Below are 121,896 nucleotides of genomic sequence, written 5' to 3'. Positions count from 1 at the left end.
ATTCCAGTGACATCCAAAGGGTGAGTTCCTGAAAGAACGGTGCGGAGGCCCCGAGGACCCAAAGCTCTGCAGCAAAGGCAAGCTGGCCAACCGCTGGCACACACAACCCAGGGCATGCTAACCCTGCAGGGCAGAGATCTACTTCATGCAGGGAAGGACAGACGGTGGCCCATCCTGGCTCAGGTCCATCAGGTAAAGAAATGGGAAGCATTTCACATCTATGTTCTTTAAAAACATTTATTGTTGCAACTAAAATGCAGACCCATTAGTGATACGGCAAGTTGGAAATGGTGCAGTCCGACAGTTCTGTGAGGTCACAGAAGACCCTGAGACACCCCCACCGGGGCATGCACCACCCCACACACCTGCAAAGGTACTCTACCGGAACTGTTTTTTATTTTTGTAAAAATGGTTTATTCCATGGCCATTAAAAAACAAAAGGACCTGCCGAGTAAATATTGGCTTAAGGCATACAGCCGCTCAGCTTGCTACCTCCAACGCAGGCGACGGGGCGGAGAGCGCCTGTTCTCCAGGCCATCCATCTAGAAGGCTACTGTACACACCCCACTACTATAGACACAGCCCACAGCTAACTGCTCCCAGCCTGGACCCTGGCTGTGACACCTCCCCAGGCTCTGCAGGCAAGGCCACCACCATTCCCCAGTGGCTCTGTGCTGGCTTCTCTGGGTGAAAGGCAAAATGTGAAATGCTGGCAAGAGGCAGTTTGGAGCTCCAGCTGCCTTCGCTTATTTTTAAAAAAAGCCACCCAATGTGGAGGTCTTAAGTACCCTCACAAGAAGAGTCATAAGCACCATCGTCAGTCTCCGCCAGGCTCAAGAGTGGCACACCTCTGGGCAAGGTGACCTGGGCCAGCGATGACAGCAGGCTGATTCTAAGGACTGCCACCCAGGCTGTTCCCAGGAGAGTGCTTCCCACAAGCTGCCTTCTTCCAATCCTGGCTTGCTCCAGAAGAGCATGAACTTGGAATGGAGGGGCTGATTCCAGAGGTGGAAGGGCCCTGCTTTCCTAAGTGTCCAGGGAATGAGGTGTGACTGTGGAATGTCTGAGGTGTGGTGGGGCTCAATGGGGCAGCCAGGGAGCCTGGAGTGCCTGCCAGGAGTGAGGCAGGCTCTGCCCTGGTCAGCACTGCCCCACAGAGTGGTGGTTACTCAGCAATGGCCACGTCTGGTCAGAGGGTGCGGAGGCAGCTGGACACAGGTTGTCAGTGAGTGCGCATCTAAGTCCCCAGGTCAAGCACATGGCGCCACCAGGGCAGGAGACTTCCTGCTTTCTAATTCACAGGGAGGAGGCGGCTGGGAACGGGGTCTACAAGGTCATGTGGAGAAAGCCCAGTCCTCACCCTCACATCACATCAGCAGCCACAGGGCCTTTACACACCACCACACTGTCGCATGTTCCTGAAGATCGCTCACATCACCCACCCTACAGCACCTGGCCCTGGCTGCACAGTGGCTCCCGTCAGTCTTGCATTCCCGGCCCAACCCCAGGAGCCATCTGATACAGTACTTGACAGAGCCCTGGGCACCAGGCTGACATGTTGCGCTATCAGTTTAAGGGCATGCTCATGCAGCGGGACGCCTTTGGAGAGGTGAATAAATACGAGTGGAGCAGTGTCTAGGGAGGGCGGGGCCTTGGCCAGCCATGAGCCAGCGCCCTGCTCCTGCCGTGCCTGCACTCCTCACAATGGTGTGGGCTTGCTTTTCCCGGGAGGAAGCAGGTGGATAAAGCAGAAAGGGAGCTGCATGGTGAAGGAGGCGGTGGCTCTGTCTGTGCAAGCATGCTTTGCAGCTTGCTCTGCAGGCCAGTGGCCCTTCCTGCCCCGGCATGGCCGCTGTGGCCTGCAGCTGTGCTGCCCCGGCATGGCCGCTGTGGCCTGCACCTGTGCTGCTGGACAGCAACCAAACATGCCTTGGATGCAACCACAGCGCCCACTTCCCCACAGCCTAGCCACACCAGTGCCGGAGGCAGCCATGGCAAGTTCTCAGTGGTGTTTTGAGTCCTGCCTCTGAAAATCACCACTCAGGAAAGTCTTTGCACTTTGCAAACATTATCTGATGCCTTCAAGGATGTTCCTGGGACAGGACTGGATGTTTCAGAGGTTGGTAACAGTCATGGGAAGTGGCTTCCAGGACACCAAGGCTCCTTCTATCGCTCATGCTTGCACTCAGCAGCGAGGGTTCTACACAGTGGTGCTTACTTCCCAAATGAAATGGAGACCGCAGGATGAGTGCTGGCAGCCGCCTAAGGTGAACTGAACCCTGAGACAGGGCCCTTGGGGAATCCCATCAACGGGTGGGATGGTGAGGGTGCGACATCAGCAAGATGGCTGTCACAAGGACGGGGTCTGGAGGGGGTGCAGCAGGGACACCTGAGGAAGCAGAGCTGGGCTCGCTGTTTAGAGCCAGCCTGTGCTGTTGCTCTCTTACAGCAGGGTGGCTTCGGGCATGTGCCAGCTCAGGGTACACAACGGGGGCTGTCCCAGCCAGCAGGAGCTTTTCATTCCTGACCGTTTGGGATCCTTCCCCTGGGAAGTCACTGTAAATTATGGATCTGATTTTACGCCAAAGGGCACAAAAGAATGCCATCAGTGCCTAGCGTCTTTTTTTTTCTTCCAGAAATAACAAAAACCTGCCTTTATAAATGTTAAAAACAACAATGTGTTGTAATTTTTTCCCCAAAAACAAACGAGCAGAGAAAGAAAGGGGGAAGAGTGAGGTGAGCGAGCGAGCGAGAGAGTATTTGGCATTTCCTCCACTTCTCCTCAACAGGTTAAGGCCCTGAGATTAGACTGTTCTTGGGACCATGGGGCTCCTACAGAGCCCAGTGCACTGACGCCCCTCCTGGGGCCGGCCCTTCCAGTTCCACCGCAGGGTCGCTAGCTGTTCCCCTGCACCGGGTCAGACGCCGCAGACCGAACCCTAAGCCGGGCAGCAACAGTGCTCACCGCACTCATGCCTCCAGCAGCCGTCAGTGAAAACAGACCCGGTAGCAGAGGTATGCGCCAGTCGCCAGCACCGTGGCCATGCACACATTGACCAGGAAGGGCTTCCAGTGAGTCGCCCAGTGTGCCTTTTGTTCCTCCTCCGCTGGGGACAGCTCTTCCTTGGTAGGAACAGATGCCTGGGCACCTTGAAGACCTCCACCCACCATCCGTTGTCTAACTTCAGTGTCTTGACTCACGCTGGGGAGAGGGAAGAGGCAGGTTACTTACTCACCCTGAGAGGATGACACGGGTGCGCTCACCACGGAGGGACTCTGCAGAAACAAGCCCCTGTGCTGTGCTGGGGGCGGGAGGGCCAGCACAGCTGCAGCCCGCTTGTCTTCCTGCCCTGGGGACCCTGCGATACCCGCAGCCAGGGCTGGGTTTCACTCAAAGTCAGCCAGCAGCCCTCAATGTATGTGTTTTATCAGGAATGGACGCTCCCAGCTCTAGCCAAAGATGCCCTCAGCTCCATATCCCAGTTGCGGGAAACATGGCTTCCTTAGTCTCGGCACACTGGTAGCTCCGCACCTTCTATGGCCAAGGATGCTACAGTGAGGGCGGCTAGCTATGCCTCTCCACGCTGTGTTCAGAGCTCTGGGTGGGTCCTAATGAGAGCCAGACTGGGTGTGCCCACACCTCAAAACTGCCCTCTAGGAAGGAGACAGCTGTCTCAGGAGCTGCCTCACTCCCGCTGGGGTCACCACAGAGTCACTCCCTGCAGGCACACTCTCTGCTCTACCACATAGTGCTATGAGCGCGCCCCTTTCCCCACACGGAGGCTGGCAGCACAGATCCTGGGCATGGCCTATTATCACCTCAGCACTCCACGGTATTGGTGGGTGTTCAACAACGCTTGCGCCAGGGTAAGCAAGCATGCTGTAACACCTGCCCAGTTTCAGCACTGAGCAGATCACACAAGCACCACAAGGTGGCACTGAAACCCCATTACAACCTATCATTGCACAGGCACACCCAGGGACAATGGGCACTTTCTGCCAGGATAGAGGCAGTACTGTTTCTCATGCATGCACAAACACCTCTTGTACCTCAAGGTTTTCAGTGGCTGCGTGTGTTAATGGACAGCAAGATACTTCCTTTCACCCCGCACCCCACCCCAAGCCAGGCCCTCCATCACCTGTTCATGCTACGCATGGCACTTGAGGGGTCTCTGCCTTCCTCCCTGGCCAGACTGTCTTCACTCTCACACGCCTCCTCGCTCACCCACTGGTGGTTGGAGAAGAGTTCCTTGCACTTCCCATTGTGAGGCTCCAGAATGCGTTTGGGTGGCCGGGGAGGTGGGGGGACATGCTCGGGTGGGGGCTCCAGGTCCTCGTGGGAGAGCTCCTTCCACTGATCCTGGGAAGCACAGCAACAGAAGCTATTAGCACTTGCTCTGGGTCTCCTCAGCAGCAGCTCTGGGCTCCTTGACTCCAGGCAATTATTTGGAAGGTAAACTTGTTCTTTGTGAGGTAGGTAGGTAGGGTCTCAGGTGGCCAGGCAGGCCATGGATCCCTGCTGTCTTCCCTCCATTCCCAAAGGGCTGGGACCACATTCTGGGGCAAGGCACAGTTTTTAGGGAACCAAGCAGCCTGCTCTTCCCTCAGGCTCTGCAGAGTAGCTGGCAGCAGAAGGGAGCTACTCCCTTTAGCCTTTAAGAGCGAAAGCTCCTTCCAAAGCTCAGAGCCTTGATGGGCATGCACAGGCTCTAAGGCCCACCCCCAGCTAGGAACCGTGTCCACCAAAACACATATGCTAAGCAGGACAGCACTGACCTGCACTGAGGAGTCACCTATGATAAACACATATGCTAAGCAGGACAGCACTGACCTGCACTGAGGAGTCACCCATGATAAACTTGGCTCCCTCGATCACAGCCAGGTAGGAGAAGCGCAGCTGGTCGGCTGTCTGGATGAGCCCCATGCGGAACCTGCGCATCTCCAGAAGTACTTTTTTGATATCCACAGAAGAGGGGTCTTTCCTCTTGTCCATCTGCAAGCCAGGGAGACTGTGTCAGTCAGAGGAAAGCCACAGAGGAGTGGTGGAGGGACTCAAGGAAATGGGGGAAAAATGCAGCAAACCCATTGGATCAAGCTGGAAGAATTTAGAAAGGAGCTGAGGGGCTTCTAGGCTGCCTGGCTCCTGTGACAACAGGTGCACCCTGTGAACAAAGCTAGATGGCAAAGGTCACACAGAGAATCCCCCAGAGAAGGGTGCCCATGGACAGTGACAGGAACTGCAGCCAGCAGGGTGGGTTCAAGCATGCTTCCTATCTTCCTGGGCTTGCAAAGCCTCCTTACCAGCAAGAGGCAGGTGTCAGCCAGACAGAAGGTTCCCGACCTGCCGATGCCAGCACTGCAGTGTACCACGATGGGGCCATACTCCGGGCTGAGGGAGCCTGACTCTCGGACTTTGAAAAGGAAATTGAGGAAGGAGGCAGGAGACTCAGGGACTCCAAAGTCAGGCCACGTGGTGTAGTGGAAATGCAGGATCTCCCGAGACTCCTGGGTCTGAAAGAGAGAGGGACCTGCAGTTAGGCTGAGTGCATCATCTGCTCAGGTCTCATGTGAGCATCAAGTGACTTCCTGCCCAGCCTTCCTCACTGAGCACTGGCTCGATCTGGCCACAGCCTTAGGCAGTGGACAATCCTTGTCTTTCTGTCCCGTCTACGCCCATGCACAGGTGGCCACAATTGTTTTAACCTAAAAGTCATCATGATGCCACTGGCACCCTAAATCTCAGAAAGGCTTCCTGTGGGGGGATGGGGGAAGTAGCAAGCACAAGGTCCGGGTGGCTTGGGGAGACCACTGGGATGGTTCGGGCAATTGCTACTTTGGAAGAAAACGTGATTAATTCAAGCCTCCAAAGACGGATTGCCAAGAAGACAATTGCCATACAGGTGCAGCATTAGCCACGACTCCAGTAGCAACTGCCTGGGGTTTGTCATGCCCTCATTCACCTCAAGGACCACACCCACTTGCAGAACTGTCTCTCAGTGCCCTGCAGTTGAGCAGAAAGGATGGCCTCCAGAAAGGATGGCCTCCAGCACTGCTTCACTCTGCTCTTTCCTACATGATGCAGCTTTTGGTGTTGTTTTGTTTTTTTGAGACAGGGTTTCTCTGTATTGTTTTGGAGGCTGTCCTGGAACTCGCTCTGTAGACTAGGCTGGCCTTGAACTCAAAGAGATCTGCCTGCCTCTGCCTCCCGAGTGCTGGGATTAAAGGCGTGCGCCACCACTGCCCGGCGATGATCCGGTATTTTTACAAATGCTTGTTTGAGGGTGAGGGGTGCCACATGTCGTGTGCACATCTGGAGGTCAAAACAGACAACCTGTAGGGTCACTAGCAACGCCTTTAAACACTGAGTTACTGCACTGCTTCACGGCCCAGCGTTCTTTCTTTCTTAAATAGACAGGGTTTCTCTGTGTAGCCATGGCTGTCCCGGAATTCACTCAGTAGACCAGGCTAGCCTTGAACTCAGAGATCTGCCTCCTGCCTCTGCCTCCTGAGTGCTGGGATTGAAGGTGTGCGCCACCACCACTCAGCTACAGTCCAGTATTCTTAAAGGAGGCCACTGTAGACAAGACCCCAGAGGGCAGGTCCCCAGAACTACAGAGAGGGCCAGCAGCCCATGAGAGAACAAGATGGGGTACAGAGGCCCAGGCTAGGCCTGGTGACACCAAGGTGCTGTCTGTAAAGTCAGGAGGTCCCTGCTGTGGTACAAACACAGTGAAAGATATGACCACCCTCAGTGTGGTTACTAGACAAGGGTGTTGGGCACAGCTGGACAGCTTTGCCCACTGCCCTGCAAAAGTCAACATCTGTACTCAGTGCAGGGAAGGAGGAGCTTCAAATGTATTTTAAAAACTGGTTTAGGAGAAAGTATGCAAAGAGTCTTCTTCTATTCTCTACAAAGAACATGGGATTCCTCTCCTACCACCCTCCTCCTACCTGCCCATCCCTTCAAAAAGACTCTGTTCCAGGCCCCAGAAAAGTCCTAACGTTGAAACCTTGAGCTGGCCTTATGTCTTTAATTCCAGCACTTGGGAAGCAGAGACTGTAAACGTGAAGCCAGAATGGGCTACTAGTGAGACCTGTCTCAATACAAGTAAACCAACCTGGAAAGCAGCAACCTTAAACAAAGCCTAGGCACTCCTGCCCTTGCTCTGCCACGAACAAACTTGTAGTGCTTGCTCTGAATCTGTTTCCCTCAAGCAGCAGATGGTTCCCAGAGATTATCAGTGGCCAGTCTTAAAGCTAGGCTAGCAATACTGGAAAGCATTAGACAGGGTCTATGTACTCCCCCCACCCCGTGACATTCCAGAGCTTCAGGGATCTCATCCCACGCTCCAGATTCCTCTGCTTGGCCATGACAAGGCCTCACCTCTCCATACTCCAGCAACTTGAGTGAAGTTCAGGAATTGGTCTTACCATGAGCACGGAGCCATGAGAAATCTAAGGCTATGTTACAGACACTCTGCAGCAGACCCAATCCTTCCCTATGGCCCAACAAGCCTCACTCCAGTGGTCTAGTCATCACCACACCTCCCCTTTGCTCTCTGGACCCCACATATCTTTTAACCTCTCACCCATGACTTCCCAGAACCCTTGCAAGCTGGAGTCTGAAACAGAAAAAGCAAAGACATGGGGAGATGTACCTTGGTCCTACACTAGCAGTTAGGCAAAGCGGGCCAACAGCTCTGCTATGCCTGAGACCCATATGGCCTCCTCAGTCACAGCTCTGTACCACAAGCAGAGCTTCTATTGCTCCTAACTACAGGGTTTTGTCATGCCAGGACCTCCTCTTAGTAGCAAGTCCACCCAAGAACTGGATAGAAAGTCTCAGCTGCAGGAGACTGGGCAGTGGGGTGAGCTTCCTCCTTCCGGCAGACCAGACAATGAGGAAGGTGCAAGCTTGCTGTCACTTCTCTTGCAGGCACTGCTTCAGCCCTCCAGTCCCACAGGCAGAGCAGACCACGCTCAGCTAAGAAACCGCTTTTCCCCTTAGAACTGTGTTGACTGGGTACTGGCTCCTGTAGCAGCAAGCCCTGCTTACCACGGTGTGGAGCCACACTGTGCACAGGGCTCACAATTCCTGGGACACTGTAGCTGGAACTAGCACCTGAGAACTGAGGACGGAAGCAAGCCAACAATTTCTGGAAGACTTTGCACACGCCATACTTACGGCCAAGTTTTCCAACTCCAACTGTCGCACTGTGTAATATGACTTGACATCTTCAGAGATCAGTGTCAATTTCAAATTTGTGTCATCAAAAACCATCTCCTTTTCTTCTTTCTGTGGCCAATACTGGGCACATTTTAGCTGGGGGAAGAACAACACTAGATTACTCTGAGAGGCTGCTACACGAGACAGGAGCCTTGGAGAGCGGCCTGCTAGCTTTATGATCACTCAGACGCCGGGTCTCCCTGTCAGTATAGCTCCTACCCTGACCTGGTAGCTCTGTGGCAGGGCTCACACTTCTCACCCAGCAACAGCAGCAGGCACAGAGGGCTCTGGTCCTTGCCATGAAGTAAAGCCACACCACACAGAAGTTGTGCCCCTCATAGATGCCTTCAGTATGACCAGAGCTCCACGAGGAAACCCACAGCCACAGGTGGAGGGTTGCAGCCTTGTCAGGCTGAGGGGCTGCAGCCAGCTGGCTAGAGGTGGGAGGACAACTTGGAGGGTGCAGCTCACTGTTCATTGCACTCGGGTTGATCTTGACCCACATGCTGACAATTACAGCTGTTGGTGAACTCACAGACTTGGTCTGCGAATTAGGAGCTGGAGCTGGAACTCCGTCTCACAGGCCCTGTGAACTAGGCTCAGGTGCTTGTATGGTCCTGTGGCAGGCAGGCAGCGGTTCTGGCTTCCCAAGGCAGGACAGACAGGGTGCCTGGGCGGAGGAGACCCCAGAGACCTCAATCCTCCCTAAGGAATGCAGTGAGCTGCTCTTCAGAACAGAACACAGAACTCACATGCCTGACCTGTTACAGGGCTGGCCCAGTCTGCTGGGACAGATGCTCCCTCTCTGGGGTGGGCAGATGGGGAGAGCATGGAAGGGAGACACTCAGACTACACACGACCCAGGGATTCGGAGGAGGGGATGCTTAGGCTAGCCAAGCAAAGCAAGAGGTCAAAGAGGCTCCTTGGAGAGACGCTTCTGATGGTGACAGGTTAGTGTCTCAGGGGAAAGCAGGAGGGCCGGAGCACAGTGGGGCTGGAGCAGTCCAGAGGCCTGAGACATCATCTGGGGCTGGCAGGAGCCAAGGCTGAACAGAACTGCAGAGGCCTATTGGTCCCGCTCTTCTGCGGCTCAGTGTTGCCCCCCCCCCCCAACAATATAAAAGGTAGAGGGAACAGTGCCGGAAGCAAGGGCCTTACAAGGCCAACAGGGAAGGAGCTTTCCATCCCAGGACAGAAGCCCAGAGGGCTTTCTCAAGGGCTTGGTTTTAAGGTCTGGCCTGCTCAACCCATGGCCCATCCCACCTTTGAAAACCAGCTGGAGAGGCGGGCCCCTTAGCTAGAGCCAATCTGTCAGCATGAGAGCAGATCCTGACATCCTAACACAGAGGCAAGGTGCCAATGACTGTGCACGGAGAGACTTGATCCCCACAGTCAGATCCCAGGCCACCGCCCTAGGGTGGGCACTCAGCATGAGCAAGGAGAATGCCAAGGGGCTGTCAGTACAGAAGAGGAGGTGGCAGCCTCACCCTAGAGGCAAAGCGGGCAGACTCTAACCTTCACTTCCACGGCACAAGCCCAGAGCAAGCCTACTCTAAGCAAAACCTGTGAGTTCAGAGGCATTCTGGCACACAGCCAAATGTCCATCAACCAACATTTAATTAGGTGTCTATAGGAATACACTCAACTCTGTCATTTCCCATAAAAATTTCTGCTTGAAACAGAACAAAACAAAACAGCACACAATCCCTATTTCCAGTTAGCTGGTGGCACTCGCACACTGCCTTGATCGGAAACCTGACTTTTACCGGAATGTGAGCAGGCCATCTCTGGGTCTGACACCAAGGCCCTTTGGCCAGCCCCAGACAGGAAGGTGGCAATGTCAGTATGCTGGCATCCCAAGTTTAATAGTCATTTCCACCATGAAGTTTGAAGTTTAGACAACAAAGAGTCAGGCAGTCTGAGGAAGAACTGTGACGCTCAGTGCTGTCTCTCTGACAGGGCGGCTTGTTCTCATCTCCAAAGCATGCTAATACTGACAAGTGAGCAGGTCCCAGAACTAAGGATCCTGGACTATCAAGTGCCTAAACCCCAACTCTGGCTACCACAGGGGTTTATGAGAGAAAAAGGCTGTGCTCTGGAATACAAATTATATTCCCCTAGCTGCCTCCCACTGTATAAACCACAAACAGCCCTGCACTTACACACAGCACAGACCATATTGTCGCGGCTAAGGTTAAGTTTCAAATTGAAGTAACAAGAACTCTGGCCACCCCTGGGTCACCCCAGTCTAATGCACACGGCCTATAGCAGAGCTGGCTTCATAAGCACCAGGCACACGTACCAAAGGCAAGAGGGCAGCTCCTACATGTCTGAGAGGAAACAGGACAGAGTGCACGCGCGGTCCTGGACGACTGGGGATGGCTGGGACTAGGTGAGCGGAGCGGCAGCATGCACCAGCCCCGCACTCTACCCTCGGGGGGGCTGCTGGTGACCAGCACACTGGTGTGCATCCCACACGGAGCACACTGTCCAATGACCCTCAGTGGAAAAATCGCTTAAAGGACCCCTGCCATGCTGCCATGGGAAAGAACAACCAGCTAACACAGGACTCTTGGGGAAGGCGGTCATGGTGGGGATACTTATGGTAAGCCCAGGGTGCTGATAGCCAGGCCTGGTGGCAGTTATTCAACTACAGAGCAGTCACCATTCCTTATACTGTGACAACAGCTGCTAATGCAAACTGGTAACTACACGGAGCCAAAAGGACCCCTAGCAACATAACTTACATGTATAAGCATGTACACAGCATGCGTACCCTTACACACATGCACAGTAAGCCCTGCCATATCTGCTGACTTATAAGAAAAGATTTAATGTTTTATTTACTTTTTATATGTATGGCATTTTGCCGGCACATACGTCTGTGTGCCATGTGCTTGCCTAGTACCCATGGAGGTCAGAAGAGGTTGTTGGAACCCCTGGAACTTGAATTATAGGAGCGTGTGAGCCGCTGTGGGTGCTGGGAATGGAACCTGGGTCCTCTGCAAGAGCAATAAGCAGTCTTAGCCATTGAGCTCTCCCTCCAGCCCCCATATCTGATAATTTTGCGATAATAGGCTGATTTAAAACTCTACCCTCTGGTTTTGCCAACTGACCACACTGGCTGCCCCTGCATCTGTTATTACCATGTCCTACTAAAAACGGGAGGTGGAAGCTACCAGGAGTGACTGGGACCCTTGTGCTCTGCGGGGTGTGTGTGTGTGTGTGTGTGTGTGTGTGTGTGTGTGTGTGTGTGCGCGCAACTTGCTTGTCCTCATTCTGTGCACCTGGTCCCACCCTCGGGTGACTGCTGTCTCTGGAGGGGATGGAAGGATTCTTTGGCAACCTCATGCTCCTGAGAGCAGCAGTGAACAGTCCCCATCTGAGTAACAGACAGCACAGCGCCTATGCCTGGCAAGGCCTGGGGACATCCTGCTCTCTGTTCCTGGCTATTGCCCAGCTGGTCCCACAATTCTCAACTCATCTTTTCTAGGGACCTCACCCTCTGGAGCTGGAGAGTCTTAAGTGCCAACCACATCCAGGGAGGGAAGAGAGAGGTTCCTGGCTCTGCCCCATGCTGGTCTTAGATAGCACTCAAAAGAAGGGCCCAGGTAGCTGGTCCAGTCACTCAGGGTCCGCAGGCCGGTTCAATGACTACCCTGAGAGGTGAGCATGAGTGTACTGAGACCCGAGTGACACAGGCCACTTTGGAAGTGTGAGACAAGAAGGACTGAAAGCGGCAGGCCGAGGGACAGGGGCTGCCGAAGGGACAGAGCCTGAGGGGAGATGGTTCAAGAGCTGAGAACTTAGTGCCGCGTGCCCTGAAGCCAACTCACCAGCAGAGGTTATGGTGGACATGAAATCTGGAAGCTGGTGTCCCCCAGTTCCGCAGTGTGACCAGCCACAGGTGGCCTTGGTAAAGACACACTACACAGGTAGTACAAAGTAGAGTCACTAAGGCAGACGGCCTGCATCAGGCTCCACAGCACCTGGCCTGCTGTTACTCCCTCTAGTCATACTTGCTTGTTACTTAACGTTTGCCTTTTTTAAAATAAAAAGGTGTCATGTAAAGGAGTTAGGAAACAGTAACTAGGGTTAGGGGAGCTTTATGAACTGTGTATGCAGACAGCGGCAGCAAGGGGCTATGGTGTGAACTTACCGACCCTTTCTCCATGATGCGGTTGAGCATGACCACACCCCTGCTCTTCTGCTCCCACACCATCTCCCAGAAGTGCCCACATGTGTTTGGCAAAGGACCCTGCAAACACACAAGATACACACTGTACAACATGCAGTCATTCAGCAACAGTGCTTGCAGGTTCAGGCAGAATGGCTACCAAGGCAGCCTGTCCTGTGGTCAGTCACCCAGACCACATCCCATCATGTGGTGAAAGGCCACCTTTGCACCTCAGTGCAGGCTGTCTCTTGGTCTGGGCTGGGGACTGAGGGGCTCTACCGGGCTCCCTGCCTAAGAGCTGGTGGGTACAGGACAAAGGTCCTATGTGGCTGAGAGGCGGCATGGGGCAGGGCCCCCTCTGCGCTCTGGCAGTTGCAGACTCACCTCTCTATGCCTGCTTCCCGCAGGCCCACGTGACTCAGGGTAGCACCCATTCTCAAGCTGAATAACAACAGTAGTGCTGTGGGTGAAGGACTCGGCATGGCACCCAGAACAGAGCGAGTGCCCAGTACCAAGTGAGCTTTCTCTTTACAACCAGTACTGGTGGGTCTAAGAATGGACAGTCCTGAGAGCTGGACCAGGGAACATTTAGATGTGGCCACAAATGGTCTCAGAGGTGGCCCGAGGGCTTGGAAGACCTGAGCACAGCCAGTGCCTGCTGAGCAGCGAGCCCGCCGACTGCTGGCGGATGGTGGTAAATGAACGGTAAGTGCTGGGAGTCGCTTTAGCCTGCGGGACACTACAGGAAAGTATCCATGCCAGGGCTGGTCACATCTTTGGGTCAGAACCTCTTCTAGAACAGTCTCCATTCTTACCGACTCTGACCCAAACCCTCGCCCTGTAAGTCTCGGCCACTCCCTGTGCCAGGACTTGGCTTCTTCTCCTTCTTCCCCTGAGCACTTCCATCTGCAAGTGTGAGGTGAACAAGGGCTCTGACCAGCGTGACGCACAGCCAGCGGGTGGAGGGGATGTCCACGGCATCTGACGGCCACCTAGGGTCCTTCATCCTCTGTACTGCACAAGGATCCCAACCCTCAGGCCGACCAGGGAACTGCTGTCTGCATTCTGCAACTCACCAGTTATGTGCCTGTCCCCAAACACTACCCAGCTCTCAGCAGTTTATAGGAACAAAACTTGTGACGGAGATGAAGGACAGTCCTACATCCTCTGCTCTTTCCAACCTCCACTTTTACAACAGGAGGCTACAGACTCCTGTGGTTTTCATAAGGAACAACACTGAACCAAAGGGAGAGGGTTCTAAGTTTGTGGCTTGGAAAACATTTGGGTCTCCCTGTCAGAAACACTCCTTGGGGGGTCAGACTATTTTGAGTCTCTCTGAAACCCTGCAGGCTGAGGAGGCCATCTATGAATGCACAGCAAAATGTCACAGATCCCACAGAACTGTCAGGGCCCAGGGTTGGGGTAGGAGGAAGAGTAATGTTGAGTTTCTTTTTAAGTTTCTTTAAACAGGGCCTAAGTCTAGCCAGGGTGACCTGTGGAACTCACTATGTACCCCCAACTGGCCTCAAACATGTGGCAATTCTCCTGTCTCAGCCTCTCAAGTGCTGGGATCACAGGTATAAACCACAGCACCTGGATCTAATCAATGCTTTCTGTTGTTAGCAGTGGGGTTTTTTTTTTTTTTGAAACCCTGAGGGTTGGACCTTACATGCCAGGCAAGCACTCCACCACCAAGCCCCAACCCCAGCCCCTCAGAGAAGAAAATGCTAAATGATCATTTGACTAGGGCATCACATACCCTGTAATGGGTCAACACCCACACCAAGTCTTTCTGACCTCAGCCACAGATAAATGGCTGAAGCCAAGAATGCTGATGTCTCTACATGGATTCTTAGGAAGTTACTGGTGCCTCAACCTCTCAGCCGCAGGCCCCACCTTCCTCAGGAATCTCAGGCAGCTGCCCACTCAAACACAGAGGTGCTGGGAGGACCCTCCCTGGCTTGAGGTCTGGGAAGGTTGGCCCTAGATCCACAGGACTGAAGCTATACATGCTTACTGGCAGGGGTGGAAGGTTTGGGGGAGGGGATGGAGGGGATGAGACAGGGACACACCTGGGATGCTTCTGGTCATCTAAACTGGCTTGGGATAGATGAGTGCTGGCTCTGAGCTTCTGACTTCACTAGGATCTGATTTCCAAACAGCAAGCAGAGCTGTCATGCTCAAACACCCTACAGCAGGGCTATGTGATAAGGAATGACAAAGGAGACTTGGATAAACAGCACATGTCCATTTAAACCAACCTGCTGGTGACAGGCTACCACTGGGGAAAACAATGGAGACTAAGCTTTTATCCTCTTTCCAGACAATCTTCTGGACACACACCACGAAGTGTGTTACACGATGTCCATCACACTTTCTCAGAAGCAAGCCCAGAGCTGTGATGTCATACCCTCAAATGAGGCCCAGAGCCACACTGAATGGCACTTGGGACGGAGGTGCCTGGCTGACTGCTGGCCCTCTTAGTTGCTGCCAGAAGCACCCAAAGCCGAAGTCCACACCTCCATGGCCACATGAACTAAGGTCTTCTCCTGCCCATCAGGAGACTGCTGGCAGCTCAGTATGTCACCTCACAGGGCCCAGGGAAGATGCTGTGACTACACTGACTCTGAGGGAGTACGCTTCCTTTCTTGCTGCTTTTTGGTTGGTGAAAAGCCTGAACTTCTCAAGAACATGATGATCTTATTTGATGTGAGCACAACAGCACTCTCAAACTCTTCAGGTGGCATGAAAAAGAAAAAGAAAAAGAAAAAAAAAAAACAACAGTCCAGACAGCCTGTTACCTGGGTGAGAATATAGCTCCTCTGGGCTTCCTCCATTTTTATCAAACTGGCATTGATATAGTCATTATCTTCCTGGTGCAATTTAATCCGACTGTGATCAACTGAAAGACAAAGGCAGAGCTGGGTTAACCCTACATTCTAAAGGAAGACAAAAGCAGAGCTGGGTTAACTCTACATTCTAAAGGAAGACAAAAGCAGAGCTGGGTTAACTCTACATTCTAAAGGAAGGCAAAAGCAGAGCTGGGTTAACCCTACATTCTAAAGGAAGGCAAAAGCAGAGCTGGGTTAACCCTACATTCTAAAGGAAGACAAAAGCAGAGCTGAGTTAACCCTACATTCTAAAGGAAGACAAAAGCAGAGCTGGGTTAACCCTACATTCTAAAGGAAGACAAAAGCAGAGCTGGGTTAACCCTACATTCTAAAGGAAGGCAGAGAGGGACCACAGCCTGAAGGCAAGGGCCTTCACTATTCGGGTGACTCTAGTTATCTGTGGGGTGACTGGCATTCTCAGGACTGCTGAGTACCAGAAATGTCACATTCCATAGCAACAGCCAGCATCTCCAGACCATGCCCTCTTTGGGAAGGCAGATCTTAGGTCCTTTCAAGTGACAAGCATCACCCTCCCCATCCACAGAAGTCAAAGGGTCCACCTCTTGATGGGTAACATCGAGGCTGTAAAAGGAAGCAATTCACCAAGAGCTGCCCCAGCTCCCTGTGACACACTGAGGTGTCTCGGGGGGCTGATGATGACAGCCCAGGTCTCAAGCACTATAGAGAGAGTATCCACCTACAGCGCAGCATCGAGCCATGTGCAATGAAATGATTCAAGATCTTTTGGACACTATGATCAGAAGCACTAAGAAGGGGATTTAAAATGGGCAATGATGGCACACACCTTTAATCCCAGCACCCAGGAGTTCAAGGCCAGCCTGGTCTAGTGAGTTCTAGGACAGGCAGAGTTGCATAGTGAGACCCTACATCTCAAGGGCGGGAAGTAAAAACCCTCTCACACAGATGTGATCTAGTAACAAACTCACGAGGGAGGTTCTGCCACAGGATCCTGTCAGAGCACCCTGCTTTTGTCTCTCTTTCCCTCATTACCTTGTCATAGAGCAGGGGCTCCCATGGGCCACCGTTCTTTCCCTGCAGCTGTCACAGGTGGAAACCAGTCAGGATGAATCACATCTGTCACCTGAGCCCAGAGGGAAAGGGAGCAGCCCTTGGACCAGCAACCTGCAGTTTCTGTCCCGAAGACTCTCCAGCTGCATCTGCCATTTCCCATTGTGGAGGTCAAGAGATTACTGGGTTACTTTTAATTGGACCAAAAAGAACAAAGGGGAAGGTAGTGGGTAGAAGACTGATTGACTGAGCCCACCAGGTCTGGTAAACACTCACCTACAATCCTAACACTAGGGAGGAAGACAAGGGATCATGAGTTCAAGGCTAGCTTGGATGGTACAGAAAGCTTGAGTCTGGCCTGGGCTGCATGAACCCAGTTCTCAAAAAACAAACAACAAAACCCTTGTGTGAGTGGCACTGGTGACCTCAAAGGCTCTAACAGCACCAGCTGGCCTTGGGCAAACTCTTCATCTTGTTAACTTCCTTGCTGAACACAAGCACGTTCAGAGCAGGTTGTGGGGTGTCCAGAGTCTGTGCCCAGCTCCACAGTCACGGGCACCAGCTGCACTCCAGGCTGGAAAGGTCTCCTTTCACCTTGGACCATCTCTCCTGCCTCCATAACTGGACAGAAAGTACCTTTTCTACTAGAGTGTGCAGAGAAAAGGAGAGACAAGAGTATGTTGGGGTGCAATGCTGAGAATGACCCCACAAGCAGCAAGGGGACACTGCAGCTGCTGGTCCCCAGCCTCGGACATCCGGGCAGTGGTAAAAGGGTACAGTCTCCAGTCACATCGCTATCCTTAAGTTCAAGCTAGGACTCCAGAGCAGAATCAGCAAGGGTTTTTCACTATGTCACTTCACTAACACATCTGATGTCCCTCAGCTAAGAAGTCTAAAACAGCAGATGCGGGGGTGAAGGCAGTCACCCTCCACCTAAGGTCCTACATGCACATTTCAAATGGCCCACGTGTACCAAATGCACACCTGAGGGGGCACGAGGCTTAGTGGCTTACACTGCGGCTTCACCTCCACACACTCCTGCAAAGTGGGTGTGACTCCCACGTTACCCACAAACAGAGCCACCAGGGTGGCAGGCCAGGAGGCACAGTTTGTGTTTCAACCCTAGACCCACTCTATGTTTCCCCAGGAACTTGACCAACAGCCACGTAGATCTGAGTAGCTACAATCCTTATTGAGGAGTAATGTCTACAGACTTCAAGAGGAGTCAGTAACCCTGGGTACTAAAGGCAGATTCAGACCCTGGAGCCCAGTTCTGGCTTTTCTTGTTTTCCAGACATTCTACACATTTGTCGATCTACTCTGAAGCACTTTCCAGATGAGGAGCCAGGCAGAAGGTGCAGGTTCAGGCCAGTGGGCACTGCCAGTCCTAAGCAGTGAAACCAAGGGCCAGCTGGATCTACACACCTGATGGAGCAGAGTAGTGTGAGCATCACTGTGGCTCCTAACCGGGCTGACAGTCAATGGCATAGCTGCTGAGTCACCCCCAAGAGGCTCCAAGCCACTCCACTTCAGGGAGGAAAATGACTCACCACAACATAGAACTAAAAAGAAGGACTCTGAACCACCAACATTTCCAGAAACTGGAGCCCCATGTCTGCAACAGCGAAAGCGAGCTATGACACTGCATCTCCGGTGCTTATCATAGGAGACAATGAGGTCACAACCTCTGCCCCTCCCTGGACAACGCAGCCTGTGACTGGGAAGTGTGCGTGGGGCAGTGGCCACAGTGGGTACTTACAGGGGCTGACATCCCGGTACCTGTTCCGGTTTTTGTTCTTAGGAAGTTTCGCCACTCTGCACGGGAAGTCACTGGCTTCATGTCGAATATCCTACAAAAAAGGAAGAAGAGTTCTCTTTTGGAATCTACACCAGGAATTTATTCAGACAGTTAACGGAGCACCAGAGACGAGCCAGGCACTGAGGGCAGAGCAGACAGCAGAGAGGCCTGGGCAGTGTGGGCAGGACAAGCTGATAATGCCCAGGTACCTACTAGGATACAGGAACAGAGCACGGCGAGCAGGCCCGGGCCTGGCTCGGAGGCCGGAGGAAGGCGTGTGTTACTGAGGAAGGCCCGCTAGCAGAAGCACAGGGCTTATGTCAGGAACAGTGAGTAGGCAGCAGGGAAGGGGGGCAGATGGCTGGAGGATGTGGTGGGCAGGATAGATCTTGAAGTTCTTGAACGTCAGGTCTGGGAGTTCCAACTGGAACCTTCTGGAAAGGAACACGTCAATAAACACTCCACCATCCAACTGCTGTCTTTGGAGGCAAACACGCCCCTGCATGAACAGAAGCAGCTTCCTCCTGCCCAGCGGACCACACAGCCCACCCTGCTCTTGCTGGGATGCCGCCAGTCTCAGGGAGCAGTCTGGGGCAATCTGCTTGTTCATTAGCAATGGGAAGCGCATGTGCACTGTGACGTGCTACTACCATGAAAGTGTGTCTCTAAATGGCTTTAACTCTTGACGCTAGGGCTGGTAGACTTCACCACAGTGAAAAGGGATAGCAGAAGAAGCCATGGAGACAGCAGTCGACAAGGTGAAAATCAGACAGTTCGGCAGTGGGGAAGCCCCATACTCCCGCAGAGACATGCATGGCGTAGACAGCTGTCACCTTAGAAGAAAGGGTGAGACTCCTGGGGGGGGGTGGATAGCTCCCTCTGAGCATGGCTAGATGTCACTACTGGCCTTCCCTCCGCTGCTGTGACAGCTCTTGCCTCTGCAGAAATCAAAGGATGACTTTCTGGAAGAGTCAATCAGGTCTCCAGACTAGCTACAGTGGCACAGTGCAAAGAGAAAGACCCTCCCAAGGCACAGTGAGCCGTGCACGCCCAAGCTCAGGCCCTGCCTTCTTTCAGATGCTCACATGGGGCAGCAGCTCCACTTCCTTTCCACATGGGAGGCCTTCAGATGACCTAACCAGACAGCAGGAAGCACCAAGGATTCCAGCAGCCGGAAATGCCTGTTTCCTCAGTGCTCTAACTACCTGACTGTGGGCCTCTACTCTCCCTGATGGCAGATCTAACAGGAAAACGAGGGCCAGGGAAAGAGTCCCTCAGAGGACACAAACTGCAGAGCACAGAAAGCCTGAGAAGAAATACTACTGATACACTCAAACAGTAAGATCTCATACTCGGCAATCAAGAACAGGATGCTATGTCACACCAAACAAAAATGTCTCTTGTAATGTAAAACAAAGGCAGCAAGAATGACAAACTCAGCTGAAAAGATGAAGAACTCTTCCCACCCTCCTACAGCCACTCCAAAGGAAAGCCAAAGACAGTAGCCACACCCGCTTTTCCAACAGCTTTTCCACCCCTCTGAGAAATAAACCAAGAAAAGGGGGAAGGAAACAAAGTGGAAAATGATGGCAAAGGAAACTTCCATGGAAACTGAAGACTGACAGACTCTTGCCAATATGACCAAGACAACAGTGTCAACAAGCTTGTCTCCTCCAGCACACTAACTGTGACAGTCCTTACACGAGGAAATGAGACAGGGGATTCCGATGAGACACGAGGCACAGGTCTTCAGAGTCTGGATGACAGCTAAGCATGGCAGGCCTACAGACCCACCTGCAGGACAGAGGTCTTCAGTTGGGTGGCCCCACTAAAACTGAACTGCTCACACAGCTAGTACTAAAGCCATGGTGACAGGGCACAGCAGGGCCCAGTGCCAGTCACGGTGTCCGTGCACACCTGTGATTCCAGTACTTAAGGTTGAGTTGAGAACAGCCTGAGCTATACAGTGAGGTCCTGCCTCAAAGAATCAGAAAGATACCAAGTGTGGAGGTGAACACCTTTAATCTCAGCACTCTGGGGCTGAGGCAGGTGGGTGTTTGTGCTACTTAGCAAAGTGTCCTGTGCAACAGGAAGTATTTCTGTCTACTTCCAAAAGAAATAGATATCTTAATTTAGGGCGTGTGATGCTGTGAACTGGAGGCCAGCCTGGTCTATATGAAACCCTGTCTCAAAACAAAACAAACAAAAAATAAGCAGAACAATAGTTTTGTATTTTGGGAAGTCCATTTCTACCACTAGTCAAGTATCTCTTATATCCAACTAGTCAGAAATTCCAAATGAATGAACAGTTGACATGCCCGAATCTGAGATATCTATTTCTCTTGGAAGCAGACAGATGAAGCCAGTCGACCATGCAGAAATACTTCGTGTTGCACAGAGCACTATGCTAGGTGGAACAGCAGCACTGGCTTTAACTTATCCTCTCTAGTCCCTCCCTGAGTGTCTGCTTCTGACTCCACGGTGAAATGCTTACTTGCTTATAATTATCTGCCACGGGGAAGAGCAGGGAAGCCTTCCTGAAAGCAGTCAGGAGTCTGTTAAGAGTGAAGCCCTCACCTCCAATCGCAGACCCGGGCCAGGGCGGCCCTCACCATGACCTGCTCACTGACCGACAGGACAGTGCTAATCCCGTAAGTGTGCAGCTTCGGACTCTAAACCATCATGCTGCTTCCCGGCACAGGGTGGAAATGTCCTCAAGGGAGCATGCATCCGAGAACACCCCATCAGGCCCATCATAACTGCTGCAGAATGCATGCTCCTGGGGTTTGGTTTGGTTTCTGCATCTGTCACACAGAGCCTCCTGACAAGACAGTACCAAACGAGCTACTAACACAGGTAAAGCAGGGAAGGTGGGTGTGCTGGTACACCCGGAATCCCAGTGCTTGCAGGGCTGAGGCAGGAGGATGCAGAGTTCAAAGGCAGCTTGGGTTGTCTCAAGAAAGAAAAAAGAATGGGGAGGAGAGTAATTTTCTTCAGTGGTAGAGCCTCTGGCAAGATGCCCATTCCAGTAAGTAACCCTTCCCCTCTTCCAGGCTCAGCCAAGCAACTCTAACTCAGGGAACCACAAAACAAAACAAAACACCCCAAAAATAAAAAACCCAACCCTCCATGTGGTGATATATTGTTCATGATCTAATAAAGCTTGCCTGGAGATCAGATTGCAAAGCTAGCCACAGCCACAGAGGCCAGGCAGTGGTGATACACACCTTTAATCCAGGCAGCCATACTAGTTAGCCTTAGAGGCTGGTGGTGGTGGTGGTGGTGGTGTACGCCTTTAATCCCAGCACTAATATCAGACAGGAACAGGGTCTCAGAGCTGGCAATTCGTCTCCAGCCACATTGAGGAGAGGACAGTCCTGAGAGAGGCTGCTTTGCTTCTCTGATCTTCAGGCAAGCTTTATTAGATCATAACGTGTCAATCACCACACTCCAAAACATGAGTGTCTTGTTGGGAAGCTGAGTCAGTAGGAAGCAGAGAGGGATTAAAAGGCAGCACTGAGGGGTGTAAACTGTGTCAAGAAATTAAAAAACAAACAGACACAACCTACCCACATTTAAACAAGAAGGATTATTTACAAAGTGTCTTGACAGGTGCCTTGTGTCCAAAGGAGGGAAACCTCCAACAGCACCTGTGACCTATTAGAACTCCAGGGACTACAAAGTCCTTGCCCCTGGTCAATGTAGGCCTTTCTCTGAATGGCTGTCTGATCTGAGGTGCTGCTGGAAGCTACCGATTCTCAGAAAACAGTAAGCTGAGAGATGAACAAAGGGCAGAAACACCAGACCGTGTGTGACTGACAGGCTAGCATCAGACCGTGTGTGACTGACAGGCTAGCACCAGACCGTGTGTGACTGACAGGCTAGCACCAGACTGTGTGTGACTGACAGCCTAGCACTTCATGGGACGCAGGAGCAGCTGTGACTGAGGAGTACACAGGGATGGTGCTTGTGTCTGGTCAGCTCACCTATGGTGGACATAAATACCCAAAAGTAATGACCGAGGAGCACATCTTATTAACTAAGTCTCATTATAATGAAACAGAAGATCTGTGTTGGACAAAGTACAATCAAAACCCACAAATCACCAGAGGCTGAATGGAAAACAATACTTCATATAGTCCAGAGGCTGTCTTCTGAATGGAAAACAATACTTCATATAGTCCAGAGGCTGTCTTCTGAATGGAAAACAATACTTCATATAGTCCAGAGGCTGTCTTCTGAATGGAAAACAATACTTCATATAGTCCAGAGGCTGTCTTCTGAATGGAAAACAATACTTCATATAGTCCAGAGGCTGTCTTCTGAATGGAAAACAATACTTCATATAGTCCAGAGGCTGTCTTCTGAATGGAAAACAATACTTCATATAGTCCAGAGGCTGTCTTCTGAATGGAAAACAATACTTCATATGGTCCAGGCAAGCCTCAAACGCTCTTTGAAGCTGAGGATGGCCTTGTACTAATCTTCCTAGTCTTCCCAGTCCTGGGACTATGTACCAGCATACCTGGTTTACTGGGTAATGGGCTGGGGCCCAGCTCTCATGAATGCTAAGTGAGCAACATTACCAAATATCTCCACCCCCAGCCTGCTTCACTCTTCACACACAGGAGTTAACAATATAACATATGGCAAAGACTTAAGAAATGGTGTAGTTTAACAGCACCTCCTGGTATGCATGAGGCCCTGGGCTTGATTCCCAGTAATACACACACACACACACACACCCCTAATATATTTTTACTTTATTTATACATTCATATAATAAATATGCAAGTGGTAATGTGCTTGATGTCACCAGATTTTAATATAAACTATAGTGTTTAAACAATAGAGTCCAAATTAGCTAATCAACACCAAGCCAGTTTTGATTTAAAAAATGCAAAGGTTTATTCTAATTGTGTGTGTGTGTGTAAACACACATGTATGTGCATGTGCATGTGGATTCAGGTGCCCACAGAAGTCAGAAGAGGATGTGAGATCCCTTGGAGCTGGACTTACAGGGTGGTTGTAGTCACACATTGTGCATGCTAGGAACCAGCTGGGTCCTCTGGAATTGTAGTACTCACTCTTTACCACTGAGCTATCCCTCCAGCCCCTTGATTTTAAATGACCATAATGAATAAAACTATGTGTTATAAAGAAAATCTCTGCCCCGAGACTCCCAGAGCAATGACAGAAAAGGAGGAAGGACAGACATGCCAGGCAGGGAAGCTCAGGCTCCGCAAGCCCTGGCCCAGGGTTAGAACAAAAGGTTGTGGAAATGACATGGGAAGGCAGACCCAGTTGTGCTGTAGAGCTGTCCAAATAGGAACAAGGGCAGCTGGGAGGGAACCTCTCCTGGGGACAGCGGGCAATTTCACTCTTCGAGCACCCTCTGCTCTGAGCCTGAAGCACCAGCCCGTCAATTATATTTAGAAAACCACAGCTAGTCTAGGCTGAGACACAGATGAGAAGCAGCAGAAACGAAAGCCCAGACTCCCACTGAACGGGACACGAAAGCCCCAGAGGCGGACTGGCTCTAGTAGACACTTCAGCTACAATACAACCTGTGCCACACAGTTCACGGTGGGCCTTAGGACCAGAGCTAAGGAACCATGGTCAAAGAAGGCAGAGTGGAGAGTCTCCAGACAGTCGAGGCTGAGGAGGCTGAAAGTGACTGCAGGGGCAGGTACCCAGGCTGCAAGTGCAGCCACACAAAGGAGCAGAAGGCTGTGTGTGTGTGCCCGCACGCACACGTGCATGTGTATATGTGCATACAAAAGATGCAGAAAAGCAGCAGCCTCAGAGCTTTCACATGGTGCTGGGTAACAGTCCTACCGCTGGGACAGTACTCTCAAAACGCCAGCCAGGACCTCTGTCACTGCTGCTGACTCCAAGCCATTTACAAGAACAGGCACTGTACACAATCTCATTAACGATGACTTCTCGGTCCCTAAGGACAGTATTTTCAGCACTGAGAATGACAGCTTTGAGAAGCCCAACTGTGGCTGGGGGTGGGGGAAGCCTGGTTCAAGGCCCTGTAGTGGGTTGCTAGGAATGAACGACTTAATGCAGGTAAATGAATCTGGCTTTACACTGAATTTCGAAGCAGCATTCTGAGTCCAAGGCAGCAGGCCGCAGACACTGGAGCTCCGCTTACCTTCCACGAATTACCGAATACTTAGGATGACATGCCTGCCTTAGACTCTCAAGTGTCTCTGACTTTGACCCTAATTTTTACAGCCCTTGATATAAGCATCTTTTTAAAATCACTTATGTTTTCTGTTAAATGTCATGAATTTCACCTTGGGCAGAAATCAATATGGAGAAAATGAATCAGACTTACAGTAATTGATGTCAATCAAACATATTGGAAGCAGTATCTACTGAAGTGCTGAGAACCACAAAACTGTTCCCGTAAGAGAACGAGCTAAAAAAATTGACTTTCACTTCTGTTTTGTTTACCTTCTGCTTTCCATCAGGCCAGTAAAACTTCACCCTGGCCCCTGGCTGCTTGCCGGGGGACAGTGGGATAGTTGACTAACAGGGACTTGGCAGGCATCTGTAAGAGCAAGGTCCACAAATTTCCTGGCAGGAACCAGGCTGCCCACCACATTTCCTCCTTCCAAGGTCCCAGGGGAGAGGCAACACAGGACACCAGTGAAATCTCTGCTTTGAAATGATATAGTTCTCCTTACACACTGGAGGGATGCTCCCTGAAAGCTTATGAGTATGAGTGAGCAGAAAACAGCTCATTAAAATGAGTTTGGTTAAAATGGTTTTGGTTCAGATTTTCCCCAGTACTTGGAAAGCTGTGGGAGGTCAACCAGAACCAACAGAAAAGCACAAGCTCTACTATCACTGGCCAAATGAGTTTGCAGAGTATCTTCTAGATGCCAGACACTTTTCTGCCTGCCATGAGAGGGACCAAGGATGAAGGAAGAACAGAGAGGGAGGCATGGCAGTTCTCAAAGCACTGGAAAGGATGGACCTGTGAAGCCATAAAATAAAATCACAGAAGAGGCTGTGTGACTTCCCAAGCGAGGAGGCAAGGGTGAGGCTAACACGGCTTAGCCTCATCGGGACACTGTGCTCAGACCTGGAGCAGCACCATCAGACCTCAGCTGCTCAGCTCTGCATGGAGAGGTGGAGGTGACTTTTCACTCCAAGGAAGAAAATAGGACCATGGTTCCAGGCATGGTGTGCGCGCCTGTAATCAGTCCCAACATCAGAAGGAGACAGAGGACAAGGATGCCAAGTTCATGAGCTACACAAGAGGACCCTATCTCAAAACCAAGTCAAACTGCAATGTTTATTTTCAACATTTTAGCAAACCAAAGGAAAAAAAGAACAGGGATATTAAAATGCAAGAAAAGTTGGACTAGGTGTAGCCTTTAATCCCAGCACTTAGGAGACAAAGGCAGGTGGGTTTCTGCGAGCTTGAGGCCAGCCTGGTCTACCCAGCAGTTCCAGGAGAGCCAGAGCTACACGGTGAGACCCTGTCTTGTGAGATGAGGTAGGGGCGGGAAGCAAGAAAATGTAAAGACTGGGGGTTGGGGTGATGGCTTAGTGGTTAAGAGCACTGATTGTTCTCGCAGAGGAACCAGTTTGGTTCCCAGCACCCACATGGTGGCTTAGAACTGCCTGTAAATCCTGATCCAGGGTGTCTGACTCCCTCTTCTGGCTACTGAGGGCACTGCACACAAGTGGCACACAGATATACATACAGGAAAACCACCCATATACATAAAAAACTCCAATGGAATGAAAAATGGGGGCATTTTGAGACAGAGTCTCACTGTGCAGCCCCAAGACTCACTGTGTAGATCAGGCTAGCCTAAAACATGTCCTGCCACTGCCTCTGCCTCTTGAGCACTGTAGGAGTAACAGTGTGTGCCACCTTCAGATAAGCAAAGAGAATTTCAAGACCTCCAGTAGCATGGTTGTCCTTGAAGTGAAGTCACTCCACCCCACGTCCTGGAGGAAGATTGGGCAGAGTGGCTCTGGTTCACATCCTGCCCTATATTTATCTCAATTGTGTTCCTTGGGAGGCAGAGGCAGGCGGATCCCTGAATCTGAGGCCAGCCTGGTCTACAGAGGGAGTTTCAGGACAGCCAGGGTTACACAGAGAAATCCTGTCTCAAAAAAAAAAAAAAAAAAAAAAAGGAGAGAAAGAAATATGTTAAACTGGCTAGGTGTTATGGTGCTCCCCTTCAATTACAGCACAGACAGAGAGACAGATTTCTTTGCGTTCCAGGCCAGCCAGATCTATACAGTGAGACCCTGTCTAAAAAACAAAAAAGCACATACACAAAAAAGCCAAACATCAAATTGTTCCAATTCAAGTTCAATAAGTAAATTGGGGGTGAGGCAGGGGTGGGAGTGGGGCGGGGTGGGGCAGGGGTGTGGGAAGGCTGAATTAGAACACCTGCTGCACAGGTATGAGAGTCTGAGCTTGGATCCTGGCACCCAAGCAAAAAGTTGGGTACTCTATCAGCATTCTATCTGGGAAGAGACAGGAAGACCCTGGAGCTTGCTGGCCACCAAAGGCGCTGATGACTTGAGTTGGACTCTTGGAACCCAAATGGTGGAAGACAAGAATGGACTTCCACAGGTTGTCTTCTGACCTCCACATTCAAGCATGTGTGTATTCAAGCATGTGTGTGTGCGCGCGCGTGTGCTCGCGCGCGTGCACACACACACACACACACATACCCCTGCACACAAGGGCTGTGGCCTCCCACTGTGCTGCAGGTTCTTCTGAGGAAGCAAGGAACTGCAGCCACCTGAGCTTACTGGAGCAGTCATGTATGAGGGTCATGAACTTGCCATCATTCAGCTTGCGTCAAGTGTTGAAGGCAGCTGCCTCTGCCTCCTGAGTGTTGGGATTAAAGGTGTGCACCAAGACCTGGTTGGAAAACAAGAATTTTTAACAAGGGTAAAAGGCTGCATCAGGACTTGGGGTGTATAAAAACACTGTACCCAAGACCATCAGCTAGTAGAAGAAAAGTCCTCAACGCTTAAAAAGCCTGGATAAAGAAAGGAGCACCTCCACTTCCCCAGAGTGGTGTGTCAGAAGGCAAAATACTCAGAGATCCACTCTTAGGCCACACATGCCCTCCTTCCCTGGACTCTCCTTGAAGCCACTTCTACAGAAAAGGTACAGGCTACGTCCCAGGCCCCACTGAAGTGCTGGGAAGTCCCTCGGAGCAGCCCAGGGCCTAACCTGCTCGCCACAACTCCTACTTTTCCTTCCCAGCACTCATCTCTGCAGCTCGCCCAAGCTCTTTCCTGTGACCCAGACACAGGATCCTGGTTACCACACTGCCCAGCCACTGCTATCAGAAGAGTCAATGACTTAAGAGTCCACCCAATCTTGAACTTGCAGGGCACTCAGAATGCTGAGAGGGGAAGGGCTGACTGGTTGCCTGTGACTCTACTGACTCAGAAACAGAGGTAGCCCATGTCACACACACACTTGCAGTGGGTCAAAGGTGAAAAGTATGCAATTAATCCAGAGGACCCTCCTCAAACTGGCCGCAAGCCCGAGACCTCAGACATCTTACATCTCAGAGAAAAACTGCACCACTGAAGCCTCCTTTTCCTGGGGGATGAAGGGAAGGGGATGGTGTGCAGTTAACACCTGAAAGTTACCAGAGGTGACAAGTCCACGGGGGACTTCAGGCCAGGCAGCAGGGGCAAAGGACATAAAGCCAAAGCAAGACAACCCTAACCCTGTAAGCGTGATGATGGCTAGGGAAAAGGGGGAATGAAACACTGGCTGGTGTAAATGTTCTGGAGAGTTCAGCAGAGACAGAAGAGAGCAAGAGTGCCCTTGTCTCCCCCCATCAAGCAGAGTTGCTCTTTCTGGAATTAAATTAAACCCTCATGTGACTGTGCAAAGTGAAACTGCGACTCGGAGCCTCAAGGCAAGATCACAGGTATGGGCCACCAGCCCAGCTCTGGGACCTCAGTTCAAGAAAGCTGGAGAGAGGCACCAGCTTGCAGTGAGAGTACATGAAAGGTGATGATAGTTAAGGTGGCCAAGGCTAGACAAACACACAGGTTTCCACTGAACCTCAAACTCCTCCTCAGGCCTCCCCAAAGCAGAACAAACAGTGATCAAGGGGACAGAGGATGTGGCCTTCCCTGTTACAAAGCACCCTCCAAATAAAAGGTCAAAGCCATACTTAAAAAAGAATGCACTAGATCCAGGTGGTGGTAGTGCACACCTTTAATCCCAGCACTCAGAACTCTGAGTTTGAGGTCAGCCTGATCTACAAAGCAAGTTCCAGGACAGCCAGAGCTACACAGAGAAACCCTGTCTTGAAAAACCAAATAAACCAAAATAACTAAAAAAGAAATATTGTACTAGAAAATGTACTGGATCTTATGGACACGTGACTTCCAGTATATTTTTATGAAATGTGCTGGATACAGAAGCGATTTTTAGGACTAATAGGCCCTTTTCAGAGAAACTCGCCAGGAGCTGGAAAGACAATGGCCAATAGCAATGCCCTGTTTATAGCACAGCTTTCACAGCTACAGCCAACCCCTCTGAGATCACAACTATTAAATGGAGAAAAGTCCCTGACCCTTCCATCGCACCATGCCAGAATATACTTAGGAGCGATGTGTGTTCCCAGGAAACCAGTCCCCTCCAGCCCCAATGGCTCCTCCTTGGTGCAAACTCCCAGGTAGGCCTCTTCAGCCGCAATCTATCAAAGTTTCCCTCGGGTGCCCCCATCCTTTGACAAGTGAGTGCCAGATGTCAAGCCAGGGGCCAAATGCTTGTGTGAACTAGCATTCACCAACTAGTTTAGAGCAGCTCCCCAAAGACACCTTGGCCAGCTGGGGTCACCAGCAGAAGCTCAGACCTGGGCAATGTCTGTTGGAGTACAAGTTGGGGTACAGGGAGGGCATTTGTGGGTATAGGAAGGGGGTGATGAACACTGAAGTGACAAACCAAATTGTCACAGGCTGCCTGCCAATCCCTGTCCCAAAGTTCCAACTCCCTGCACCCAGTAAAGCTCAGTGGAGTCATCAGGAACTGGGGTGCTGCTTCCCAGGGTTGCCCAGTCACAGCCCGTGTGGTGCCATGGCCTCTCATGATGGGCCCTGTCTGAAAACTGAACTTAAGAAACGACACGGAGGACAGTGACACTGCCTCTAAAAGTTGCTATCTTGTGCAATGTGATTCCCAGGGAGAAGAATGACACCAAGTTCATGCATGTCTGAGATGAATCACCTAGGCTCCACAGCCCCCATGGTAGCATTACTGATGGGAACCCAGTAAAGCACTTAGAACTGTACTAGGCTACTACAAAAGACCATGTGTTTCAGAGACGGGTACAGAGGTCCACACCTGGGAACCCAGGGCATGCAGATTCCCTAGCAGCAGCCTGGCCCTGTTCTCCAGGCCTAGAAACTAGTCTGATGGTAGTCTTTGGGGCTCAAACCTACTTCCTGTAGCCCAAATGCAGACTGTAACCTGAATCCCTTAGCCATCAAACTGATTTTAAGAAAAAAGAGCCCGGCAGTGGTGGTACATGCCTTTAATCCCAGTACTCATGGGGCAGAGGATCTCTGTGAGTTCTAGGACAGGCTCCAAAGCTACAGAGAAACCGTCTCTCAAAAAAAAAAAAAAAAAAAAAAAGGAGGGAGAGAAGGAAGGAAGGGATGAAGGAAGGAAGGAAGGATGGAAGGAAGGAAGGAGGAAGGAAGGAAGGAGGAAGGAAAGAAGGCCGCCTCCAGTGACTTAGGAGCCTGGGAAGGGTCTGCAGTCACAAACCCTCCAGGCGGAACTCCAGTGATGCTTATTCATAAAAACCACTGACAAGTGAAATCACGTGACAGTAACAGACCCCCCCCCAGGTACACTGTAGAGGTTACAGCTGTATGCAGGGTGTGCACTGTAGCCTCCACTCGCTGCACTGTTTCTACAGGAAAGCAAACCAGAACACCACGCAATCTCCGAGCTCCTGAGGCGTGACATATCTGTGGATGAGAACTGTCTGGACTTGCATGCATTCTTACCATTCTGACCCTATGCCAGGTAAAAGTCCGTCTGAACATTGTTTTGTGAACTGATCCAAGTAAGATTTAAGGTGTTGTGCATCAAGTAATAATCAGGGAGCCTCACGGGCCAGGTATCCCATGACACTAAGACACGACACAGCTTTTACCAAAGCCTCTCTTAGCACAAGGACATTTAAAAATGTGTTTCTGAAGGTTGCTTATTATCCATTTTTCAGTTTACTTGCCTCTGTGGCTATGAGTCCATGCTTGCTTCTGCCATCCTCTTCAGAGGATGCCATCTCTGTCAGAGTACAGAGAACTCCTCAACACAGAGGCAGACAGAAGCCATGACAGACCAGAATGCCAAGCAAGCATCTTATGGCTGGCCTGCACCCCATGAGGCATTCCAAGGTACACTCAGGGAGAAGCCACAGAGTTGGGTTACCAACTCCAAGGCTAACATCACATTCTTGTCTTCTTACGGGGAAGCAGCCCTAAGATCCCCCATGTCTGCACCGGCTGGTGGTCACAGCAGTGGCTTTGGGAAGAGAACAGCAGTCCAAATGCAGGACTGTGGGTGGGGCACCAGGAGCTCAGGTACAGCCCAGCCCAGCCCAGCCAACGGGAAACCCCAGCAGCTCCCGTGTCAGCCCTCTAGGCTTCAGTTCTCATCTCTTCCACATCTGCCCTTCACCCTGAATCCTAGAAAGGCATTTCCGGGCTCCAAGCTGTCTTTAAAGAGCACTGAGGATTCGGAGGCTTGGCCTTGCTGGCCGGCACATCAGCAGTGGACAGTGTCGGTTCCCTTCACACTCAGCTACTCTAAAGAAAGGAGACCCAAGGCTGCAGAGCAGCCCACAAGTCCAGGGTGCTGGCAGGGAGGAGCGCCTGCTCCGGCGCCACACGTTTGCTCGGTGCTCTCTGACTAGGCGGCTCTCCTCTGTCAGGTCGTCACAGGAGTTCTGCAAGTGCCTGTGTTCTAAACTCAATCACCTCCACACAGGAATCCCTTGTGTCAAACGCACGGAGCTCAAGCAGCCCAAACAACCTCCTGCACTGGAGCACAGGCTGACAGCCCCAGGTTACTCCCCAGGGCAGAGAAGGGCTTTCTAGTCTGTTCTAGGCCTTCCCTCTTCTCCACTCAAATCACACCACACGCTCCGTAAGCTCCCAGGGAGAGGAAGTCCAGAACCAACAATCACTGACTGGTCTTCAGGACTGGACAAGGACAACACTTCAAGTCAAGAGCGAAGATTTCAAATGCAGATAAACACCTCACCTGCCCAGAACGTTTGCTGGTGCTTTCTGGCAAGATCAAGATCTCAGGAAATACCAAACAAATGAAAATGCAGAGATAACATAGGCAAAATGACCTAACTGCTGAGAACGGATGCCTCCCTTCTCACTAGCTCTTCAGGGTTAGAAGCTCCCAGCCACAGAAATCATATGCTAAGGGAGCTGTTTCCTGCAGGCTGACAGCCTGACTCAGCCCCTCCACTTCCTCCCCTGGGCCAGCACCCTAGAACACAAAGCTGGAGTGGCCGGGCCTGTACATGCCAGCAGAATGCAAAGGAGGAACTCGGTCCCATCTAGCATCAGCACGGCCGGACGGGCCCTGAGGAGGGACATATAAATCTCTATGAGTGTCAGCAGCAAGTGCACATAGCTTTCCCTCAGAAAGGGCTTCTAGGCTTGGTGCAAATAAGCTAATGTGAGTGTACCTGAGAAAGAACACACACAGAACCCAGAGCGCCCCTAGACTTCCCTGGTGGCCCAGCACACAGGAACTCTCCATGTACTAGCCCTATAGCCCTATGACTGGGGACTAAGACACAAACCACGAACACAAACTTGACAGTCAGTCGCAGTACTGGCAGGCTGCAGCACAGTCCCACTGATGCTGTGGGAGGAGTCAGGCACCGAACTTGGATCTGGAAAAGGCAGTCAGAGGGGTGGTGCACCTGGAAACAGAGTTCCCTCCAGGGAGGGCAGGTGGCTCCAGGAGGGAGACAAAGCACAGGCACGGTGACAGTGACAGGGTCATCTCAGGACGGGAAAGAACTTGCCAAGTTGCAGCTAGTGGGGAGAGGGCAGAGAGCGGTGTGTCCAGTGCTCTGAATTCAAGGCCTCCAGTATTTAAGGGTAATTAGAGAGAGGTGAGTGGTGGCTGGGGCAATATCTGGAGTTAAAGAATAAGTGGCCGCACTCAGGACCCAGGCCCAAGATTAGCCAGAGGTAAAGATAAGGAAAGTGAAAGAGAGGAAGCTGTGGCAACCAAAGGCAGCGATCACGGCGTGCTGGGAGCTTTCTCAGTGCTGCCCAGATGCTCCAGGAGCGCAGTCACAGCCCACAGTGACAAGGACGCAACAGAGGAGGGCACAGCTGTGCACCCACACCTTTAATCCAAGCACTTGGAGGCAGAGGCAGGGGGATCTCTGCGAGTTTGAGGCCAGTCTGGTCTACAGAACAAGTTCCAGGACAGCCAGAGCTACAAAGAGCCTTTGTTCCAAAACAACAACAACAACAACAACAAAAAAAAAAAACAAACAAGAAAAAAGGAGAGAGCGTGCACGCGTGCGCGAGCGAGGGAGTGCGAGCAGACAGAGGTCAGCCACACTAAATGGGGCTCAGGATGAAGTATCGGGCAGAGCAAAGCGGAAGCTGGCTAGCGGAGAGGAGGCGCTCCATGTCAGACATTATGTCAGTGGCTTGGGAACATGAAGCCCAGCTTCCCTGTGCCAAGGAGTGACTGGAGGTGAACAATGGGCACAAGGCTAACTTACTGCAACATTTACCTGCAGCTACAGCACCCAGGAAGCTGAGGCAGGAAGGCCTGTGTTCAAGGCCAACCTGGGCTAAAGATGGTGCTACATTACATAGAAAAATCCCGTTTCAAGAAAAAGTAGCAGCTGACCATGGCCTCAGGGAACAGAGAAACAGCTGGAAATCTGGATGCAGGAGAAGCCAGAAGAGGGAAGCAGATAAGAGAAGGACCATGGGAGAGGGAGCTGTGGGTAGAGGAGCTGGGCTTGCAGAGTGTCAAAGCCTGGGGCAGCTGTGGCAGGAAATGGGGGCCAGAGAGTTCCCAGGGGACGAGACCAAGACACTGACATGGCCCAGCAGCCGCGGGAGGGAGACAAGACAGGTAAAGTGAAGGGACAGAGAACAATGGATGGGAAGGACATGCTTAAAATACAAGTAGCACATGCAAGGCCAGGCTAAATTCCCCGCCCAGCACATATGTGGGCACATGTACACACCTGCACTTTTGCAACCCCAAAAGGTTTCCCTTTCCTGGCAGCGGGTAATAAAGAACTGAGCCCGAGGCTGAGCTTGTACTGTGCAAGCTCACTCCATTGCTCTCCTAAAGGCCCCTTGTCTAGTGTCCGTGTGTGGCCACTGACAGCTGTGTCTTAGCAGTCAGGGCCACTACGAACGGCTTTTCTTCTCTGTCACTGTTGCTCCCACATGTGCTCTAAGATACCTACTGGGACATACACATGATGGCATAGGAAAACCACACAGGGACAGCTACTACATAAGGCACAGCACCATGAAGACAAACCAGGCACTGCTTGCTTGTTCCAAGTTGTCATCCATCAGTAGGGAAAAGCCTCTCTGAGGTCTTCAAGCCATTAGTAATCAGCCATTTGCTTCTGTCCTGAGAATGCATCTTGGTTTGTAACCCAGACTGGCCTCAAACTCACAATCCTCCTGTCTCAGTCTCCCAAGTGCTGGGACTACAGTTGGGACTACTGTATGTAGGGTATGGCTAGGTCATAGGGTCTTTGCCTAGCATGTAGAAGCTCTGGGATTCATTCTCAGCTCTGCATTGTTTTTGCACAGATGAACATGTGTGCACATGTGTGTGTGCACACACACACACACACACACAGTGCAATGTACTGGGGCTTGTGCTCTGGGGCTTCTCCTACACATAAACTTTATTACCAGAATTAAAAGAATGAAAAAAGGGCTAGGAATACAACTCAGTGGTAGAGCACTAGTCTTGCATGTGAGGTCATGAGTTCAATTCCTATCACCATCAACACCTGCAAAGTAAACAGCTACTGTCTTCACAGGGATGGTGTCTGCAGATAATTAGTTTTGACTATTTCTATTTGGTCAGGAGTTTGATGACTGTAAACAGAAAACTGGCAGTAAGCAGTAAGCTATCCACAGCTACTTGAGATAATTTTGTTTTTAAATTTACTTACCCACAAAAGTCTCACAAGCTGTAATCCTATATAAAGGGTTAAATGCCTAAAAATGAAGTCTGTGGCTCAGCCATTTAAGTTTGCTAACAGGCAGGCATGGAGGGGCTTCTACCTGAATCCTGGCACTTAAGAGGTGAGGCAAAAGACCATGAGTTGCCCACCGTGGACAACATAATGAGACTCTGTATCTCTAAAATACAGTAGGAGATTGGTGAGAATGCCCAACACATAAAGACACTTTGCCACCAAGCCTGACGCCCTGAACTTGATTCCCAGGCTCCATGTGGTAAAAAGAGAGAACCAATTCCTGCAAGCTGTCTTCTGACTTTCACACACATAGAGACAGACACACACACACCACACACACACACACAAACAGATACAGAGACATAAAGACACAGACGCACAAAACACAGATACAGAGACATGCATACCCAAATACAAAAGCAGAAAGAAGGTTAAGGATACAGCTCAGGGGTAGAGTACTTGCCTAGCATGTACTTGAAGTCTAATGCAGACTACTATTGTAATAATAACAACAACAACAACAGAAGATTATCACCAACCTTCATTTATTTATTTGTTTATTTATTTATTTTGAGGCAGGGTTTCTCTGTGTAGCTCTGGCTGTTCTAGAACTTGCTCTGTAGACCAGGCTGACCTCGAACTCAAAGATCCACCTGCCCTGGGATTAAAGGTGTACAACTTGAATGCCCAAAATTTTTCACTGATCTTAAATTCTCTTACAAGGTACTGTACTTGAAAGTTGCTCAAAGAAAACCATGTGGATAACAAAAACCACTAATAAACAGACCATATAATGAGAAGCAAGCCAACATCACTAAAAATATCCCTTAAAAATCAACAAATAAACGAGACCTTTATTCTCAGTGCCTGCTGCCAATCAGGGGCTGACCACGCACCTTCAGTGCATTCTTAAGAAGACAGCTAATGTCTAAGAGTCTGTTTATTTCTTTAGCAATAGGAACTTAGGACATCCCAGGCTGGTCTCAAACTCACTGTGTGACTGAAGCTCCCCCTGCCTCTACTTCCCCAGCACTGGGATCCGAGGCATGTGCCACCATACTTGGTTTATGCAGTGATACGGATCAAACCCAAGGCTGTGTGCCCACTAGGCCAGCTAATCTTATCACAATGGACACTGGTACTCCTGCCAAGTAATGTACACTGACACGTGAAAGATCCACTGGGCATTGTCTTTAAATGCTGGCACCTCCATTACGTCATCCTGACAGAGGGAACAGATAAAAAGAAGACAAGCAAAATATATATGAACACATATGAGGAGAGACAGGAGTTATCCTCCACCTGGGTTCCTGGCTCCCACGGGAGGAGAACTCCTATCACCGTGACCTGGGACTCTTACCTGGACTACATGCTCCTAAGAGCAGGGAGCTCCCTGATCCCCGCTGGCCGCTGTGCACCTGACAAATGAGCTAAGCGGCCAGCACAGGGTTTAGTAAGAAAGCACAGAGTCCTGAAGCTGGCCCTGAGCTGGAGCTGTGCCCTCTGTCCAGCGGGGGCAATGCTTTAGTGAGGAACTGCTTTGTCCTTGGGGGACTCAGCGCTGTGAGGAAGGGAAGGTACAAAGCTCAGAAAAAAGAACCCAACTGTCTCATAGTATGAAGAACTGCCAATAACTATGGTTTGCTTTTTCTTGTGGTGCACACGCAGCTGTATGACTTACAGGTGTTCCAGAGAAAGCTTGTCCCATAATTTGCCCGAGGGGACTGTTGTTGCTCTAATATTCACTCTCCTTGCAAGTCTTCCAGGGCTCTCTGACTTCATCCCTTGACACTTGACACATAGCACTACCGAACCAAGTCACAGAGCAAGCGAGGCACAGAGCAAGCTTCTAGCACTTCCCATACAAGCACACTCGGGCAGATTACTCTTTCCATCAGTTCCCATAGGGCCCATTGAATTTAACTGCCAGCTTGGTCATTAAACATGATTCTTGGAAGTCAAGCACGTAGCACAGGACTGCAATCCCAGCACTGGGGAGACCAAGGCATAAGGAGATGTGAGGCCATTCTGGGTTATACAAGGAGCCTGTAAAGTACAACACCACATGCACACAGAAAAAGTTCTTGGAAATAGCTGAACATAGGACAAAAATATAACCACAGTCAGTTGCCTGCGGTGGAAAAAATGGTGATGACAATGACGGCTTCCAACTCCCTTTAAAGCAGAAGGGGTCTGGTCTAAGGAGGGAGGGAGGCAGGCAGGAAAGCTGCCACTGCAGGGGGGGGGGTTTACTCTGTATTTTGCAGTCAGGGAACTCCCTTAGGTCACATTTCACCCTTCGGCTCTGATTTTGTTCGTGACACCACACCAAACACTGTGTCAGTGCCAGCACTAACAATGCACTTGAAGAAACTCAATCTGCCATGATTCAAGGCCTAAGGACCACAACACACAGCACCCAAGACAGTGTAAGCCCACGGGACTGAGGCCCAGTAAAGATGGCAGACACATCCGAAGAAGCAGTGACCCTGGGCTCCAGGACCAGGGCCAAGGCAGTTCACACAGCAGGACTCTGTTTCTAAGGCAGATGTATCATGCTTTCTCCAGATTTATCCATAGGCACATTGAAACAAAACTGCTAATAGACTCCTAAACAGCGCACAGACCAAGCAAATGACTATGAGTGGTCAATTAGTGACATCTGGGTAGGAGGTTTCAAAGCCAGGCAAAGGTCAGCTCTCCAATCCAATCATCCTGATGTCCCAGTGAGGCTGTGCACATGGAAGCTCAGGCAGTGGCTTCACCAGCAGTAACTGGGAAGATGGACTGGAGTCACTGGGGAGCTGGGGAAGAACACTGAGGCTCCATGACCCAACGGTCTTCCACAGGCACTCCTTATTACAGACTGACCCTGTGTGAGGCGCTGCACAGAGCCTGGGCTCAAACAGAACTCAGCACAGTGGGGCTATGCTGAGTAGGGCAGAATGAGGCTGGGGTCTGAGGACAAAACCCAACAACCGTAACTTCACACACAAGAATGTCAAGATATTTCGTAATTTATAAAACATACTGATTTGCAACCTCATAGGACAGTCTCTTATTTCTAAGGAGGAACGGAAGGTTCTTCAGGCTCTAACTGGCATATTGTGAAATTTTAAAGTTTATGTCCTTCTTGGAGATGAGCAGGATCATGAAGCAGTCACAGTGATGCCAAACCCCACATAAGGACACAAAACCTCCATTCTTCCAGAAATGCCAGAGCCCTTCTAGTATTTCAGACATCTAGAGCTGGGGGCAGCAGGTGCAGGCTACGTACGCCGTCAAGGTGGTTGTTCTCACCCTGCATGCCACAGGCTGGACCCCAGGCCACTCCTCAGAGACTCACAGCAGCCAGGTGTGGGGCCTGACCTCAGCGTCCTTCATCTTCCGGGAGTGCCTGCTCAGGGTAGATGGTGAAGAGCCTGGCAGCTTGAGACTAAAGCATGACATGCTAAGGACAACCAGAACCAAAGATGAACAATGTCCATAATGCAGGACAGCCCAGGACGGCCTCTCAGTCAGCCAGCAGGCCTAAGTGGTGCCTTTGACACCCTTGGCCAGGGCTGAACACTTGAGACAAACAGCAGAGCTACTTGCTGGGACAGGAGGGTGTCGCTGAGCAGAGGAATCAGTGTGGAAACAGTCTCCCCAGGCTCCCACTGGCAGATGCCTCAGAGCACCGGGAAGGAAGCTTCTGAAATGGAGCCAAGGGTAGAACACAGGCAGTGCCCTACATTCAAAATATGTCTTTCTAGAAAGTGAGCCTTAATGGTGAAGGACATAAAATGAGCCGTGAACAGGAGACTAAAATTAGCACAGACCACGAACACACTCATCACTTCCTTTATGATCAGTCTACACCTAACACCAGCACTAAAGGCATTTGCAAATGAAAGGTGAAGGGAAGCTTAGCTCTGACCCTTCCTCTTCCCAGAAAGGCCTGGTCCCTGGACACTGAATGGACACTGCTGAACGGTAGCAACTGGTTGACCTGAAGGTGAGCCAAGGGCAGCCATTAGAGCCCACTTTGCCCTGTAAATAAACAGCATGTTCCACATAGTTCTTTAGCGGTTAGAGAACCGCCACCCCCTCACACAGAAGACAGGAAGTTGTGGAAGATGGCCCACACCCATCTCCAATTGCATGGCAACAGCAGCTGGGAAATGCCATGCTCCTTTACCTCTCTAGACCTGTCTACTAAGCCGGGCACTCCCACCTTTCAAAAGCAACATCTCAAATAGCTTCACTGAGAAGGCCATGGTGGCTGCCACCAAGGGGTGGAGGAGTTGCAAAGGAGCCTGGCTGAGGAGCAGCCCTTCATGGAAAGGCACTTGCTTGTCACCCTTGGCTTCTAATGGTGGTGACTCCTTCTGTACCGTAACTGCTTTGATCAATTTTGTCATAGGTTTATTTGGGGGTGAGGGGAGGTGGTTCAAGCTCACAAAGGAGAAAGAAAGCAGAACCTGCTGTCTCCTCCTGGCCAGCTTGAACGCTGTCACTCAAACTGGCAAGGCATTCGCACAGGCAGGGAGAATAGCGAATGTGGACAGTCCTCTACACTGGGAACAGACTTAACAACATACTGCCCATGGTGCCAATGCTTCTCCCACTTACCGCGAGGAACAAAGGAAGACACAATATCTAGTGCACACAAAACCTGGTGGCCAGCCTATGTGGCACACTGCGTTTCTAAATAAGAAGCATGGCACACCATGCTCTGAAGTCTGAATTACAGGAGCAGCCTGTGGACCAGTCTGCACTCTCCTTCCTTTACTGCGCTTCTTCTGCATAGAGACCCTGGAGATTCCAGTGTTCACTGTCCAATCCAAGGTACGGTGCTACAATAAAACCACAGCCCACAGGCGTCCACAAAACTTAGCAGATGCTCTTCCCCAAACCGTCTCTGGAATGTGCCCTTCACCAAACCATGGGCACTGCTGTCTTGTCGGGGGACAGTCTGGTAACAACAGCAATCTAGAAAGGACTAGACAGCACATGATTAGGACACAGAACCCTCTGAAACCCAGCTTCAAGAGACAATGGGTTCTCAAGTTCAAGAGAATTGTGGACCTGCCGGAGAGGCTAAGCCACTGCTGTAACTAGAGCTGCCCCAGAGATGTGGCCTCGTGTGACTGACACAGCTTCCTCCTCAGTGTTACACGGCTCCATCCACCTGCAAGGTGGAAGGAGGCTGGCGGGGTTAGGAGAGCAATCACAGCAGGGCTCTCACTCAAGCTGGTGCCAAGGCCCAAATCAATGGCAACAACCAAAGTAATAACTGCACAAGCAAACGCCCTCCTCACGGAAGCAGCAAGAGCTGGAAAGGCAGGCTGCTCTCCCAGAAGACTGCAGTACAGTGCCTAGCACCAAGGGCAGCTCATACCTCTAACTCCAGCTTCTGGGAATCCTACACCCTCTTCTGGCCTATGTAGGAACCTGCACATACATATACATGTCTGCACCTACACCTCCAGACAGAAGACAGACACACACATGCACACACCTTGAAAAAAAATGCAGCTGCAGCAGCCCCCACTGGCTGTTCTCTCCCAGGCCCTCCTCTCTAGGTCACACAGCCACACAGGTCTGACTCAGGAAGGGTCTGCTTGCTTTTATCCTTCTAAAGCAAAAGACCCTGCGGGGATAGCGGAGCAGGACACAAGCAGCACTCAAGGGGTAAAGCCACAACACAGCAAATGCTCAGCTGGGGTGTGTGTGGTTTCCTGACATGCACTCCGTGCAGCTTCTTTATTTGCTCAACATAATGAGGCTCTGCTCAGAAGTGACTCCATCGGAGACATCTTTAGGTAGCCACCTCTTAAGATCGCTCCAGCCATCTGCATTACTGTAACACGTGCATTACTGTAGCCAGTCAGTTCTACAGCAGTCTGCTCAGAATGAACAACAGCAAGCTGGTGGCTGGGATTCAGTCATGTTTTTAAGAAAGCTTCCTCCTTGGGAAGAGGTGTGCTGGGCAGCGAGATAGCCCAGTAAGTAAAGGTACCTGCTGCCAAAGCTGGAGACTCAAGTTCCATCCCTAGGACCCACAATGCGGAAGGGGAGAACCAAGTTCCTCAGGCTGTCCTCTGACTTGGCTCATGGGCGAACACACAACAAGTAAATACACGTAACACTCCTTTGGAAGGAAATGCTGTGCCCACTGAAAAAGAAGAGGCACAGGAAACTACTTCCAGCTCTCTCTCTGACTAAGCAATGAAGACAGAGTGTGACTCTGGGAACCCAGTTTTGCTGTGTTCATCCTCTCTGCAAAAGCCACCACTCAGCCGCAAAAGCCACAGACACAGCCCAGGCTTCTCCCTATAAAAACAAACAAACAAAACAAAAAACAACCCCCAAAACAGCAACAAAGAAACAAATCAAAAATGCAGGTCTGGCTGTGAGAAGGAGCTGGGGACATGAGACCCTTTGGCCCTCAGCCCTTTCACCGGGTGGCTCAGTAGGAGTTTCCTGACACGGGCTTGGATGACTGTAAGGAACATGAACATGAGTATTTCCAGAGAAAACAGAGACCACCACTCAGCCAACAGGTTGATGCTGACTCTGAGTGTGTGAAGCTGAGGTCTCGGCACTCGCTACCTCGTCAGTGTTGCCATCTAGGAAACTCCAGCCACAGACTGGATGGCATTGGGAGTTGAACCACCACACACACAAGGCTAGACACGAGAGCATGGCTCTTCCTGGCTACACTGTGACCTGTGCCGAAGCCACGGGAGTATCAGACTCAGGCTTAGACTCTGGCTAAGAGGGGAAGGCCTCCTGTGAGATGCAGTCCCTGCGCCAGTTTTCAGACACTCTGAATCTACAGACTATCAGCGAAGGCTTTGGGATGTCAGACATGATGGTACATGCCTGTAGTCCCAGGAATTCAGTGACTGAGGCAGAATTGTGAGTTTAGGGGCAACATGAACTACACAGTGAAAACCTGTGTCAAAAAGGAAGGGGGTTTGGGGGCTGGGGTGCAGCTCAGTTGGCAGAGCGCGCGCCTAGAGGGCCTGCAGTTTGTACCTCAGCACACACCAGCACAAAGGCACACACTTGTAATCTGGTGCTGGGGAGAGAGGAAGATAATTTTTGATACTTAGCCTGCAGCCTTGCCTCTGAAGGAAGAGGAGAAAAGTTGCTGAGGTGTCTGGAAGTGGTGCTGCAGGAGGAAGACGGGGAGCCGCAGAGTGTCTCCACAGAGTGGACGGTTCTGTCCAGTGGCGGGGACTTAGGTACTTTCTGCTGGAGGCCAACAGATGTGTAAGCTCTGTCTTATTCAAATGAAGCTGCAAGCAGATGTGGGCTCTTTCTAAAATTACAACACAAGGGCAGCTGCCCCTCATGCACCCCGCTTTCGTGAACTCTCAAGAGTCAGTTCCTCTGTCTTTTACAGGAAAACCACCCAAGCACTGTCTCCAGGAGGGGCGCCTAACTGTGGCCAGCGGACTACTCACTTTCCCACATCACTCACTCCAGTGAGCCCTCTTAGTGAGAACCTAGAATGTCCCCTGAGAGAAAAAAAATATTCTAAGCTGTTAGGCACACTAGCAAACCTCTGAATTTTTTAGCCTAACTGTATGACCTGTGCGGACGTCTACAGTTTTACAAGGGTTATTTCAAGAACAATAAGAACTTCTAATCCTTGAGGCGAACTTAATGGTCAGTTAGTTCAGGATCATTTTACAAAAGGGAGGGGGAGGAAGGGGTGTGAAGAAACGAGGCCAAAGATGGGACCCATCCGGCTCTAGCTGAGGCTGTAACATACTGACAAACACCCGGAATATCAGATGAGGAGAAAGTTACACTCCTTTTGACAATGAGATGGTCTAGTTAAAGGCTGAAAAATGCTTGCCTTTATGAACTGGAGTTTGATAAACACAAGACTTGGTAAGGCTGCTGACTGACAGAGTGCCATATCTTATTTTCCAGAACTAAAAATTATTTGTGAGTCATCTACACACAAAGCCTCTCTAGAATAGGTCAAGAGTGACCCAATCAGAGAAGCTCAACAGGACCAGAGGGAAAGCTGCAACTGCCTACTGAGCCTGTCACACAGAGGGAACACCAAGGCCTTGTCACACCCGGAGCTTCTGTGAGACCTGCACAGTCAACAGCTGCTCTGTGTAGCTACGTGTCGGCAACACCAAATCATCGCCCTGGGTAAGGGCTCAAAATACAGCACCCCAGGGACCCCTACTATTGGGCAGCATGAGGGTCAATTTTCCTGACACCATCATTAGCCTGGGACAAGGGACCACAGGAACCACAGCCACTACCTCTTTAGGCAGCCCTGTGCACTGGACACTTGTGGAATACTTACTTTGTGCCAGGATTAGGGGGAAGGGTGCCATAGTCAGTGACCTCAGGAGGTGCAGGCTCCAGCGCCAGACCAAAATATAAAGAGGCAGCTCTAATAAGCGCACAGCAACATCAGGGAGTACACAGGACCCAGAGCAGAGTGCCACTCAAGGAGGCACACATTTTAGCTGGAGGATGCAAGCTGGGTGGGCATGCTAGAAAAGTGTGAGCGGGAGTGCAGCATGAAAACCTCCCAGGCAGCTAAAATGGAAGCCACAGGAGAACAAAGGCAACTGGATATCAAGCACTGAGTGTGGATTTAACAGGTGTTATGAAAGCAACAAAAGCAATCACACAGAAGGGACAGGATCAGAGCTATTATTGCTGTGTGTTTTGTTTTGTTTGAAACAGGGTCTCTGTGTAACTCTGACTGTCCTAGAACTCACTATGTAGACCAGGCTAGTCTCGAACTCACAGAGATCCACCTGTCTCTGCTTCTAAAATTAAAAGCTAAAGGTGTGACACCAGACCCGGCTTTGGAGCTATTGTTAAAACAAGTAAAGTCAGCCAGGAGTTGGTAGCACATGGCTTTAATCCCAGCATTCATGAGGCAGAGCAGGCAGATCCCTGCAAGTTCAAGGCCAGCCTGGTCTACATTAGTGATAAACTGCAGGGTCTATGGGGAGTGAGTGAAAGACCTGATAGGCCAGATTAGAAAGTAGCCAGCATTGGCTGCTAGACAGACAGTGCAGTGGGTAAAGTGCTTGTTATGCAAGTGTGAGGACATGAGTTTGCATCCCAGAACCCGGTAAAGCCGGACACAGAGACCTGCTTATAACCCAGTCCTGCCTCATGAGTCTTTGGAAGCTCATAAGCCAGACATCATCCTAGCATAAGCAGCAGTCAAACCAGCACCCTGTTACAAACAAGACAGAAGAGCAAAAACCAGCACCCAAGTTTGTCCTCTACCTCTACTTGTACACTATAGCACACATACATGCACAGGCACACATGCACACACTCAGACTACACACAATAAAATGAAGGCAACTAGCCTGTCATCTCTGCAGCATGGAGGACACATAAGTGCAGGCTCATGGGCGCTAGACCACCAAGATGGAAGCTAGGGGAGGGACTCTCAGAGCTACTCAAGTCAAGCACTCCAGCCTACTCAAAACCCACTTGGGGCACTGCAGGTGTAGATGTCATCCCAGGAACAATGACTCAGATAAGACTCCAGGTTTCTACAACATGCCAAGCAGCCTTCTTGCCAGTATTAGCTACTGCTGGGAATGAGTTAGCATCACCATTGCAGGAAAGAAGGGAAAGCATGCAAACACACAGAGACACACACATATACGCATGCATGCGCGCTCACACACACACACACACACCACTGTCCCTTTTCCAGTCTCTTGCAGAATCTGTGTGTGTCTGTGTGTGTGCGTGCGTGCGTGCGTGCGTGCGTGTGTGTGTGTGTGTGTGTGTGTGTGTGTGTGTGTGTGTGTGTGTGTGTTGGGGGGATGTTTAGTGTGGTGGCTCAGGTCTACAAGAGAGGAACAGCAGCAGAACAGAGTTCAGGCTGAACCATATAGCAAGATGCATCTCATAAAATATCAAACAAACAAACAAAACCCTCAAGTGCCGGAGAGGTGGCCCAGGGGTACAGTGCTTGCCTAGAGTGCATAAGGTACCATTCCAGCACCACTGAAAGAGAAAAAGAGAAAAGGCAATTATCTCAGTAGTTTATCATCCAAAAAGCCTTCAGGGAGAATTTTTCATTCATTTCCATATCAAAGCTCAGTATACCCGCATTTAATTCCATTACTCAATACACACCAGATCCTGTGGTTCCTACTAAAAGCAAAGGTAGCAGGCAGGCCAGGAACCAGCAGAGGGATCTGGTAGCTCAAAACCATTTGCTTTTCCCTGTTTTCCCACTGTCCCCGGCTTCTGTATTAGACACTGAATGGGTCCCAGAGAGTCAGCTACTGTAAATATGCCAGGGTCGGCAAACAAGGGGTGCATCCTTCCTGCCTCTTCTGGAACTCTCTGTTAATTTCCTACCAGCCCAGACAATTTCAAAGGTCTCATACCTCCTCAAAGTGTCCATCAGAAACCTAAATTTAGTTCATGCAAACCAGGCCAAGCAAGAACATTTAGATCTCACGGGCACTCAAAATAATGAGAACTTTCCAATCGCCATGTCATAAACCCCACTCCCCACATCAAAATGAATTGCGGTGTATAGGTTTTTCTTTTCTACATAAACTAGAATTGCCCCACCTTTGAAGCCAATGATGTCTAAATAAGCATTATTGGACATGCATCTCTTGGAGCATGACAGTGCCAGCTGTCTGTACCAGTTAGGAATTTTAGGGCATTACTGATATAACAGGACTTGAACCCAGTCACACAGTGGGTTGTATTTGAGTATGAAGGCAGCTGTGACAAGTGTCAGGGGGAACAGTGCCCCACCATATAAAGCCCTGCCTTCGAATCAGGAACAAACCATTCACTGGAAGTGGCAGATCAAAGTCCTGACCAGCAAGTGCCCTCTTCCAGCCACTGAAGGAGGGCAGTGTCCCTAGTTACTCCTCCCATACAGTCAACCCATGTTCTCACTAGAACATTTGCAAATTCTGAATGGTAGAAAGTGGTTCTTAAGGCTATTTCCATATGCAAACAACCCTGACTCCACAGGCCTAAATGGCTGTCCACATCTTCAGCCACTTGTTAGCAGTAAAGATGAGAAACACCCAGGCTCCCTCCAGGAAGACGTGGTGCTTGGAGGAACTTTTTCTTAGCTGCCACCTTCCCTAGCACTGAGAAGTCCACTTCACCTTTTGTTCTCTGCTCATCCGCTTGAGTCTGTACATCCTTTCGGTCTAAGTAGAGAAGTAAGAATAAGGAGAAATGATTCTGCTGCCTTGCTCATAAGACTGGTAGCAAAGTTACCCACTCCTTCCTAACTATGACAAACTCAAATAGGATTTTTGGATAATGCTGCCCTCATTTTGACACACCATCAAACATTCATTAAAACAAAACAAACAAAAATCCATCCATTTTCTACTAATTTTTTCACTACCATTTCAACACATTTCTTTGAATCCAAAAAAAAAAAAACATGGTTTGGGTAAGTTGGCTTTTAGATGATTCAAATTCTGGTTTTAAAAAAAAACGGCACAACTGAAGTCAGGAGTGGTGGCGCACGCCTTTAATCCCAGCGCTCAGGAGGCAGAAGCCGGCGGATCTCCGTGAGTTCCAGGACAGCCAGGATGGTTACACAGAGAAACTCGTTCTTGAAAAACAAAACAAACAAATAAAAAAGGTACAACTGTAAGATAAGAGGGCTACTTTTAAAATGTAAAACAAAGACACCCCTTCAGACCCAGTTAAGAAAATACAAATATTTACACCAGGAAAGCCCATGGTGTGAAGGCAGAGGGAGCACTGGGAACAAGTTGTGGAGACCCTGACATCTTATTAACTTGTGGGGGCTTAAGTGTGGTAGAGAAATTAGAGAACAATGAGGGAAATGATTTCAAAGCCAGTCCACTCCAACCCAGCAGCATTCTTAACACAGCTTTATAAGGCTGAGATGACCAGGAAGGCGGCCACTCTGACCTACAAGTGTAAAAGCAGCGTTCTACCATAATTTATTTATGATACAAAAGTGTTACCAGATCAGTCTATTTTGGAATTAAAGATCCAACTGTCTCCACTTGGTTGGGATGGTCTGTTTGGGCAACAACTTCCACACTTGACAGTGACTGACATGACAATTCCCATGTGATGTTACCCTGGGCTCCCCTTGCATTCCATCTGATACAGAAAATCTGCCCACAGATCTGACTCCTTAGTGGAACCCATCCAACTCATTCAGAGACTAGACCTGGAACACAAATGTTACTATTGATCGCTCCACTTACACAGATTACACTAGCTATAAATATCAGTCCAAGAGAAGCTGACACACATCCCAGCTCACGTAAGAAGAACCCTGTCAAGAAATCTGGAAATCAAGCCACCCCCAAAAAAGCGTTCTGTCAGGCAAGCACACCAAACAGCAGCCTGAGGCTTTTTATTTTTCCAAGTCAAACTCAAAATAGATTTCAATTCTCCAGCTGATGGGTCTCACCCGCCGCCTTGTGAACCTAAAAGCTAAGAGCAGAATACACCGCCTGCTCCCTTTACACAGGAACAGGATCTATTTTGCACATGCTTATTTAAGATGCTGGGCGAGTGTGGTTTTGGTTAATCCTCACAACCCCCGCACTGACATTTAATCGGAAGACTTATTTTCTTTAGAGGACTTAGTTACTTGTAAAGATATCTTTGTGCTTTTAATTCACTGTTTCATAGATAGAGGGGGAAAAAACTCTACTTTCATGGTATTTTATTTATGTACCACCAGACACCCTCAAGCGGGATCGGATCTCAGAAAACAGGACCATCTCAGACAACGATCAAAGGATAAAGGACACTCATCAAGGAACGAGGCCATTTAGAGAGGGTTAAAGCCATCTCATTTCCCTGCCTGGAAGGAAAAAGTTTGGCAGCTGGAGGAATGGGTTCTGTGTCCCCGTAGGTTAGTCGCCTATCCTCATGACTTGCCGCTCCTTATTCTGCTCAAAGACCAAGCCTCCTTCTGTTAACAGTCGTGCCGTAATCCCCCTCTCCAAGGCAGCAGACCCTTTGGGTACAGTCACCCCCCACCTTAACATGTCTTTCTCTTCCCAACACTTGTCACCAGCTGTAATGATCCATATATGAGTGTCTGTGCTACGCCAAGCCTCTCTGGGGGGAGGGTAGGTCTACCGTAGCGTTCAACACACACCATCTCCAGTGCCTAGCGCCGAACAGACTTCAACTCACGTCCAACAAATGAATGGACAGGAAAGGGTAAGGGGGCTGTCATCCTGGGGCCTCCACGACCGCACCCCGAGGCCAGAGCAAAGGAAATGTGCCGGGGGTGGGGTAGGGTGTCGGCGAGCTCACCTCCCTCCCCGGGAGACAAAGGAAGAGGGCCTGAGGTGGTCCGGTCCAGACAAGGAAGCAGCGGGGGTGTGGACCAGTTGGGACAAAGGGTGTCTGGGCCATGTTGGGGTCGGGGTGGGGTGGGAGCTCGGGAGAGGACACGAACCGCGGAGAGATGCAAGCGAGTGGGGGTGGGTGCGTGAGCCCCGACCGGGGTCTAGACGGCGCGACAGGGGTCTCCTGCGCCCAGAGGACTGGGGAGGCTGCGCGGCCTAGGGGCCCCGGCTCCGCACCTGGTAAATGGCCGCCCAGTTCCCGGCCTTGTCGATCTCTTCGAACTCCTTCTCCATCTCCATGGCGGGCCGGGCCGGCTGCCCGCGTCCGTTCGGCCGTCCGCCGCGCTAGGCCGTGTCGCTCCGCTCCCCGAGGCCCGCCGCCCGCCGCCACCGCAGCCCCAGCCTCCCCAGCCGCGGCTTCTGCATGTCAAGCCGGCAGCCGGAAGTACGCACCCCGCCTCGCCGAAAGCTCCGCCCTCAGCACGGAAGGACCAATCAGATTGCGAGAAGACCCACCGGCACTTCCGCGGGGGCGGGGCCAGGGCGGAGTTTAGTGGAAGAGGCCTGGGCCAGAAGGAATGACCCGGTGCGCGCGCCGCTTGCGGTTTCCCGGGTTCCGCGCTCCGGAGGGCGCGCACCCGTTGCCCAGGCGACCCCCGGCGGCGCGCCCATAGCGCGTGGGCCGAGGCGGGTTTGGAGTGATCGCGAGTTCGAGGCTCAAGTCTGTCGGTGGAGTCATGCGTCGAAGGCGTGGCAGTTTGGGGGCGGGGGCGGCATTTCCTGTCCCATTCTTTCTGTTTTGTGTTTTTTTTTCCAGGGTTCCTCTGCTATTCCCGGGCTGTCCTGAAACTCGCGCTGTAGACCAGGCTGGACTCACAGAGGCCAGCCTGCCTCCCAAGTGCCGGGATTAAAGGAGTGTGACACCACTCTGGGCTCCCATCCTTATTTTTAACTCAGGGTCACACTATCCCAGGTTGGCCCCCTAACTTAATGCCAGCCAAGGAAAATCCTCCTGCCTCCACCTCCCACGCCTTGGAATCACAGGCATGTATTGCGGGGGATGGAATCAGAGCTCCGTGCGTGCTAGGACGCACTCAGCTTCTTGTTTGTTAAAGACTGTGAGTCACTCTGTAGCTGGCCTGGAATTCACTATGTAGCCCAGGCTGGCCTCTAGCCCAATGATCTGCCGGTCTTAAGTCTCCCAAGTTCCCTGTGTGTGCCTGCACCAGGCAGTCCACTTTTCTATCCAGGCAGAATAAATGAATGGGATCTGCGCTAGTTTTCTCTCCACAGTATCAAGAAAATCCTGGTTACATGTGGTGGTAGTTGCCTTTAAACCCAGCACTCCCGAGGTAGAGGCAAGGGGTCTCTGAGTTCCAGGCCAGCCTGGTCTACATGATGAGTTCCAGGACAACCAGAGTTACACAGTGAGACCTTGTCTCAAAACAAAAAGGAAAATCTTCCTTGAGGTGATGGTGGCTCACAAACAACTGTGACTGTGGTTTCAGGCCTCTTCTGCTCTCCAAGGGCACAAGGCATATGTGATACCATACATGCAAAGAAAGCATCCATACAAGTAAATCAAAAACATTAAAAAGAAGGAAATCTCCCTTACGAGCTCATCCAGGTGCAAATTCTCTGGTGTGTTCTGACTGCCCAGAGTGAATACTGAATGTTGATTCTGATACCTGGGCTCTTGGAAGTGTAAGAGAAGGGTGAGGTACCCTCCTCTGGGAAGCTTGACTGGAGCTGGGAATTGTTACCATGCACCCTGCGCTCAACACGTGACAGCAAGGAAGACTGTATTGGACCAGTACCCTGTGCCCAACACCAGCTAGCTTCTGGTGTGAAAGAGTGAATTCCAGCTTGCTCTTGGGATGCTGTGGTAGGCACCGTGCCCGGCATGCAAAGCCCCATTTTCACTTATTTCCCACAACTACCCTCTCATAGAGGCACTTTGATTCCCATCCTAGAGCTGTCAAGAGCGATGCACAGACACAAGTCTCTCATCCAAGGCAGTGCTGCCAAGTTAGGCTAGCAGCTGAACTTGCCTATAAGCCTAGGAGAAGCTAAGGCAGGTCAGCCTGGTTTACTTGGTGAGTTCCAGGTACAGAGTGAAAGACCTGTCTCAAAAAGTCATAAACAAAGCAGTCTTGCAAAAAAGGGAGAGGGACTGGATTCCAGCCAGACCTTCAGAGGGTCTCTTGCTTAGGAACCAGGTTTGGGGATGGGTGGGGGGGGACTCTGGTTCTAAAGTTCCATGGTGTAGCCTGGGGTGGATTCCTGATAAGCTCTGTATCTTGGTTTTCTCCATTGTGAAAGGGGGATAATAAAATGTGTCTACCTCAGGATGGGTGGATGGTGGCACTCACACTTAATCCCAGCACTTGGGAAGCACAGGCAGCTGGATCTCTGTGAGATCAAGGCCAGCCTGGTCTACAGAGCCAGTTCTAGGACAACTGGAGCTATACAAAGAACCCCTTCTCCCCAAAAGAAATAAAGAAAAAGAGTGTCTACCTCATAAAAGGTGGATGAGTTCATCTAGTGTGCTTAGCAAGGGGGCTCGGTCATTATTTAAATATCATGTGGGTAGGCACACTACTTTTCTTCATAGCACACATGCAATTTGAAGTCCAAGGACAACTTTCCATAGTCTGTATTCTCCTTCTATTGTGTGAGACACAGGGATCGAACTCAGGTTGTCAGGCTTGGTAGCAAGCAGCCATATCCAGGGAGCCGTCTAGCCAGCCCGTTAATCCTTGCTGGATAAAGACAGATGACCTGATAAGCATCCGACTTAGAAACAGAGTGTTCCTGTAAGAGAAAATTAAAGTTGCTGTTCTGGTGAAAAATTAGGGCCCCACCCTTGGAGGCTGCCTGACTGAAGCGTTTGCCTATTTGAATGATTCTGAGTGGTGGTCTCCTCCCGTTCCTATGGGGTACACAACTGAGGAGTAGCCCCATAGAGGCTTTCACCCCTGTATGCAGAGCTCAGCAGATGAATGAATCAAGTGCCCACCCTGGTCCCAAGTGCTACTCAGGCCTGCTGGATGTCACCCAGTGGCTGGAGCCCTCGCCCCTGTCTTTTTCTGTCTTGCGTAGCCCAGGGTGGAGCCCAGGGGCCCACACGCTAGGCAGTATCTGTCTAACCCTGAGCTGCATACTCTTCCCCTCTTTGTGCTTTTTATTTGGCACACCTTCACTGAAGTGCCTCATCAGACCTTGAGACCTCCTGCCTCAGCCTCCTGAGTAGCTGAGATGAGAGGCCTGTGCCCCCAGGTCCAGTCATTGGCTGTTCACAAGGCCCCAGAGTTTGCTAGCATGGTGGCACGCCTTCTGATGTCCGAGGTCACTTCTCTGCTTCCATGTCCAACAGGCTGCCTTATTTCCACGTGGTCTCTCTGGCTCCTCCTATCTGACAAGCCTCCCTGTTTCGTTCTGTAAGAACACTTGTCATGTCAGGGGAGCTGGACGGTCTAAGAACACTTGTCATTGTGTCCCCAACTGATGTCGCCGGTCCAGTGATCCAGCTCCCCATCCCAGCCTCCTAAGTCAACGACAGGCAAAACTATTTTCCCAAATAAGGTCACATGGGTGATGGGACTTCTTAGAGGCCCCACTTAACCCCCTGAAGTGGCAGACGATGACGCCCCATCAGCAATCTTAACCCTGGAGGAGAGGCTGAGCCTCTGGGTGCCTCACATCCACTCCGAACATCAGCACCCGAGATGCTCGCACCTTCCTGATGACAACGCTGCGAGGCTTTCTCATTCTACTTAGGAGAAACCCTGGCCTAGAGCCCGAGAGGTGGCTTTGCGTTTAGGAGCACTTATTGCTCTGACAGAGGAACCCCATTCAGTTCCCAGCCACCACATAGTGGCTCACAACTACCAGTAATTACAGTGCTGCAGGCTCCCATGCCTCTTCAGGCACACACACACACAGACAGACACACACACACACACACACACACACACTTAATGTGTGCATATAGATAAAAGAATAGCTGGACAGTGGTGGTGCACTCTGTTAATCCCAGAACTTAGGAGGCAGAGGCAGGCAGATCTCTGTGAGTTCCAGGTTAGCCTGGTCTACAAAGTGAGTTCCAGGACAGACTCCAAAACAATACAGAGAAACCCTCTTTTGAGCCTGGACACATAGGGGAGGGCCTAGGCCCTGCCCGGGATGTTACGACAGACTTTGAAAATCCCCTATGGAAGGGGATGGGGTAGAGGGGTAGGGAGGAGCTGGGGGGAGGGGACAGAGAGGGAGCTGGGAGTAACATGTGAAATTTTTTTATACATTTCTTTTTATTTCAAAAAATAAAAAAGAATTTTTTTAAAAACCTGTTTTGAAAAAGAAAAATGAAAATGAAAAAAGAGTAACGGTCCATCCCTAGCTCGGGTTGTCATGCCCCGGTGACCATGGTGACCTGACCCATCTGCCTCCCAACCCTCTCTCTCCATTGCCTGCTTCACGCCATTCTGGGTCCCTTGCCAGTACACCTGGCTGGTTCCCACCACAGGAGCGTTGTGCCACCCAGCCCTGACCAGGACTCTCTGTTTATCCTCTCTCCCTTCAGTTCTCAAGCCGAGTGTCACCTCCCCAAGCAGGTCTCCTGACCGCAGCTAATGCCTCCTGTCATCCTCTGCTGCTCCTGTTTTATTTGCTGGCTTGTCCCCTGGCAGTGCTGTCTCTTTAGGGTGGAACCTCTCTTTTTCCCGTCCCAGCATCTGACCTTTGCTGGAAAGAGAGACTTCAGTGACCCTAAGTGTCAACTTTTCCCGAAGCCTTGTGGACAAAGCTGGCCCTGCCAACCTAATGATGGTGGTGGCTGATTAGAAAGTAAACGAGGCCAGTGTCACCGTGGCTAAATTAGTTTCTGGTCAGGCAAGCCCGTGAAGTGCTCCAATGTTCTCACTCGGGTTCTTGGATTTCTCTTCGCAGATCCCACTAAGGGAAGAAATTAACACTGCAAGTCAACCTTTTAATCATTCCAGGACTTGTGGGTAGAGCAGGGCAGCTGTTTTTGAAGCATGGGGTTGTTGCTGGCCCCTGACTGAGCGAGGTCAGCAAGTGGCCTTGACAGTAGTGGCATTGGCCTACCAGGAGTACAGCGTAGAGCTTGGGATCCAAAGTAACAGTCAAGCTCTAATGTTGCTTCATCTGGGAGGTCCCTACTCCTTTCCCCTCTCCTGACAGCTGACACCCCCGTCCCTTCACTACGTGCCATGACTTGATGTGTTTGTCATCATCCCTTGGCCACTGACTGTAAACTTTGTGAATAAGTGGGCCTGAGTTGTGTTGCCCAACACCATCTTCCTTGAGCTGGAAGTCGGCAAGTCATTCTTCCCAAACCCCCACCAGTCCTTGGAAGGTTCTAGAATTCAGGATGACAAGGACTTCTTTGCCTCTCCTAGACTGAGCCCCCTTGGAATGTCCAGCACAACCACCCAGTGCTGGGAGCAGGCAGGCAAGAAGGGTGTGGCCCGCCTCCGAGATTGGATTTCCTAGCAGAGTTAGGCCCCTGGATTGCTCGGTGAGCCAGCCCCTGAGATGGAGCACCAGTGGGGGAAGTCAGGGTGCTGGCATGGAAGGCATGGGCTCCAGCCTGCAGCTGTCTGGGCATTAGTTAAACTCCAAAGTCCCCTTACGTCCTTCGAACTGTTTGACTTTGTCAGGTGGAGACAATTGTTGCTGAGGCAGAGTAAAGAGGAACAATCGATGTGCATCCCAGAGCCAACAGTTGGCCTGGATCAGAGAGCGTGTGTGGCTGTCACATCAGAGTTTCCGAGCCCAGAGCCTGCCTCTCAGCCTGTGTGCCCGGACCAAGTTTCTTAACCTCTTGGTGTTGGCCTAGATAATTTCCTATGAGAAAACCCAACCAAAAGTGGCTTTTGCAAAATGGGACGTTTTTTGGCTCATGAAAATGGGAAGTCTAAAAGTTGCTTGCTTCAGGCCCAGTGTGACTTAGGGGTGCAGACAACGTCATTCTGACCCTGGTTCCTCAGTCCCTTTCTCTGCTTGGCCTGTGCTGGCTTTGGTTCTGGGTCAGCTCTCCTGCAGATGGCCTCTCTCCCAGCCCACATCCTGGCATGTAATCTCCTGAGTTCCATGGAGGGAGGGGCATGTGTCATCCCTAAAGCCAACCTCTGTCCAGAGGAGATGAAAGAAGCCAAGTTTACAAGGGTCAATGACTTAACGGAGGCCATGCAGCCGGCAAGGCTAACACAGGCTCTGAGTGTGGACCTGTAACCTCAAAGTCCATGCCCTCCTCCAGGATGTTGTACAATCTCCCCAGGAATTCCCATGAGCTCTAAATATAGTACAAGTGGCTCTGAGAATGTCAATCATAATGACATCTATTACTTTAAAGACCAGGCGTGGTGGCACACGCCTGTAATCCTAGCACTAGGGGGTGGAGACAGAAGGTCCAGAGGTTCAGTGTCATCCTTGACCATACAGAGGGTTCAAGTCCAGTCTGAGGGTTCAAGTCCAGTCTGAGACCTTTTAAACCTGACACTGTGAAAGTCTATACTATTAGGAATCCCATTTGAACTGCAGCACAGAGAAGTTAGGCAACTTGCCCACAGTCGCACAGGACTTGAACGCACGGTTCTGAAATTTTATTCACCTCCAGTCCGCACCATTTCAGGAAGGGAGGCGGCCCCACCCGGAGCTCCGCCCCACTCACATCCTCCCTGGGCTCTTCAAAGCCTTCAAGAGACTCTCCCACCTCTCCGCCCCCGGAAAACATTTCAGACTTGATTCCAAGCCATTATAAATAAACACACAAATATAATCCCAAGCTGGCCGGCTCGTAAGAAAAGACGGGAGGAGGAGGCATTTAGGGGAACTGGGGGAGTCACGTGTGTGCTGAGAAAGGCTGCAGAGAGGCATGGGGGCGTGGTTCGGGGAGGGAAGTGGAACCCAGAGATGGAAATGAGGTTTGGTCTCCCGTTTTCAGCAAAGGTGGAGTCTGGGAGGGTTGCTAAAGGCCAGGGCACTTCTCCGCCCTCCCTGACGAGGTCAGGGCACTGTTGTTGACCAGACCGTGGTTCTGGGTATGGATCCCAGAACCTGGAGGCCTTGGGCAAGCGTTCTCTTGGGCAAACGAGTTCCGCATCTCTCCACCCTCAATTTTCTGTCTTACGTAAGGCAGGGAGGCATTAGTGAAGTGAACGGCAGCGTCAAGTGCCCTGTTCTCTCAGGTTAGCAGCAAGGTCTTCGTAAATTCTGCTCCTGTGATATCAAATATGCAGGTTACCAGCCAGCTCTAGAAACTTCCTAATGTATGTTGTAACTTACATCTCTGGGGGCTTCCTCCTGCTGCTGCAAGCTTGGCAGCAAGTGTCTTTAGGAGCCATCGTGTTGGCCCAGTAATAGGGACTGTACATGGTACAGCTAAGTGCACTGCAGATAAACCTCAGGCCAGCTTTGGTGCTAAGTGAGCATCTCCCTGGCTCTCTGCAGTGACCTGGTGGGGGGAAACTGAAGCCTGGAGTGGTTCTGTGACTTGTCTTAGGTTGCATAGCGGTGAGGGGGCAGTGTGCCTAAGCTGAGCAGATCTCTGGCCTGAATGGGCCCTTGTGTGTGTGTGTGTGTGTGTGTGTGTGTGTGTGTGTCCGCGCGCGCGCCAGAGGAAACTTTGGGTGTCATTCCTCAGATGCTGTCTACCTTGCTTTTGAGTATCTCACTGATCTGGAACTCATCAAGGTATCAGGACTGGCTGGCCAGCAAGGCCCAGGGATTGGCCTGACTCTGTATCCCCAGCATTGGGGTTACAAATGTATGCCGCTCAGTCTGGATCTCTGGGGATGAAACTTGGGTCTCATGCTTGTATGGCAAGCATCTCACTAACTTCTCAGAGAGACAGAGTATTCCCCTGTTACAAGGTCAGACTGACCTTGAACTCTTGTCGGTCCTTCCTGCTTGGGCCCCTTTGGCACTGGGATCACAGGTGGGTGTCACCATGCCCAGATTCATGTTCTACATTTGGAGATGGAAATGGCCTCTGTTTGAGATTCCCACTGACTAGAACTTGGGGTTCCTTTGCAATGTGGAGAGGTCACAAAGAGGACTCCCATTTGGGATGTGTGCAGTAGAGGGACCCAGACTTGGGACATGTATTCTCAACTATTCAGATGGCCTCATCGGGACTGCGGGGAGCTGTGTGCCAAGGGCTTTGGCTGTCCCTGCTGCCCATGGGGTAGGTGGGGTAGGACCTTTTGTTTAATCGTGGTGGGGGTAGCAGACAGGAAGAGGGAGGCTTAGAGCAGCCTCTATTGGGGGGCACAGGCTGGCTGCCACAGATCAGCAGCTAACCACTGGGGGACACAGGCTGGCTGCATCTCATCAGCAGCTACCCATTGGACTGCGAGGCCAGCAGGAGAACATGCAGGAAACACTTAACGTGGACCTAGAAGGGGCTTGTGGCCTTGTGGACAATTTTACTGCATGGCTCCTTTTCTACCTTGTGTGTCCCATCTGTTACAACAACTGCTACAGACAATTGTATTTGTAACCTTTACGAGTTCATCTGAGCTGTTGGGTCAGATCCTAATTGGATCCAATATCAGTTCTCTCTCTCTCTCTCTCTTTGTTTTTCATACAAGTGGGTTTGAACTGGCCCATCCAGTTAAGGACTACATTCCCAGCATTCTTTGAGGCTAAATGTGCTACTTCATTCAGTAAAAAGGCTATGAGTGGACTTCATGTGATCTGCTTTTAAATCCTGACCTTAAGGTGGGTGGGCATGGTGTGGGGGAGCACATAATCTTTCGTTTGTTTGTTTTTGATACAGGGTTTCTTTGTGTAACCCTGGCTGTCCTGGAGCTCACTCTGTAAACCAGGCTAGCCTCGAACTCACAGACATCTACCTGCCTCTGCCTCCCAAGTTCTGGGGTTAAATGCTTACACCAATATCGCCTGGTTTGGGAAATCTTTTTACTTTCTCCCCATTCTACTGCTTGGGATGTGATATACTGGGCACAAGTGTGAACTGTGCAGAAGGACTAAGCAGGGGATGGAAGAGAATGAGGTAGAAGGATCTGTCTCAGTCCTATCCTGAACACCCAGCTGGCCATGTAAGAGAGACGCCCAAACAACCCCAAACCATTCCTCTCACCGAATGGCTTCCAGACACATCTTCATTGTTAGAGTGAACCCTGCTGCAGCCGGAGAGCAGGCTCAGTGGTCAAGAGCACTGGCTGCTCTTGCCAAGAACCTGGGTTCCATTCCGCACACCCCCATGGTGGCTCACAGCTGTCTGTAACTCCAGGGAATCTAATGCCCTCTTCTGGCCGCCGTGGGCACCAGGCACACACACAGTACACAGACATGCATGTCAACGAAACGCTCATACACATAAACAGAAGACAGTGAAACTCTGCTCAGGCTCTCAGTCGGGACCCTCGTCAGTAACTAAAGCCATGCCATTTACTCGCTCACCCCAGCCACGCTGGGTGGTGGTTGTTCAAGGAAAAGGGCCAGGTCCCACTTCCAGAACCAGGTGACCTGCTCCATACGGGGTGGGGGTGGGGGTGTGGGGGGAGGGAACAGCACCCTGGGGAGGTGGTAAAGATATGGGAGACAGGGCACAGGGGCCTTAGGAACAATGGTCTGTGTGGCACTTGGTAAGCAGCCAATAAAAGGTCCAACCTCCCCCAAGGTTCTGGGCAGCTTTGGAAAGACCCTTACTACAGTCTCAAAGCCCCGGAACCCTGGAATTAAAGACTAAAGGGGAAGCTGGAATTCAGGGGGGCAGCTGGGCTTGGAACAGGTACCCCTCCCTCCCGCCACGGACTGCTGCCTACATCCTCACCTCCCTTCCCCCTTCTCACCCTGCAGAGGTTGAAGAAAGGGGGGGTCCCTTCCCAGGGCTTCTTGGCCTCAGGGCCTGAACATGTTGGGCAATGCCTGGGTCAGGGAGGGAGGCACAGAGCGCTGAGAGCTTTTCTTGGGCACTGCCCCCCTTGTAACAGAGACATACAGGAGGGATGGGGTGTCACTGGCAGACTTGACAGCAGCAGGGAGCAAACGCACTAGGTCTGTCCTGGTGGCCAAGAGCACATTCCCATTGTCTGCAGTGTGGAGTTGGTTACTTGTGGCAGGCAACATGGTAGTGACCTGAGGCTTTTTTTTTTTTTTTGAGACAGGGTCCCAAGTAGCCAAGGATGGCCTTGAACTTCTGCCTCCACTACCTGAGTCCTTGAGATTACAGATGTGTGCCACCACACCTGGTTTATGTGAGTCTTCGGCACTCGACCACCTGAGGCCCAGCCCCAGTGCCCCTGTGACTTTCGTCTTTGGTCTCTGCCTCTCTCCAGGCACCCCCATCTTACCGCAGCACCCCTAGCTCTGGAAGTTAAGAGCCCTCATTTGGGAAGAACTCAAGTCACCCTGTCCCCACACCCTTCTAAGTCAGAGTCTCCCTCACCATTCCCAAGTTCTTCATTTCAGGAGATCTGGGTGCAGAGGCCTCAAAACAGAACTCCGGCCTTCATGGGAACCTGGGTAGTCCATGGCTCTTCTCTTGGAAGTGAGACTCAGCCTTGTTAGAAGGCATGGACTCTGTGGGTACAGATCTCAGGGTCTCAGACAGGATCTGGGTGACAGGAGGCGTCTCCCAAGTGCTTGCTGGATGAATATAAGAAATGAATCATCTAAATCCAGTTTAATGAGTCCCTGAACACAGCCGGCCTCCAGCCTCGCCTCCATCCCCACCCCCACCCCACTGTGTCATTCAGGACAAGATGGTTCTTGCAAAGGGTGAGCAGAGTGTGAGCACAGAGAGTGTGAGCAGAGAGAGTGTGAGCACAGAGAGTGTGAGCACAGAGAGTGTGAGCACAGAGAGAGTGTGAGCACAGAGTGTGAGCAGAGAGTGTGAGCAGAGAGAGTGTGAGCAGAGAGAGTGTATGAGCACAGAGAGTGTGTGAGCACAGAGAGAGTGTGAGCACAGAGAGAGTGTGAGCAGAGAGAGTGTGAGCAGAGAGAGTGTGAGCACAGAGAGTGTGAGCACAGAGAGTGTGAGCAGAGAGTGTGAGCACAGAGAGTGTGAGCACAGAGAGTGTGAGCAGAGAGTGTGAGCACAGAGAGTGTGAGCATAGAGAGTGTGAGCAGAGGGTGAGCAGAGTGTGAGCACAGAGAGTGTGAGCAGAGAGAGCGTGTGAGCACAGAGAGTGTGTGAGCAGAGAGAGTATGAGCACAGAGAGAGTGTGAGCAGAGAGAGTGTGAGCACAGAGAGTGTGTGAGCAGAGAGAGTGTGAGCACAGAGAGTGTGAGCAGAGAGAGTGAGCAGAGAGAGTGTGAGCACAGAGAGTGTGAGCAGAGAGAGTATGAGCACAGAGAGAGTGTGAGCAGAGAGAGTGTGAGCAGAGAGAGTGTGAGCACAGAGAGTGTGAGCACAGAGAGTGTGAGCACAGAGAGTGTGTGAGCACAGAGAGAGTGTGAGCAGAGAGAGAGTGTGAGCAGAGAGTGTGTGAGCACAGAGAGTGTGAGCACAGAGAGTGTGAGCAGAGAGAGTGTGTGAGCACAGAGAGTGTGTGAGCACAGAGAGTGTGAGCACAGAGAGAGTGTGAGCACAGAGAGTGTGAGCAGAGTAGCAGAGTGTGAGCACAGAGAGTGTGAGCACAGAGAGTGTGAGCAGAGAGAGTGTGAGCACAGAGAGTGTGAGCACAGAGAGTGTGAGCACAGAGAGTGTGAGCACAGAGAGTGTGAGCAGAGTGTGAGCAGAGGGTGAGCACAGAGAGTGTGAGCAGAGAGAGTGTGTGAGCACAGAGAGTGTGTGAGCAGAGAGAGTGTGAGCAGAGAGAGTGTGAGCAGAGAGAATGTGAGCACAGAGAGTGTGAGCAGAGAGTGTGTGAACACAGAGAGTGTGAGCACAGAGAGTGTGAGCACAGAGAGTGTGAGCAGAGAGAGTGTGAGCAGAGTGTGAGCAGAGGGACATGAGGTCAGCCCCGTTCTCAGTTCCCGCCCCTTTTGAACCCCTTCCCCTGCCCTCCTCATCCCCATCCCTCTCTGACCGGGGCCATTTTAGGAAAAGGAAGGCGAACAGGAAGAGGCTCGGGAACCATGGGAACCACGGATTAGCGTCCAGCCTTTGAGGAGGCGTTTTTCATTTTCTTAATTTCTTTCTGATTGCCGGGTGACACGTTTCACGGCAACAGCTTGATGCACAGTCGGAAGAAACACCTGGTGTGCTCCTCGCTGCTGAAAGTTCGTGCTGACGGTCTGGTGAGCACATATTGACCGGGGTCTCCCGTAAAACCCAGAGTAGCCTTGAACTTGAGGCAATCCTCCTGCCTCAGATTCCCATGCGCTGAGACAGCAGGCTTCTGCCTCCCATCATCTTGTCTGTCATTTTCCGGACGCTCTGTTTCCTCCTCTGTCCTAGGCTCCTCTCCAGCCCTGTAATTTTCCCTCTGTCGGATCATTTGCCATTCTCCAGGGCTTTCTCTGTCTCTGTCAGGCAGCAGGGCTGGTTCCCTCTCTCCTCACCAGCCACACTGTGTGGTCCCTCCCCATCTTTGGACGTGACTGGAAAGCGAGTCCTCTCCCCGCTTGCACTTCTGAGAAGTCTGGCTGTGCTGTCCCTGAGCTCTGCGGTCACTTGTCTGTTCTTGCTCTGAGCTGTGGCTGATCCACTCCCAGCCTCTTTCTGCCCTCCTCAGGAATGCTTTCAGGCCCAAGGATGTGGCTTGGTTGGCAGAGCTCTCGTCTAGCATGTGGGAAAGCACCGGGTCCAGTCCCTAGCGCCGTGTAAGTCAGGCCTGGCGGGGCATGCCTGTAATCCAAGCCCTTGGGAGGTAGAATCAAGAGGATCGGAAACTCAGGGTCACCCTCACCTACATATTGAGTTGGAGGCCAGCCTGGACTACATGAGGCCTGGTCTGTAGGAAAATAATGACCCAGGCTGACCTTTGGCTACATTGGGTTGACTGCAGCTCCCACAACCTGGGGCGTAGTTTCCCTGCAGAATGAACTGTGCAGGGCCTGGTGGCCATCGACCCTGCAGCAAACCCACCGCAGCCCTTTTACCCTCGGCAATCTCCCCATAGCTCTGTGACTGGTCACTTGCTCAGGCCCCTGAGTGACTCTGTTCCTTCCTCCAGGACCCTGTGAGGAGAGCAGGGCTCAGCCTTCAGAGCACCCCCGTAGCATCCCGTGCTGGTGACATGAGAGGGGGTGTCCACCAGCTCACCAACCTGCTTCACAGGCAGACGGAAGACCAGGGCAGTCTCCCAGAATCCCTGGAGGGACCAATGAGAGGCTACTCATAATGCCTGCCTCCGCATCTCCCACCACCACCACTGAGGCCTCAGGCATGGTGCTCCCAGCCATGCCTGCTGCAGAGGACACAGCACCAGGGACTCAGCAGAAGACAGAAGGTGGTAGCTTCATCTTTCCCAACTTGTTGTCAAATGTCTTCTTTTGAACTCAGAACCCAAGCATTCCTGGCACCTCTAGAATAGCGACATCTAATCCCGGACCTAAACAAGGTTTGAGATTCCTATCCTGGATTCCATCACACCTGCTTTGGGCCAGGTCCTTTACATAGCCGTGAGGTGAAGTTAAGGGTCCCTGGAGTTTCCCAGGCTAAGTTCAAAGGTCACCAGGGCCAGCCAGCTCCCTGCAGGCCCCATGGAGAAGCCATTAAGCAGAGTGTCATCTTCCTTCCTCTCCTGTGAGGAGAATGTACGCTGTCCCTCCACCTGGAGTCCAGCTGCACTGGAGGAGGAGGTCCCGGACAACATGCAGATAAGCTCTGAACCAAATCTGAGATTTCAATGAAAAATGTAAAGTTATGACCAAGTGCAAATGATTTTATTTTCTCCTTTGATACAGGGTCTGGTCCTGTAGCTAAGGCAGACCTGGACATCCCAGGCAGCCCAGGATGGCTTCAAACTCGAAACCCTCCTGTCTGTGTAGGTGTGTGATGTGTGAGTGTATGTGTGTGTGTGTATGTATGTATGTATGTATGTATGTATGTATGTATGTATGTATGTGTTCATGTTCACACATGTGAATGGGGATGGTCAGAGGACACCCTTCAAGTGTCAGTCCTTGCCTGCCACCTTCTTTGAGTCTCTATACTCCTGCATCTGCCATGCTAGCTAGCTCACGAGCATCAGGAGATCGTCCTGTTTCTGCCTCCCTCTCTCTTGTAGAAATGGTGGGATTCTAGGTACATGTACTATCGACTTCGGCTTTTATGTGAATTCTCGGAACCTGAACTCTGTCATCAGGCTTGCAAGAGGCAGGCACTGAGCAGTATCCCCAGTCCTGGAAATTCTTTCCTGAATTAAAAGTACATATACACACACACACACACACACACACACACGTAGAAAAACATCACACACATTAATAAATACACAGTTTGAAGGGTTTCTACAAACCGAGCATGCTAATGTAACCAATGTGTGTGTCTGTATGCCGTGTGTGTGTGTGTGTGTGTGTGTGTGTGTGTGTTTGTGTGTGTGTGTGTTCCCACAGAAGCCAGAAGAGGGCTGGAGTTGCAGATGGTTGTGAGTTGGGTGTGGTGTGGGTGCTGGGAACTGAACTAAGGTCCTCTAGAACAGAAACCACACCAATCTAAACCACTGACACATCTCTCTAGCCCTTCCAAGTTTTTTTTTCTTTAAAGATTTATTTACTATGTATACATTGTTCTGCCAGTTTGTCAAAAGAGGGCACCAGGTCTCATTATAGATGGTTGTGAGCCACCATGTGGATGCTGGGAATTGAACTCAGGATTTCTGGAAGAGCAGTCAGTGCTCTTAACCTCTGAGCCATCTCCGCAGCCCTTCCAAGGTTTTAAACCTTGAGATTTGAGTCTGGAGAACCTGACAGGGTGTGGAATCTGAGGGAGATGGACAGAAGCTCATTCCATCAAGGTTGCTTGTCTTGGGGTTCAGCCTGTCTTGGAGGCACACTCACAAACTCCAGGCTCCAGGTCTGTAAGGTCCAGACAGGTATTGAATCTCTCCTCCTGAGATCAAGGAGGACTCTGGGTGCAGCAGGCTGTGTAACAGCTCGCTATCCCCTCCATGCCTGCTCCTGCCACCTCAACTCCTACTATTGCTACTTCTGCCCAGAGGGAAAGTAGAGGTTTCGACAGAGACCTCTGTTGAATTGGGTACCAATTACTATAAAAATAAAATTATCTCATGGGTACACCTCAACAAGTTGAAACACATTATCAAGCCAGTCAGACTGTGTCATCACTGCTCAAGTTCACGATCTTCCTGAGAAGCTGACGTGGTCTGTCTTTGTAAGATGAGACAGCCGAGGTACAGAGGGAGATGCGGCTTCCAGGGGCCACAGAGGACGGCTGCAGCCAGGAATCCGACGACCCCGATAGCCCCAGCTGTTCTTGCCCATTTGTCTAGTTCCCATCTCCTGATGGGTCTTGTGGTTCTTGGGGGTGATGGGGGCAGTGTAGCTGCCTGTAACACAGTCCCTTTGTGGTGCTGCCTGGGTACGTAGAAGAACCTGGGGCCAGGGTTGTGGTGCAGTCGGTAGTGCTTGTCTAGAATGCATGAAGGCCACGGTTCTTTCTCCAGCTTGGCATAAGACAAAAGTAGTTGTGCACATCTGTAACTGCAGCCCAAGAGAAGTGTAGGATCAGAAGTTCTTGGTCATCCTTGCTACATAGTGAGTTCAAGGCCATTCTGAGAGAGAAGAGACTCTGTGTCAAACACACACACACACACACACACACACACACACACACACACACACACACACACACACACACACGAATACGTTCCAAGCTGATTTGCTTCCTGACCTGTTACCATGAGGTTTGGTCTTTTCTATGGGCCTTGGCGGCAGCACAGGTAACACAGTTGGGTATAGCAAACAGGTTTCACTGCAACCTATTGTGGGGACACAGCTAGGAAGGCTGGTATCTGCCGCTGGCTTAGCCAACAGGAGGACCAGAATCTCCAATGCTCTCACAGTACTTTTCTCTGGATCTGAATAACAGAAATAGAAAGGATTTTTTGAGAACGGTAGAATGTTTTTAGAATAAAATTTGAACACATAGAGAATGTTCTAGAACCAAGCTTGCAAAGAACTGGAGAGATTGCCTGTGATGAGATTCCTAGTGAATCAATCAATCTCAGTCCTCTCTCTCTCCTGGAACTTGCTCTGTAGACCACACTGGCCTAGAACTCAGAGATCTGCCCGCCTCTGCCTCCTAAGTGCAGGAATTAAAGGTGTGTGCGCCACCATTCCCATCCTCTGCCTCCTGAGTGCAGGAATTAAAGGTGCGTGTGTGCCACCACCATCAGGTGCTCCGGGGAATCTTGATTCTATCTACCAAGTAGAGTTCTCCAAGGTTGGTTGCCTGGGTATACTGGGGTGTGCACAGGAAAACTCAGCCCATGCTGGTTTGGGCTGCAGAGCTCACTGGACGGCCAGGACCAAGGCTATGCATCTAGAAGTTTGGGAAAGCAGTTGGGAAGCCAAGTCTCCCATCCTCCCCACTCTACCATCCACCAGTGACTTCACCCAGGAGCCTTTCCTGTGACTCCTGCTGCTAACTGTGATTGTGAAATTTAAATTTAACACATTGTCATATGTCAAAATGTCCAGTGGAGAGTGTAAGGACACCCTGCTGCCAGAAGTCCCCGAAATCTGTGCAGGTCTCACTAGGGTGCACCCTAAACCCCTTGCCCAAAGACACCGAAGTGGGTTTTAGCTTCAAGGAGCTTCAAGGAGCATGTGACAAATATAGGAAGACATTTTCTTAATTAAAATATATTTTAAATTGAAAAAGTTGTAAGTATTGGTTGGGCTGTGTGATGTTTTCATACATGACTACATTGTGCAATTTAAATCTACTTGACTCCATCTGTCTCCTTAGACAATACCTCTTTATTCTCATTTATTTCTTTTGTGTGTGCATGTCAATGAGTGTGTATGTGTGTGTGGTATATATTTGTGTGTGTGTAAGTATGCTCTATATGTGTGTGTATGTCTGAAGTGTGTATGTGTGGGCACATAGTGTTGTATATGTGGTATGTGCATGTGTATAACATATGTGTATATGTGTGTGGTGTGTGTATGATATATGTGTAAGCATGCATTGTGGTATATGTGGTGTGTGTGGAGTGTATATGGTTATGTGTGCAGTGTGTGTGCGCATATATATAATATATACAATATATGTGGCATATGTATGTGATATGTATGTGATGTATGTGTGTATGTGTGGTGTGTGTGCTATATGTGTGTGTATATGTACACCGTGTAATGTGTGTGGTATGTGTATGTAGTATATGTGTGTGTGTAATGTGTGTGGTATGTGTATGTGGTATGTGGTGTTGGGCGCTGCCCTGGAACCACGCCATGGCGAGATGGCGCTGACATCCGCCTGACAGTTGCAATGACAACCCTGCTGCACATGAGCAGGAGCTCCCTGCCCACGAGGCCGGGGGTGCCTGTGCCTTACATCACCTCGGGTGACATAATTGGACCAGTAATTAACTGCCACGTCCGAGGCGAGAGAAACTCTCTATATAAGGAGAGTCCCGTTAGGGCGTGGGGTCTTCGCTTTGTGATAGCTTATGCTCCTCCTCTCAGGAGCAATAAAGCTTACTGCAGAAGGATCCTGATCGTGTGCCGCGTCATTCTTGCGGGCGAGATAGAGCGCGGGACAACTGGTGCCGAAACCCGGGAAACTGACCAAGCCATCGTCCGCACCATCGAAGACCCCTTGGAAACGAGGAGGATTCAGAACTGCAGGCAGGTAAGTTCGGAGAGGTATGCTGATCTGGGACTTTGGTCTGGGGTTGTCTCCGCCTTGGGAGGGTTTGCCTGAAGCAATCGTCCTCCTTGGTATTGTTCTTGTCTTCTTTATACTGGTCACCTAAGCCTCCTGTAGATAAAGGGGCCTGAACAGTCTCTTCTGTCCTTTGCTTTCGTTTTTCCCCATTTGCTGTAAGACGGACGTAGATAAGCCGCGGTCATCTGTACCATTGGTAACGGTGGTGATTAGTCAGACGTAGATAAGCTGCAGCCACCATGGGGTCCTCTCAATCCATATTAACTACCTTGGAGACTGTATTAAAGCAGAGGAATATCAAGGTTGACAGAAAGACGTTACGGAGCTTTGTCAAGGAGGTCGATCGTGTGGCACCCTGGTATGCCCTTTCTGGCTCTCTCACCCTGGCATCATGGAATAAGTTGGGGAGGGATCTTGATCGACACCTAGAGCAAAGAGACCTAAGGATAGGGACCAAGGCAGTATGGAAACTAGTGAAGAACTGTATTGAGGATGAAGCTTGCCAGGCGGCCGTTGTAGAGGGTCAGGCCATTCTCGAGGTAACCCAGGATAGCATGTCAGAAACCGAACGTAGTGAGAGGTCAGGCGCAGCGAGAAAACGGAGGTATACAAAAGAAAAACTAAGAAAAAGAGCCCTCCTGTTTTAGGAGAGAACATTATAGCAAAACCAGATGCCCTTCCTGGCCTTTCCACTAAAGGGACAGGTCAAATGTATCCTTTTAAAGAACTGGAGGCGCTGAACCTCGGCAGCTCCACCAGTTCTGAGTCTTCTGATTCCGAACAAGACTCTCTAGGCCCTGGAGATGAGACAGAACTAGAAGAAGAGGCTACAAAGTACGAGGCGGAGAGATATCACCCGGATGGGGAGTTTTTCTCTAAACTGCTACCCAAGGGCAAGGCCTCAGCAAAAGCGATAGCAACTCCATCTGCTCCGCCTATGCCGCTCTCTCCCCCCCCTTATGAAGGGCGTTTACATAGTTTCTCCTTTTTACCTGAAAAAATTAGAAGAAAGGTCCATCTCACCTTCCCCGTTTTCGAAGTAGAGAATGGAGGGCGGGTACATACTCCGGTTGAGTATAAACAGATAAAAGAATTGGCAGAATCGGTTCGTAATTATGGACCTAATGCCAACTTTACTATTATGCAGATAGAAAGGCTTGCCTTGGATCCCCTAACTCCTGCCGATTGGCAGATGGTGGTGAAGGCAGTATTACCAAATATGGGGCAATATATGGAATGGAGAGCATTATGGCATGAGGCTGCCCAGTCACAGGCGAGGGCTAATGCCATAGCACTCACCCCAGAGCAGAGAGAATGGAATTTCGATCTGCTTACAGGACAAGGAGTCTATGCTGTGAACCAAATTAATTACCCTTGGGGCGCATATGCTCAAATAGCCACCCTGGTAATTAGGGCATGGAAGTCACTTACGCAGAAAGGGAAGGCAGGTGGACAACTTACCAAGATTATACAACAACCTCAGGAGCCGTTTTCCGATTTTGTGGCAAGGATGACGGAAGCGGCAGGAAGAATTTTGGAGATACAGAGCAGGTTAAGCCGTTGATAGAACAGCTCATCTTCGAGCAGGCTACACAAGAATGTAAAACAGCAATTGCCCCTAGGAAAGGAAAAGGTTTGGATGATTGGCTCAGGGTATGCAGAGAACTCGGAGGACCGCTTACTAATGCAGGCTTGGCGGCTGCCATTCTTCAATCACAAAGAAAGCCGACGGGCTTCAAGGATCGGAGGCTCTGTTTTAATTGTGGAAAGCCAGGGCACCTAAAAAAAGAATGTCGAGCTCTAAAAAAGGGTCAGGATACTATCTGTGCCAGATGTGGGAAAGGCTACCATAAGGCAAGCCAATGCAGATCCATAAGAGACCTTAAGGGCAATCTCCTTCCCCCGTAAACCAGGTACAGCTGACCAAGAGTCAAAAAACGGCCAGGTGGGCCCCCGATCCCGGGGCCCGCAAAGATACGGGACTCAGTTTGCCAAGGCCAGTTCCGAGGAGGAGACGACTCCACAAGAGACGTCAGGATGGACTTGCGTGCCGCCACCTCAGTCCTACTAATGCCACATATGGGGGTCCATCCAGTGCCTGCGGCACCTTTGCATCCCCCATTGCCTGATGGTATGATAGGACTTATAATAGGCCGTGGTGCCCTTACTGCGCAGGGACTAATTGTACATCCTGGAATAATTGATAACCACCATATTCCAGATATTCAAATTCTTTGTTCCAGCCCCCAAGGTGTTTTCTCCATCCATAAGGGGGATAGGATAGCTCAGCTTGTATTGCTTCCAGCAAAAGATCAAATTTCACAAGATATAAAAGGTCCGATGGGATCCACAGGGACGGACTCGGCCTATTTAACTGTGGCACTAAATACAAGGCCTAAGTTAACTCTTAGAATTAATGGCAAAAGTTTTGAGGGCATTTTGGATACAGGGGCTGACAAAAGTATTATTTCAACACATTGGTGGCCAAAGAGTTGGGCGGTCACACAGTCCTCTCATTCTCTACAGGGGCTGGGATATCAATCCAGCCCTGACATCAGCTCTAGTGCCCTAACTTGGGAATCCTCAGAAGGACTGAGAGGCCAATTTACCCCCTATGTCTTACCCTTACCAGTTAATTTATGGGGTAGAGACATCCTAACAGAAATGGGCCTTACCTTATCCAATAATTATTCGCCCTCAGTTAGAAACATGATGGAAAAGATGGGGTTTCAAGAAGGCCGGGGCTTGGGACGTCTTGAGCAAGGCAATCCCCGCCCTATATCACCCCGACCTCATGAAGGTAAAACGGGCTTGGGTTTTTTCTTGAGCGCCACTGAGGCAGCACGACCCATACCATGGAAGACGGAGGACCCGGTATGGGTTCCTCAGTGGCCATTAACCTCCGAGAAACTGAATGCCGTCATGAAAATAATTACAGAACAGCTTTGCCTTGGTCATATAGAACCATCCACTTCGCCTTGGAATACTCCGATTTTTGTTATCAAAAAGAAATCGGGAAAATGGTGCTTGTTGCATGACCTAAGGGCCATTAATGTACAAATGTTACTATTGGGTCCGGTCCAGCGAGGATTGCCTCTACTCACTGCCCTGCCAAAAGGGTGGCCCCTTCTGATCATAGATATTAAGGACTGTTTTTTCTCCATACCCTTACATCCCGTTGATCGCCCGCGTTTTGCCTTTACGGTACCTTCTTTAAATCATGCAGAACCAGATAAGAGATACCAATGGAAAGTTTTGCCTCAGGGAATGGCCAATAGTCCAACCATCTGTCAGCTCTTTGTTGATCAGGCACTTGCCCCAGTTAAAAGACAGTTCCCGCAGGTCCTGTCTATCCATTATATGGATGATGTGCTGTTATGTCATCAAGATCTTACAGTTTTACAGCAAATGTTCCCTGTCTTACAAAAGCAATTAAGTCAATGGGGACTTTCCCTAGCCACTGAAAAGGTACAAATAACCAACTCCGGATCATTCCTGGGCTCGGTTATCCGACCTGATTTCATTAGACCACAGAAGGTTGAAATTAGAAAAGATAAGTTACAAACTCTAAATGATTTTCAAAAGTTATTGGGTGATATTAATTGGCTAAGACCTTTTTTAAAAATTCCCACCATTGAATTAAAACCTCTATTTGATATTTTAGAAGGGGACCCGCATATCACCTCCCCAAGGAAATTGGATCCCTCGGCAAGCGAGGCTCTTTGCAAAGTCGAAAGCTATAACTCAGGCCCAGCTGGATAGGATAGATTATACCCAGCCAATTTTGTTATGTGTCTTGAACACACAAGGTCTACCCACCGCCGTTGTTTGGCAACAAGGGCCTTTATGCTGGGTCCATCCTCGAGCTTCCCCTGCTAAAATTGTTGATTGGTATCCAGCTGCTGTTGCACAATTGGTTATAAAAGGCATTAAAATGACAATAGAATACTTTGGTCTGGAGCCTAATATCATTGTTAGCCCCTATACTCCGGATCAAATACAGGTTTTGGCCGCCACCTCTAGCGACTGGTCAGTCCTATGTGCTTCATTTTCAGGGACCTTTGATAATCATTATCCCAGGCATCCACTTTTACAGTTTGCTTTGGCCCAGCCTTTAGTTTTCCCAAAAATTACCTCTAATACCCCAATTAAGAATGGGATAGTAGTATATACAGATGGTTCTAAAACAGGACAAGGGGCCTATGTTGTAAATGATATGACTTATATAAAACATTTTCCTGAATCTTCCCCACAAGTCGTTGAATGCCTCGTGGTATTAGAAGTTTTACAACAATTTATGGGCCCACTTAATATTGTTTCAGATTCATTATATGTAGTTAATGCAGTTAAAATTCTTGAAACTGCCGGGTTGATTAGACCTTCTAGTAAGGTGGCTCACATATTTGAAGCCATTAGAGCTGCTCTGCTGCAAAGGCGGCATCCTTTCTTTATTGAACACATAAGAGCTCATTCTGGTCTTCCCGGCCCCATGGCAAAGGGAGCACGCTCGCTGATCAAGCCACTAGACTTGCAGCTGTTGCGCTTTCTTCACCCATAATAGCTGCAAAAGAATTTCATAATAAATTTCATGTTACTTCAGAGACATTACGCAGACGCTTTTCTTTAACCAGAAAAGAAGCTAGAGATATAGTGATACAATGTCAAAATTGCTGTCAGTTTTTGCCTGTCCCCCATCGAGGAATTAACCCAAGAGGTTTGATCCCCTTACAAGTTTGGCAAATGGATGTTACCCATTATGTCCCTTTTGGTAAATTGCAATATATACATGTTTCTGTTGATACTTGTTCTGGAATATTTTTGCCACCCCACTTTCAGGGGAGAAGGCTTCTCATGTGATTCAGCACTGTCTTGAGGCCTGGAGTGCCTGGGGCAAACCCCGCTGTCTTAAAACCGACAACGGGCCTGCCTATACTTCACAAAAATTTAAACAATTTTGTGCACAAATGCAAGTTACTCATATTACTGGATTGCCCTATAATCCTCAAGGTCAGGGCATCATTGAGAGAGCACATCGGACACTTAAATCATATTTATTAAAGCAAAAAGGGGAGCAATAATGGAGCTACCCCCTGGACCGAGAGTGGCCATAGCCATGTCACTCTTTACCCTGAATTTTTGAACTTGGATGATTCAGGGATGAGTGCGGCTGAGCGACATTGCACAGAACCTAAAAGGCCCAAGGAATGGGTGAAATGGAAAGATGTGCTAACTAATCAATGGAAAGGCCCGGATCCTATCCTGATAAGGTCCAGGGGAGCTGTCTGTGTTTTTCCACAGGATGAAGACAATCCGTTCTGGGTTCCGGAAAGACTCATTCGTAAGATGGGGAACCCTGATGATAATGATCATGGCTCAAGCCTGGAGGGCAACGGGAGAAAGAAGATGGGGAATCATGTCGACCTTTCCCCTCCCCATGCCGGTGATGTATAATGCACAAGTGTTTCCTAGATTTTTTTCACCAATAAAGAGCTAGGGCTAGCTTATTTGCCCCAAGATAATCAGATTCATGCAGTACAAGAAAATCGCTCCCTCTCCTTAAGAGGAAGCTTATGCTTTCATTTTTCCAAAGTAAATGATAATAAAAATAGTATTAACTGTGTTAATTTGAGGAATCAATCGGCTGCCTGGCAAGGCGAGGCTAGTTGGGGAACTGATTTAGAGATTGTAGCCAATGCATCCGATGTTGGGCGCTGCCGGTTAGTACTAATGCTACTCCCCATGATCAGCCAAAGTTAGCCCCATTTTGTAAAGGGATTCAATCAGAAGAGTATATCCTGCCTTGGACTGAATGTCAATCTAGGTATCAACACTGGGTAGGCCCTAATACCTTCACTTTCTCACCCAGCCTAGGGCATCATTTTTTGAATATGACACCCTTGACAACTTGGGTCAATCCCTTTGACGGATTTGACTCCTATGGTAATGATAGGAGGAGGAGCTGGGGAAAAAGGACAAATCTCTTACAATTGGAAGGGCAAATTTTCGGGGGATCTGGCTCCGGCACTTGGCAAGCTTCAGATATGAAGCATAAAGAATTTATTAGAAAAGAATATGCCCCATCACCAGTTTGTGTTTGGCCCCCTTTTTATGGATTGTAAGCAATAATTTTATAGGTGAGAATGAGGAATTAAGATGTGATACCAAGAGCTGCTTTTATACATTATGCTGGGATGCCACGAAATATTCTTATGCTGTGGTGACTAGAATGCCGAGGTTTGTGCCTGTGCCGGTGAAAGCCCCGAGTAGCTTGTCTCTGCTACGCACAAAAGAGATTTCGGCATCTCGGCCATAATTGTAGCCATTGTGGCCACTACAGCAGTGGCTGCCTCTGTGACCGCCTCGGCAATGGCCCTATCCACATCTGTACAAACGGCAGATACTCTTGATGGTCTTTCATCATCAGTATCAGTGGCGCTCGACCGACAAAGTTCGGCAAATACTCAAATTCAGGGAGGGTTGATGCTGGTTAATCAGCGCATCGACCTGGTTCAAGAACAATTGGATATTTTATGGCAATTGGCGCAGTTAGGATGTGAATATAAAATGCCTGGACTTTGTGTTACATCAATACAATATGAAAATTTTATTAGAGCGGCTAATTTGTCCAAAAGTCTTTCTCAGTTCATTTTACAGAATTGGACATTCGAATTTGAACAGATACTGCAGGACTTGAGAACAGCGATCCACCAGAATTGATGTCTCCCTACAAGAAGGACTGTCGTCATGGATCTCTTCTGTCTTCTCTTATTTCAAGGAATGGGTGGGGGTGGGACTCTTCGGGATGTTTCTCTGCTTCGGGATGTTTCTCTGCTTCGGAATGGCAATTTTATTCTTTTTGTTTTGCAAAGTGTTCAAAAAGGCAAAAACAGATAAAGTCATGATTACCCAGGCACTCGCGGCTCTAGAGTATGGGGCCTCGGCGGAGGTCTGGCTCACCATGTTAAAGCGTGGAGAATAGCCTTTGATTATCCCCATTTCATTCTGGCTTTCCCTGTCACCTTGGCAGACTCCGGCTATATTTCTCTGCCCCTGCTTCAATAGATCAGCCTTTGCACCTCTGAGTCCGAAATGTTTTGGACATTTGCACCAGAGAAGGTGATCATTGATATTGCAGCCTTTGCACTCCGCTGAGCTCGTCTCATTGCACGCGGAAAGGTGCTATATGGGGTATATTCATCTGTTTCGAACCCTGATGGGCTGCAGAGCCTGATGGTGATCAACGGATGTAGGCCATTCATCTGGTTTCTGTCTCTGGTGACGAGGTGGCCATTAGCTGTCGGCAGAACAGCCCTTGCACCCTCAGCGACTTTGTTGCATTGCACGAGGATGGGTGTTTTAGCCTATGCAGCCCAGTTGGGACACTTTTGTGTGCTTTTATTAAAATAAAAAGGGGGAGATGTTGGGCGCTGCCCTGGAACCACGCCATGGCGAGATGGCGCTGACATCCGCCTGACAGTTGCAATGACAACCCTGCTGCACATGAGCAGGAGCTCCCTGCCCACGAGGCCGGGGGTGCCTGTGCCTTACGTCACCTCGGGTGACATAATTGGACCAGTAATTAACTGCCACGTCCGAGGCGAGAGAAACTCTCTATATAAGGAGAGTCCCGTTAGGGCGTGGGGTCTTCGCTTTGTGATAGCTTATGCTCCTCCTCTCAGGAGCAATAAAGCTTACTGCAGAAGGATCCTGATCGTGTGCCGCGTCATTCTTGCGGGCGAGATAGAGCGCGGGACAATGTGGCATGTGTATATGTATGTAAAGTATGTGTATGTGTGTGTTGTATATATATGTGTTCAGTATATACATATGGTGTATGTGTATGTATGTGGTGTGTGGTATATCATATGTATGTGCATATGCATGGTGTGTGTGGTATGCGTATGTATTAACTATGTGGTGTATATACATGTGTATTCAGTGTGTGATGTGTGTGTATGTGTGATGTATGTATGTGTGTACAGTGTGATGTGTGTGGTATATGTATGTGGTGTGCCTGTGTGTGGTGTATGCATATTTATGTGTATACAGCATCGTGTGTATGGTATGTGTATGTAGTGGGTGTATTGTGTGGTATGTATGCATGTATATTCTGTGTGTGTGTGTGTGTGTGTGTGTGTGTGTGTGTGGTGTATGTATGAATGTCCTCCCCAATTCCTGCCATCAATGTGCCATTACAAAGATCGTTTGCTTCCTCTGAAGCCTGGTTAGCTTTTATTGCCAATTTGATACAATCAAGGGTTACCTGGAAAAGGGAACCTAAATTCAAGAATGCCTCCATCTGGGCTGTGGCCATGTCTGTGAGGAATTGTCTCGACTGACTGATGTAGGAGGACCCAGTCCATGGGAACAGAGAGCAAATGTGAGAGCCAGTCAGTAAGCAGCATTGCTCCATGGCCTGTGCTTCAGTTCCTGTCCACAGACTCCTGCCTTGACTTCCTTTGATGGTGGACTGTTCCCTACATCTAAAATAAGACTTTCCTCCCTGAGTTGCTGGTCAGTGTTGTGGGATATTTTGCTTGTACTCTGACACCCTTGAGACAGCAGTCAAGTTAAACCTTGAATCAGAGGGCCAAGGGTTAATTCAGCTGGCCAGAATTAACCATAGAGTTTTTGGTGGATGCAGATTAGGATAGAGAGAGGAAGGACTAGGGAGAGGCTTAGAAAGATTCATGAGCCTTTTGATCTGGAAGTGTGGAGAGTCAGGATCAGCTGATCGTTCCTCCACCCCTGTCTGGATTATTGGTTTTTTACCTCAATATCTGACCCTGAGTTTTAGTTAATAATAGAACTGTGGGGTAAAGCCTTCCCGCCAGCCTGGTTCCAGAGCTGCATCAGTCCCAAATGAATACACAGGAGGCTATATTAATTATGAAGCTCTTGGCCGTTTGCTTGGTTCCTTACTTGCTATCTCTGATTTAAGTATTTAACCCATAATTGTTAATCTAGGCATCTCTCTTACTGGAGATAAGGGTCCGGACCTCTTATTCCTCTGGCGGCTACATTGTCTCTGACTTTTCCTCACTTTCCCAGAATCCTCCTCGACACCTAGTCCCACCTATCTTTCTTCTCTATTGGCCAACAGTGCTTTATTCAACAACCAATAAGAGACAGATTTCAGAATGACATCTCCCATCATAGAGCAATATAAGTAATCACTTCATTTGTTGTCCAACATGTGGCAAGATCACGCTGAAGCTTTTAAAGTCATCATTTTCCATGTCGCTGTGGTATACCAACTTTCCCCCCCAGGAATTTTTTCCATTGTGGTTTACCTACATTCTACACTGATGCAAACAAATCAGGTAAGGCAGGATATAAATCAGGAGATATAAGTAAAGTAGTTCAAAGCCCTTACAAACTCTGTACAAAAGGCAGAATTGTATGCCATTCTCATGGTACTTATGGATTTTACAGAGCCTCTCAATATAATTGCCAACTCTCAATATGCAGAGAGAGTTGTCTTATACATTGAGACTGCTGAATTTATTTCTGATGATACAGAATTAACTTCATTGTTTATACAATTACAAGAAAACAATCAGGAAAGGACTCATTATATATATATATATATATATATATATATGTGTGTGTGTGTGTGTGTGATATATATATATCACATCAGATCCCTTACGGGTCTGCCATGTCCTCTAGCACAAGGCTGTCGTGAGCGGTTTGGTTATAGGGCAACAACACTTCACAATGATCGGGGTGAAGGGCTAAGGATGTACATGGAGACAAAGACAGCAGCTCATTCTTGCAAGGAGAACAGCATTTATTTTAACAAGAGTAGAGCATTAAATACCAATAGCAAGCAGGCATGGTGGAAAACTACCAAGGTCTACCAAGGTCAGGAGCTCACATTCCCAGGGCCCTCCGACAACAGGAACTTGAATTTAGACAAAGGATGGGCGGAAAACAGGAACTTGCATTCAGACTATACTGGGAGGAGGGGACAAGAGGTGTTTTGCTAGAAGCTCCTAGTCACAAGCTGGTCAGCAGATCCTTGTGGGGGAAGGGTGCAACACAAGGCAATGATGAAATTGATCATTTACTAATAGGAAGTGTGCTGGAGGCCTCAGAATTTCATAAAAAAAAACCCAACACCATGAGAATAGCAAAGGTTTACAAAAAGGATTTTTCCATTACTTGGCAACAAGCAAAGGAAATAGTAAAAAAAAAAAAAAAAAAAAAAAAAAGCTCCTTCTATAACCAAATACCTTTACCAGCAGGAAATAGCCCTAAAGGTATGTAAAGAAATCTGGCAAATGGATGTGTTTCACTTTTCAGAATTTGCAAAATTAAAATATGTGCACCATATTTTCAGAGTTTCAATGGGACACTGCTCTGAGCTCTGAAAAGGCTGAGTCTGTTATTACACACCTATTAGAGGTAATGGCTATTAAGGGTATATCTGCACAAATAAAAACTGACAATGCTCCAAATTATGTCCAGCAAATTGAAACAGTTTTTAAAAATATTATAACATAAAACATATAATTGATATACCACACAATCCGACAGGCCAAGCCATGGTTGAGAGATCTAATCACACTTTAAAGGAAATGCTCTATAAACAGGCAGGGTGAACAAAGACCCCCCAAACACAGATTAAGTAATGCTTTACTAATATTAAACTTTCTTAATGCTAACGAGAAAGGAAAAACAGCCACAGAAAGACACTGGACCATAGAAAAAACTTCTGAATTAAATCAGGCAGTGTACTTCAAGGATGTATTGACCTCATTATGGAAACCAAGATATGTTATGTTGGGGAAGGGGTTTCGCCTTTGTTTCTACAGGAGAAGGAAAGCTTTGGATACCAGCGAAGTTTATCAAGATTCGGTTTTCCTCTTGATGAGGGAAAATGATGAGTCCTCCACCAAGGTGTATCTCACGAGTTGTATGGAGACCTCACAAAAGTAGGGGGAGTGTTTTGTTCTTGTCTTTACACCAAAAACCATCTCCAAAAAGCAAAAAGACACCGAACATGTAGATGCCTAAAGAAGAGAGAATAGATATCCAGAAAGAACCATCATATAAAGAAGAATTTGATGTGTGGTAAAATATTTATAGTAAACTTTTGTCTTCTGGTTCCCTGCTTCCCAGCATTATCGTAGTCCCTATTCACATAAAAATCAAACCTGGATTTGGAGTTGGACGTGGCCCTCCTCCTCCAAATTCAACATGTTGTTTACATAAAATTCAGGATTTCTGTCTCATATCAAAAGGCTATTGGTGTAAGACAGATTAAAACAAAATCTAGGACTACCATTGTCTTAGCTCTGTATTCTCTAAAATCCTAACTGCCCTCATTCTTAATTTCATCCTTATTGTTACCTTTCCCCGTATGTTTACCTATGGAAGTTAAGCTTTCTGTGCTGATATTAATGTTTAAGTCCTCCACAGCCAACAAAAAAATGTCCTAACAGCAATCTTTGAACTCTCCAAAAAGAAGATGGGTTCCCACTTCATCGATTCCACTTGATCCAACTTGATGCCTCCGAACTAACAAACACCACCCTAAAACCAGTTTGGGACTCTAATGCTGGAGACAACTCCAGACTGGCCAGCTTAAATGGTGGACCTTCTTATTACACTCTGGCCAGAGATTCAGATAAGAACTTCAGTAAAGCATCATCTGCCATGCAGAGACTAGCTTCCAATATTACAGCTAGTCCTCTTGAGACTTTTGTTACTCCAAAAAATTTTTTCCTACAGGATCCCATGGAGTTATCATAGTCCCATTTCAGCAAGAAGTAATCCTAAGAAAACAATGCACCCTCTCCCTACTGTTGGCATATAAGGGATTGTGTTCACCTGCCTAGGGTTGGTTTTAGTTATTTAGGGTTGAGTATAGAAGGTGATGTTCAGACTCGGGTATCTCTCTTAGATAAGTTTAGGGTATGGATGGGAAAGGCATGGTTTAGATGGGATATAGGCAGATTAACATTTTCTAGTGGGCTAACTTTAGCAACTGTTAGCTATAGATAACTTAAATTGTTAGATTATTGTATGTTGACTGTTTAGGGTCTTCTTTCTGTTTACAATGTTTTGCGCACAAATATAAAACTGTCTTGATGTATATACATTTTGTATATTGATACAACTTAGGATATTTTATTGTACTTTATAGTTCTATCTCTAGTCAAGACATATATGTACATAGTTACATATTTTGAAGTCATTGTCCCAGTTAAATTATTTTGGGAAGCTTCAGCCTTTGTACAACTATGTTTCTGAGAATTACAGACTATTACCACCCATGTTTCTTATCTATGAGACTAGCCAGGCATAGATATTTGATGTTCAAACACTTCACAATTCCTAGCAACCATATGGTGGCTCACAACCATATATAATGAGATCTGATGGCCTCTTCTGGTGTGCAGACAGACACTGTGTATACAATAAATAAATAATTTTTTTAAAAAAAGACTACGATGCAGCACATGCCTCTAGTAAAATCAAGCCATTTTTTGCACATTACAACATAAAGCATATTGCAAGTATACCACACAATCACGCAGGACAAGTTGTTACAGAGAGTTCTAATTACACTTTAAAAGATATGCTTAATAAACAGAAAGGGGCAACGAGACCCCCAGAGATAGAGATAGATTGCACAATCTTTTATTAATTTTGAAATTTTAAAATGATACTGAGAAAGTAACAGCTGTAGAGAGATATTGGATAATAGAAAAAAACCTTTGAATTAAGTCAATCTGTATACTCAGAATGGAAACCAGGATAAGTGTTATATTGGGGAAGAGGTTTTGCTTTTGTTTCCATAGAAGAAGAGAAGCTATGGGTACCATCAAGATGGATAAAGATTAGATTCAAACAAGAGAGACCTCTTGATTAGGACAATGTGAGCATTCAGTCTAAACTAACTTACAAGACTAATAAAAGCCTTTCATTTGATCAAATATAATCGGCCAAAAGGGAACTCCCCTCAAGATCTGCTACATATGGTGTTTAAAATGTTTATGTTTTTTTCAGTAAACCATGACCATTCTTAATAGCTACCACCCAAAGATCGGCTTTGGATTGCAAACTGCTCAGGACAGTTTCGAGTGGTTAGCTAAGAAGGTCTAGCCTCATGGAGTACTCCAGCCAGGTGGTTAGCTAAGAAGGACTAGCCTCATGGAGTACTCCAGCCAGGACTTCTGATAAGCCTTGCACTTTCTTGTCACACTGAGACTGGACACTATCTCTCACAGGACTTGACCATTACCTTAGCTTTCTCAGGGTTCCCTAGAGGTGCCATTTCCCCCAGACAACAGGAAGTAATTCTAAGAACATGATGTCCACATTCCCAAGAGGTGGGTTGTGGAACATCCCTTTACACTGTGTGAATATGTCACTGTGATTGGTTTAATATAGAGGCTGACCACCCAGAAGATGGACAGGTAGAGGTTCGGCAGGAGTACTGGACAAAAAGAGAGCACAGAGAAGAGGAGGAGTCTCGGGAGTTGAGAGGAGATGCAGAGGAACCAGGAGATGAACCTGCTATACTGAGAAAAGGTACCAAGCCAGGTGGCAGAGCATAGATAAGATGTATGGGTTAATTTAACATCTAAGAGCTAGTTAGTGCAAGTCTAAGCTATCAGCTGAGCATTTGCAATTAATCTCTGTGTGGTTATTTGGGAACTGACTGGTGGGACAGAAAAGTCCACCTACAGTGGGGTGGGTGGTTTCTGGTCATTCAGTGGGTATTTGTCATTGTTTGGGGGCATCGGTTGTAAGTTGTCACTGGTCATGGCCAGGGGGAAAAACTAAGCAAAGGAGATTAGATTCAGGAATCTCTTTCTGAAAAGAAAATAGGGAGGATCTAGGAATTATTGAATAAAAGAGTAGATTATTTAATCTACTTTTAAACTAAAGAGCAACTACTAGACTTAAATATTATCCATTGGTATGGATTTTTGTATATTGATACAAATTTAGGGTTTTTTTTTTTTGGTCAGGAGAGGGGGGGTTCGAGACAGGGTTTCTCTGTGGCTTTGGAGGCTGTCCTGGAACTAGCTCTTGTAGACCAAGCTGGTCTCGAACTCACAGAGATCTGCCTGCCTCTGCCTCCTGAGTTCTGGGATTAAAGGCATGTGCCACCACTGCCTGGCTGAGGTTGTTTTTGCTAGAACATACTGTATATATGCTTCTACTCTTGTTTAAGGTATTGTACTAATGCAGTTCATTTAAAAAATGTAAAGTTCTAGTCCTTGAAAGCTATTTAGGACATTAAAGAAATACAGGTTAGTAGTTAGTCATCAGTGACAATCAAACTTATAGCCATGTTAGGCATGTTTTCAAGGTCAATCAGAGACATAGTTTGGATAGACAGATGGTCTTTAAACACTTCAGAAACCTACAGAAATGGTATTTTAATGTTTTAATAATGTAGGGTTTTTCATGACAGTGACACATATCTGCTCCTGGCAGCACCAATTTACTTCATAAAAGGATGATGGGCATCAAAGAACCTCCATAAGGAGTTTGCTTTTATTATGGCAAAGTTAGCCACTGGGCAAAGAAACTGCCCTTGCCTCAACTACTGACAGCATGCTGTCCAAACAAGACAAGCAGGACACAAGAGAGCGCAACTGCCAAACTTTGCTAAGACAAGATAGGACAGTCTTTCAATTTCCCCTTCACAGAAAGTCTGTCAGATATTCTAGGCCTATGGCTGAAGACGGATGTCCCAGTGTTGCAGAGGAACCTTGGGTGACTGTCCAGACAGCCAACTGTCTCTGTCATTTCTATAGTTTGGAAAGTTGTTTGCTCTGTACTTCCTGTTTAATCAGGTAATATTATAGCCTTCTCCTGTCTTTGATGGGGTTGAAGAATAGATATAGTTATACAGTTTTCTTTGTTACCAAATTAAAAGAAAGAAACTCACAAAAGAGGCATAAAATGTATAAGATTGAGGGACATAAAAGTTTAAGTTGTTTATTTAAGAAAATGTTTTAAGGTCTAAAATGATATTTTTGGGATGGCAATACAAGTTGTGATAAAAAGTGTCTTAAATTTAAAACTTTGGACTCATCAAGGTAGGATAGATAAGTCAGGAGGTAGTGGCGTACACCTTTAGTCCCAGCACTCAGGAGGCAGAGGCAGGTGGATTTCTGTGAGTTCAAGACCAGCCTGGACTACAAGAGCTAGTTCCAGGACAGCCTCCAAAGCCACAGAGAAACCATGTCTCAAAAAACAAAAACAAACAAACAAAAAGATAGGATAGATAATAGAGTAGTTTCTCCAAATCTGCTAAATACAAATGGACTGGACATTGTGAATATAATTCTTACCTGATAATTATTCTTTTTTCTGGTAATTATTCTTTTTTTTTTTTTTGGTTTTATGAGACAGGGTTTCTCTGTATTGTTTTGGAGGCTGTCGGTCTAGCCTGGCCCTGAACTCACAGAGATTTGCCTGCCTCTGCCTCCCGAGTGCTGGGATTAAAGGCGTATGCCACCACTGCCCGGCTCTGGTAATTATTCTTATTGTATATGGTTTTACTTTGATAAAGTAAAAAGTCTTTCCATTTTATTTAGACAATGCCTGGTAATTGTTCTTATTGTATATAGTTTTACTGTGTTAAAGTTAAAACCTTCCCTTTTTATTTAGACAAAAGGGGGAAATGTTGTGGGGATATTTGATTGTACTCTGATACTCCTGGGACTACCAATAAAGTTAAACTTTGAATCAAAGGGCAGAGTCAACATCCAGCTGGCTAGAAATGACCATAGAGTTTGGGCTGACTTGGATTAAGATAGAGAGACACAGGAAGGGACAAGGAGGGACGTAGAAAGATTCTCAGGCCTTTTGATCTGGAAGTGTGGAGAGGCAGGGTCAGTTGATCATTCCTCCATCCCTCTTTGTTATCTATCAGATTTTTTTTTTAATTTTTGTTTTTTCAAGACAGGATTTCTCTGTGTAGCTTTGGTGCCTGTCCCAGAACTTGCTCTGTAGACCAGGCTGACCTCAAACTCAGAAAGTTCCACCTGCCTCTGCCTCCCAAGTTCTGGGATTAAAGGCGTGCACCACCAATGTCCAGCTGTATCTGTCAGAGTTTTACCCCAATATCTGACTCCTGAGTTTTATTTAATAATAGGATGATGTAAGAAATTGCTTCATCTGGTGCTCCAGGTCCGTGTTGTATCACACTAACAGAGAGCAAACCAAACGTATGGTTAAACTTTTCTCTTATATTTCAATGTGACTGTTGTGTTTTGTAACAATCGCAAGGGATTGCTTTCTTGCTTTTTGATTCCAGATAGTTCACTATTCGTGTATGAGGACTTTTTTTTTTGAGATGATGTTTCTCTGTGTAGCCCTGGCTGTCCTGGAACTCACTCTGTGGACCAGGCTGGCTTTGAACTCACAAAGATCTGCCTGCCTCTGCCCTCTAAGTGCTGGGATTAAAGGGGTGTGCCACCACATCTAGTGACTTTTAAATTAAAATAAATTTTAATAAAAGCAATTAAAAACTTTATGGAAAAAGGGGGATAAGAAACCATTACATCTCAAGGAACAGGGATTTAGCCATAATCATCATTAGCATTGAGTTGGGTAGTCATCCACTGATTTTTCCTATGTTCAGTGCATGTCTGCCTGTCTGCCTGTCTGTCTGTCTGTCTGTCTGAGTTACCCAGGTTGGTTTTGTGACTCAGATGCATGACTGAGATGACTGAGGGGACTAGGCTCAGGAGTTTCAGTGGGGAAAGCAGCCCAGCCTCTCCGGACAGGCCCCAAGCACCACGAGGCTTCCTTTAGACATCAGACACGGTGATCTGAGGAAGGAAGCAGACTTAGAGACTGGAAGTTTCTGGATTTGGCTTTGATGATGAGGATGGGCATGGGTACAGCTCTGTCCACCCTTCGCTGGTAGCTCTGAGACTCATTTACAATCCCCACCACCCCGAGGGTGTAAGATCATGTGGCTCTAAGCCACCGTGTCTGAGACCATCTGTTTGAGCAGCAACTGGCAGAGTACTCTGTGTGTTGCCGCCCTCCGGCAGACAGGTTGTCACCTCCGTTGTGGAGGTGAGGAACTGACAAAATGGGGGTCAGATGCACAAGGGGGCTTCTCGGGACACAGCGGTGAGGGTGAGGCCCGCCATCCACGGCTTTACTGGAAAACACCACGGGGACTCCTGGAAACAATCAGGCACGGGTTTCTGCCTGTTTTCTTGGCCCTTTTATTATTTTTTTCTTTCGTCGTGTTTCTTGGTAATAACATTAGAACTTCTGTGGAAATCCCTATGGTTCTAAGATGAAAACCTCAGTGTTGAAATCACAGGGGTCACTGGCTCCTCGGACACTCTCTGCCATTAGAACCACTAAAGATTTCCCTTTACAGACACAACATTCAGCTTGCTCCAGGGACTGCATGAACCGCAGGGCATTTGGAAGATCTGCTTGGACTTCAACTGTTAGGCCGACTCCTGCTTCAGAAACTCTCTGGACTAAACACGGCCCACCCCAAGAGCTGGAGCAAGCAGGATCCCTCCCCCTGGGTAGGCTGTCCACCAGCTGAGCCCAGAAAGGTCTTTGTGACCCCGCATTTCCCCAGAGAGTGTTGGCTTTGACCTGTTTGGCAAAACTTAAAGGTCTTGACCTCGTAGCTCCCAGGTGGGTGTGGCCCCGGAGTCTCATCACACCCAGCTCCCTGACCGCTAACGCTAACATTTGCTCTACAGTTCCCCCTCCACTGAGGAAGCTCTATAGAGTGCCTTATTTATTATTATTTTTGAGATAGGGCCTTCCTATGCAGCCAAGGCTAGCCTTGAACTCTTGATCTTTCGGCCTCAGTCGTCCAAGTGCTGGTGTTTTATATATGCACTACCAGGCCTGGTCCTTTACTGTAGACTCTTACTCTGAAATCGTGTCTCCACTTTCTCTGTGTATAACCAGTGCGGATGCCTTTCTCTACTGACACCCACTTTCATTTGTTTATTTATTTTTGAGACAGGGACTCACCAACTCTGTCTAGCACGGGGCTCACTGTGTAGACCCAGACTGGCCTCAACTCACAGAGCTCTTCTGCCTGTCTGCCTGCCTCTGCCTCCTGAGGGCTAGGATTAAGGCACACACCAGTATGCCTGGCCACTTTAAACAAATGTATTTGTATGTGTGTTGGGTGGGGGCTTTAACTTCATCAAAAAGTAAAAGTGACCACCGGTAAGTCTAGAACCCGTAGCCTGGACTCCATGAACGCCCTGTGTGACTGAGCCCATGCTCTGGCCACAGCTGTCCACTGGACCTTGCCACAGGGGCTTTTGCTGTCTACGTTCAAGTGTCTCTTCTTGCCCTCTGTGGACTGATGTCCCATGGGTGCCATCAGGGATCTGGTTGGGCTCTGAGCCCTCGTCACCTGCTTTTATGTTCCCCTCTGCCGCTCTTATCTGACTCTTACAACAGTTGTTCTCAAACGGGGAGGCTGTCCCTCCCAGAAGACATTTGGCAATGTCCGAGGCGTTTTATTTCTCATGGTTGTGTGTGGGGTGTGGGGGGAGTTGATGCTGGCACCCAGTGAGTAAAGGCCTCGGACACTGAACTTCCTGTCACACACTGGTCAGTTTCAGCCACAAAGAAATAATATCCAGGCAGGTCAGGAGGTCAGCAGAGCTGAGAAACCCACAGGAATCTGTGACCCGGGTTCTGCCGGGTCCCCTCCTGCTAGCCACCAAGTCTTCCACGGTGTATCTAGTTGCTTAGTGTCCCTCTCCATGCTTGGCCTGCAGCCTGATGGCCAGTGTGTCTGAGCACTGCTCTGTCTCTGATGTCACAGGTGCTTAACAAATACGCTGAAGTGACCAGGCTCTTTAGAAAGGTTCTTTTGTTGTTGTTGTTGTTGTTTTTTTGAGACAGGGCTTCTCTGTGTAGCTTTGGATCCTGTCCTGGAACTTGCTCTGTAGACCAGGCTGGCCTTGAACTTGAACTTGAACTCACAGAGATCCTCCGATCCTCCTGCTTCTGCCTGGGATTAAAGGCGTGGGCCACCATGCCTGGCTTCAGAGAGGATCGTTAACTGGGGACACAGGAGGCTCATTTGTTCCCATCTTCATGACTTTTCAAACCATCATTTGGGAAACAAATGTGTTAGAAGAGAGATGGGGAGGGGGAGAGAAAGAAACAAAGACAGGAGAAGGGAGGGGGAGGGGAGAGGAGTCGGCGAGGGAGGGAGGAAAGGGAGGAGGAAGTGAGAGAAGAGTGAGGAGGAGGGTCCCCGGGTGGAGGTTCCTGTACTGTCTCTTCGTTGTCCCCTCTCAAGCCCCAACTTTCTCATCTGCAAAATGGGAATTACACAACGAGATTCACTGTGTCCGCGATGCCAAGCACCCTGTGCTCTGCAAACGGTCTCTTGCCCCTCTGCCTCTTCTCTTCTTTGCTCTCTGTAGACCAGGCTAGCCCCGATGTCACAGAGATCTGAGTACATCTGCCTCCCAAGCGTGGGGCTTACAGGTGTGTGCTACCAAGCCCGGCTCCTGCCCCTTTTTGTCTTCTCCTCCTTCTTTGTTGTATTTAGATTTGTTTTGCTCTCTCTTTCTGGCTGTTGGAGTGCAACGGCCTAGAACACAGAAGAAAAAAACCTCTCTCTCCATCTGTGCAGCCTCCTCCAGCTGGTGAGGTGGTGGAAATTCCCCCAACCCCGACCCTTAAGGCGGGAGACGAGGACTGGCTACCACTATGACAGCATTAAGTCCATAGCTTGCTCAATAGCCAGGCACCTGCCTTCTGCGGCTTGCTGTCATCCCCTCCCCCATCACTGTTTCCTTCATGTCCCTCGAATGAACTGTTGGCACAGGGAATGCTCCCAGCGTTCATGGTGTGCAGTCCGGGGTCTAAACCAAGCCAGACATCAGCTAGATGGAACTGCAAAGAGGCCATGTGGGTGTTTGAGGCCGGGTCTCACTGGCAGCCAGACGGGCTTTGAACTCAAAATCCTCCTGCTTCAGTCATCCCGGTGCTTGGGATGATGTGTGTCCCCTCACCCGGCTGTGGTTCTGTCCACAGGAATAGCATGAGGCTGGGGTCACTCAGTGGCAGGGTGCTTGTTCCGCAGTATGAGGAGGAGAGTTGGGATGTCCAGTACCCACAGACAGGAAGATGGGGGTGGGGCGGGGCACCCTACCTAGTCCATCAGTGAGCTCCAGGGTTAAGGAGAGAGCCTGTCTCAACAAATAATGTTGAAGCAGGATGGTGGTGGCACACGCCTTTAATCCCAGCACTCAGGAGGCAGAGGCAAGCAGATCTCTGTGAGTTCAAGGCCAGCCTGGTCTACAAAGTGAGTTCTAGGATAACCAAGGCTACACAGAGGAATCCTGTCTCAAAAACAAAATGAACAAACAAATGCTGAGAGCAATTAAAGACCTACATTGACCTCTGGCCTCCACATGCACAAACACTAGTGTTAATTGTTATTATTGTGTGCATGGGTGTTTTGCCCATGTGCAAGTCTGTTTACCACATGTGTGCAGTGCCTTTAGGAGCCAAAGAGGGTGCTGGATCCTCCGGAACTGGAGTTGCAGATGACTATGAACTGCTATGTGGGTTCTGGGATTTGAACCTGGGCCCTCTACAAAAGGGGCCAGAGCTTTCAGTTCTAAGCCCTCTCTCCAGTTTCAAGACAACATTTGGAGAAAATTACCCAATCTCTCCCAGCTTCACTTTCTCCTTTCTCAAATGGGGACAATGGTTGAAGTTATTTTATCATTATATTACATTGATCTTATTTTACTTTTTGTAGACAAGGTGTCTCTAAATAGTCCTGGCTGACCTGGAGCTTGCCTGGAATCCACAGAGATCCGCCTGTCTCAGAGTTATTATTTAGGGTGTGTGTGTTGTGTGTGTCTGTGTGTGTTGTGTATGTCCATGTGAATGTGTGTCTACATGAGTGTGTGTGTGTACATGCATTGCTGGATATTGAACTCAGAGCCTTATGCAATCTAGGTAGTGCTCTACCATCAAGAGCATCCCTGGTCTGTAGGGTGAGCCCACAATACTGGGACAGGTGAGGATATCAAAAGAAAGGAAAAGCAAAAGCACTCTCTTGGAAGCTAGCCACATTCCCAGAGCTTCTATCCCTCTGTTTATCTTGTAAGTATATTTAATAAATATATTTGACCTCCTTTTCCAGATAGCGTTATTTACATCTTCACTGGTCCTGACATTTTATTTGGAAGTACCATCATGGTAAAGTATATGAAGTACTTTACAAGCTAGAGGAATGGTTCAGCAGTCAAGAGTATGTATTCCTTTTCCAGAAGGATCCAAGTGCAGTTCCTAGCACCTGTGTCAGGCAACTCACAACTCCCTGTAACTCCAACTGCCTCTGACCTCTGAGGGCACACACACACACACACACACACACACACACACACACACACGCACGCACGCACACACGCACACACACACGGCCACATTTTAAAAATAGAATACATCTTTTAGGGGTAGGGACTGGAGAGATGGCTCAGGGGTTAGAGAGCACTGACTGGTCTTCCAGAAGACCCAGGTTCAATTCCCAGCACCCACATGGCAGCTCACACTTGTCTGTAACTCCAGTTCCAGGGGATCTGACACCCTCATACAGACATACATGCAGGCAAAACACTAACACTCATAAGATAAAAATAAATTATATATTAAAAATAAAAGCTGCTTTTCTTAAAGAGCTTCTTCATGTGCCTTCACACATGGGTGACTGCCAGGATCTGTGGACAGAACATTACCTGCCCTGAGAAAATTCTCTTTACCTAAAGATGCCTCCCAGACGGCTGTCTACCACCCAAAGTACAGTTTTCACTGTTCCCACAACCTAGGGGAACTGGAATAGCGCGGTGTGTGCTCCATGCAGATTTGAGAGACGCGTTGGGTGGGAGGTGTTGGCACTGCTCTACCACTGCCTTAATTTGTGTGAATACACATACACGCTCTAAAGTAATAGGTGCTGAATATTACGTGACACCCAAGATGTTTTAGTAATTAAAGGCTCTGTGTGTGTGTGTGTGTGTGTGTGTGTGTGTAATGTGTGCGCTGAGATGAACTCACAGGCTCTGTTAGAGGAGGCCTCACAGGAACACGTAATCACAGGAACACGTAGACTGGGGTTACCTGAGGATGTTGCAGAGGGCACTTGTACCTAATCCTTGGTGTTCATATATTGTCTTTTAGGGACAGGCAGGGACTGTAGCTGGGATTCCCTCACCATCTGTCTTGTTTCTGCCGTGGAATCTGTCCTTATCAGTTCCCCTGCCTGCTGCAGGCCTAGGCACCCTCGTGTGTGCTCACTGATGTCAGCCTTGGGTTGGTGCCCTGGGCATGTGTTAAACCTGGGTTTCTTTCACAGACTTTGAGGTCACAACTGGGTGAGTGTCCCCTGCCACAGCGTACCGGGGCTGGTGGCTCTGTGGCTGTCACACCCCCTCCAGAGGCTTGTCCCACTTGTCACATCCCCTCCAGGCCTGATCTCATGGGCCACCCCTCCTCCTGGTCCCCTGCAGTCCCCACAGCTTCCTCCATGAATTTCTCCACATGGCAGCAAGATGCTCTTGGAATGAGAACCAGTCATGTTCTTTTGAATGCTTTCCCACGCTTGGCCTGGACACCGGGTTCCTCAATGGTGGTCCACAGGGTTCCGTTGCATCTGGTGGCCACCTGGAGCCTGTCATCGCTCCCAGACTCCCTCTTGGGTCCTGAAGTATGGCACCCTTCAGTTACCTTGGGGCCTTTGTGTGCTGCTCCCGCTGACTCTGCCTGGCGTCTCCTGCATGCGCGTGCACACACACACACACACACACACACACACACACACACACACACACACACACACACCTCAGCTCAGCTTCCCACCGCTTGGAGCCTGTAGATGAGTCAGTGCTCAGTGTGGCTCTGCACCTGGTTTCTGCTCTTTCCAGAGCTCTGGCACCATTCATGTCTGCTGCCCAGTCACACAGCATTCTTTAGCCTCTCTAGACCATTCTACTTCACGGAGGTACAGTTATCATGTAGTCAATCCTCCGTCCCTGGGCATCTGTGACCTTGCTGTTACAAACTCCCCGGGGACCAGAGGAGACTCAGTGGGTAAAGGAACTTGCCAGCAAGCATGATGACCTGAGTTTGATTCCTGAGACACACATGGGGGAAGGGGAGAGCTGATTGCTGCAAGTTGTCTTGGGACCCACACACTCCACGGGGTGTGCACCCCCCCACACTCCATGGGGTGTGCACCCACACACACACACTCTCCATGGGGTGTGCACCCACACACACACACTCCATGGGGTGTGCACCCCCCCACACTCCATGGGGTGTGCACCCCCACACACACACTCCATGGGGTGTGCACACACACACACACTCCATGGGGTGTGCACCCCCCACACTCCATGGGGTGTGCACCCACACACACACACTCCATGGGATGTGCACCCCCCCCCACACTCTCCATGGGGTGTGCACCCACACACACACACTCCATGGGGTGTGCACCCACACACACACACTCCATGGGGTGTGCACACACACACACACACTCCATGGGGTGTGCACCCCCCCACTCTCCATGGGGTGTGCACACACACACTCTCCATGGGGTGTGCACACTCTCCATGGGGTGTGCACACACACACACTCCATGGGGTGTGCACCCACACACACACTCCATGGGGTGTGCACCCACACACACACACACACTCTCCATGGGGTGTGCACCCACACACACACTCCATGGGGTGTGCACCCACACACATACACACACTCTCCATGGGATGTGCACACACACACACACACTCTCCATGGGATGTGCACCCACACACACACACTCCATGGGGTGTGCACCCACACACACACACACTCTCCATGGGGTGTGCACCCACACACACACACTCCATGGGGTGTGCACCCACACACAGATAAATAAATATAAATAAAAAAACATGACAGTGACTAGTCTTGAATTTGTCACTGATGCAAATATGAATGAACCTACGGGGCAAGTTCTAGAAGCAGGGCTGCTGGGGCTCTGCCAGGGACATCTTCAGTTTAATGACCACCTCCCAAGTGCCCCTTGGAAAGAGAGGCATTTCATCATGAAGGTCTAAGTTCACTCACTGTGTCACACCCCTAGCTGGTGTGGGGTCCCCCAGTGGGATTCTGTATATCAGACTGTGTGCTGATGATATGACATTTTCTTTCTTTTATTATTTGTGAAGTGTTCCTCATTTTGGGACTGCTTTTAAATTAAATTTTTTTGATTGTTTTGTTTTCAGGTTGGGTCTTGATACAAAACTGTTGCTGGTCAGAGGAGAACAAATCATTTGCCACCCTGACAGGGTGTGAGTGACAGACCAAAGAACTAACCACCCGAACCTATCTTAGTGGACTGGTGTGTGTGTTGGGCTTGCTTACAGAGCATGGAGAAGCAATAACATCTAGTTAGCATTTTATTTTACTGCTGTGAAGAGACACCATGACCACAGCAACTCTTACAAAGGAAAGCATTTAATTGAGACTGGCTTACAGTTCCCAGGTTCAGTCCGTCATCATCATGGCGGGAAGCATGGCGGCGTGCAGGCAGACCTGGTGCTGGAGAAGGAGCTGAGAGTTCCACATCTGGATCCACAGGCAGCAGGAAGACGGTGAGACACTAGGCCTGGTTGGAGCTTCTGAAACCTCAAAGCCTGCCTCCAGTGACACCCTTCTTCCAACAAGGCCACGCCTACTCCAACAAGAGCGTACCTCATAATAGTGCTGCTCCCTACAAGCACATGGGGCCCCTTTTCGTTCAAACTACCACAGATTCCCATAGGAATGTGGGTGAGCCATTTGCAGAGCATGGGTGAAAGGTTCTTACAGGAATGGGATGACCCCCAAACATCTGCATGGCTACAATGCCATGATTTTCTTTGCTTGTCCATAGTCAGGCCAATCTTGGGCACTCCAAAGGGCACAGCCACCACGTGGAGAAGCCGACAGTGATGGCTGGCTATGCCAACTTGTCACAACTTGGAATTATCTAGGAAGAGTCTCTCAATGAAGGACTGTCTATACCCGGCTGGCCTGTGGACGTGTCTGTGGGGGATTGTCTTAACGGTTAATTTCCTTTACTGATGCAGGCAGACCCAGACCACTGCGAGAACGAGCGCGCATACACACGTCCATCCTCTCTGCTCTGGACTGTGGATGTCACTAGCTGCTTCAAGGTCCTGCCGCTTTGACCTACCTACCGTCACGGATTGTGACTTGGAGTCACAGATTGCTTTCATTGGAGTGTTTTATCCTAGTCATGGAAGTGGACTTAGGAAAGACACACCCGGCACATCCTCCTACCAAAGCCCAACAGACCTGAGCCATGTGCTGTCTCTGCTCCTGGGCCTTGCTACCAAGGTGATCATCGTACCCTACCCGACAGGCTGCTGTGCACATGCGCCTGTGCGTTCGCATTCGGAGGAACTAGGGCAATCTCCCTCTACACATCCTGTCTTGGCGCTGGCTCACGCAGCATGCGGTGCCCACGGTCCTCACCCCCAGGTAGTCTTTGTCAATTTCTTGGCATGGTCGCCCAGATAGTGCACATCGGCTGTGTCCTGGGCATGTGGGAATAAAACCAGTTGCCCAGCAGACCTAGATGCTGTCTGTCCTTGTGCTCCCGAGCATCGAGTAGTTAAGTAGCCCGCTGAAATCTACACAGCTGGCCTGGTGGGAAGGCTTTTAAAATGACAGCTCACCAGAATCCATCTGGTTCTGCAAAACGCGCTAAACTCCCAGGAGCTGTTTTCAAAAGGCGCCCATATGTGGGGGCTGCTGTTCAGCCAGCCTGGGCATCAGAGCCTGGGGACTCACAATGCCAGGCCGTGATTCTGAGAAGCCCGGCGACTCTGGCTGGTGGCTTTCTCTCAATAGCCGTAAGAGTGTTCTGCACAGAGCTTAACTGACAGAAGAAAGCAAACCCACCTACCACTTCCTGTTTAGAGAATAAGACACACAGAGAGAGATCTTCATGGAGGCATGCTGTGGAATTTTCCAGGCCACACCAAAGTCCTCAGGGATGTGTTATTCGAATAGCATTCCGTGTGCAGAATAGAACTTAGAACGCAGCCCTGAGCTGTGATGGACAGCGTTCACATGGACGCCTGGGGAGGTGGGGGGTGGGGGCTCTGCACCTCAAAGGTGTCAGAGGCTGACAGTCCCGCTTGGGGGCTGGGTCCCACGATCTACACACAGACCATTAGCCGTGTCTTAGTCGTGGGTAAACTTTTGCTACAAGGACCACTAGGAAGTATTAGCCAGCAGTGGGCCTCCCTAATGCTCCTGGAAATGGGGAATGGGGGGGTCACATTATCGTGTGTGTGTGTGTGTGTGTGTGTGTGTGTGTGTGTGTGTGCCAGAGGACAACCGTGTAGAGTTCTTTGTTCTTTGCTTTCGCCTTTACATGGGTTCTGGGAGACCTAGCTTAGCCAGGCTTTCATGCCTTTATTCACGGGGTCATCTTGCCAACCCTCTCCCATGTTTTGGGGGCCAGGGTCTCTGGCTGGCCTGAAGATCACCATTTCTACTAGGCTGGCTGGCCATGGACTACAGGAGCATGCCACTTCACCCGGCCTTTAGGGGGCGCTACAGGTTTGACTCGGGTCCTCATGCTTGCAAGGCAGATGCTTGATTACCTGAGCCCTCTCCTCTGCTCCTGCCCCAGGCATTACAGAAGAGCCCAGAGTTTGGATTCCGAGACACAACACATTCCTCACCCCCTGGAGGAGTCCTGTGCCATATGGTTTCAAAATCGCATCTAACCATGACTGCCAACTTCAGGAGGCCCCACTTGGCTGGTCTCCGGCTCGGGCTATGCCGTATGGCTGGATAACGCAATAAACACATGTGGGCCTTTGCACTAATCAACAGTAATAGATTAGAGCCAACAACACTTATTTTAAAATGTCTTCTCTGGGGTATTGTCATCAGGGTCAGAATAGACATTAATTAATATTTTGCCGATTATGTAAGAGTCCGCATGTGGGGACTTAGATTGCTTTTGGCTCTAGACTCTGATTCTCTCTCAGCAGTGCTTGTACCAGATGAGGGTAGGGGTAGCGGGCCAAGAAGAGGGTGGACTCGATCCTGCAGGCACCAGGGAGCTGTGCATGAGGTTAGAGCAGGACAGGGACTTCCGCAGGGTCAAGCCCTGGCTACGAGGTGGCAGGCAGAGAGTTTGTGGTGTGACCTGGACAATGTTTGGGGGACTCCAACATGAGCCATGTAACCTGGAGTAACAACTGCCACACGTAAGACTCGAGTCCAGCTAGGTAGTGGTGGTGCATGCCTTTAATCCCAGCATTTGGAGGCAGAGACAGACAGATCCCCAGTTTTGGGCTAGACTGGTCTACAGAGTGAGCTCTAGGACAGCCAGGGCTGCACAAAGAAACCCTGTCTGGAAAAACAAACAAGCAAAACATTGTAGTCCAGTTTCCCCAGGTTTCATTCATCGTGGTCTTTGCTACATATTTTGCCTCATCTTCCTCAACTCTGTCTAGGCTACATTTTTCTTTAAAAAGCTCATTTCTTTCGCTTAAGCGAGTATTTATTCTTGAGGCAGGCTCTCAGGCTGTCACTGCACACTCTAAAAAGCCAATATGATGTTGAACTTCTAATCTCCTGTCTCTAGGTCTCTAGTCCTGGGATTGCAGGTGTGTATGCGACATCTTCCAAAGCGCTGGGGATCAAACCCAGGATTTTGTACATACTAGACTGGGCAAGAACTCTACCAACGAAGTTCTTCCCTAGTCCCAAGTAAGTTTAGTTTTAGTTTCTAGATTTATTTTGTTTGTGTGTGTATGCATGTGTGTGTGTGTGTGTGTGCGTGCATGCACATGTGTGTTTCCCTTGGAGACAGAGAAGAAACTTAGATGTCCTGGAGTTGGAGTTACAGGTGGCTGTGAGCTGCCAAGTGAGTGCTGGGAACTGAACTTCGGTCCTTTGGGAGAAGAGAAAGTGGTCTTGGCCGCCGAGCTGTCTCTCTGGCCTGAGGACTTAGCTTTTACAGGAATCTGCTTCCCCCCATGGTACACATCACCTCAGGTGAGGCTGGGCTGCAGTGACAGGTGTCCAGACTCTCAGTCATCCCTTCCAGGGTTTCCTGTAGCCCAGGCTGTCCTTGAACTCCTGCCTGCTCCTGCCTCAGCCTCTGAAGTATGGGTCACAGAAGAGCTCCCACACCCACTGATGAGACTGGCCGTCTTGGGTTGGTCACATCTCCCGTCCGTGTGTCACCCACCGCTGCTCGGATACAGGTCATTGCCACTGCAGAGAGAAAAACAGTACAGCCAGACCCAAGGATGGTCCCCGGGACGATGCTGCTCACAAGTTCAGCTCACATTCTGTTGGGGGGAAGATGGTTACAGAGCCAAGCCTGATACCAGTAGGGAGGTCACCTAGTTAAAAAATCTCCGACAGCCCTGGCATCTGCTCATGCCCGAGGTGGAAGCCGGGTGCTTGCCCTGCTGTTGTGGTACGCTGTCATCGGACTCACCTTGTCCACTTGCACGGGCTGGTCCTTATCAGGCCGGTGAACCTCGACATTCACTAATGACGTGGGTGGGCGAGGGAGCCTCCCAGCCCCTCCCTCCTCCCGGTCATATGAAAGCAAGTCTGCAATTCTGCCCTGTTTGGAGTGTGTGTGTGTATGTGTGTGTGTGTGTGTGTGTTGCTCGAGCACACCGGGGAAGGTTAACTAAGAGCCGCTCCATCTACATTGCCAGAAAGAAGCCGCCATCCATGCTGGGCGCAGACCTTCCAGTGAGTCAGACGCTCTCCTGTCACCAACCCCTCACCCGTGCTCTGTAAGTGAGCCTAATAAACTGTTTCCCCAGAGTGAACTCTGGGGGAATCGTGTTTTTCTTTGTTCTTGGGACCTTAGGAGGAGGGATAGACATTGTCCACCTCTCCCCAGGGAAAGAATTCTCACACCTCCGCGGAGGATGGCCAAGAATCCATCCCGACTTCTGGAGCTCTCTTTTGTTCCAAAGAGGGATGGGCGAGTTGCAGCGGTGTTCGGGTGTGCTATGGTTACAGGGGGACCCTGCCCAGAAGAGAGGAACATCAGGCTCTGTGGGCCTTTGCGGAGCTATGCCGAGGACTAGGAGCAGTTCCAGGCGCGCCCACAAGGTGTCGCCCTCTCCCAGCGGTCGGAAGGCGGGTACCGAGCGGCCAGCGCTGCAGCGACGCTCCCTGCGCGGCGCCAGCATCCCGCAGATTCACGCCCGCCCGCGCTCCGTTTGAACAAAGTTTATCCGGGCAGACGCCCAAGCAAGTTGCTCCCGAGGCATTATTGCCCATGAGCCGACCAGCATTTCTACACGCACGCCTCGGGGAAGCAGGTTTAGAGAGCTGGGGACCCTCGGGGTTCCCAGGTAGCAATGGGAGACAGAATTCCGCTCCAGACCGAGTCAGCCGCTCGCACGGAGGCGGTACTATCTGTTCTGTTTTGAATAAGTACAGCGCTACTGACATACATACACTAAGCAAGAAAACAGGAGACTCCAAAATGTACCTTGAAAATTACTATTCTAATTAGAAAATCTCTAGGAGGCTGAGGCAGAGGATTGGGAGTTAAAGACCAGTCTGGGCTTCATTGAAAAGACCCCGGTCTCCAGGAAGGAGGGAGAGGACAGGGGAGAAGGAAGGGAGGCGGCGGGGGAGAGAGAGGAGGAGGGGGAGGACGAGGAGGAGGAGGAAGAGGAGGACTACCCACACTCGAGTCTTGAGGTAGGTCCTTCCTGACAATGTTCTTACTCTCTTTTTTCATTGAAATCTTCTTGGGCTGGCAAGACGGCTCAATGGGTAAAGGTGCTTGCTGCCAAGCTCGACCAACTTGAGCCCAGGCACACACACGGGGTGGAAGGAGAGAGTCAGTTTCTGCAAGTTGTCCTCTGACCTTCACAGACATGCTGTGGCATGAGTGTGTACACGCGTGCGCGCACACACACATACACACACACAGAAATAAATCAAAAAGTGTATGTAGTTTTTTTAATCTTAAAAAAAATCAACTAAGAAAGGAATGCACACGGGGGAAATATCACCATGTAGGCATCCGAGGCAGAGAGTGCAGGAGGACGGTGACTTTGTAGTCGTGACTCTTCCCAAGACTGGACTAGAAGGCTAGGACTTGGGTGCCAAGAGGTTGTGGGCTCTTCTTAGCCCCTGCTGGCGTCAGGACCTCACCCTCCCCTCCTCAAGCCCGCTTGGTCACCATGTTTCAGGAATTGTTGCTGAGCGAGCCAGGAGGCAGAGGCTAGACACGTGAGCAGATTCCTGTCCTCCAGTCCCCCACCCTGTTCTGAGTAAGTTTGTTTTCCTTTTTCCCTTAACAATGCACCTTGGTGACCCCTCCAGGTCGGCACCAGGAAAACACACTTCACACATTCCACGTCTGAACACAACCTAGAACCTCGCTGGTTGCCTGGCCATAGCTGGAGGTGTTTCCAGGCTTTGTAAATAACGAACACCACACAATTAACACCTGTGCATCAAGCCTCTGGCCTGTTTACTCTGATGCATTCCAAGCGACTCCACTGTCCGTCACAGGGCACAGGCCTTTCAAATTTCCACAATGATTGTTCAAATGTTCTTCAAGGTTGAACCTACTCAGTGGCATTCAGCCCAGCGGCCTGGGTAGGCCTAGTCCCCTGTCTGGAGCCAGGGCCACCGAGTCACTTTATCTCCACTTGGCCAGTGGAGGAGAACTGTCCCCGTGGTCCAGCCTACAGCACTCATTGTGTGTCAGTGATGGAGTTTCAAAATTTGTGTTCATGGCCAGTGAGGTGGCCCAGAGGGTAAGGGAGATTGCCATTCAGCCCGATGACTTGAGTTCATCTGACCACACACACACACACACACACACACACACACACACACACAAACAGGCGCACACACACACACACACACACACCAATGACATGTACATATGCCTTCCCCACCAAATAAATACGCTCTAGGAAATGCGTGTGCAGGCCATTAGTTTTTCTGTTAAAGGAGTTGCCCCTCCCCCATTTTTCTATTTCTAGTGAACAGTCATATATATTTCTTACAGACCATCGGGACCAGTTCTTTAAATTTTTATTTTGAGTTGGGATTGTTATGTAGCCCAGGCTAGCCTAGAACTCTCAATTCTTCTGCCCCAGCCTCCCAAGACTGGAATGGCAGGTGTGTGTCCTTACATGGGGTCGGGGTTCTTTATGGGCTGAGGGAATGCAGGCTTTGGTGTCACATATGTTGGCAACGCACATCTTTAAACATGATGTATGAAACATGGGATCCCAGGAGCCATGACTCACTCCTGTGTGTGCCTTTGCCATGGAGTTATTTACTGATGTCTGTGTAGGGCCTTTTAGTCTGCAGCTAGGGACGTGACTCTATTGGCAGACAGCTTGCTTAGCACACAAAAAGTCTTGGATTTGATCTCCAGCACAGCATAAGCTGGCTGTGGTGGCTCGAGCCTGTAATCTCAGTACCTGGGAGATGGCCACGGGAAAATCAGAGTTGAAGGTCGTCCTTGAGATCATATCAAGATGGAACCCCAATGCCCGTGACACTGACGAACAGCACCCCATCCAAACCACCCACCATGTGATCTCAAGGAGACCTTGTCGCCAAGACTGACAACCAGCCATCCCCATTTCACAGATGGGGCAAGCTGAGGCTCAGAAGAGCCAGGATTCGTCCAACATTTCCTGGTTGCTGAGTGACAGAGGGCTCAACTCCACATTCATATGTCTTTGCCATTTCTGCCATCACCTTCTGTGACCCTAAGGCTCCTCATTGCCTGGCTTCGGCCTGAAGAACAGCCATGGTGACCTAGGTCTTCCCACACTCCACCTTCAGCAGGAAATATCTGTAGTTCAGGGTGCAGGCCACTGGGAGGCACTAGAGACATGCCCCTGGCCTGATGTGTAGGGCTGTGAAAGCTGGGACCTGAAGCTCCTGCTGGCTGGGGTGGGTGGCTCAGGGGCCGAGGGCTGACTCCTGTCACACACAGGCAGCCCCTTCAGCCTCCACCTCCCTACAGGGACTTCAGGGCTTCAGGACTGTGTGAGTCCAACCCAGGGAGGCCAGGGATGTGCTTTCCTGAGGCCTGGGGTGGGGGTGGGGCGGCAGGATGACTCCTGACTTGTCTTCTGTGTGTGTGTGAATGTGTGTGTGTATGTGTGAGTGTGTATGAATGTGTGAGTGTGTCTGAGTGTGTATGTATGTGAGTGTATTGTGTGAGTGTGTGAATGTGTGTGTCTGAGTGTGTCTGAGTGTGTATGTATGTGAGTGTATTGTGTGAGTGTGTAAATGTGTGTGTCTGAGTGTGTCTGAGTGTGTATGTATGTGAGTGTATTGTGTGAGTGTGTGAATGTGTGTGTCTGAGTGTGTATGTATGTGTGTGAATATGTGTGTGTATGAGTATGTGTGAGTGTGTATTAATGTGTGTGTGAATGTGTGTGTATGAGTGTTTCTGAGTGTGTATGTATGTGTGTGAATATGTGTGTGAATGTGTGTGTGGTGTGTGTATGAGTGTGTATGAATGTGAGTGTATGTGTGTGAGTGTGTATGTGTGAGTGTGTGTATGAGTGTGTATGAATGTGTGTGTGTATGTGTGAGTGGGTGTATGAGTGTGTATGAATGTGTGTGTGTGTGTGTGAATGCGTGTGTCCTGTGCCCAGCAGGGAGTGTAACAGAAGGGATACCCTTCCCACTGAAGTAGTCACAGCCTAGTCTGCCCCAGACTTTTCCCGATGCCCTGAGGGAGGGCACCGGTGCCCCGAAGTTGAGAGTTTCTTTTGGGCGGGTCATGCAGGGACAGAAGCCAGCCTGGCTGAGAGCTCACACAGGGACAAATCAGTGGCCGGTGAGGCAAAGATGGTGCCGGCACCATTGCTCTTTACAGACAGTGGAAGGAAGCTCAGACTCCTGGCGGGAGCCACACGCCTGACTTAGTTTCCCCACTTTTGACGGAGAGCCAAGTAGAAGCAGTTTTTCATTTCCTTTATGGTTTTACTATGAGCAAGACACTGGTGCCTGGGAAACGGGGGTGGGGGCCCCCGGGGGCCAAAAATCATTGTTTCTGAATCAGTTTTGCAAGAACATCTATTAACATTTTAAATGTGAAATTTCCTAATGTTTAATGAGATTTCATTGAAAAAATTAAAACCCCCGGAAGACGGGGCAGGACTGGAGCCCGCTGCTGCTAAGAGCTGCCGGCCTGCAGCGCTTCCCCAGGCACAGCCGGTCTCCAGGGACAGACTCGCTCTCTACCGCCTCTCATTATTGCTGTCTTCATTTTGTCACCTTATCCCACCCTTCTGTTGTCTAATTCACCCACCCATCTGTCCTTCCACCCACCACCCGCTCGCCCACCCGCTCGCCCACCCGCCACCAGCCTGTCCTTCTACCCACCCACCACCCGCTCGCCCACCCGCTCGCCCACCCGCCACCAGCCTGTCCTTCCATCCACTACCTGCTCGCCCACCCGCTCGCCCACCCACCCATCAACGATCCATCCATCACTTACCTATCTTTTTGTCTAGATATCCATCATTCATTCACCCACGAGCCATCTATCCGTCATTCATTCACCCACGAGCCATCTATCAGTTCATTTCCCGCACTGCCGTAATTGACTCTTCACTGTCAACCAAATCCTGGGCCGAGTCTAGGGACATGGGGAAGGAACTCATCATCGAGTCTAGTGGGCATGAGACATGGACCAGAGGCAAAGGTAAAACCGAATCATGTTTCATTCAGAGTCTGCCTGTGGGCTGCCGCGAGCAAACTCTGTTGGAGCCTCAGTTTCCCTTCTGTGAAATGAACTCTTTTCTGCTGTACGTTGCTGTTACAACATACTTGAGACCTGTAGCTGGTAGGTAACTGTGGGTTATCTTGGCCCACAGTTCTGCAGGATGGGAAATTCAAAGTCACGGGTCACAGCTGACTGCTTAGAAACATGGCAGAAGTCACAAGGCAAAGACACAGCCACTGAACCCCGCTTCACGTCACGACGGCTCTCATTGGCTGGGCACTGAACCCACTTCACGTCACGACGGCTCTCATTGGCCGGGCACTGAACCCACTTCACGTCACGACGGCTCTCATTGGCTGGGCACTGAACCCCCCCCCCGCTTTCACGTCACGACGGCTCTCATTGGCCGGGCACTGAACCCGCTTTACGTCACGACGGCTCTCATTGGCTGGGCACTGAACCCGCTTCATGTCACGACGGCTCTCATTGGCCGGGCACCGCATAAGGCCCTGGGTTGACAGGGCTGCATGGAGGGCCAAGAGGAGGCCTGGGGACAAAGCACATCCAGGCCCCTGTGGGGGTCGGGGAGGTTAGGGGTTTTGGTGACCAGGGAGACACAGCTGGGGTGGTATTCAGAACACCTCATGCTCTGAGGAGAGGGGTCCCTTTTGGACTGACCAGCACCAGGTCCTGCCCAGGCACCACCTGCACCAACACTGACTTTTCTCTCTAGTCACTCTGAAGGGACCACCACTACGGCTCCTATGGGTCACACAGATCCAAGCCTGTTGTGGCCCCTCTTGGCTAGATCTGCTGCGATTTTGTTCCTATTTCAATAGAAACTGCGCTCATTAGAGGACATTAGGAAAACGCATAAAACATGAAAGAAGAAAAATCCTTTCCTAGTCCATCCTTTCCAGTGTGACCACAGTTAAACAGGCCATTGTTGTTTTCTTCCCTCAAGCCAGGCTCCTGGTGTGTGTGTGTGTGTGTGTGTGTGTGTGTGTGTGTGTGTGCATATGTATTGTGCACAAGCTTGTGTGTGTGTGCGTGAGCAAGCACTGTGTGTATGCTTATGTGAGCACTTGTGTATGTGTGTGTGCACATGTATTGTGCACAAGCTTGTGTGTGTGTGTGTGTGTGGTGTTTTTCACGATTTCTCTGTTCTGTTCCAGGCCCCCCCTCCTCTTCATGAACATATTTGAAGGTCACTGGTTTGTTTACCAGATGTTAAGTAGATGCTGTTGTGACTGGGCAGGAGGGCGGGGGTGGGGGCAGGGGGGGTGGGGAGCTGGGTGTAATAACATTGCTGGCTGAGCCAAGGATGCCCAGTGAGGCTCTAAGCACCTGAATTAACATTAGCCCCCAGGGGCTGGAGAGATGGCTCAGGGGTTAAGAGCAGTGGCTGCTCTTCCAGAGGACCTGGGTTCAATTCCCAGCATCCACGTGGCACAACTGTCTATTACTCTAATTCCTGGGGATCTGACACCCTCACACAGACATATACTAGCTGCTTTCCAAATTGGGAAGCAGGCTAAGAGGCAGCATTGGGTTCTAGGGGGTTAATCACAGAGCTTAGGCTCGGGCCACGCTGGTCACGCTCAAGGGACCAGAGCTTGCACAGGGAAGGCATGGAGACTGATGACCATTTGGAGCATCAGGGAAGAGGAGGGGACATGAGTGGAGGGGTCACAGGCACAGGGTGCAGTGGCTGGGAAGGGGCAGGAACGGGTGGTGGCTCCTGGGGAGCCAGAGACTTCAAGCAGAGCCTGGCCTGGCTGGGGTGGCCTTGTTGTGTCCCATGCTGGGTTGGACCCAGGCTCTGACTCAGTGCCAGCCTGTCCTCCCTGTCTTCCCCAGTCCCAAGCACTGCTTTGGAGACAGGGTCCCCTGAACCGGAGCCATCAAGAATGCCTTTAAAGTTCTAACTCTCCCGTCCCCACTGGCAGAGTGCGGATCCAGGCAGCACTTCACCTGGTTTCCACCATCCTGGGGCTGGAGTCCAGGGCCTTGCAAGCTGAACAGGCTGACGAGCTGAGCCCCCCTCCCCACCCCGTCCCGTGTTTCTTGCTCCCTTCTTCTCAGCCCTTCTGGATGGCTGTGTCCCTGCTCTGGTCCAGATCACTATCAGGCCAACCCCACAGAGAGGTGACCACAGATGTCTGTTGACATGGTTGAGATGGTGACATTTGGCCTGTCACACCATGCGGGTACCCGTGGAGACAGGTTCTTTGCCCGCAGGGTGCAAGGTCCCTCTCTCTGGGCTATGCCTTCAGGCCTGTGGGATGTTGCTGTAACTCGCCCAGAGGGTCTGGTTTAGCTTGGGAGGCTGTGTAGATAGCACATGTCTGGTCTAGCTGCCCTCAGAGAAAATGAGGAACTGCGGGCCAGGGTATGGCCACCTCCAACCTCCTTTCCTCCCAGGGCAACCTGGGATTTGCCACCGCGGATACACTGTGCTCTGCCTACCGTCACTAGGAACCTCATGTCCTCCAAAGAGAGGCTGTGCCTCGCTGTGCTTCCAGCCTCCCCTCCCCTCAGTCTCTCAGCCAAGCTCATATCTTATCAGCTCTAGCGCTTCAGAGTTCAGGCCAAGAAGCCAAAGTCAATTTGAAAAAAAAAAAAAGTCTGTAAAAGGCCCAAACCCAGTCACCGGGAGGGGGAGGGCTGGGGGAGGGGAGGAAGCTGGGGAAGGGTGAGCTTATCTGGGGTCTCTGGTGGATTATGAATCCACAGCTGACCTCTGTGGCTCCGAGCCATCCTAGGGACAGATACACTCACAGTAGAGGGGCCCACAGTCCAAGAAAAGGACAGCAAATACTCTGTAATAGGAGGTGGACAGGGGAGCAGGGAGCGTGCCTGTCATTAGCTCTTTCAGTAAACATGACAGAGGGGACACAACCCCACCAGAGATGTCTAGAAGTACCTAGAGGGGGAGGGAGCATAGGTGACAGGTGACAGGTGAGAACGAACTTTTCCTCCAGTTTTTTGAACAACTTTAAGAGCATGCTAATAAGATCTCATAGAAGAAGCCAATGGGAACCTGGGGGATTCTGTTCCAGGTGACTGACCAATAGGGCAGGAGGTGGGAGGGGCTTGGTACAAAGGTGGCAGACACATGGCATTGAAGTCTAAGTCTGCCTGCTCCTCCTCAGGGCAGTTAGCTTCCTGCAAGTGTTTCCGTGTGTGTGTGTGTGTGTGTGTGTGTGTGTGTGTGTGTGTGTGTGTGTGTGAGCACGCTTGCATAGTGTAGGTTAGAGGACAACCTCAGCTGTCAATCCTTAGTTGCTAATATTCATTTATTTTTTAGATTTATTTGTTTTTTTTTCCAGACAGGGTCTCACTGTGTAGCCCTGGCTGGCCTCAAACTCACAGAGATCTGTCCGCCGCTGCCTTCCCAATTCTAGGATTAAAGGTGTGCACCACCACACCAGCTTATTTTTTCATTTCATGTGTCTATGTGAGTGTATACCACGCACGCGCAGCATCTAAAGAGACAAGGAGAGGACCTTGGATCTCCTGGAGCTGGAGTTGCAGGCGGCTATGAGCCGTGTGGGAACGGAACTGAGAGCTTTGCAAGCACCATACGTGCTCTTAGCCGGTGCGGGCCACGTCTCCCTCCTTACCTCATTGTTTGTTTCTGTGACAGGCTGTCTCCCTGGCCTAGAGCTACGAGTAGGCTAGGGTGTCTGTGTAGTGAGCCCGGGCGTCCTCTCGCTTCGCCCCTCTAGCAGTAGGGGTCTGTACCTGTGCAACCACGTTGGTTCTTTTTATTGTGTGTGAGATCTGGGGAGTGAACTCAGGCACTCATACTTTCAGAGCCATCCCTCAGGAGCCTGCAAGTGCCCTTACAGAGGTATCATCTCCTGGACCTTCTGAGGACTCTGAAGCAGGGAACCAGACAGAAACACAGCAGGAAACAGGCTCGTGAGGTGAAGCGGCTGGCTGGTCCAAAGTCCCAGACTCAGCAGTGACTGAGCCAGCATCCGAAACAGGGTTCTTAGTGCTGCTTCCTGTCCTTGAGATGCTCACATGCAACCCTCGAGGCAGAAACATGAGCCATGTACTGTGTTCAGTACAGCCACACCTCAAGAGCGACACACTGAAAACGTCCTCAGGCACATGTCCTACATACAGGACAGGATGAAACCTCACTGAGAGGGCATACTGGTGCTGTTCACCCCAGATGAACACTGAGCATCCCAGAATCCCCTGTCTTGCTCCCTAGAAAGTCCTCCAAGGCCACCCATGGCTCTGAACCCAAGCCCTAAGATGGCTTATGGCTGCTTCCCAGTGGGCTCCTAGTGCCCAGAGAGGTTAGCAGGGTTCAGCAGGTGACTGTGACAGCAGCCAGAGCAGGGCAGTTGGCAGTGTGCCTGGGGCAGCAGCAGGGTCCCTCGTGCACAGCTGGGGGCGGGGGTTAAAAAAATAATGGCTCCGAAGTTCTTCAAAAGGCCAAACGGAGCTCCCTCCAGCAGCGTAGGCCTGCCATCCAGGCTGTGGGGGAGGCTGAGGCAGGAGGACCACAAGGTGAGGGTCTGCCTCGGGGTCAGAGTGAGTTCAAGGCCAGTCTGGGAACCTTTCTGAGACCCTGCCTAAAATAAAAAGGAGAAGGAGGGCTGGAGGTATAGCTCAGCAGTAGAGCACCTAGCATGTACAGGACTCTGTGTCCAGTCCCCGGTCCCCCTTCCAAATACACTTGAATGTCCATGATTGCATTCCTGAGTATCTGCGGTCAAGGAAAAAAAATATATATATAGTGTCCATCAACCAACGAAAGGAAAACCAAAAGCGTGATCAGTTCCTACAAGGGAATGCTATGCAGCCACAAAAAGGAACAGGGAACTGATGTATGTTACAACATGAACTGCCTTTGGTGATACATGCAGAAGAGGCCCTGTGTGGTGGGATGCCTTTACAGGAAGAGACAGGAAACAGGAGGGGGGCGGGGAGGAGCCTGCTTAGAAACTCATGGTTTCTTTGGGGGGTGATGACAACATTCCAGTGTGGTGACTGTTGCATGACTTTGTGAAGGCCGGAAAACACTGACTTGCACAATTTAGAAAGTAAATTTTGTTCTGTGGATTCATTGTCAACAACACTATTATGTTTTAATATTTTATTTATTACTACGGGGGGTGTGAGTTCTCTCCGTCTGCCTTTTTGTGGGTTCTGAGGACTGAACTCAGGTCACCAGGCTTGTGGGACAAGGGGTCTTTACCCACTGAGCCATTTTGGTGGCCCCAGGTAACGACAGGGGCGGTACTTCAGGCGATGGCACACCTGAGAAGCCAGCACTCTAGAAGCTGAGGCAAGAAGGTCCTGAGTTTGAGGCTAGCCTGGGCTAGCCTGGTGAGATACCATCTCAAAACTCCAAACCTAAACCCAAACAGAAACAAAACCCCAAGACCAAATAGTGTGCATGTGACTATCACGTGGAGTGCTCAAGAAACGCCATTTTCTTTGTTTGTTTTGTTTTGTTTTGTTTTGAGACAGGGTTTCTCTGTGTTGCTCTTGGTTGTCCGGGAATTCACTCTGTAGATCAGGCTGGCCTCAGACTCACAGAGATCGACCTGCCTCTGCCTGCAAGTGCTGGGATTAAAGGGGTGCGCCACCATGCTGTCTTAAATGACAAGATGAGCTGAGGCCCAATTCTGCCTTAAGCACGAGGTCCCAGTTTCCACCTGGGCGTGAAAATGGAGTTCAGCTTCTGGCACTGAGCCCTGTCCGAGGTCTCATCCACTGAGTCTCAGTGTCATCATCTGCGGAGTGGGGTGAGCCACAGTGTTGCTACCTCAGTGGTGATGAAGACTTGGAACAGTGCCTGGGCACAGCAGGTGCTGAGGGCTGCTGGTATCATTTCTGGCACGTCCCCCAGCTTCCTGGTACCTTTCAGGTAAGCTGGGTTCACACAATGGCAAAGACCGTAACAGTAGAACCTGCTTAACCGGGGAGGAGTCACAGGGAAAGGGACAGACTAGGAGGGTGAGGGACAGGTAGAATGGAGGACAGATACCCTGGATGGGAGGCACGGCATCCCAGAGTGCAGATGGTCAAGCCAAGAGGCCGCCAGGTTGCATGGCATGGCGAACCCCAAATGCCAGCCTTGTCTACTGAACAATGAGTGTTCGGTGCTTCTCCTTGTGTCTGTGGGGACCATGCTCTTCCAGCCAAATGGCCGGTTTGTATGGCTGGTTTTTGGTTTAGGAGACAAGGTCTCTCTCCCTCCCCCAGGCTACCCTCAAACCCAGCAGTTCTGCCTCTGCCTGCATGCGGGCTCACAGGTGTGCTCTTCAGGCCACAGAACAGCTGCAGGCTGAGTCTGACACCCAGGGGCCCTTTGCTGTGGCTGCTTGGACCTGGGGGACAACTCTGGATAGTGATAGGATCAATACTGTATTCAGAGGGACACACTAGACACAAACCATGTGGACAAGGTATCCCTGATGTGTTTGGGAGGGCAAAGAGTGCCCCTTCCTGCAGTTTTGGGGGACGTGTACATGTCTACACATGCGTGCATGTTAATGTAGATTGATTTCAGGTGTCATACTTAATTGTTCTTCACCTAATAACATTGGTGGTGGTGGTGGTGGTGGTGGTGGCGGCGGCGGCGGCAGCAGTGGCGCACACCTTTAATCCCAGTATGGGGAGGCAGAGGCGGGCAGCTCAAGGGTAGCCTGGACTGCAGAGTGAGTTCCAGGACAGCCAGGACTACACAGGGAGACCCTGTCTTGAAAAGCCAAAAGCAACCAAACAAAAAAATCAAAACAAAACAAGCAAAATAATAAATAAATAGATGTAGACAGGGTCTTATGGAGCCTGTCCTGGAACTCACTCTGTAGACCAGGCTGGCTTTGAACTCACAGAGACCTGCCTGCTTCTGTCTCCTGAGATTAAAGGATGTGCCACCATGCCCAGACCCTCACATGTTTTGAGATCGGGTCTCTCACTGAACCTGGGGTTGCCCATTAGGCAGACTGGCTGGCTTGAAGGCCCCTGGGATCCTCTTGCCCCCACCCCTCCCCTAGCACTGGGATGGCGAGTGCTCACAGCCATGCACTACCAAGTCCTGAGGGACTGAACTCAGGTTTGCACAACAGCCACTTGACTGTTGGGGGACACCCCCTCCTTTTCAAAAAGTTTCCCCAAGGCCCTTCTTTGCTCTAGACCATGTTTTAGACTCTGGGCACAGCCATAAGCAAAGCAGAGGCCTGCATCTCTTCCCTGTTAAGGGCAGACATAAAAGCACAGCTAGGAGCCTGATCCTCAGGCTTCAAGGATAGAGGTTGTGGGACCCTTAAGAGGCGGGGCCTAGGGGAAAGTGGTTAGGTCATTGGGACCCACCCTCAGGAAGAGATTGAATGCTGGTCTAGCCATTCCCTACCCCCTGCACCCCCTTCCCCCCATTTAAATAGTTGCTGAAAGTTTGAGCAGCTGTAAGGGGCTTCCGAGAAATCCAACATCAGAGACTTAATGAGCCAAGTGTTTCTGGTGGCGTTCACTGTGGCACCCTGTAACTTGCCTGCAGCTTCCGTTCAGCACACTGACCATACTCTGCCTGCTGTCACACCACACAGTGCCACCAACTGCCCAAACCTTCAGCACAGACCCGAGATGGGAGTGTGGCAGACAGATGCATTTTCACGCTACGGTTTCTTGCTCTAGTAAAAACAGCAGTTAACTAGACACAGCAAAGGCCTTCAGCATGTGCAAACCATTGTATCTTCCATTGTATCACATTAGAATGCTTACTTTTAAAATGCTGTCTGAGTTGCTGATTTGGTTTCCATTAAAAAAAAATTCTTTGTAAAGCCAGGCATGGAGGTGCACACTTTTAATCCCAGCAGAGTGAGGCCAGCCTGATCTATGTAGCAAGTTCCAGGCCAGCCAGGGCTGCAGAGTGACACCTGTTTTTTTTTTTGTTTTTGTTTTTTTTTGTTTTTTTGTTTTTCGAGACAGGGTTTCTCTGTGGCTTTGGAGGCTGTCCTGGAACTCACTCTTGTAGACCAGGCTGGCCTCAAACTCACAGAGATTCACCTTCCTCTGCCTCCCGAGTGCTGGGATTAAAGGCGTGCGCCACCAACACCTGTCTTGATAAACAAACAGAACTTGCTATGAGTTTTAGCTTGAGGTTAGGACAGAACTTCTGATCATTTCTGAAATGGCCCTAAACGATTTCTGCCATTTGTACCACACATGAGTGTGAAGTGCTGTGCTGGGTAATTTTATGTCAACTTGACACAAGATAAAGTCATTTGGGATTAGGGAAAATGCTTCCATAGGATGGGTCTGTGAGCATTTTCTTTTTTCTTTTCTTTTTTTTTTTTTTGCTTGTTTGTTTGTTTGTTTTGTTTTTCGAGACAGGGTTTCTCTGTATTGTTTTGGACTCTGTCTTGGAACTCGCTCTGGAGACCAGGCTGGCCTCGAACTCACAGAGATCCGCCTACCTCTGCCTCCCAAGTGCTGGGATTAAAGGCGTGCGCCACCAACACCCGGCTGAGCATTTTCTTAATTAGTGACTGGCGTGGGAGGGCCCAGCTCACTGTGGGCAGTGCCATCCCTAGGCAAGGTGGTCCTGGGTGGTATAAGGAAGTATGCTGAGCTGGGTGGTGGTGCACACCTTTAATCCCAGCACTAGGGAGGCAGAGGCAGGCGGATCTCTGTGAGTTCAAGGCCAGCCTGGCCTACAGAGCTAGTTTCAGGACAGTAGGCTGAGCAAACCATGAGGAGCAAGCCAGAAAACAGCACCCTCCACGGTTGCTGCAGCAGCTCCTGCCTCCAGGTTCCTGTTTGACTTGCTTCAGTGATGGAGTGTATATTGTAAGAGAAAATCAGCCCTTTCCTCCCCAACTTGCTTCTGGTTATTGTTGGATTTTGTTCTACTCCTTGGGGGCCTGCCACCCAGCTCCCGAATAAATACACAGAGACTTATGCTTACTTATGAATGTCCAGTCTTAGCTTGGCTTGTTTCTATCCAGTTTTTCTAACTTAAAGTAATCCATTTCTCTTCTACAGTTTGCCTCTGGGCTTTTTACCTTTCTTAATTCTATATGTCTTTCTTCCCTTCTTACTCCATGGCTGGTTGTGTGGCTGGGTGGCTGGCCCCTGGCATCCTCTTTTCCTCCTCCTTCTCTTCATTCCTCTCCTCTTCTCTTAAGGTCAGATTCCTCCTCCTATTTATTCTCTCCGCCAGGCATCCCCACCTATCCTCTCTCCTGCCTAACTATTGGCTGTTCAGCTCTTTATTAGACCAATCAGGTGTTTTAGGCAGGCAAAGTAACAAAGTTTTACAGAGTTAAACAAATGCAACATTACAACACATCTTTGCATCATTAAACAAATATTCCACAGCATAAACAAATGTAATACATCTTAAACTAATATTCTACTGCAGGTTATATTGTTTCATCATAGCAACAGAAACCCTAACTAAGACAGTTGTACCAGGAGTGGGGGTTTTACTATGACACATCTGACTGTGTATTTTGGGAAGGATTATGGTGGGATCTAAACTCTGGGCTGGAAAAGCTGCTGAGGGCTCAGGGCTCAGTAGGCTGTTCTGTGGCAGCTTGGAAGAGAAGATACTTGAGAGATGGAGGCCAGGCTTGTGAAGTTCAGAGGGAACTTCAGGGCCATTTATGTGATTTTGAATTATGAATCTGTGTTTCTGATCAGTTGGGGCTGAAGAATCAGCTGTGATTAACAAGAGACCAGATCCATTAAAGCTAAAGCTTAGCTTTTCTTGGAAAAATGATGCCGGTCGGCTGGAGCTGAGAGATTAAGCCACACTTAAGAGACTGGCGTCTTCAAGGCAAAATCTTCTGGGAAGTGTTTCCTCAGGGTTAGCACTCAAAAGCTGTGGTTCAGAAGGGCTAAAGTTGTACTTCATGCTGACTGGGTAATGTGTAAGAATTTCCCAGGTAGCACTAGTTTTAAAGTCATGAGGTGCAGCACTGCGAGGCAGGGCTGGGGCCCCTCAAGAGAGGCTTGGAGAGGCCACTGGGAAAGGCGCAGATTCTAAAAGTAGAATCCCTGTGATTGAAGGGCTCATGGGAAGACGCTGAGGCTACACACCATGTGGTAGGTTATAGTCCCCCAGGACAGCCCAAGATAGGCTGCTGATGAAGGTGCAGCTCAGCAGCAGTAGAGACCTGTCGTGTGACCAAACTTTTCCTAGGGAGATGCGACACACACATCTGCTCACTCCACTGAGGGAACCCAAGATAGGCCAAAGTACGGATACCACCAAAGTCCAACTTGGTGATCCAGGGAGTTTTATTGGGGTTACTAACAGGAATATGGGTGAGGGGTTACTCACAGGAGCAGAAATGATTCAAAGACAACTGCATCACCAAAGCCCACCCCAGCATGGGTGACAGCTCACGAAGCTGGGAACCTGGAGCACACTGCACTGCCTGCAGGCAGCTCCACAGGATGGAGAGTGTCCTCTCCAGGTGCCTCAGTTGGTCTAAGTCTCTTCCAGGCAGCTCAGATGGTCTGGCAGTCTTCTTCGTCTACTGACAGGGGATGTTCTTCTGTATGTATGTTTCTCTTATTGGTTGATTAATAAAAACACTGATTGGTCAGGCAGGAAATATAGGCGGGGGTAGGAGATGAAGAGAATTCTGGAAAAGGTAAGCAGAGGGAGCCTGACACAGGAAGTTGCCACGAGACCGGAAGGATAGGACATATCAGGCTTTCTCAGGTAAGATGGCCATGCAGAAATACATAGATTAGTAGTTATGGGTTAATAATTAAAACAGAGCTAGCCAAATAGAAGCCCTAGCCACTGGCCAATGATTTTATAATTAATGTAGTGTCGCAGTGTGTTCATTTGGGGCTGAAGTGGCAGGACCTGTCAGGACAATAAAAACCGCCAACAACAGTCTACTCTGGCAGGGAGGAAACTAGTGAACCCAGTGAGTTTCAGGGAGGTTTTCTGTTTGTTTTGTTTTTTTGTTTTCCTTCCCTCTCAGAGTAAGAAGATGTGTGTTTCATTTTATTTTTACTATTTTTTTTTTTTTTTGGTTTTTCGAGACAGGGTTTCTCTGTGGCTTTGGAGGCTGTCCTGGAACTAGCTCTTGTAGACCAGGCTGGCCTCAAACTCACAGAGATTCACCTGCCTCTGCCTCCCAAGTGCTGGGATTAAAGGCGTGCGCCACCAACACCCGGCTATTTTTACTATTTTTAAGATTTATTTAATCTGCATTGGTGTTTTGCCTGCATGGTCCTTGTGAAGGTGTCAGATCCCCTGGAACTGGAGTTAAGGACAGTTGTGAACTGCCTGTGTAGTTGGTGGGAATTGAACCCGGGGTCACTGGAAGAGCAGCCAGTGCTCTTAACCTCTGTGCTATCCCTCTAGCTCAATGTTTGGATAATAAGAAGACTCAACTTTTGTTGGAAGTTTTAGAGACTGTGTGCTTTAGTGGCTGTGTGCTTGGTTGTAATGATGAAAGAACCAAAATATTAGTCAGCCTTGAAAATACTGAAAATGTTCTCTGCCCTATAGTGTCAAATATTTATTCAAGATTCACTTATTTGTGTAAATATAAATAATTGGGTGTAGGGCACATGGGGAGGGCCCTGTAGGAGGGGAGAAATGATAATGAAATATATGTATGATCAGAGATGTGCTGAAATCATCATGCTGTAGGCTGAAAGAGAAATTTAAAAAGGGCTGGAGAGATGAGCAGTGAAGAGCATATATTGCTCTTGCAGAGGACCTGAGTTCAGTTCCCAGCTGCCAAGGGTATCTGCACATACACAGTGTATCTGCATACACACACACACAGAGAGAGAGAGAGAGAGAGAGAGAGAGAGAGAGAGAGAGAGAGAGAGAGAGAGAGAGAGAGAGAGAGAGAGAGAAAGGCAGGCAGGGAGGTAGGGAGGGACAGATGGACAGACAGGCATAAAATAAATATTAAAAAAATAAGTGCCATCTCGTTTGTGTACAGATTTGCTTTCATCTTTTAAAAATTACATTTGAATTTATTTTGTGAACACGAATGCACCTGGGCAGGTGTATGCATATTTGTGAGCAGGCACATGGGCAGGTGTATGTGTATTTGTGAATGCAAATGCATGTGGGCAGGTGTGTGTGTGTGTGTGTGTGTGTATTTGTGAACATGTGTGCACATGGGCAGTTTCACCCCCGTGGGAAACTCTTTGATTCTAAATCAAGGTTGGCTTCTGCAATCTGCACCTGCTGCTCCAGCGGGCACCAGGCTGCCCGCTTGGTCACAGTGCTTGCAAATGGTCTTCACAGCTGCTGCCCCAGGGGGCTGACTGCTTCCCTGCTCTGCCGTAGAGGAGGGAAGTCAACTGGACACTGCTTCTCCTGAGGCTGAGACAAGGAACGGCATGGAACAGAAATGGTGAGGCTGTTCTGCCTCCCACAGCCCCTGAGCCCCTCCCTCTGCCCCTTCAGTGTTCACCCCTTTACTTAATTCCCTAGGTGACAGTGGGGATTGAACCCAGAACCTTGCACACGCCAGGCAAGTTCTCTACCAACCGAAGTACATCCCCAGCCCTATATAATTTTTTAAAAAAGGTTTTTAAAATTTTTAATTTTGTGTGTGTATGTGTACATGGGTGTTGGAAATCACACTTGGGTTCTCTGGAAGACCAATATAGTCTCTTAACTGCTGAGCATGTCTCCAGCCGTTCCCCATTTTGAAACAGGGTCTCACTATGTAGACCAGGCTGGCCTCAAGCTCCCAGAGATCCACCTACCTCTGCCTCCTAAGAGCTGGGATCCAAGGCTATACCACAATGTTTAGCTATAATTTTTTTGAGACAGGGTCTTGCTATGTCACTCAGGCTGACCTGGGACCTGTGGCAATCCCCCTGCTTCAGCTTCTCAGGCACTGGGACTGCAGACATGCACCGCCCTGACTGGCTAATGGAGTTCTTATGATGAGATATATAACGTTTGTAAAAATGAAAAGATTTCATATTTGGGGGAGCTTTGAAAATTCCTACAGGGACATGAAATCTCCAGCAGCCTGTGTACTAGATGGGCTCCCTGACTCTTTAGCACCCTGTGGTGGTGAGAAGTAGGGAGAGGCCATAAAATCCTAAATTCACTAAGCCAGAGGTGACAGAGCAGAAGGGTGTGAGCTCTACAGCCAGCCCAGCAGGGAAGCATCCCCATCCCACACCAACACTCTCCTCTGTCACCCACTCCCCTCAAGCCCCTCCCCCAGCCCTCCTGTCCCCCCACTCAAAACACCCACACCCAAACCCCACTCCAACCCCTATCTCCCCACCGCCCCACACCAATACTTCCCCCAAGCACCACCCCACAGTCCCACCCACACCCCAACCCCACTCCCAGCGCACCCCCAACACACACCCTGCCCATCACCAGGTGCCTTTGGAAAGCGCTGGAGTGGCATGGGGACAGGCCTGTCAACTGCCCTTCCTTCCTGCCAGCTGACTGATGCTAACTTCTCCAGTTGGCCGTGGGCCCAGCCCTAGGGAAGAAAGTGTGATTGATTTAAGTCCACTATAGCAAGCCCATCTTCCTGGGCCTGGGATTGGTCCAGGGTGGTCCTATGACCCATCTCTGGCCAAGGACACACTCTGCCGGAGACTTCTGGGAAAGTGTTTCCTTTCAGATAAGAAAGGCAAATGAGGAGAGGCCGGTCGCCCCTTTTCCTGTCTTCCTGCTTTGGCCATGGTTGGGTGAAGAGGTGATGAGTGAGCGGTGGCAGCCATGTGTGACGTGAGGACCAGTTGCTGATGAGTCTGGGTCCCGTACAGCAGCCTTGAGGCGCCATACGCTCTCCATCTCCAAGCTCCAGATGGCTCTTAAACAAACAGTAGCGGTCACAGTAGCCCCCACCACGGCAGCCTCAGTTCAGGTAGCACTCAAGGGTGGGTCTTGGGCTTCAGAGGCAGACCCCAGGGCCAAGCACGTCTTCTGTGCACGGGGCCTCATGCTCCCATACACTGGGCAAGCGAGTTCTTTTTTCCAAGCCTTCGGTTTTGTTGTTTGGTTTTGAGGCGGTGTCCTAGGGAGAACAGTGTTCCACAGCTGAGGCTGGTCCTCAACTCTTGGATGTCCTTCCTCAGCCTCCTGAGTGCCGGGACCACAGGCACACGCGACCATGCTGAGTTTTATGTGATCCTGGGTACCCGGGGCTTTGTGGATAATAGCAAAGACTCTACCAACCGCATACCCAGCCCTAGATCTTAGTTTTCTATCTAAAAACGGGCATCAGTTTTCAAGAAAAAAAAACCAGAAAAACAAAAACCAAGAAGCATTTAAAGTACTCAGCACATAGTAGATGCTAACAGCTTTCTCTGCCATAATCATGGCATCATCAATATTTATTATTATATGCTAAAAATAGGGGAGACAACATGGACAGAGGCAGGAAATCAACTACACCTAATTAAAGGCCACCAGCTGGGTACAAGATGAACAGGAAAGGACCTGAGTGTCAGTGCTGACCACAAGCCGCTGAGTCAGGGCCTTCAGAAGCCTGGGGGGCAGGACACGGAGCAAGGGACCCAGCGAGGGAGATAGCAGACTCCTGATAGTGACCCCAGCTCTGTGACTGTGACTCACTCCTCCCCAGGATACATTTGGTCATCTTCTCCATCAAAGGATGTGGGGAGCTGTTCTGGGTCCCAAAGCTGGGACAGTGGCCTTGGGCTATTGACACAGAGACAGGGAGAGCCGGGGAAAGGTCAGTGCAGCTCTTACCGGAAGTACCTGAGTTACAGAGCAGCTGAAGGCTGAGCCACAGAAGCCTGAAGGAAGACACAAAACCAAGAGACAGGAGCCGGGGTGAGCTTGGGAACCCAAGGCTCCGTGGTGTGACTCTAGAGACAGGTCTCTGTGCTCCAGACCGCAGTCTGTCCCTGTGTGTGTTGTGATCCAGCAGGCTATAGTCCCAAGGAATGAGGACATGCCACAGCACATTTGGATGCAAGAAACTGGAGAGCCAGTGGGCTGTGGCTCAGTCCAGGGGTTCACCATGGGCCAGCAGGGGGCAGATGCCGGCCTTGATTGGGGGTGCTCAGGGCTCCGTGGGGTCACAGCTCCAGAGGTGGTGGCTCCTTGTTGTATTCAGATAGGGACTTCGATGTAGTCCAGCTTCTAGAGAATGGGCTCGCGGGCTGCACCCCATGCCTGCCAGAAAATCCGGAGTAGTTTCAAAGCATTTGAGCTCCAGGCTGACTCAGCTCTTTTGCTCTTATCTCACAGACTGCTACATAGTTGGGGATCTCAGTAGGTTGTGCAGACAGCCCAGGGTGGAGTTGCATTGACATCAGTGTCTGTCCGGAATCCTAACCCTGCCTGCCTGCTCATGCTCTCTTTCATTCTGCTTATGGGAACATTCTAGAAGGCTTCCTCAGCATGAGTCTATGGGCTGCACTGCCTGGAGGGGCTGGTGTGGCAGGAAGTGGTTGAGATGGTTGAGCCAGTGCCCACCTTGTGCCCATCATAGTCAGATGCTAATACACGCATATGTGCACATACATATGCACAAACATACACACACACACATATACAGACATACACACACAGACATGCAGGCACACATATACACACACATACATACATATACATGCACATATATACACATAGACATACTTACACATGCATAGACATGTACACACATGCACACACACATATATGCACATAGACATACACACCAAGACATGCACACAGTCATATACACAAATACACATACACATATCTACATGCACATATATACACACACATGCAGACATATACACACATGCATACAACATATATACACACAGACATGCATGCACACATATACACACATACACAAAGGCATACATAATACATACACACAAAGTACATGTCTAACACACATATGTGCCATACACATGTACACATACATACAGTCTGTGTAGGCACCCACATGCATGTATACATACACACACACACACACCAATTTAAATCACAGCAAAGTGGACAGGAGTGCTCAGAGGCCCCTGCCCCCCTTAGCCTCCACTAGCACGAGTTTCTCCTGAGTAGTCAGAACCCCACTTGCCCACACCATCCTGTGCCCCAGAGCTGGTGGCCGACAGGCACACGGTATGGCTGAGGGCAAACATCTGTTGATACACACTCACTCCCTCCAGTACTGTCCGAGTACAGGATGGGGTTTGCCTGGGATGGAAGAGTTAATCAGGAGCGCCTGCCAATCACCTGGCCAAGGGGCCACCCCAGAGAGGGGCTAACTCAAGCCTGCTGCAGAGACGGAGGATAAATGGCCCTTTAGTGAGAGGAATGCTCTTCCTTCCCAGAATCCCCGCCCCCAGCACAGCCCTGCCAGCGGTAAGGTTCTGAGTCAGGACCCTCACTTTCCCTTCTCTTTTGCCTCTCTCTGGTGCTGGCCACAGCCCAGCTCGTCCTCTCTGGTGCTGGCCAGGGCCCAACTCGTCCTCTCTGGTGCTGGCCAGTGCCCAGCTCGTCCTCTCTGGTGCTGGCCAGAGAGCCCAGCTCGTCCTCTCTTTGATGCTGGCCACAGCCCAGCTCGCCCTCTCTGGTACTCTGGGCTTCTCCACTCCTCGGAAGCTCGATCCCATCATGTGGCTGCTTGTCCATCTGGGGCTGGCTGACCTCCATGCCTAACATAAACAGCATGGCTCCAGGAATATAAGACAAATTTCTCCCCCAAAATGAATGCTCTGTGAATTTCAGTCTTTGAAATTTTGAGACAAGAACCTGAAGTCACAGGCTCAGTGCCACTTTGGTGGCCATTGCATTTTCCAAGACCCTAGACATCCCCCCAAGCTGAGAGAGCTCCTTGTTCTAAAACCACCCCAATATTCCCCTGTCAGCATCTCTGGGAGTGCTTGCACTGCCCAGGAATCCCTGGCTCTGGTAGCTGCTTCTCTATCCCTGGCCCCGGTAAACATTCTACATCCATATTTTCCCATCAGCTTTCTGATATTCAAAAATTGCCTCTTCTTGCCATTTCCATGGCCTTGGGTGAGCCTGCAGTGTCCGCTCAGGAGGACTCTCAAGTCCTGGCCCCAGGGCCTCATCCTGTAGCACATGATGGTCTTGAACTAAAAATCTTTCTACCTCTGCCTCCCAAACGCCAGCATTAGGGGTGCGTGTGCCATCCCCTGCTCATTCGGTGTCCGGGTGTGCTCCGAGGCTACCTGGAATGGTGGCGGCCATAAAACCACACACAAGCATTGCTCTCGAACTAAAGTTGGGCTGGGAGATTTGCAACATAAGCCTCAGGCTTGGAAGCTCAGTGGGTAGAGCGACTGCCACACAGGTGTGAAGACCTGAATTCTGTCCCCAACACCCCATACAAAGCTGGTCATTCGTAGACCTGAAAAACCAACACAGGACCCGCAAGACTGTAGACAGAGAGAGGTACTTATCGCCAAACCTGTTCAGTCATTGGAACCCCTATGGTAGAGGGCGAGGGATGGTTCCTGCAGAACTGCCTTCTGCAAGCCATGGCGCATTCACACACACAGAGCATGCCCACGTGAGCGCGTGAGTGCGTGCACGCGAGCGGACACACACACGTACACACACACACTAAACAATTAACTCAAGCAGATGGCTCCTAAGAAACAACACTGAGCCTGACCTCTGACCTCCACATGTATCACAGACTAGAGGTCAGTAACCAGGTCAAAAGTCTCCAGAAATGGGGCTGGAGAGATGGTTGCTCTTCCAGAAGACCCGAGTTCAGTTCCCCACATCTACAGGACAACTGACAGCTAGCTTTACAGTTGCAGGTTCTGGCCTCTGTGGGTACCAGGCATGCACATGACACACAGACATGTATGATGCATGGCACACAGACAGACATGTATGATGCAGGCAGAATACCCATACACATAAAATAAAATTGTAAATAAAAATGTAAGGTTCCCAGAAACACCCAGTCTGGTAGAACAGAGCTGGGCGGAGTGAGGCTTGGGGCCCTCTGTCTGCCTCCGCAGTCCCCTCTGTGTGTAAGAGTCACCCACACAAGACTGAAGCTGACCCTGCCATGTGACTTGGGTGAGTAACTTAACCTCTCTGCGTACTGTAGCTTTGTAGCTTCGGGGCTGGCCTTTTCAGCCATAATCGGTGTGATTGGAGCCCTCTTGGGTGCCTGGCTGTACCTGGTGACGCAAAGTCCTTCTCTGGAAGACTGACCATGTAAAGGTGAAGGGTCCCAAAGGAAAGTGGGACCATCGTTTCTTCCCTGGGTCACATGCTTACCCGTATCTAGCACAGTAGTTGTCATCCACTTCAAAAGGGAAGGCCGGGACTTAGTCACTCACCTGGGCTCACCCAGCAAGCAATGGCTGGGAGCACCAGCAACAATGAAAGCGAGAACGTGGCAGGGTGGGGAGGCACACCCTGGGGTCTGTGAGCCCAGCGCTTGAGAGGCTGAGGTACAAGGGTCTGAGGTTCTCGGCCAGCCTGGGCTACCTAGCAGCTTGGGGAGGGGGCAGACACAAAGGGAAGGAAGGAAGAGAGGGAGAGACAGGAAGGAAGGGAGGGAGAGACAGGAAGGAAGGGAGGGAGAGACAGGAAGGAAGGGAGGGAGAGACAGGAAGGAAGGGAGGGAGAGACAGAGAGAGGGAGGGAGGGAGGAGGTGGGGAGCCACACGTATTTTGGAACCCAGCTCCGACACCCCTCTCGGCCCCGCCTTGGGCACCCCGAAACTCCACTCAGCAGCAGAGCCAGGTCAATTCCCACAGGCTGGCAAGTGTGAGCAGGACTCAGGTTCCTGGGGTTCTCGGCCCACTTCCCGACTGATTGCCCTGTGACCAGAGGCTCACCCCATCTTCCCTTTCATCCTCGATTTCAAAGCTCTCACACTCGGGCTAATTAGAGAAGACACCTCAGGCTGCAGTGAGGTGGGCATCTTCTTAATTAACTGCGTCCAGCCGCAGGGCCAGGAAGGCTGCAGACACAGCTAATTCCAGGCTGCCCACTCCCAGGATGTGGTCCAGGCTGCCTTGACCCGGCTGCCATCTCCTTAGGGTCCAAGGCTCCTCCCCTGCAAGTTGCCCTCTGTCCCTGTGTAGTATTTGACGTGTGTGCTTTAAAAAATTGTGTCTGTCTGACCGACCGAAAATAACAGTGACTAGTGACTAAAGTCACTAGGCTGCACTCCATGCGTCCTGGCCTCCTACAGCCCAGAGAAGTTAAGTAACTCCGTCAAGGCCACAGTTGCTTATTTGTTCATAATTGTGTGGTTACCCTGTCTCCCCCATGACATTCATCTTGGTTACTTCTTGGTGTTCAGGGTATGGACAGTGGCAAGCACATTGTAAGTCCTTTGAAATACTTACAGACCTTATGAATTTGGGGTTCTGCTCCTGTATGAGAGGTGTCTGTACAGATCAATCTGCCTGTTCCTTTACTCTGTAGTTAGCGCAGGCATAGCTGTGGCTTGCGGGCCAGCTGAGGTCTTTCATCTGGGTTTGTAAATAAAGTTTTATTGAGACAGTCATGTCCATTTTGTTTAGGAGCTGCGTATATCCCACAGCAGAATGATATAGCTGCAGGATTCCCAGGGAACCAAACCAGCTAGGACCTGCCTGGTGCAGGGAAGGTGTTGTCATCCCATCAGCTGGTTCCCCTTAGCTGAGATACCTGCTTTTCCTTCCTGGGTGCACTGACTTCACAGGTGCAGCTAAGAGCCCCACTGTGTGTTTGCACAGCCCCAAGCCCCCTCCTACAGCCCTCTCCTACCCCTTAACCTTTGGAATTGCCCCAAGATCAGATTCATTTGCAACATAAACCCCGGGCTTAGAAGCTCATCTGTGTTGTGAAGCCACCTGGACATTTATGCCACAGTCATTCCTGTGGACCAGGCACGACTCACAAGCCATTGTATCCGTGATCACTGGCCCTTCTGAGAAAGCCTGTGCAAATAACACCTACTACATTCAGCACCTGTTGAGCACCTACTATGTGCAGGCCCTGTTAGTGGTATGGATGGCACATAGTGAGGACAGCAAGCATGTCCCTGCATCTGCACGTAGTTCCTGTGGATAGACCCTCAGGCTTTAAACAGGAGACAAGATCCCAGCTCGTTCATTTTCAGTAACAGCTGCTCCCAGAGGCCAGCATATAGTAGGTGCTTGATGAGTTTAACAACTTGTTACCTTGAGTGGCTGGGAATCTCATATGATTAAGCTGAAACAAAGAGAGTCAAATTAAGCTCCAGGTATTGTTGGATTGACAGTGGGCTTGGTGTATTTTCAGCGTGCCAATTGTTGGTTGTTGAGTAAATCATCGAACGTTTGTTGGTGGTATAATCTGGACCGGAAGGCTATGGCTGGCTGCGTCATTCCCCAGTCTCTGTGATGTGAATATCACAGACTGGTAGTCCCTGTTCTGATGTGTGCTTCGATTGTTTTTCACAATGTTAAAAAATAATAACACGTGCACAGGAAGCAAATGTCTCTCCTCTGCCAGCACCTGCATTCACGTGGACACCCCCTCACACAGACACAGTTAGAAATAATTAAAGCAGAGGCCGGGGTGATGGCTCGGCAGTTAAGGGCACGGACTGCTCTTTCCGAGGATCCAAGTTCAATTCCTGGCACCCACATGCAGCTCACAACTGTCTTTAACTCCAGTTCTAAGGGATCCGACACTCTCACACAGACATACATGCAAGCAAAACACCAATGCATATGAGATGACAATAAATGAATTTTAAAAATAATTAAAAAACATTTTATCCATGTGGTGGTAGTGGTGCATACCTTTAATTCCAGCACTCAGGAGGCAGAGGCAGTTGGATCTCTGTGAGTTCAAGGGCAGCCTGGTCTAAAGAGCGAGTTCCAGGACATCAAGGGTTACACAGAAAAACCCTGTCTCAGAAAACCCAAAACAAACAAAACAAAACAAAAAACCAACCCCCCCAAAAACCCCAGCAAATTTTAAAAAGGAGACAAGCACTGAAAGCAGATGGGTTGCACCCCTCATGAACTGGGGGGCCTGTGTCAAACTGTGGGCCCTGAAGAGGAGGCGTTGGACCCCCCCCAGGCTCTCAGTCCTCTGGAGCAGGAACCAGTGTACTGTGCCAGCCTCACCACTGCCCACCCTGTGAGCCCCCTCGCCTCAGCTCCTCCCCTCCTCCACACCCTAAAGCCACCAATGGCTGGGACCCCAGGCTCACTGCAGTATGCTCCCTGGTGGGAATGGCTGCCTTCAATTCCCCATTTCCTGGTCAGGGAGTAGCTGTTCCCTCTACTCCCGTGTGGCTTTTGCTCGACCCCTGGCTGAGCCCCAGATCCTCCTTTCTTCAGCCCTCGCCGTTGGCTGAATTCTCAGATTTGGTGCTGCGGTCTCCTCCTCTGTCGCTCATGGCCGTGGCAGCAGCTGCCGCCTCCGGGCGCCCCCGACTCCTGTGGTACAAAGTCTTGGTTGCATTTAAAAAGGGGCCATGAATGAGAGCTGAGGCAAGGGGCTTCTCTCTGGGGCCGAGAGGACTTCAGGCTCCTCGGTGCCATGCTGCCCCTGACTCCAGCTTCTGGAGGCCCAGGGAAGAAGAGGCCCTGAGGATGTGTTGGTGACAAGCAGAGGCCAGATGGGGAGGGGAGGAGACCCTGTTTCGGACTGCTGAGAGCTGAGGTGGAGAGGTGTGAGATGTGGTACGTTTTTGTTCCTTCATACAGAGTCCATGAGACCCTGGGCCTGCCAGGCTGTGCCTCTGGGCAAAGGGGCAGAGGTTACACAGGGCGTGGGGAGCGTCTACGTGAGTGATACTGCCTAGCCCAGTCCTTGCTCCCAGGAGGCCTGTGTGGAGGGTGACCCCAGCAAGGAGGCTGACCGGTGGAATCACAGGATGGAGGAAGTTTTGATTATATAGATTAAGGCCCAGTCTGGCCTTAAATTCACTGTCCTTCTACCTCATCCCCCAGAGTGCTGTGGTGACACACTTGCGTCCTTCAGACTTACTTGGTGAGTGATTAAGAAATTACTCATTTTCCCTGTGTGTACATATATATATACATGTATATATTTATACATATGTATATGTATGTATGTGTGCACATGCATGTATGTGTATGCTGTGTGTGTGCATGCATATACGCAAGTGCATATGTATGTGCATATGTGTGCAGGCTTGTGTGTTTAATGTGCATCTCCACACAGCATCTACCTTGGTTCTTGGGAAGCAAACTGTCTGCAATTCCAGTTGGCAGAGGCTGTGCTGATGGGAGTCAGTCTTGGGGCAGAAACATTTGTCCCTCTCTGCTTGCCAGCTGTCCTCTCCTCTGACTTGGGAGTCCAGCACACAGTAGGTACAAAAGAGTCAGAACCGCCCGAGTCAGAGCTGGCTTGCTCCCCTGCACCCCTGCTGCATCCTTCCGGAACACCTCTGGGAATCTGCATGCGCTTTCCCCTCATCGCCCATCATTTCCCCCATCTCCTCTCACACCTCAGATCCGGCCTCACCTCCTAGAGAAGTCTTCCCTGGGTGCCCAGGCACGGCTGGGTTCCAGTAAGCACCTTAGCTACCAGTCCCCGGTTGTGCCTTCCTGTCGCTTAGACACCCTATGGCTTTTCTAACAAGTGTCCATAGAAACCCACCCTGCTCTAGGTTTGGT

At 49.9% G+C, this 121,896-nt stretch overlaps 1 protein-coding gene and 1 long non-coding RNA gene across 2 annotated transcripts; one reads left to right on the top strand and one right to left on the bottom strand.

Moving 5' to 3' along the window:
* Positions 1 to 221: 221 nt before the first annotated feature.
* On the bottom strand, positions 222 to 48,153 carry Ptpn1 (protein tyrosine phosphatase non-receptor type 1). The gene is made up of 9 exons (XM_005074430.4): positions 47,962 to 48,153; positions 18,084 to 18,174; positions 15,206 to 15,306; positions 12,387 to 12,485; positions 8,186 to 8,323; positions 5,302 to 5,511; positions 4,832 to 4,993; positions 4,140 to 4,360; positions 222 to 3,202 (listed from the first exon to the last, which is right to left on the bottom strand). The coding sequence occupies exons 1-9, from the start codon at positions 48,022 to 48,024 to the stop codon at positions 2,989 to 2,991; spliced, it is 1,299 nt and encodes a 432-aa protein (XP_005074487.1). The 5' UTR covers positions 48,025 to 48,153; the 3' UTR covers positions 222 to 2,988.
* Positions 48,154 to 59,637: 11,484 nt separating this feature from the next.
* Positions 59,638 to 61,529, top strand: LOC121134492. Its single transcript, XR_005871585.1, has 2 exons — positions 59,638 to 59,958; positions 60,837 to 61,529. It is a non-coding gene; the product is annotated as an uncharacterized LOC121134492 (long non-coding RNA).
* Positions 61,530 to 121,896: the final 60,367 nt, after the last annotated feature.

This window comes from Mesocricetus auratus, unplaced genomic scaffold, assembly GCF_017639785.1.
Source record: "Mesocricetus auratus isolate SY011 unplaced genomic scaffold, BCM_Maur_2.0 Super-Scaffold_100028, whole genome shotgun sequence".
NCBI classification, from domain to species: Eukaryota; Metazoa; Chordata; class Mammalia; order Rodentia; family Cricetidae; genus Mesocricetus; species Mesocricetus auratus.
This window is presented reverse-complemented; position numbering and strand designations above follow the sequence as displayed.

Excerpts from the sequence above, each read along its gene's own strand:
- Ptpn1 (XM_005074430.4), bottom strand. The coding sequence starts at position 48,024 with ATGGAGATGGAGAAGGAGTTCGAAGAGATCGACAAGGCCGGGAACTGG. Across the intron at positions 15,307-18,083 it reads GTACCGGGATGTCAGCCCCT|TTGATCACAGTCGGATTAAA; the intron begins GTAAGTACCCAC and ends TTTGTCTTTCAG. Across the intron at positions 3,203-4,139 it reads GCCATGCGTAGCATGAACAG|CGTGAGTCAAGACACTGAAG; the intron begins GTGATGGAGGGC and ends CCCTCTCCCCAG.